Source organism: Nematostella vectensis, chromosome 13, assembly GCF_932526225.1.
Source record: "Nematostella vectensis chromosome 13, jaNemVect1.1, whole genome shotgun sequence".
Lineage (NCBI taxonomy): Eukaryota > Metazoa > Cnidaria > Anthozoa > Actiniaria > Edwardsiidae > Nematostella > Nematostella vectensis.
Genome location: NC_064046.1, coordinates 10,277,675 through 10,421,853, shown reverse-complemented (window position 1 = coordinate 10,421,853; position 144,179 = coordinate 10,277,675). Strand labels below are relative to the sequence as shown.

General features: G+C 41.3%; 10 protein-coding genes, 2 long non-coding RNA genes, 1 other non-coding gene and 1 pseudogene across 17 annotated transcripts in view; 9 read left to right on the top strand and 5 right to left on the bottom strand.

Moving 5' to 3' along the window:
* Positions 1-1,910, top strand: part of LOC5507414 (glycoprotein 3-alpha-L-fucosyltransferase A) — a 5,938-nt gene extending 4,028 nt beyond the window's left edge. Inside the window, exon 2 of the mRNA XM_048720464.1 lies at positions 769-1,910. Within this exon, the coding sequence (XP_048576421.1) occupies positions 837-1,910 (1,074 nt within the window). The 5' untranslated portion in view covers positions 769-836. The remainder of the gene's footprint in view (positions 1-768) is intronic.
* Positions 1,911-12,769: 10,859 nt separating this feature from the next.
* Positions 12,770-14,080, top strand: LOC116619034 (uncharacterized protein F54H12.2-like). The gene has a single exon (XM_032383326.2). The coding sequence runs from the start codon at positions 12,770-12,772 to the stop codon at positions 14,078-14,080; it is 1,311 nt and encodes a 436-aa protein (XP_032239217.2).
* Positions 14,081-31,329: 17,249 nt separating this feature from the next.
* Positions 31,330-33,757, top strand: LOC125559149. Its single transcript, XM_048721173.1, has one exon. The coding sequence runs from the start codon at positions 32,679-32,681 to the stop codon at positions 33,516-33,518; it is 840 nt and encodes a 279-aa protein (XP_048577130.1). The 5' UTR covers positions 31,330-32,678; the 3' UTR covers positions 33,519-33,757.
* Positions 33,758-56,235: 22,478 nt separating this feature from the next.
* Positions 56,236-58,178, top strand: LOC125558943 (annotated as a pseudogene).
* Positions 58,179-62,529: 4,351 nt separating this feature from the next.
* LOC125556726 (piggyBac transposable element-derived protein 2-like) lies at positions 62,530-66,489 on the top strand. Its single transcript, XM_048720445.1, has one exon. It carries the CDS (start codon positions 64,437-64,439, stop codon positions 65,910-65,912), a length of 1,476 nt encoding a protein of 491 aa, XP_048576402.1. The 5' UTR covers positions 62,530-64,436; the 3' UTR covers positions 65,913-66,489.
* Positions 66,490-67,754: 1,265 nt separating this feature from the next.
* On the top strand, positions 67,755-69,947 carry LOC116614728. Its single transcript, XR_007306181.1, has 2 exons — positions 67,755-69,015; positions 69,096-69,947. It is a non-coding gene; the product is annotated as an uncharacterized LOC116614728 (transcript).
* Positions 69,948-72,404: 2,457 nt separating this feature from the next.
* LOC116614724 lies at positions 72,405-88,367 on the bottom strand. Its single transcript, XM_048720462.1, has 13 exons — positions 88,181-88,367; positions 87,742-87,862; positions 85,996-86,037; positions 83,490-83,665; positions 81,970-82,300; positions 81,205-81,245; positions 80,154-80,354; positions 79,682-79,835; positions 77,919-77,960; positions 75,031-75,206; positions 73,507-73,837; positions 72,674-72,740; positions 72,405-72,507 (listed from the first exon to the last, which is right to left on the bottom strand). Exons 1-12 carry the CDS (start codon positions 88,244-88,246, stop codon positions 72,697-72,699), a joined length of 1,725 nt encoding a protein of 574 aa, XP_048576419.1. The 5' UTR covers positions 88,247-88,367; the 3' UTR covers positions 72,405-72,507; positions 72,674-72,696.
* A 1,184-nt stretch (positions 88,368-89,551) lies between these two features.
* LOC5513836 lies at positions 89,552-97,182 on the bottom strand. The gene is made up of 7 exons (XM_048720444.1): positions 96,993-97,182; positions 96,523-96,676; positions 94,789-94,830; positions 92,252-92,427; positions 90,729-91,062; positions 89,942-90,008; positions 89,552-89,654 (listed from the first exon to the last, which is right to left on the bottom strand). Exons 1-6 carry the CDS (start codon positions 97,056-97,058, stop codon positions 89,965-89,967), a joined length of 816 nt encoding a protein of 271 aa, XP_048576401.1. The 5' UTR covers positions 97,059-97,182; the 3' UTR covers positions 89,552-89,654; positions 89,942-89,964.
* Positions 97,183-97,820: 638 nt separating this feature from the next.
* Positions 97,821-101,711, top strand: LOC5513835. Its single transcript, XM_001634013.3, has 4 exons — positions 97,821-98,549; positions 99,847-99,982; positions 100,656-100,788; positions 101,132-101,711. The coding sequence occupies exons 1-4, from the start codon at positions 97,885-97,887 to the stop codon at positions 101,215-101,217; spliced, it is 1,020 nt and encodes a 339-aa protein (XP_001634063.3). The 5' UTR covers positions 97,821-97,884; the 3' UTR covers positions 101,218-101,711.
* Positions 101,712-102,542: 831 nt separating this feature from the next.
* On the bottom strand, positions 102,543-112,209 carry LOC5513834 (saccharopine dehydrogenase [NAD(+), L-lysine-forming]). 2 transcript variants are annotated; one of them, XM_048720843.1, is made up of 11 exons: positions 112,055-112,209; positions 111,825-111,885; positions 109,863-110,010; positions 109,534-109,621; positions 109,266-109,445; positions 105,710-105,806; positions 104,365-104,467; positions 103,964-104,010; positions 103,776-103,889; positions 103,355-103,472; positions 102,543-102,919 (listed from the first exon to the last, which is right to left on the bottom strand). In XM_048720843.1, exons 1-11 carry the CDS (start codon positions 112,197-112,199, stop codon positions 102,845-102,847), a joined length of 1,176 nt encoding a protein of 391 aa, XP_048576800.1. In that variant the 5' UTR covers positions 112,200-112,209; the 3' UTR covers positions 102,543-102,844. The 2 variants fall into 2 exon arrangements, with proteins under 2 accessions (XP_048576800.1, XP_048576801.1); XM_048720844.1 differs by lacking the exon at positions 102,543-102,919 and adding an exon at positions 103,205-103,274 and having other exon boundaries at positions 103,328-103,472.
* A 4,147-nt stretch (positions 112,210-116,356) lies between these two features.
* Positions 116,357-120,598, top strand: LOC5513833 (creatine kinase M-type). 3 transcript variants are annotated; one of them, XM_048721075.1, is made up of 5 exons: positions 116,358-117,656; positions 118,284-118,675; positions 118,887-118,941; positions 119,672-119,739; positions 120,184-120,598. In XM_048721075.1, the coding sequence occupies exons 1-5, from the start codon at positions 116,696-116,698 to the stop codon at positions 120,325-120,327; spliced, it is 1,620 nt and encodes a 539-aa protein (XP_048577032.1). In that variant the 5' UTR covers positions 116,358-116,695; the 3' UTR covers positions 120,328-120,598. The 3 variants fall into 3 exon arrangements, with proteins under 3 accessions (XP_048577033.1, XP_048577032.1, XP_048577034.1); XM_048721077.1 differs by having other exon boundaries at positions 116,360-116,949; XM_048721076.1 differs by lacking the exon at positions 119,672-119,739 and having other exon boundaries at positions 116,357-117,656.
* Positions 120,315-125,722, bottom strand: LOC5513803 (histamine H2 receptor). The gene is made up of 2 exons (XM_032383357.2): positions 124,859-125,722; positions 120,315-122,295 (listed from the first exon to the last, which is right to left on the bottom strand). The coding sequence occupies exons 1-2, from the start codon at positions 125,613-125,615 to the stop codon at positions 121,916-121,918; spliced, it is 1,137 nt and encodes a 378-aa protein (XP_032239248.2). The 5' UTR covers positions 125,616-125,722; the 3' UTR covers positions 120,315-121,915.
* LOC116619047 lies at positions 125,473-126,169 on the top strand. Its single transcript, XR_004296480.2, has 2 exons — positions 125,473-125,598; positions 125,716-126,169. It is a non-coding gene; the product is annotated as an uncharacterized LOC116619047 (long non-coding RNA).
* Positions 126,170-132,553: 6,384 nt separating this feature from the next.
* On the bottom strand, positions 132,554-141,083 carry LOC116619045. 2 transcript variants are annotated; one of them, XR_004296478.2, is made up of 4 exons: positions 140,922-141,083; positions 140,307-140,398; positions 139,974-140,024; positions 132,554-133,849 (listed from the first exon to the last, which is right to left on the bottom strand). It is a non-coding gene; the product is annotated as an uncharacterized LOC116619045 (long non-coding RNA). The 2 variants fall into 2 exon arrangements; XR_004296479.2 differs by having other exon boundaries at positions 140,307-140,385.
* Between the last annotated feature and the right edge of the window lie 3,096 nt (positions 141,084-144,179).

Here is a 144,179-nt window from a genome sequence, read left to right as displayed (position 1 = left end):
CATTGTCGCCAGGGGCAACAGTCATGATGGCGCGCTATCCTGCATGAAAAGAGAATCCCTACAGTGGCAGGCTTTTAATGGTTAATATTTAGATCCAGCCTAGCATCAAATAAGAATAAACTTCGTCGCAGGTGTTGAATGTAGGGTTACAAAGACGGAACAAAAATTAACACTTATACTTATAAACTATGAGCCTTATGCTATAAACGAAAAGCAATCACTTTAAACTATCCTAAAAATTGGTCTAACATCTACATAGATAAATTGATACACTACACTGGTTTTGAATAATCTATCCATAATTTTAGAGTCGAATGAAAAATAAAAGAAATAAGATTAAATTTCGAAAAGTCTCGTTGGCATGGAGCTTAACGAAAACCCAAATATTCCCATCCTATTGAAAAGAAAACTGCTTATGAAACTAAAATAGTAATTAGAATGCTGTGTAATACTGAACAAAGGTTGCTAAAAACAACCAACAGACAAAAAAGTCCTTTGAAGCAGGGTCTCGACTTATGGCCATCTTGTGAACACATGAGATTAACGATGAATTAGACACATCAAGCCAAATAATTCAGAGCGACAGATGTTTTCATTATAAGTAATGACTTCTAGCTCAAAATAAAATAACATTTGCATTTAGAGTAACTGAGAATTTTCAGAGATTCATTCTAGAGAACACACTTGAGAATATTCTAGAGAACAAACATTCAAAATGCTTTGAGAGTGTTGTACATCTACTAAATTCGCATATTTCTTTTTTTTCAGTTTCGGAAAGTGTGTGCACGATGTACCTTTAAGGAGGCTTCGTAAACACTTGATACCGAACGAGAGAGATGCGATTCCACGCCAGAAGAGTTATCCGAAATACGGCGGTGATCTTGACAATTCTTGGAGTTTTCAAATTTCAATGGTGGATAGGAAATGAATACCCGAATTCTAAACCAAACAATGTCTTCCCGAAAGAACTTACAATTTTTAAAAATATCAAACCGACGGAAACAACGGAACTTCCATCAAGAACGTCGACAATACCAACAATAAAAATAATAAAGAAAGCTAAAGCGCTTCTAGAAAGAAAACAAAACATTCTTATATTGGTTTATAACCAAAATGGGGGAGTAACAAAATGGGTCGGCGCGCTGCGAGACAAGTGTGATGTCGATATGGCCACAAGAGAACAATGTCCGCTGTGGAAAATTGAACTAACTTACAATAAATCTAGATTTGCAGAAAGTGATCTGGTCATATTCCATGCATTAGGCGGGAATATGCCCAATACGGATGAACTACGAAGACTATCCAAGAATCGACCTCTCTTGCAGCGCTGGGTTTACCACTCGATGGAGAGTCCAAAAGTCACACCAATGGTTTCTCCGCTGAATGGTTTTTTCAATGCGACATGGACGTATAGATCTGACTCGGATTTCTCCGCTGCATACGCTACGTACGTGCCTCTAAGCCCAACAGAAATGTCATACAAAAAGGTGACAATATCCAAGAGGGATTACTCCAAAGGGAAGACCTCACTCGTCGCTTGGGTGGTCAGTAACTGCTCAGCGCGTTTGCGGAATGAGTTCGTCGCCGAGTTAATGAAATACATTGATGTGCACGTTTATGGCTCGTGCTCGTCCAACTATAACCAGACTCGAGTTTGCAACAGAGGGAAAATGAGTAAATGTCTGAAGAAGTACAAATTTTATCTGTCCTTCGAGAATGCGTTATGCAAAGATTACATCACAGAGAAGTACTGGGACCGATTAGGTAAGGAACAGTTGTTTTATGTGGGTGGTGATGGTAAGGGCTTTTTACGTTATATTCCGTATTGTTTAGAAAGGAAGGGCGTGATTGGGATTATTTGCGCTTACTCGAGTGTTCGCCGGGTCTTACGTTACAATTCCCTAGCGTAAGCGAGTGTCTCCATCCGCAGTGCAGACATGCGCATTCCTAAATATTCCCCTAGTTCTCCTATAGGTGATTATTTGCGCTTACTCGAGTGTTCGCCGGGTTTTACGTTACAATTCCCTAGCGTAAGCGAGTGTCTCCATCCGCAGTGCAGACATGCGCATTCCTAAATATTCCCCTAGTTTTCCTATAGGTGATTATTTGCGCTTACTCGAGTGTTCGCCGGGTCTTACGTTACAATTCCCTAGCGTAAGCGAGTGTCTCCATCCGCAGTGCAGACATGCGCATTCCTAAATATTCCCCTAGTTTTCCTATAGGTGATTATTTGCGCTTACTCGAGTATTCGCCGGGTCTTACGCTAGTATTCGCTAGCGTAAGCGTGTCTTCCGCAGTGCAGACAAAGTGTTTACTTGCGCATTCCTAAATATTCCCCTAGTTTTCCTATAGGTGATTATTTGCGCTTACTCGAGTATTCGCCGGGTCTTACGCTACTATTCGCTAGCGTAAGCGTGTCTTCCGCAGTGCAGACAAAGTGTTTACTTGCGCATACCTAAATATTCCCCAGGTTTCTTATAGGTGATTATTAGCGCTTACTCGAGTGTTCGCCGCGTCTTACGCTACAATTCCCTAGCGTAAGCGAGTGTCTCCATCCGCAGTGCAGACATGCGCATTCCTAAATATTCCCCTAGTTTTCCTATAGGTGATTATTTGCGCTTACTCGAGTGTTCGCCGCGTCTTACGCTACAATTCCCTAGCGTAAGCGAGTGTCTCCATCCGCAGTGCAGACATGCGCATTCCTAAATATTCCCCTAGTTCTCCTATAGGTGATTATTTGCGCTTACTCGAGTGTTCGCCGCGTCTTACGCTACAATTCCCTAGCGTAAGCGAGTGTCTCCATCCGCAGTGCAGACATGCGCATTCCTAAATATTCCCCTAGTTCTCCTATAGGTGATTATTTGCGCTTACTCGAGTATTCGCCGCGTCTTACGTTACAATTCCCTAGCGTAAGCGAGTGTCTCCATCCGCAGTGCAGACATGCGCATTCCTAAATATTCCCCTAGTTTTCCTATAGGTGATTATTTGCGCTTACTCGAGTGTTCGCCGCGTCTTACGCTACAATTCCCTAGCGTAAGCGAGTGTCTCCATCCGCAGTGCAGACATGCGCATACCTAAATATTCCCCTGGTTTTCCTATAGGTGATTATTTGCGCTTACTCGAGTATTCGCCGCGTCTTACGCTAGTATTCGCTAGCGTAAGCGCGTGTCTTCCGCAGTGCAGACAGGGTGATTATATGCGCATTCCTAAATATTCCCCTAGTTTTCCTATAGGTGATTATTTGCGCTAACTTGAGTATGAGCCGGCCTTTTCGCTAGTTATCGCAAACTCGCGTTTGGAGACAGCAAAACTTTGACATTATATTCATGTTAAAGATAAACACATTCTTAAATATTTTGAATTATTCTCATTTAGCATTTTCCGCTAAATATGCGACTTAATTTTTAAAAAAACCTTGAGACTCCGCCGGAATCTAGAAATTTTTGGAACCGAAGACAGCCGTCCTGTTGAAACTATTAAAAAGAAGCTCGAAGTGCAATAAATACAAAGATATAGCCTAGTTTCTGCTAGAGAACGACAAGCAATCAACAAATCTATTGATTTCAACTGCATGATTTTTAATGTTTAACTTCTTTTTATCGAATTAACATGCCATCATTCCTATTTCTAGCTGCGACGTTTATTTTCTTGCATAACTTAGGCAAAAGGAACACAATATCGTCTTCAGGGGTCTATGTTTTTTATGAAAAAACAAAACAATTCGACCGCACGTTCAGTAAAATCTGTTTATAGTGTCAAAGAGCCGGGTGGGTCATATTTGCGTGATCAGAATACTAATTCTATACCCACCCGACCACTCTTTGTATCGAACGCAAACAAACTCCTGCCCCCTCTGGATGGGTTTTTTTGTCGAACTTGTCTGAACTTAAGCCTTTAGCAGCTCAGAATAATTCCTTTTCTGGAAACACTTTTTTGTTTTGACATTTGAACCAATCACAGATCAGGGTGACGTCATAGCACTTGTCGGCGCTAAGCAAAAACAAGATGGCGGCTATCGGGAAACTAGAACGAGAGCACAAATAGTATCGTTTTAGGATCTTTATACGTATTTTAGCGTGAAAACATGGTGGAAAGCCTATTCGAGCTGGCTGAATTACTTCTTGGAAACGTTATTTCAACTGGAATTCAACGGCGCTAAATAATAATAGCGTAACTTCAACTGGAATTTAACGGCGCTAAATAATAATAGCGTAACTTCAACTGGAATTTAACGGCGTTAAAGTACTTTAGCAGGCTCCGAATTTTGACTCTACTCAGCATTACAACTGGATCCTTTAACTTGCTATCTCCGAAGCTTTTATACATAATACGTGTACTTAAATGTAGCCGGCCCGAGTTTGTCATTTGCTAGATTTAATTTTTGGTTGCAAATGAACATACTTAAAATATAATAGTGAGTGTGAACATAATCCCTCCATCGAATCACAGGCTTACCAACCTCTCAGTCATTCCTCAGTCAATCCCAGTAACTAGCTCTAATATTTTCACGATTGATCACCTCCTGTAATTGTCCTATAATTGCCTTATATCCTAGAATAAAGGTCACAATAAACTCATTGTTTCGTGATGTGTATTTATTCAAATCAAGTGGTAAACGTTTGAGCAGTTGAGGGATTCCGTGTTACTTGATGCCTCTAATACTTATTTTTAGATCTTTTTTTAGACATTTTCAATCGTGAAAATATTCGAGCTAGTTACTGGGATTGACTGGAGACTGACTGAGAGGTTGGTAAGCCTGTGATCGGATCTTCACATCGCCAAATATAACTACTCGTACCTATTATCGACCACATTATTGTCTCAAAAATTATTTCATATCTTGCATTTGGTGTTTTCGTCACCAAATAAAAAACTTATGTCTTCTATTATCTTTGCTCCACAAAGGAGTTCTTTTGTCTCTATTCTTCTCGTTCTTTGTGTCGAGGTGCAGATTGTTCATTTGCCCAATCAAATTGCAGATTGTAAGAGCTGCGTACTGACCCCTAAACTATGGATTTCATCTGTTTTTATCTTCTTTGCCATGGTCAATACCTGAAATAATCATAACAATAAGTAGGAAATTCCAATCCTAGATCAGAGATTTTTTTAGATCTAGTTCCTATGCATTGCACCTATTTCATTGTATTCTCTATGAAAACATTATTTCTATTGTTGACCAATTGACTCCTGGCTATTTTTGAGCTGAATTTACAAAAAACAGACTGAAAACAGATACCTCCCCCCTATTCTGAGTTTTATACAGCCCGTCAAAGTCAAACACAGCTGCACCTAGTCAGCGGTATCCAAGCTTTCCAACAAGCTTTGCGGTCCCCACTTTTAATCCCTCGTCGTTGTGCTGAAGCCAGCACAAGTTGATGGTTGCTTGTATTTTTCATCAAAAATAAAGCTATGAGCATATTAGGAGAGTGTCTCAGGAAATCATGAAGTCTTTTGGGGCATAATTGAGTGCTTTGCTTATGAATATTTGCAAGCAAAGGTGGATTCATGATGATTTTTTCTTGTTTGGCTTTGCCTGGATGAGAAAATAATTTTCTAATGAATCACCACAGCTCTCCTAAATGCTGTCTTTTCTGAAACCAAATTGATTCCAAAATTGTTTACACTGCTATTCTGGGTCTCTATGAGCTGGAATTGGTTTGTTTGGCTTCGGGGTGAAAAGACTTATAAAAAAACATCTGACTTTGGGGAGAGGAGTGTTGACTGGCCCTCCCCTCGTGAATTTTCCCCTGGATCTCCCAGAATGCTTTGCAATACGTAAAGACATCTTCGTGGTTGTACAAGCCTTCAAGGAGTGGACATTGTGTTTTGAGGCCATGGAAATGTACCTGGAGGATCAGAATAAAGGTATCTATTTGTGTCTTGAGCTGTGTTTGCTGATCTCTCTCCCTTGTGTGGTATTTTGAGCGTTTTATTGAGAGGGGTGATTCTGCTTTTCTCTCCTTGTTCGATTTGAGATTTGTCAAAGAACTATTATTTGACTTTAAAAGAGTAGATGCCAACACCTTGGTTGGATGCATATCTGCAAGACCATTTATCCCTTTTTCTTGTGTGGCTTTGCCTGGATGAGAAAATAATTTTCTAATGAATCACAGCTCTCCTTAATGCTGTCTTTTCTGAAACCAAATTGATTCCAAAATTGTTTACACTGCTATTCTGGGTCTGTATGAGCTGGAATTGGTTTGTTTGACTGCTTTTCTCTCCTTGTTCGATTTGAGATTTGTCAAAGAACTATTATTTGGCTTAAGAGTAGATGCCAACACCTTGGTTGGATGCATATCTGCAAGACCATTTATCCCTTAGACTGATGCCTGAGTATCTTCATCTTGTTGTGTTTTTTTTTTTTGCATTTATGATTTTTTTTTGGGTTGTGGGTACTTCCCAAAGCCGGTACAGGCCGGTTGAGGGGTCAATGTGTTTACAAATTAATTTATTTCTCATCCACAAACAACTTTAGATGTGACTTTTAAGCATTCCCAGAAATAAGGGACATTAGCCAGCGATTTGTCTGGGCTCACATTTTGCTAGGCCCGCGAGGAATAACAGCGGTATCACAAATAAAAACAAGATTCCGGCCAGCACAGGGGCTTCCCTTTTGTTGTTACACTAGAAGTTTTTAATCAGGTTGACTAAAATTCCAAATTAAAGTAGTATTAGCGGTATTAAACGTGTAAGGGGCATCTCTGATTTGATACGTCCAATGATAATGGAAGTGCGGCAGTCTTGTTGAGGTTGGAAAACATTATATGCGCAAATTTAAAAAAAATGTATTTTAGAAAGGCTTTATGGTTCCCCTGTGTCTATCCCAGAAAGCCGTGGGGCCGTTTAAAAACAAAATGGAGAACGGACGAACGGAGAGAAGTTGTTCTTGCGGAGCGCACCGTTTTCCTTGCTTCAGTCTGTATCTTAAAGACAACAATAATGGTTCCTGAACTAGGCATAACTACATCAAATTTTATTTCTTCGGGAACAAAATTGGAAGGCGCTACTGCCTATTTTATTGGCCAATAAAATTACAAAGAATGTATGGAGGATTGTATGCTCTCAAGCGAACAAAAGTGCAATGTCCAAGGAACAATTATAGGGCTTTCTCTGGCATCGTTTGAACGGAAAGTGTATCACTCGAATGGCAAGGTTTTTTTTTCGAGTCCTGCATCGTGAGCCCAAAATCTCTGAAACGAGAAAATTTGATAAATTGTGATGTCTCCTCACATTTCCTTATAATAAATGGCAGCCATTTTGACATTGTATGTGCACTACTACGCATGCGTGGCGGCCATGTTGTCTCTTATTTTTGGTAATGGGGGGAGTAACAACACTGTAAGGTCTTTTGACTTGAAATAATGTGAAACAACTATAACAAAACATAAATAGTAATGGATAGACGGAAAGGAGACCATTAGTTCCTAAATTGATAAGAGAATTCAAATAAATGATCTTGCAATAGAATTTGTTAAAATATGCAGATAAGATATTTTATTTGCTTAAATTTTAAAATAAATTGTTCACCTTTACTTCCATTAAATTACCCCCATCAATGGCAGGGAGTCTTTCTCGAATATTCCCAGCAATGTCCTCGGCATTTCTATCTTCTGCTGGGTGAAGTCTCCACGTGCATGGGGTTGTAACACCACCACCTTACTGGCAGCCCTTTTCCAGGCCTTGTGACCAGGAGGATGCCGGCTGTATTTCGGCTCACCAGTTACGAAGCTGAAATGACACACAACAGTATTATTGGAGAAGTCATTATTGAGACATCATAGCCATCATTAGATCTCGGACGAGGAACGGGCGTTCACGGGAACGTGGGCCCACCCCGAGATTTACAAAGCTCTCGAGAAAGGCTACCGCGTGATCCGGGTGTACGAGGTGTGGCATTGGGAGCGCTGGGCACGGTTGTTTGAAGAGTACATCAAGACCTTCTTGAAGTACAAACAAGAAGCGTCGGGCTGGCCCGCCTGGTGCACCACCGACGCCGACAAGATGCAGTACGTCGACGATTACGAACGCCACCAAGGCGTCCGTATGGATCCCAGCAAGATCGAGAAGAACCCAGGCCTCCGCTCCGTGGCAAAGATGGGTCTGAATTGCATGTGGGGAAAGTTTGGTGAGCAGCCCAACCCCCAACGTACCGAGTACGTGGATGACCCCAAGGCCTACTTTGCTCTGCTGAACAACGACACCATCGAGGTGAACGATGTGCTCATCGTGAACGACGACCTCCTTCAAGTTCACTACAGGCTGGGGGAAAAGTTTCAAGAGTTGAAACCCCACACCAACGTGGTGATTGCCGCCTTCACCACGGCGTACGCGCGCCTCAAGTTGTACGACGTGTTGGGCGGGCTAGGGGAACGTTGTCTGTACCACGACACGGACAGCGTCATTTTCTTACATCGCCCTGGAGCGTGGAAGCCACCCCTCTGGGGAGTATCTAGGAGACCTAACGAGCGAGTTGGAGCCGGCAGACTTTATCGATCGTTATTCGTCCACGGGCCCCAAGAGTTACGGGTACACCACGCAACAGGGTCATTCCACGTGTAAAGTGAAGGGGCTTCACATCAACCTTCGCACGGCCGATATCGTGAACCTGGCCAGCATGTTGGAACTCTTGCGTGTTGAAGGCGCGGTGGCAGAAGAGCGTCACGTGACTCTCCCTTACACCATCCAGCGCAATGTGCACGACAGAACTCTACACACGGTGCCGGCACACAAAACATTTCGTGTCGTGTACAACAAACGCGTGCGACGGGGCATGCGCACTTACCCTTATGGTTATTTTAAGCTGTAAAATGAGAGTCTGAAAAAAAAAAAGCCTTCTCTTCTAGGGTGATAGTGTTGTTTTTTGTATATAAATAAGGTGAGGGAGGGTCGGGAAGGAATCACTTGTAGCATGGGGTGCTTTGGTGCGGATCCTCTTCAGCCGCGTTTCGATTGTCGTACGGTGTGGGAACGTTTACGGTGTCTCTTTGCGTGTTGCGGGGGACGCATCGAAATTCATGCCTCGCAACTCGATGGTGCCCCAGCCCCACCCCCTCCCACCCCTACCATCGTCCGTGCGCGAAAAAAAGAAGAAGAGTATGAAGAAGACGACGATGACTCCGAAGACGACGATGACTCCGTCGAGGCGTTTGAGTCGATTTTCGAGGGGGGTCGTCAGCCAGAAAAACTTCAAACGGACGATGGCACCGAGTTCAAGAATCGAATCTTCCAGGCGTTTCTCAAATCCCAAGGGATCCAGCACTTCTCCACGCGAAGTGAATTGAAAGCTTCTGTGGTCGAACGATTCAATCGCACTCTCAAGACCTGGATGTGGCGTTGGTTTACGCACAAGGAGACACGCCGTTACGTGGACATGTTACCGCAATTGGTGCACAATTACAATCACTCGTACCATCGTAGCATCCGACGTGCTCCTGCGGACGTGGTCACGTACGACGATGCTCAGGAGGTGTGGGCCATCTTGTACGGGAAGAAAAGACTGGAGACCCCAAAGAAGATAAAGAAGAGGGCCCCGCCCAAATTTAACGTGGGGGATAGGGTGCGGATCAGTAAAGTCAAACACGTCTTTGCCAAAGGGTACATTCCCAATTGGACCGAAGAAGTGTTTACGGTGGGTCAGCGGTACAACAACAACACGAAGAACTACGCGTACCGACTTCGCGAGTACGATGGATCGTGGTTAGAGGGTCGGTTTTACGAACCCGAACTGCAACACGTCAGTCTCGACGAGCAACGGGATCTGTTCCGCATCGAACGGGTGATCAGGACGCGAGGGAAGGGACGGTGCGAGGGAAGGGACGGTACGAAGAGTATTTCGTGCAATGGCGTGGGTGGCCTGACAAGTACAACAGTTGGGTGTCTGGCCGACAAGTGCATAACATCTTATGATCCACGTGACCGGGACCCAGTTGTTTCGTGCACCATGACAGACCAACATCATTTCCACGTGACGTTACCCAGCAATGCCTTGGAGGGAGCTCTTCCGGGCAACACCATCTCCAATTTTACCATACGCACGCCAAAGACACTGGATTTGCGTGATGGTGACTGGGAAGTCGGCTTGACGTCCCTGATCTATCCCAACACGTGGCTCAGTTTTGCCCTTCACGAACACATTTTCTGGATATGGGTCAAGGTGCCGAAAAAAGCATGGCTACGCGACAATCAAAACAACCCGAATGCCGTCGCTGATAAAAGCAATATTGTCCACGAATGGTACGAGATCAAGTTGGATGATTTCGTGAGGCCTGAATGGGTTGATATCGCAACCAGTCTCAAGAAGGGTATTAGTCGCTTCAACGAATCTCGTGCGGCCACGCTGAGACACCTGGGGCAAACCGTGAAGGATGCTACCGTGACGTTAAACGAAAAAGATAAAACAGTGACCATCGTGTTGGCCTACGAGGTACAGCTGATCGTCGCCATGCGCGTGGGCCGCGCCTTGGGTTTTGAGCGATTTAATGCTATGGGGTTTTATTTCGCCACAAAACTACAGACTGAAGATCCTACTAAATGGCCGCCGAGGTACGAGGATTCGTCGCATTTTACTCATCTATGGGTGATATTGAGCTACGACGAATCCACCCCACTCCCTCGTGATGGTGCTGCCAAGCCAGCTACTCAACCGTTCGTCTCGCAACCCTACTCCCCCGTCGACACGAGCAAAGCCCCTTTTCAGGACATGTACGTGTACACGAATGTCGTCGATGGCAATCTGATCCTGGGCAGTCAGAATCGCAATCTCTTGCGGGTGTTGACCCCTGGAGGAAAACACGGGGAAGCTGTGGAACGGAATTTTAAGGTGACTTTCTATTTCCCAGCACGCCTCCAAGTGATCGACAAGATCCAGGTGTATATAACGGACGATGCTGGTCACCCCATATCATTTCAATCAGGTGGTGTGGTGGCAACATTACACTTTCGTCGAGCACGATTTGCATAAAAATGACCTCAAGAACAAAAGCCTTTTGCGTGACCTTAGCCAGCAATGCTGAGGAAGGAGCGTTACCAGGCAATACAAGTGGTGATTTCACCATTCGACCCAAAGAGGCGATCGACTTGCGTGATGGAGCATGGGAAATGGCCTTAACGTCAATCGTGTACCCCTCGTACTGGGACACGCTGGACGAGACGGATCACGTGATCTGGTTGATGTGTCGCTATGTGCTTCCTGAAACCTTGACCTTATTTGAGTCCAGTGGTTTGAAAGTGCCCACGGGAGAGATTCAATTTCGTTGGTACAAGATAGACTTGCCTAAATTCAAGTTGGATGACACCTGGGAGACGATCACGGAACACATCAAGACGACCGTGACCGCGTTTAACGAGTCCCGTGCAAGGATTAGACGTGGCATAAGGCAAAAACAGCTGGATTTGGAGTTTTTTTTCGTCCGAGTGATAAACTAACCACTATAGGTGTGGGACAATCCAATAGGGTGTTGATCCGACCCGAGTTTGGTATCATCCTTGGTTTCGACAAGTCAAACGCGTCACAAGGTCGATTTGGACCACCGAATAAACTCATCCCACTGTCGACCATCTACCCACCTGATTACCCCCGGAAGACTGGAGGTTGGACTGATCCTCTATCAAGGTGGCTGGTATTTGATTATTATTATTATTCAAATCGTACACCAGTGCTGGGGTATGACTCCAAGCCAAACCCAAAACCCCACGAGAATCACCCACCATTCCAAAACATGTACGTGTACTCGAATCTCACGTATGGCAATCTGGTGCTGGGGAGCGAGGTGCGCAATGTACTGCGAGTGATGGCTAACGAAGGCGTTCCTGGAGGTGGCGCGGTGGAACGAAGTTTTGAAAACCCCATCTATCTCCCTGTACGTACGCATCTCATCGACCGAATTCATCTCTACATAAAGGACGATACGGGAAGAACGGTGCCATTTGAGGAAGGAGGTAGCGTCAAAGCAGCATTACAATTTCTCCGCGTGGCACGGTAATCGGCTAGCGTCATGTCTTTCGCAAGTCACTTCTTAGCCAACTTAGCCCCATCCATAGGGGGGTTGGCTCAAAATCTCATCCATAGGGGGGTTGGCTCAAAACAGAGTGGATCTGGATTCACTGGCCCAGCCAGTCGCCTAGACCAAGACCTCGCCCCTTCTATTTTGGGGATGTTCCCCGCAAAATGGAGACAAAGTGGGAACGGATTGGGTGGCCCAGCCTCCCGTGGCTACCTTATCTCGCCGCAGTTGGGGTATGGTGCAGGAAGTGGTCCTGCCTTCCGCGGGTACGCCATCTCACCGCAACGAGGGTATGGACCGGCCTTTCGCGGGTACGCCATCTCACCGCAACGAGGGTATGGACCGGCCTTTCGCGGTTATGCTATCTCCCCGCAACGAGGGTATGGACCGGCCTTTCGCGGGTACGCCATCTCGCCGCAACGGGAGTATGGAACGGCCTTTCGCGGCTACGCCATCTCGCCGCAACGAGGGTATGGACCGGCCTTCCGCGGCTACGCCATCTCACCTCGGCAAAGTGGCCGTGGAAGAAAAAAGACCCCGGCTGTTAAGATCAGAGTTCCACCCAAGACGGTCCCCATTGCTGCAACTGCTGTCCAACACACCCGACGTCCACGTCGTCGTCGTAGAGTTGTTCCAACGGCACGTGCACGCAGTCCTGACATCTATGGCTAAAAAAATATATAAAGATCCACTCCATCACTTTTCCCACTTCAGTTGGTAATCGGACTTGTTACGAAGAAGAGCTCTTCTCCTCCTCCACCACCACGATGAGTGGTCTTACAGGATGGGCCCAGCTCGTTAACCCTGAAATGGATTTGTTCTCCTTACCCCCTACAGATGTCTCTGTAGCCAATGGGCGTTACATTCCCTACACTCCTTTCGACAAGGGGGACAAACACCTTGAATGGGTCATTCCTAATATCGAGAGTTACATCGACCTCCAGAAAACACACATACGCCTCGTGGTTAAGATCACAAAAGGGGATGGGTCTGCTCTTGGTGTTGGGGATAAAGTAGGGTTTGTCAACAATGCCCTGCATTCGATGATCAAGCAAGTCACCATCCATCCTAATGGTAAAATCGTCACGTTACAATCGGACTCGTACGCGTACCGCGCCTTCATCGAGACACTCCTCAACTACCCGGGAGAGGCCCAAGATTCCTACTTGCAATGTGCACTCTGGGACAAAGATACCGCTGGACAACATGACACTACAGCAGTCGCAAGTTCCGGTTCTGGGGTCGCCACCAACAAAGGATTGATGCGTCGTGCCGCGTACACGGCAGAAAGCAAATTGGTGGGTCTGGCCGGACCTCTCTTCTGCGACATATTCCATTCCAACCGATACATGGTAAACAACATGGAACTAAAGATCAGAATGGAACTTCACGAACCCAAGTTCTGCCTCATGTCAGGATCAACGGCCCCTGCTGAAAAATACAAAGTTGAGTCAGCCCTCCTACGTCTGTACCACGTCACACCCTCCGACAGCGTCAGGTTATCCCATACGAAGATCATGCATTCTCCCTCCTCCCCCAAGATGAGCATGTATCCACTAACGTCAGCAGTGGTGAAAACTCGGCAGATCCTCAACGGTGTACGCTCCTTCGAAGCCACGAACCTATTCAATGGACTCGTTCCAAAAAGGATGATCTTCGGATTCGTCGAGGATGCAGCATACAACGGAGATAACACCAAGAACCCCTTCAATTTCCAGCTGGACAGCAAACTGACCGACATCAAGGTGACCGTGGACGGTGAAGAGACCCCTTACAACGCGCTCAGCAGGGTGGATGGCAAAGGAGTGGATTTGTACCACATGCTGTTTGACAATGTGTGCGGCACGTTTCGCGGTGGTGGGCTGAACGTCAGCAGGGAGGAGTTCGAAAAAGGCTACGGACTACTGGTCTACGATTTCACAGGCGCTGGAAACGCGGCGTCGGAGTACTACCACCCTCAATATAAAGGCACGGTAAACCTTGCGCTCTCATTCAATGCTGCCACCACCACGGTGATGTCCGTCGTCATCTACGGAGAGTTCAACAACAATATGGAAATGACCCCTTACGTAATGTGATCTACGACATCCAAGGCTGAAAAAAAAAAAGGATGACGGTTGGGGAAGAACAAGACTGATGGAGTCTGACGCCATGAGAACCGAAGAGTTGGAAGCCATGGCCCGTAGTGACCCCTACATAGAATCTGTGTTTGAAGGGGTGTTCCCCTCGGATCGTCTACCCACCATCATTCCAGAGGATGGAAACGGTGACGCCGCCTACATTGTGAATGTGGACCCTAGCGACAAACCGGGAAGCCATTGGTTGGCCGTGTACTTTACGCCAGACCACTGCGAATGGTGGGACAGTTTTGGGTTTCCTCCAAGTGCGTACGGACGCGCCATGACCAACTTCTGTGCTCTACGACCACCACCCGTCGTGACGAACCAACGCCAACTTCAAGCATTAGACTCGGCTGTATGTGGACAATACTGCCTGTACTTTTTATGGCACCGTGTTCGCAACAAGTCCTTGCAAGACATTACCGCAATGTTAACCCCGCACACCGATTGGAACGATCAAGTAGTGTGCTCGTTTGTACACGACACGTTCCACGTGAGAGCTTTATCACGACAACAACGGCGACGACGTGCGCCGTATTGTTCTTGGCGTCAGTGTGCTGTACCTCAGCACCATTTAGTCCGTTAGCACGCCCTTAAAAAAATCCTGTAATAATAATAATAATAAATGTTTGGGCTCACTGTGGTTTTATTATCCTTATAAGGGTAACGAGGTGGAGGGGGAACGATCATTTACCTGGTGGTCTCGAGCCAGCATGGACGATCGTCGATTTCGTTGTCCCTGCGCGGTCATGGTGGTGGGACCGAGTCAATCGGGGAAAACCACCTGGGTCCATGCCTTGTTGCAACAAGCCCCTAAAGCCTTTGACAAACAATTTCGAAAAATCGTCTATTGTTACGGGGAATGGCAACCCTTATTTGGCACGATGCAACGCCGATTGGGTGTCGAATTCCATTGGGGTTTACCCGACTCCATCACAGATCTATTTGGAAAACACGATACCCCAGGTTTGCTCATCATGGACGATCTGATGGACCAAATCGATCGGGTGGTGAAAGTATTTACCCAAGAATCTCACCATCACGACATCACCAGCCTATTTTTGTCACAGAATTTATTCCCTGGAGGAAAATCACGTACCGCTTCCATCAACGGCCATTACTTTGTGTTGTTCAAAGACCCGAGGAACCAATTGGGTGTTTGGATGCTGGCCCAGCAAGCGTTCCCAGGACAGTTAGATTACGTGATGGACGCGTACCGACAAGCCACACAAGAACCTCATGGCCAAGAAACCCGACGCTTGTCGTCTACGTTCTCACATCTTCCCCAACCAATACCCCATGTACGTGTACGCTCCTAAAAAAGTATAAATAGCACGAACTAAAAAAAGCCAGACCAATGACAATCATGTCACGTCAACGACGTCATCAATTTGACATCCAACGTCAACTCGCAAGATTAGGAGAGATCCACTTACGCACCCCGAGCTACAACTACTGTGGCCCTGGTACGAGACTCCGCCAAAGGTTAAACTCGTCCAACCCGAGCATAAGTAACCCTATCAACATCTTGGACGCCTTATGCCAAAAACACGACATTGCCTACTCAAAGAGTAAGGACCTGGACGACAAACACGTGGCTGATGATAATTTACTAGAGGCTATATCAAAAATCCCCAAAAACATGCAGCCCCCAAAAACACCCTTGGTACGCTCTTTGATTTCTATCAAAAGACAACTCGGAATGGGAAGAAAAAAGAAGACAAAGACGAAGAAGAAAAGTATAAATAGAGGCGGAAGGAAGACCATCCGTTTCAGTTGACGATGGCAAGGGTACGAGGAAGAGGTCCACGTGGTGGGATAACACGTGTACGTGTACGTCCCACAGCAAGCGCCCGTGCACGCTACAGAGCAGTAGCCCAATTGAATCGACGCCATGGTGTCACACCCCCACACCACCAGAAGGGGTGAGCCCCCTTTCCTCCACGTCTTCCTCCTCCCTCTCCTCCTCTGCAGCTATATCCACGATTCATAGAGACGAGTTTGGGGTACCCCTCGAGTTCCCATCTCCCCTATCCTTTTCAACCCTGTCACCCTTGGCGACCAGTTCACCGCGACGCACCCCACCGTCGTTCACACCCCGATCGTCGATCTCGCGACGACGCAGCGACACACCCAAAAAACGGCGACGAATCTCGGTACCCCCGGCGACGAGCGGGTAGTGCCCAGGGACGCCTCACCAGCAAAAAGAAAACACCCCCACGACGCACCAATTTGCTCGAAGCCTTCACAGCGTCCGCTGGTACCCCTGCAGCAAGTCGAAGCAGCAGCAGTACCTCACTAGCATCACCTGGGATGAGATCTTCGTTGGGGAGCCTGCAACGCACCCCACCGTCGTTCACACCACGATCGTCGATCTCGCGACGACACACCCAAAGGGCGGCGACGAATCTCGGTGCCCCGGCGACGAGCGGGTAGTGCCCAGGGACGTCTCACCACCAAAAAGAAAACACCCCCACGACGCACCAATTTGCTCGAGGCCTTCACAGCAGCCGCAGGTACCCCTGCAGGAAGCCGTCGTAGTAGTCGTAGCTCACTACTATCATCGTTGGGGAGCCTTGCGCCTCCTTCACTTCCACCCCCTCCTCCTCCTAGAAGTCGTTCAAGAAGCCGTACCCGCACCCCTGCCACACCCTCCACCACACCACCAGGGACGAGGTCTTCGTTGGGGAGCCTTGCTTCTACCTCCCTTCCATCCACTCCTAGAAGTCGCGCCTCTTCCCGCGGTAGGGCGGTAGGACCAAGACCACAAAAAAATGTACCACCCGCAAGAGTCGTGGCCATAGGGGGCTACCAACACCAAAACCAAATGCACCACCACCCGGCGCGTCATTGGTAACGGGGGGCAACGAGGTGGAGGGATACAACCACCCTTCCTCTCAGATGATTGGTTTCTTCAAACCTACCAACGAGGTCGTGGGCAAGCGTCTCAAGGAAGAACACGCTGGGTATGATGGGAAAAAAACTATAAATAGCCAACGCCACCGACACGTTAGCTCATTTCACCATGTCGACCCGCATGAGAAGGAACGCGCGTTTTCTACAGGTGCTTTCAAATTCCAGAGGACAAACACGCCAGCGCCTCTTGGCCAATGCTGCCCCGGAACAAGTCAATGCTTTAAGCGAAACTGCCAAAAACCTTCTCAAGGGAAACCTCAATGTTCCACGCGCCCACCAGAAAAGACTAAAACCCAACTTGGTCCGATTACGTACCCTGGCCAACAAGAGAATAGCCAATGGGACACGAAAACGTGCAATAACAAGCCAGCGTGGTGGTTTTCTCACAGCCCTCTTACTTGGGGCTCTAGCCGCCACAGCAGCCACACCCGTCTTGAAAAAAGCCATCGACAAAATCTGAAAAAACTATAAATAGTAGGGTACCCTTGTACTCTCACCACAGTCACACCCAACCGCGATCACCATGACCACGCAAAAAGGAGGAGCACACCGCATGGCCATGATCCCCGAATACATGGTCAAGATGATGATGGTGCAAAATAACGTTAACACAGCCCCGCAATACCGTGCCATGGCAAGACTGGATGGGGAAATGCGCTCCATCTTGGAAAATACGTCCTTGCCGTTAGACATAAAAGTACGGCGCTACGAGCAAGTGTTAAGCCAACATCTGAAATGGATGGACCAAGTCAAACATACTCGAGCGCCAAGACCCGTGGTTAGTCCCGCTACACCCCTCCCAACCCTTCCATCACCACCTTCTCAAGCTGAACAGCCACTTCTTCCCTCACCACCCACGGGCACACCCGCCTCAGTCCCCTCCCACCGAGACATCCGAAAAGGAAAACGACGGCGACGCCTACCCATGACTCCCGATAAGACGCCAAAAAGCACACGTGAAGAGGAACACGTCAATTGGGACCCCTTTCTCCCAGACATCAAATCACCACCGCAAGACCAACACCCTGGAAAAACCAACCCTTCGGAACATTTTTAAAAAAGACCCATGTATTGTTACAACATTCTTTCTTTAATAATAACAATAAAACGTTTTTACAAAAAACCCTAACGGGGTGTCCCTTTTGTTCTTTTTTACACAGTAGTTTCAAAATAGTGTGAAGGTCTACTATACACTCGTTGTTTTTCCTTAAGCCACTTGGCAAACACATAGACTTCGGCTCTAGGGCAATGAACGGGAGTCATGCCACCCGGTTGGTAAAGGTGATACCCACACATCTTTGCGCTAATGTCCCATAAAAAGTTCATATGAGGCGTGATGGAATCGTAATAGGCCAATAAAGCTTCGTATTGGGGGCAATTAAACAGTTCCAAATTCACGTGAAGTATACCAAGCTCTTGCAACACCTTGCGCTCACAGTCACCTCCCTTGTGCGCCACGATCCCACCTTGACCATAGAGCTCATACCACCCCTTGACGACACGGTTCAGTTCCGTGTGTGGGACGCTCGATTTGGGTGTAAGGTCAAAGTTCATTTTCATGATGTGTCGAGTAACGTAACGAGCAGATCTCTGGTCACTGGCCGAGAGTTTATTAAATGCAATAGGGAAGGAAAAATGTTTACCCACCACTTCGCCGTCGTGATGGCAAAACGCCGCTTCTTGCACCAAAACTCCTTATTCACTGTAAAGCCATCAAAATCAAGAATACCCTTGATATTGTGAAGAATGCCTTCCATGGCAGATCCATCAGGAAATGCACCAGCAGCAGTAGTAGCATCACCAGCAACGGCATAGTTCACTCTGACTCCACTCCCTTCTTCTCTTCCGGCATCATCATGTCCCTCACCCACTCCGACACTTCCCAACATAACAAAAAAAGGGAAAGGCGAACGCTCACGAAAAAACCAAGCTCAAACGAATACCCTCGGGTAAAAGAAACAAGAGCTTCCTTCCACATCGGTGGTTAGGGTACTATAGAAAAAAACAAAAGCGAAACCTCGCTATTTATACACTCTCGGACCAATCAGAAACCTAGACTCGGTAAGAACCAATCACAGACCGCCATCGTGGCGCGAAAACATTTTAAACCAATCAGAGACCAGCACCACGAATTTCGACCAATGCCTTACCATGACGTCATCCTTTCCGAACAGTATAAAAGTCAGAACACCCGCTCACTCACTCTCACACCATGACCAACAACATGGCTGACCATATGACTTTTATCATCTGTTGTGAAGGAGATGACGAACTCATGGAACTACTCCCCTGCTGTAAGCAACCCTGCCATCACCCCTGTATGTGGAAATGGGTACTCGCTCACCTAACACCACGGTCTACCTGCCCCCACTGTCGAAAAGAACTTTACCTCTACCACCAAGAAGTGGTGCTGTGGATAGCCAGTGATTTCACCCCAAAGAACGCCAATCTCCCCGCTGACCAAATTGTCCTCGAAGAAAAACGAAAGGCTCAATCGGCCATAAACCGTTACAAACAATTTGTGAACATTTACCCCGCTCACCTCAAGGACCCCTTTCACATTGGGGTACTGTGTGAACAATGCAAACACAAAGCCACCCTTAAGACCCTCCGCGAGAACAGACACGACATGGAACTCCCCCTCTTGCTTCCCCAATGCCCCGTCTTGACCACCCCCAACGATGACCGAAATATATCCATGTATGGAACCTTGCTGTGGCTACCCCTCGACACCAACAACGGATCTATTCACGATCACGATTACCATTGGGAAATCGAAAACGTCATTCCACCCCCACCCCCTGAAGGCCACGTGGAACGAGAAACCTACGAATTGAATCGCCAAGGGTACATGCGTCGACTACGAGAATCAATCTCGCGTCAAAGCACTCTCCCCCCACTAGACTACACCCAAGCCTATCGACGAGCCTTTATTGCCTGTGCCCACCACGTGCAGAGGAGAGAGTGGAACTGGGAAAGCGACGATCAGTACCACCCATAGGACACGAACTACGACCTCTCTACGAACGTTCCCCTCTCGATTGGAATCCTTTTGATCATACCCGGCGCCGTCGCCGTTATCAACGCGTTCACAACAACAACAACTACGACTACATGAGTGACGAAAGCGACGATTGGGGTCCTTTTGATGGTCGTCGAAACATCAACAACAACTACGACAGTGACGATGACGATAGCGATACGAGCATGGTCTCTGATACTACTAATGACGACGATGAAAGCGGTGAAGAAGTCAATCGAGACATCCCTACACCACCACCACCCCCTTCTCCTCCTCTACCCGTCGTCCAACTCAACCCTCCACCAACCCGTCAATTAGAACGGACTCTCGATGATTGCTACAGAACCCTCATAAGAGCTCTGGAACAAGTACTCCCCCTGGTAACAAGCAATCCCCTCTCGGTCAACATCTCCGAACGCATCCTGAACGTCATACGAAAAATGAACCTACGACGACTGGACGGCATGCAACCGGGTTCCCTAGCCCCACGCGTCTTTGCTTCTCTACAATCCTTTGCCTACTTCCGGTACATGTTGCGGCACAGGGAAGAACTGTACACGTTTGTACAAGCCTCTGAAGCCGAGAACAACAGGCGCAACCCATCACCCCCCTCCCAAGACCCAACCACAGGTAACCCATCACTACCCCAAGAACAGTCGACCACAGGTAACCCAACACTTTCACCCAACAATACCCTAAGGCTAATCATCCACGTCGAAGGCCGCGTCGGCGCGAACTCGAAGTACCTGCCATTGACTTTTCAAACATTCTTTGGGAACGCTAAGAACATTACGCTAGATACTTGAGAAATCACGTTCTTTTTATGGACCTTTGTAGCCATGTTGTTTTAATAAAAAAAATGAGTTTACTCTAAATATGGTGTGGACGAATTACTTTCGCCCCTCCAAATCCCACCAATCCCCACCCACCACCCCTCCCCCTCTAAAGTCCAAAGTCCAAACACCCCAGTCCAAAGTCCACTCGTGACGTCACTTCCGCCCGATCTATTCTGACCAATCACAGCACGCCATTTTCAACAACCAATCAGAACACGCCACGACCGCGCGGCCGGGGTACTGGAATCCACCCGATGTATAGACTTACTTTACTACTCTTGTTCATCCAGCATCTAAAAATAAATTATTAATCACTATAAATTTCTAAATAATGTACATATCGGGGAAACTTAGTGATCCATGTGCCCTAAGTTTCTTGTCCTCTAGAAACTGTTCTATGTAGTGTCTTTTATTTGTTTCTTTTTGTTTGCTTGTTATCTTGATGTTTCTACACGTTTTCCTAAAATGGCTGTGGTGACATCATTTTAACCCTGCTTACAGCAGTGTTCAGTAATTGAATTGTCTATCATATATTATATGAATATTATTTACCTGGGAGAAAGATTTCTCTCCTCTGAAGTGTTCCTTTTCCATCAACCTCAGCTTGGCAGACACTGGTCAAAATTGATACTTTCGCTTTGTTATCAACCCTTACTGTCCACCGCTTTTGTACCACCTGATCATTATCAAATGCTACAAGGGAATCTCCTTCTGGGAAGGGAAGCAAGTTCATGGAAAGGTTATTCAGCCAGGATTTTATAGAAGAGTAGGAGCCTCTTGGGTGCATTTTTCCATACAGATCAGTAACAGCCTTGCTTGATGAAAGCGAATACAGCATGGTACTTGTACAGAAACTTAGAGGAGATATAAATCTCCTATTGCAAAGCTGATACAAGTGCTCTGTAGCTGCAACCTTCAGGAGGGTAGGTGTGCGATGGTCACTAAATCCATCAACATTGAACTAGGGGGACTCATTCTGACATCCACTTGCTGTTGTCATGTTTGTATATCATATCAATGTCCTTGGGAACCCCTGATAAATCTTGAACATCAGATTGTATTTGCTCTTTTTGGGATTCTATAATTTGTGCAACAATCTGATCTTGGTGATCCCTGTCAATCTTGGATAGAGAACCCTGCATGTCATTCATATCAATTATGCAGAAGTCATGGCGCAGTCCTAATGCCTCTGCTAGCTCTAAGCTGAAGCTAGCCGGCAAAGAAATGCTTTCATGTATTAGCCGATTCAGTAGTATCTCAGGATCATTATCTTCAGACGCACCGGCTGTATCAGTGTCTGATGATTCCTTGCTTGTTGTAGGGGATATTAAAGGGATTTTTTGGGTCTTACAGATTTTTTAGTCAAACATTCGCAGGTGTCTGTATGTGCCCGTCCATTGCACATGGGCTTTCTTTGACACAAATGTTTGCCCTTTGTTTTTTTTTTTTTTTTTGCTTTTTTGAAGCGTCCCAATGAGAGAAGACAATTATAGCACAAATATGGTGGTAGCCGCAAGATCTTCCTGGACTACTAGGCCAAAGAGACCTAAGCAATCACTTGCAAACTTATTTACTTGAGCTTTTCTTGAATCACTTTTAATATGAGCAGCACAGACCCTGCATTTCGTTTTTTGCGCATGCGTGTGTTTTGAATTTGTATTTGTGTATTTTGAATTTGTATTTGTGTATTTTGAATTTGTATTTGTGTATTTTAAATTTGTATTTGTGTATTTTTAATTTGTATGCGTGTGTTTTGAATTTGTATGCGTGTATTTTGAATTTGTATTTGTGTATTTTGAATTTGTATTTGTGTATTTTCAATTTGTATTCGTGTATTTTGAACTTGTATTTCTGTATTTCGATCTTGTATGCGTGTATTTCAATTTGTATTTGTAAATCTTGAACTTGTTTTTGTATTGCACCTATGGGCCACCGTACCTTAGCGGCAAAATACCCAGAGAAGAATCAGCCGTGCGATTCCCCAGCGATTCGCCACCGTAAATGAGTAGAAACTCACTGCCTACTCATCTGTACGTAAACACGACCGCTCAGGCCACAGGAACCCCAATCACGCAAACTGTGTCGAACGCAACCTACCAATTAAACCACAGTGCCCCTTTTTTCACGCCGAACGATCCCGCATTCATCCCCATGAGCTCTAGCAGTGCGCACTACGATCAGATCCATCAATTACAAAGAGAAAATAGTGAAATGCAGCGGCAGCAAGTCGAAATGCTGAACAGAATGACTCTCCCGGTCCTCAAGCCACTGATCTTTGAAGCCAAAACTTTGGATTATCCTAAGTGGGAAAGTGCCTTCGATGCACTGAAGAAAATATCAACCCGGGTCACAAGCTCTTTTACCTTGGAGAGTACACTGGCGGTGCCGCGGCAAAGATGATCTCAGGCCTGCTACGTCTTAGAACAGAAGACGCCTACAGACGCACTAGACAAATTCTTAAAGATCGCAATGAAGACCCATTCAGAATCTACGAGGCATACCGTGAGAAACTGAATGCTTGGCCCGTGTGCACCACAAGTGAAAAGCTACAAGAATATAGTGACTTCCTTGTTAAGACGCAAGAAACCATGAAATCCGTCCGGTATCTGAAGGAGTTCGGCAGCTTATCTGTCACACGCGTAGAATACGTACAGGAAGCCGCCTCGGACGCAAATCATCCCGTCTTCTCGTACGACGCACTCGCAGCAAGGAGAAAGGAACTAGAGAAAGAGAAACATGTCGGAACCGACTTCAAGGGAACCCAGAAGAAAGGAAACAGACGTCAAAGAGCAGCGACAAGGAAAACCTTGGTTAAAGAAAGGAACCCTCCTGACCCTCCTAGCAACGAAGGGCAACCATCATGTCCGTTATGCGAGGAAGCACACAACCTAGAAAAATGTAAAATGTTCTTAGCGAAGCAAGTTAAGGAGCTAGTAGATGCGTGCAAGTCCATGGCAAATCTTCCCACCAAGGAAGAGGGATCACAGTAAACGAGATTCGATTATCAGGGTATTGGATTGTCGGCTGCAGCGCCGCGGTGTCAAGATTCATCCACAACTGCGTCGTATGTAACAAGCTTAGAGCCGCCGCACAAGGACAGAAGATGGCCGATCTTCCAAACGTTAGGCTGAACCCCTCCCCTCCTTTCACATACGTAGGTGTAGACTACTTCGGTCATTGGTATGTAAAGGAAGGTCGCAAAGAGCTGAAGAGATACGGTGTCCTCTTCACGTGCATGGCATCAAGGGCCATCCATCTAGAGGTAGCCCACAGCTTGGAAACCGATTCGTATATCAACGTCCTACGCCGCTTCATCTGCAGGCGAGGCCCAGTAAGGGAAATGAGAAGCGACCAAGGCACTAACCTAATTGGTGCAAAGAACGAATTACAGAGAGCCCTAACAGAGATGGATTGTGAAAAGGTGAAAGCAGAAATGCTTCAAGAGAACTGTGATTGGTTCGAGACAAAGTTCAACCCCCCATCCGCCAGCCATCGAGGAGGAGTGTGGGAGAGGCAGATCCGAACGGTGAGAAGCGTTATCTCCGCACTTCTCGAGAAAAATGAGCGACAACTCAATGACGGAATCGCTTCTCACATTTATGTGTGAGGCAAAAGCACTCGTCAACAGCCGGCCACTGACACAACATTCCTTGTCCTTAGCTGACGCCGCTGAAACACACACCCCTAACCACTTTCTTACCATGAAGACAAAGGTAGTTCTTCCTCCGCCTGGAATGCTTCAATGACCAGACCAGTACTCAAAGAAAATGTGGAGAAGAGTGCAACATCTCACCTCTCTTCAAGAACGTCAAAAGTGGGTACGTCCTAGACGAAATTTGCAAGAAAATGACATCGTACTGATAAAGAACGAGACGCGCCCTGCAAATGCTGGAAAGTCGCACGCATCTCTAACGCAGAACCAGATGACGACGGGCTTGTGCGACGTGTCACATTGGTCGTAGGAACGTCCAAACTTTCCGCCAAGGGCCAGCGAAGAGAAGCACCACCCACCCTTGGTACTGCTAGTACCAGCCTTGGAGTAAGACCAGGGAGATTCCCGTCGAGGAGCCTACACAAGACCACGGACAAGACAAGATGGCAGAGGTTTGATAACGTAGACCAAGCGATCTACAAGAACTTTACATATAGCCTAAAGACCTGATTTATTTGATTCAATGAACACTGTAAGGGATAAATTGATAAACCAATTTAGGGGAGCCATGTAACGGCATTCAGTTATGCGTTCATAAAATGCTATCGATGTTACGTAGCCCGTGTTGTACCTAGTTGATCGGCCTTAAATAAATATCGAATTACCGTAAGAACTGATTACCTAATAGGACAAACGTGAGATAACTGTGACAAATAAATCAAGACTAGAAACCTTTCTAGAGACCCGCAAACGTTGGCGAGTGCAACCTTTTTGTTTGTTATAACTAATATTTAATAGCAACAGAACCCTACCACATTTAGACGTGTAATCTAGTGCCTTTGATTATCGTAACACGCATTGTAACAATAGCTTAATAACTGTACCTATTATATTATCATTGATTTCATTTACGCATGAGATTGTGAAAATAAAGAAACTAGAAACCGTATGCGTGCTTACACGTTTGTGCAAAAAAGGCTTTCGATCACGGCCATTACAGCCCAACTTTGGTCATTGAACAAAACTTCAAAGAAATTAAGAGGGTATTTGGCCAAGTGCATCATTAAACTAATTTCTACTGACCTTTAGATTTGTAATAAAAGTGCCCTGATTTTGAAGATGTGGCACCCTCAGCTGTCATTACTTCTTTCAGATATTTTACATCGTCTATTTTTGTGATTAATGATATGCTGAAGGAAGTCAACTTAGTGAAGTTAACTTTAGCTACCATCTTAATGATATCATTTGCAGTCTGCAAGTTAGAACAAATATGTAAGAAATTCGGTTGGGATATTTTCTCACTTACAATTGTTTAATCGACAGATACAGTGAAACTGGGGACCTCCAGGTGGCCAAAAATAGTGGTTTGGCTTACACAGAAATTGCTTGGAAATTAAGAGGGTTTTTAACCAGAACATAGATGGACTACATGTATTTCAAATTGATATTGTTATCCGTCCAATAGTTATTAAAGTGCATATCACTTCTGAGAGGAGAGGAAGTGGACTGAGGGTTGTCCTTCAACATCACTAATACCGAAAATTCTGTCTCTGTCGATACCTGTTTTGGTTCGCGAGATATGAAGGATCAAAGATTTATCATGGCTCTAAACTAAGAAAAAATACATGGCATAATTTGACGTCTAGTATCAGAATTTTGGGTGTAATTCCAGTAAAATTAGGAAAAAAATCATTTGGAAAACACCCCTGAGATCATTAAAACTGGGCATAGTTTTACACTTAAGTGAATAAAGTTAGGCGTAAAACAAACAAATCTAGGCATATTTATGCCTGTATCGGCCGCCTTTTCCCGCCCTGTTTATGCAAATGTGTCATGTGATGATGACATGTCAAGAGGTATGTCAAGCCTTCGTCCTGGCACAGCTGCTGGGTTTGACAAAATCCACATGGATATTATAAAGCCAAATATTGATATCATTTCCAAACCAATAGCTGATATTATCAATTTATCTACTCGGTCTGGTATAGTCCCAAAGAAGTTAAAAGTGGCACGCGTTTTACCACTGTTTAAGGCTGGTGATCAGGCTTTTTATGCAAACTATAGACCTGTCTCCGTCTTACCAGTTTTTTCAAAAATTTTCGAGAAAGTTGTGTATAAACGGTTATATAATTTCCTGATAAAATATGATATTCTATCAAAAAAGCAATATGGTTTTAGAAAGAACCATTCGACAGCTCTTGCACTTCTTCATTTATACGATACTCTATCTAATGCTATTGATTATAAAAAATATACTCTAGGCGGTTTTATCGATCTGTCAAAGGCGTTTGACACGGTCAATCATGGCATTTTACTAGCGAAATTGCATAACTATGGAATACGTGGAAATCCTCTCAAATGGTTTGAAAGTTATCTTTCAGATAGAGAGCAGTTTGTAAGTTTTAATGGCGTTTCTTCTTGTCGTAAATTAGTGAAGTGCGGTGTCCCACAAGGCAGCGTGCTCGGGCCGCTTCTCTTTCTGATTTATATCAATGATATATGTAGCGTTTAAACCGCCTTAGACATACTTTTATTTGCTGATGATACAAGTATATTTTTCTCTCATAAAAACTTAGACTCATGTCTCACAATCAATAATGAACTTACCAAATTAACAGATTGGTTTTGTGCAAACAAGTTATCTATAAATATAAAAAAATCAAACTATATTATCTTTAGGCCACGGCAAAAAGGGCAAAACTTTGATATAAAGGTCACATTAGGTGATCAGAATATAAAGCGAGTCAAAGAAACATATTTTAGGTGTTATTCTTGACGAAAACTTGACATGGTTACCACATATTACCAATGTCGCGCGTAAGGTTTCAAAAGCTGTAGGAATTATGTATAAAGCAAGTTTTTGCCTTTCAAAGCAATCACTATTGACGTTGTATTATTCTTTGTTATATCCATACTTGCAATACTGTGTTAGTGTTTGGGGATCCACTTATCCATCTAATTTAAATCGTATTCTCATGCTCCAAAAACGAGCAATACGTATAATTGTTGGAGCAACCTATGATGCACACACTGATCCGATATATAGGAATCTAAACATATTGAAATTCGATTATTTATTATTATTATTTCAAATAGGTAAGTTAATGTATCAATTTAAAAATAGGTTACTTCCCCAAACATTTAACAGGATATTTCAACTGAACTCTAAAATTCACGATTATTACACGAGAAGCTCTAACTTGTTCCATATTTCAAAGTTTAGAACAAATATACATAAGTTTGCGTTAAGACATCAGGGACCTAAATATTTCAATTCATTGTCTTCTGATATTCAGTCTGCCAAAACGCTTAAATCATTTTGTAATAAGTTAAAGGCTTCTCTTATTGACTCTTAATTTTTTTTCTTTCTCGATTTGTGTTTGTGTGTGTGTGTTTTTTATATAAGTATAAAAAAAATATGAAAGCTCTCCTAACAAATATTTATATAATTAATCTGACTGTCCGAACTATCAACTATGTATTTTCTTTTAAGATTTAGGAGGTCCGTCTCGTATAAGCCTTGCGTGACAAAACAATAAACTGAAACTGTTTTACATGAATAAAGCCAACTTGGCCTGACCATCATTGTGTAAGACAATATGCGATTTTTAAAAAATTGCCAATAAATTAGAGACATCTGTCTAAAACAATACCTCTTGTCACGTCATCAAAAGGCTAATTTGCATCTTTGATCCTTCATATCTTGTGAACGAAAAAAAAAATATTAAGGCAGAATTTTCAGTATTTTGATAAGTTCAAGCAAAACATTCAAAAGCGGCCATTCAACAGAGTGGGGATTTCCTCTGTACACATTTACTATAGGCACACATACCCTTTCATTTGTTTCTTTGTCTATGGTGAAAGAGACACCTTGAAATCTTGGCAGGTCAGTTACATTCTGACGAATGGTATCCATTCCTGTGATTATGATGCCGTTTGCACAAGAATTGCTGTTGATAACTTCTGGGCCAATGTTCCCTTCTTCAGGATCCATGACCTGCTTGATGTGCCCAAGAAACTTCTGAAAAGAATGTGAATTTTCCAAGTCACAGCCCTAAAGAATATTAAGAAAGCATCAATTATGTACAGTAAATGCATGTATACAACCCACACCTAATGTTATGAGGGTTGGTGAACAGTGGCAGCAGGATATAAATGTCTACGCTTCATTTCTTGTATAATATATCCACCACTATTCATCTCTTAATTCCTTCCTTTTTTATATATACTACAGTATACCCATTATTGGATGATAGTATTGATGCCAATACCTCAAATGCTGACAGTGAAGATGAAAAGCCCAGGAGTTTGCCACAAAGTTGGGTTGATCAAGCTGATAACAATTGTGATGGTTTTGAAAAACCCAAAGGTATGGTACGATTGATTTTTTTGAATAAAGTATGAAACGTTGTTGGAATTATTTTGAGATTTCGAAATAATCAGTCTTCTAATGCAATACCAGTATTGAAAAAAAAAATAACAAAGAAGTGACTGACTAGGGATCTTTCACTAGTGGAACCCCGCTCTACGGACACCTGTTTAATACGGACACCCGTATTAAGCTTTTGCTGTACATAGGTACTGTAATCACAAGTTCTCTGAAACTAACTGGATTACAGAGACAGGAATAAGCATGCAAAAACAATGTGAAAAGGGACAAAACTACATGTATGGTTAGAGTACTAAGTTTGGAATTGGCCAGCAATCAGAACATTTTCATCAAATTATACCAAAAAACTTGACTTGAGTTTTATTGCAGTTTGACTATTGCCGTTTACTTTGTGATATCAGCTGTAAGTGTTTTTGACGTCTTTTGGAACAGCCCGCTTAATGCGGACACTCTGATAATACAGACACTTTTTCAGGTCTTGATGGTGTCCGCATTAACGCATTAACTGTACTTCATTTAAGTTAAACGAAGATGTTTATTTTTATTTTAAGATGTTCTCTCGCTTGATGTAGCACATTTCAATGACAAAAACATCTTGGATATTTGCAATACTGAAATTAAAAAGAACATTGACAAATGGTTGAGACACAGGAAAAACAAGATATGTTTCACCATTTCTTAGCAAAAATGTGTATATTGTTGTAACTGATGGAGTAAGTTTGGGATCAAATTCTCAACCATTTCAAAATAAAAAGAGCATTGCAAATCGCAGTAGCTTAATGCTGCACAAAGCTTTAAAGGCAAGAGGCTCATCATCCATCATAAAAAATTCAAAGAAATGGAACATCAAAATCATTAAGTGCAGAGAAATATTAGCATTAATGAAAGCAAATCCCTTCTTGCCAAAGACGTGTGAATTAAAATCAAAATTGTCTGCAATGAAGCTAAACTCAGCAGCTTTTATCAAAGTGGAGGACAGGTCAAGAAAATACAGGCCAGAATTTGCTACATGGAAATAATTTCCTTATTTGGACTTTAACACTGAAGGATTTACTTCACCATTTCAGACATGGTTTGAAAAAGAATATGCTGAAGGAAAAAACAAACTCTGATTTACAAGTACAGTGTACATAATAATAGTCAGTGTATTTATTTTTCTACAGACTTAAAACTGAGGACTGATGAAGATCTGTTGTGGATATTAACAATTAAATGTTGCAGCAACAAGTGTATGAGGTCTTTGTCAATTGAGGACCTTAATCATGCTCAAGTAACCTTAAAGGAACGTACACAGGCTGAAAGGAGAAACTATTTATTGGACTTCAGTCACACAGCAAACTTAATGATAGTGGGGAGTTTGAGACAGAGTTTTTGAGAAGGGGCAAGATTGTGTGCAAAGAAGCTTGGCTCCCTGCTTGTAATGTTAGCAGAAGCAGTTTTTCACGGGTGGAAAAGCAGTACAAAAATGGAGTTGTTGTGGTACAGCATGGAAACAAAGGGGAAAAAAAGGATCATGGCAAAGACAGCAGCGTGGCTGCAATTCTTTATTGGCTCCATTGGCGATAACCAACCAGATAGCAAGACAATTCATTTGCCATCCTGTTTTAGTGGGGTCGATATATATAAAAAAATGAAAGATGAAAACACAAGATTTGGCCTGCCATTAATATCCCTTTCTCATTTCTTTCGTTTGTGGGAGCAGCACTTCAGTCACGTACTTATCCATAAGGTAATCATGCCACATTTCAAAGTGAATATATCACATGTGTTGTTGTAATGTATTATTATTGATAATCAGTTTTGAGTTTGCAGGAACTGGTACTCAGTAATTCTTGTTGAAGTTACTTCTACTTCATTGGACTATAGAACACTGAACATCATACGAAAAATGGTGAAATCCCTTATGTTTTTTTCCTCGTTAAATTTTTAGGAAAATCGGTTTACTAAGTGCAATGATTGCATACAGTACAAACGGGAAAAAGAAGGCACAATCGATAAAGGATAACGAGCCAGAATTGATCAACTTCTAAATGCCCATCTAGAGTTAGTATGGTGAGTATTATGCTGTACATGTAGGTTCATGTTTAATTAATAAATTAATTGATTCATTTGTTTAGCCAGGGTTTGTTAAGTTTTTTAAAGGTCCACTATTCTTTAAAATTTTAATAATCTGGTTCCCTTGGCTACAGTTACAGGCAGAACACACTCACTGTCTACCAAATCATGCACAGTCATGTTTCTATGGGACATTAATGATGGTATGGACCAGCACACCACAAACATCCCCAATTTGCGGAGAATCAGCAAATCGATGGCTGGCCTTAGGATGGTTGGAATTCACCTGGTTGGGTCTTTAATCCACAGTTGCCAAGTGTCTCAGGGAAAAGCCTTCTATGACAGCTTTGACTACTACCAGTTTCCACATGACTCAAATCTGACCATCTCCATTCCACTAGATGTGCTGGTTAAGTGGACAGAAGATCAGCATAAACTGCCACCTGTCCTCTACCTCCATTTTTACAACTGTGTCAGAGAAAATAAGAACCAGTTCATGTTCACCTTGCTAGCCATTTTTGTCCATCTTAAGGTTTTCAAAAAGGTATGATAAAGCCTGCTAGTAGGCTATGATGGTGTCCTGCGAGAGCTGCGCTTGGTCGGTCCCGCTACAACTGTTTATAATTGTAAGGCGCGCGGGTTCCCTGTGGGCCCTACACACAATGCCCGGAGGCGCAAAGTTAGTAAAAGAGTTCTTAGAGAGAAGCCACGTTTGGTTGACTCTTTGTTTGGTGTCTGGTATTATTAAAAATAAATATCGTATTTTTAAACGTGTAGAGGGAACATTGGTCCGCCGAGCCGGATGAGTATCCCAGCGATCTCACCACTACACGATTCCTTCTCTGAAGGAATCTGTGGGCAATATTGGGTACCATTTTCCTTCATCAACCCCTTTAAATGTCCAGGGTGTCCAAACTCCTAACAGTGCAAGTCATACTAGAACCATAAATGGAGAGTATGTTGACACGTTTATTACAAGGCTTGTTGATGGTAAGGAGACCATCGTTGAACAATCCATTGGTAATGTTGTTACCAGTTTTGCTATCTTGCGCAATCAGGAACAGCAGCGCTTACCCCCACTTGAGTTTAACAGGTTCTCAGGACAAGCCGAAAGACTGGCCCGCATTTATTGAGCGATTTAGGGATCTGGTACATATTAAAACAACCCTCACAGATTCCGATAGAATGGCTTATTTATACCAGAATTTGGATGGGGAGGCCAAGAGGGCTGTTGAGAGTTTGGGAGTAACTATGTTAGTGCACTCAATATGTTAAAACAACAGTTTGGCAACAATCACTGAGTTGTAGCTGCCTATCTCAAGAGCATGGTTGACGGGCCGGACGTTGTTCAGGGTGATAGACAGTCCCTCAGGTAATTCCACTACAAGGTCAAGGCCTGCGTGCAATGGTTTGCAAAACTGGGCCAGGCAGCCATTTTACAGAATCCTGAGTATCTAGGCAGAGCTGCTATGAAGCTTCCGGACGGCATGCGCATGAGATGGTACGAACATCTGCAAGGTGACTATGATGGCTTGTCCCTCCTGGACTTTGAGAGATGGTTGCAGAGAAGAGTTGATCCATAAACATGGTGGCCTTAGCGTGAAGACGCGTTTTTGTAGGGCTGTCCGTCAACTCATGCCTTTCGCGAAGGAGCGCTAGAATAGTTTGCATACAGAAGTGTTTTAATGAACAAGCGTAAGGAACGAGGATCCAGTAGCTCTAGCGCCTCAACGGTATTGCCCCAGCCAAAAAAGTTTATGGAAGTATTTGAGAAGGAAACAATGGCGGAGAACGGGGAAGTTAGCAAGTCTACTGAAAAGCAGCCAGTGACGCTTGAGTCAATCTGGTTAGTCCTTTTAGAAGTTCAAGCAAACACCCAAGGTTTAAAGGAAGAGCAAATAAAGGATTTGGAGAAGAAGAGTGTGGCGCTAGACACGAGGGTTTCCACTCTCGGGAAACTTGTTGTCCGAGTTGAGGAAAACGCGGCGAAAGAAGAATACATAGAAAAGTTGGAGGTTAAGCTAGATTCATTGAAACAATATACCAGGAAGAACTCGATAGAAATAGCGGGGGTGCCGAGCGGCACTTTTTCATGCGAGGAAGTCGTAATAAATATGGCAAGAATGTTGAAGGTGGATATCAAGACGGAGGATATTGAAATTTCACACCGGCTAAAGAAAAGGAAGCAAGAAGAGTTCAGTCCTATTATCGCTAAGTTTATTTGTCACAAGAAAAAAGCGGCGTTCTTAAAAGCTAGGAAAGGCCTTAAAGATGTGCGGTACTGGGATTTGGATGTCGTCGGGCTGAAGAAACCAGCGTGCATTGATGCGAAGCTTTATGGGCGCATATTTATAAATAAAAATCTAACGCCAGCTAGCAGAAGGATCTTGGGGAGAGCATTGGCTATGAGGAAGAAGAAGATGCTGTTCAGTGCTTGGTCGATAGACGGGAAGATTTTCATCAAGAGGTCAGAAAACTGGATGGTTGAAAAAGTCGAGTCTCTGAAAGCCCTGGACGCAGCTTGAGAACGGTACAAAATGCATAATTACTGTAAGTAATTATTTTGTTGTTAAGTCGTAAGGAACTGTAGGACTATTTATCTTTCTGTTCCTCATTAACGGAAAAGTTTGAAAATGGGTCAGGGACGCTTGAAGGAAAGTTTTAGGGCAGTTTTAAGGACGGTGCAAAATGTATGATTACTGTAATTAATTTTGCTTTGCTCAGTCAAGCTGAAAGGAACAGCCAAAGACTAGCTATTCCTTTGTAGTGGCAGCGTAAAATTTGAATTTGAATTTGAGACTATGGTTGGGGAAGTTAACAAATTTTCTAAAAATATTTAACGTGGTGTGAGTCTGGCAAGGCTCAGTCGGCTGTGGGATCCATAGGTCTGAGCCTTTTGATGAATGCAATTTATTAAATTGTATTCTGAATACGAATATGAATTCTTTAGAAAAACGAATATGAATTCTTTAGAAATACGAATATGAATTCTTTAGAAAAATTGTTAGTGCTTCTAAGGATTTTTCAATCTTATTCGTCGCTTAAAATTAATCTAACAAAATCTGAAGCAGGATGGCTGGGCACAAAAAATAAAGATAGGAAAAGGCAAGGCATAAAGTGGGTAGATCTTCACCAAAAAGGTATTACAATTTTAGGGAATTATTTTTCATATAATGAGAGACTGTGTGATGAAAATAACTTTAAGCGCAATTTTGAGAGATTTAAATCTGTGTTAGAAGTTTGGAAGTTGCGGACATTAACACTCTATGGAAGAATCCATAGAGAAATACACAACAATTATAGGTGAATATGATGATGGTGGCTTGAGAGCTCCTGATTTCTTTGCATCAATTAGAGCTAGTCGTGTTACTTTTGCTTTAAAGTTGTCAAATGAGGAGGAGAGAACATATAAGGTTTTACCAAGATACCTTTTAAAAATAATTGGAGGTGTGGGAACTATACGCGACAATTTTGATATAAAACGTCTTCCGGACGATATATCCGGTTATTATAAGGAGGTGTTTGGAATATGGGCCGAGCTGTTTTCAAACCCGATAAATGATTCGGATGTAGAGGATGAAGTGCTGTGGAATAACAAGCATATTAAAATTGGGGGGAATTCTGTTTTCTTTAGATCCTTTTATGAATGTGGCATCCGCACAGTAAGAGATTTATGCAATGAGGTGGGTCGCTTTGAGTGGCAGATATGTTTGAAGGTGTCCCAGGTACAGGGTATTTTAACTGGTTATCTTTATGTAACGCTATTCCAAAAGTATGGAGAGATAAGTTGAGAGATAATCCTGGCTTGGTAGGACAGTCTAAACCAGCAGCACGTTTGTTACGGTTAGGTAATGAGAGATACGAAATAGGAAAACTTAAGGCTAAACAGGTACATAATCATATAGTAAGAATGAAGTTTAAACCACCAACTGCACAGTTAAACATTCTCCAAAGAATAGGAGGCCCTCCTAAGTCCATCGATTGGAGACAAGTTTATCGTAGAATTTATACCATAGCTAGAGACACCTATTCAAGGTCCTTTCAATATAAAATTCTAAACAATTGCCTTTTTATGAATAAAGATCTGTTTCGGTTTGGACTAGTGGATAGTCCTTCGTGCTCTTATTGTTTTTCCCATTTAGAAACTGTTGACCACATCTTTATTGAGTGTACTAAGACAAGAAATTTATACCTAGACATCCAAAAATGGTTAAGTGCCTTCAAGGTGCAACTCCCACCTCTATGTATTAAAGATATAATTCTAGGTGTGGAAAATGAAAACGCAGCGGTGAACTCCGTGATCCTAAATTATAAACTCCTGGTTTATAAAAGGAGGGAATCACGCAAATTGCCAAACTTATACTCAATTCAACTATTCCTCAGAGACATAGAGAAAGTAGAAAGGCGGGCTTCAAAATTGAGTAATAACTACTGCAGCATTTGAAGAAATGGGAATTGATAACACATGCATTAAGCTCTACCGGGATAATGTAGTTTGTGTTGTGGTTGTGTTGTGTTTTTTGTACATGCAAATCAAATGAAAGAGAGAAAAAATAAGAGGGAGAGTTGATGCTATGTTTAACCCCTTTGAAGACTTATGTCCATGAGCGTGAGTCAAGACCCAGGCTCCCACGACCAAGGCATTTCAGCCAGGGTCCCCCGCCCAGGGCACTTCATCCCAACAGTGTTGGCATTCGCGTAACACGGTCTACCCAAGAGAGCAGTTCTGGGAAGGTGACGGCAACACCCCAGGTCGATTCTCCCGGCCAAGATAGGTGCCTCGTATGCGAAGACAGGCACCACCTTGTCTACTGCGACTCGTTCAAATCCAAGCCCTTTAAAGAGAGAAGGATGATCGTATACAACAAGCGGCTGTGCCGCAACTGCCTCAAGGAGGGGCACTTTGCGGATTCCTGTCCAAGTAGCGGACGGTGTCTCAAGGAGGGGTGTGGCTTGAAGCATCACACACTCCTTCACAGCGAAAGAAAAGACGAATAGGAGTCTGAAGAAAATGACGGTGCGGACCACAAGGTTAATGCCAACCAGATCAATGTACGATCATTGAACCAAGTCGCCCTACTGCTTGTCCCGGTTCTGGCCTGGGGACCAAAGGGTCAAGTGAAGACTGCAGCGGTCCTCGATGCAGGAAGTGACTTCACCTTGATTCGCAAGGACCTGGCAGAGCAGCTTGATTTTAAAGGAGAGACGCACCAGTTGCAGCTAAACACTGTTGAGTCAGACACGCGCTCCTGTAACATGCAGCGGGTCGGTTTCCGGTTGTCATCAGATGACCACCCCGAGAAGATGTTGAAGGGACTTGGGTAGTGCACAAGCTCAATATCCCTAAGCACAAGGTGTCCGGTAAAGAGGCCGTCATCTTGAGTGTGTCAACCTGCAGACCCTCGAAGCAGGTGACGTCACGCTCTTGATTGGTTCAGATATGGCCCATCTTCTTGTACACTTGGACGTACGACAGGGCCGACGTGGCGAGCCTATTGCGGTGCAGACCCTGCTAGGGTGGACATTATTTGGCAGACTCGGACGCGCTGTTCAACCAAACTTGATTTATGTCCATTCGAACTTGACGTTGCTCAAAGAGGGCGAGTTGCTAAACAAACAAGTTCAGAGGTTTTGGGAAACCGACTAGTATGGTGTGAGTCGAACTGAACGACCTACCGGCCCCTCAGCTGAGGACAGACGCGCGTTGGAGACGCTGGATAGTACGGTGAGGAAGATGGGCGGACACTACGAGACTGGTCTTTTATGGAGACGAAGCTGTAGTGCTTCCCAGTAACAGGAGAATGGCGATGTACAGGCTCAACAGCACCGAGCAGAAACTGAAGCAAGACCCAGAGTTAGCCAGCATGTACAGAAGTGTTCTAAATGAGTACCAAAGCAAAGGCCATTGTCGAAAGCTCTCGGAGGTCGAAGAAGCAATCGAAGGTCCCAGAACGTGGTACCTCCCTCATCATGGTGTTCAAACCCCATAAGCCAGGAAAACTCCGCGTAATCTTCGATGCGGCGGCAAAGTACAACGTGTCATTGAATGACTGTCTCCGGACAGGCCCAGACCTGCTGAACGATTTAGCTGGTGTACTTATCCGATTTCGTTGCAACAAGGTCGGGATAATGGGGGATATTGAAAAGATGTTCCACCAGGTCAAGGTCCGAGAAGCAGATCAAGACTCCCTCCGGTTCCTGTGGAGGAACCTCGACGAGAGAATCCCTGATGTATACCGTATGGCAGCTCATGTGTTTGGAGCCATTGACTCGCCCTACGCACTGCGGAAGACAGCAGAAGATCAAGCTGGTTTGTTTCCCGATGATGTGCTGGATACTATAAAGAGGAACTTCTACATGGACGACGTCCTAACTTCAAGGCCGTCGGAAGACGAGGTGGCAGCTGTCGCTAACCAGCTCATTGAAGCAGTAGCGGCTGGTGGTTTTCGCTTGACCAAGTGGGTATCTAACAGCCGAAACGTACTCCGTTCCCTTCCGTCTGACGAGGTATCCTGTGACGCGGTCAACTTGGACTTATAGACCTTGCCTCAAGAGAGAGCCCTTGGAGTAAAGTGGTGTCTCGAGCAAGACACGCTTTACTCGAAGCCATTGAAAGATAGGTTCCCCGACACGAAACGAGGAGTTCTTAGTGCTACGAGTAGTGTGTTTGACCCCCTGGGACTTGCGGCCCCGTACGTCGTCAAGGCCAAGCTCATCATACAGGAACTGCGGCACAGTAAGATTGATTGGGATGAGCCTATTCCCGAATAGCTGCGAAGCATCTGGAAGTCGTGGAAAGACGGGCTGAAGACGCCGCTGATAATCCAGGTCCAACGGTGGTACGGCTTCCATCTGCGAGACGCCCAAGACATCCAGCTTCACCTATTCTGTGATGCGTAGCCTATGGTGCCGTTACCTACCTGCGAGCAGCGGTTGGTGACCAAGTAGTTGTGAGCTTTGTTCTTGGAAAGACAAGGCTAGCCCCGGTGAGAACTTTCACCATTCCACGACTCGAGCTACAAGCGGCAGTCGTCGGAGCCAGGCTGAGAAAGAAGGTGATCAACGAGATTAATCTCCCCGTTAACGCTGTGCATCTGTGGAGCGACTCCAAGACCACCCTGCAGTATATTGTCAACACCACCAGGAGATTTAGCACCTATGTCTCGAACAGAGTTTCAGAGATACTCGGCTCTTGCAAGCCAGATGAATGGCATCACATACCCTATAAGCTCAATCCAGCAGATGACTGCACACGAGGTGTAGCCTTGCAAGACCTGACCCCCTGATTTGCGTTGGCTTGCGGGACCAGACTTTCTTGCCAAACCGCCTTGCCAGTGGCCAAGTGCGGACCCAGAGCCGGTCGAAGAAAGTGATCTCGAGGTCAAGGCCACCGCCCTGGCAACTGGTGTCAGTGCTCCATCCTTTGATGTGAAGTGGAAGAGGTATTAGACCCTCGGGCGACTGGTGCGGGTATATGGGTGGTGTCTTCGCTTCAAGTCGATACTCCTGAGTAAGGCAAGAAAGACGGCCGCTCCACTGAAACTTGCAGGCCCTAGTTGCTGAAGAGATGAAGGATTCACGCTTAGAGCTATGTCCAATTGCTCAGCGGGAAATGTTCCCGGATGAATATGCCGCGCTTCAAAGCGGCAAACCCATTGCATCCCACAGCCGCATTCTTCCGCTTCAACCAGTCTTAATAGACAGGGTTATTCGGGTTGGCGGGGGCTAAAGGATGCACCAGTGTCTTTCGAGGAGAAGCACCAAATAGTCTTACTATCGGGGCACCCCCTGAGTTCTCCGATTGTCCAGGATTTCCATCAGCGTAATCGCCACGTTGGCAGAGAGCACACAATGGCGCTGGTGAGACAAGAATACTGGATACTTCGCGGGAAGTACAAAGATTATGATAAAGACAATAAAATAACAGCAAACTAAAGACTATTTTTGTTTGGCAAATTGCGTAAATGTGAATTGGGGAAATGTTATCTTTACACCTATGTACATAAGGTTATAATATAATGAGGGTTGGGCGTACGTAAACTTGCGTAAAGAAGGTATTTATGTTGCTTTATACTAGCATAAAGATGTGGAGAATTCACACGAAAATTACTCATTCTTTGCAATCCACTAATATCTCTCTGTGAAATAAATACTCAAACAGGAACAAGCAGATAATATAAATTTGTCACGATAGTCGGATAAGCGAGTTTGAATAAATGTATTGTATGCTAGCAACCCAATCCTATACTAAGCCAGATTATAACTTAAAATAAAATTTTAAAAAATTAAACTACAGGAATTGTCGATACCAGCAAAAAGGGCGAAGAAGGAAGAAAGTCCTGAGGAAGAATGCACAGCTTTGTTTTGACTTTGCTGTTTTTCTTTTTCTTTATATATACCGTGATTTGTGCCAGATTTCGCTCTTTCTCAGGTCTCAGGACACAAGGCCAGTATGTAGCTAAGGCATACAGCAACTTCCCCCACTTCTTTCTCGGTTAGTTTTCTGGAAAAGAAGGGGGGAAGCTTCAGAAAGCCCAAAAGGGAAATTGTTGTAACTGTTTATGAAAAGCAGAAGTTCGCAAATGTGACCGTAGAGGTGAACGGCGACGGTCATGTCTTTTGCTGTGAGATAGACATGACAGCCTTTGAAAGCTGCCATCGACGCTTGATATATGAAAACCAACGTGTCAAGGTAATTTAAACTCCTTAATTACGTTAATTAAAAAAGAAACAATCAAAATGGGACTTGATTTTATCCTAGGTGGAGGCGATATGGTCAGACGCCTAGTTCCAGGCAATAGGAAAGGTTCACTGGAGGGACCCTCCAGTTGAAAGGTTCACTGGAGGAACACTCAAGTTGAACATGCCCACTGTTCAAGCTGCCCTCATGAAAACCATCATGCCTGAGGGCTGGAATATTGGGCATCTTAAAAAAAACTTGTGCAAACGATTTACATTTAAAGAAAGCTAAGCATAAGAAACGGCTTAACAAGGATTTCTGATAAGAGGGGCTTGGAGCGTTTTCTTCATTTTACTGTATTTTTGGCTGTTATAGGGCGAGACGGGCCATGGTTTGTGACTCTTCATTTCTTTGTTATTTTTTTTAGGTAATGGACAAATATTTGGATATAATAGCAAAGACAGCCAACAAACAAGTATGTGAGGCGATCCGGCTACGTATGGATGTAATAATGAATAATAACATATTTTCACTTTAGGGAATGAAGACATTGTCGGCGAATTCAAACTTTTTCAAGATTATCCAATAAAAAAAGAGTTGGAAGAAAAACATAAGCATTTCTTGATGTACATATTTCAATGTGGATTTGATAACGTTTAATCCAAAATTAACGTCACCACTGGGGACGGTAATTTCCGTTAATGGAGCCGAAGCCAGGCTCAAAGGTCACTCATAAATTATATCGTACGGGTACACGTATCATGCTACGATAGCACAGGTATTACTCAATATGTTTCACGTGAGATACCTCACTATACACGATCTTAATTCTTATTGGTCGCTATCTACCTATATAAAGCGCCACACCTAAAGTAAAGTCATACGCTCTTTCGCTTAATAAGCTACGTGTACTGTAAAGAAACATTTGAAAATCGGTTAAATATGCCTAAACGTTCGCGTTTGTCTGGAGGAGATGAGTTCTCTCGCCTCTCTACCGAGGTGCTTGGTCTGCGACTACAGGCCCTCAACCTTCCCTCTGGTGGAACACAGCAGCAACAAATAGATCGCCTCCGGCAAGCCACTCAAGGCATGAGGAGGCTTCACCTTCAGCCCCGAGTGGCAAAGGGGGCGCCAAGCGCCCACCAGTCATCCGACTGATCCGACCGGCTTTTTGGAAGCCCAGCTGTCTGTCATACGGAAAACTGTGTCCGACGCTCTCGCAAGTTGGCGGCCACCACAACAGGACCCTCCACCACCACCAGTCGTCGCAAGCGAAGGCACGGAAAGCCTCAGCACTCCTGGCTCTGCGTCTCCCTTGGGCCTCAATCGTCTACTGGACGAGGCACTGGCCCCCTTCCATCGCTCTGAAGACTGCCCTTCCGTGTGCTTCGACTTCACCCGAGTCACCGGCTGTTCCCGTCAACCCAGCATGTATCCCTACGTTTACCAAAAATGCGCCGACCCCGATCCCGCTCACTAGTGTTGCGCCGGAATCTCCGCATCCGCAGGCCAGCGCCTAGGCACAAAGAATAGATCTTCTAGAACAGGAACTATCTTCCCATCCAGATCGGGAATTTGTAACTTTATTCTTAATTAGTTACGTTTCGGTGACGCATTGGTTTGGATGGCACCCAAAAGTCTCGTGTTTCACCTAATCTTATTTCAGCTCGGGAGCACCCTGAGATAATTTCAAAAAACATAAGAGGTCAACCTAGGCCGTATGGCAGGCCTGTTCTCCGCGCCCCAATTACCTAACTTTCAATGCCACCCAGTTGGGGTAGTGCCCAAAAAACATTCGGCCGACTGGCGCACTATTTATCATTTATGCTTTCCCCACTTAGCATCCATATAACGAGAGCTGCTTTAACCCGCGCTTTGTTTACTGGGCGTGGATACAAGACAAGACAGTGTTTGAATCATAATGGCTATGGGCTGTTAGCCCAAAGCCGCTTTATTAATTAACAGTTATTAACAGTTGTCAATTAGGCCAGCTCCAGATAACCCGGTGGAGTGGGCAATATCACCAACGCATTGACTCTAGCTTGTTTATGATTATTTTCCGTTTGAGAACTATGGATATTTTTGACAGAGGAAAAGTAGCTTTTTTAATATTTGATATATATGTATATTGCCAAAAACCATTATATGTTACTGTTTTTGTAAGTCAAAGTACAAAGATTATGATAAAGACAATAAAATAACAGCACACTAAAGACTATTTTTGTTTGGCAAATTGCGTAAATGTGAATTGGGGAAATGTTATCTTTACACCTATGTACATAAGGTTAAAATATATTGAGGGTTGGGCGTACGTAAACTTGCGTAAAGAAGGTATTTATGTTGCTTGATACTAGCATAAAGATGTGGAGAATTCACACGAAAATTACTCATTCTTTGCTTTTTTGCAATCCACTTATATCTCTCTGTGAAATAAATACTCAAACAGACACAAGCAGATAATATAAATTTGTCACGATAGTCGGATAAGCGAGTTTGAATAAATGTATTGTATGCTAGCAACCCAATCATATACTAAGCCAAATTATAACTTAAAATAAAATTTAAAAAAATTAAACTACAGGAATTGTCGATACCAGCAAAAAGGGCGAAGAAGGAAGAAAGTCCTGAGGAAGAATGCACAGCTTTGTTTTGACTTTGCTGTTTTTCTTTTTCTTTATATATACCGTGATTTGTGCCAGATTTCGCTCTTTCTCAGGTCTCAGGACACAAGGCCAGTATGTAGCTAAGGCATACAGCAACTTCCCCCACTTCTTTTTCGGTTAGTTTTCTGGAAAAGAAGGGGGGAAGCTTCAGAAAGCCCAAAAGGGAAATTGTAGTAACTGTTTATGAAAAGCAGAAGTTCGCAAATGTGACCGTAGAGGTGAACGGCGACGGTCATGTCTTTTGCTGTGAGATAGACATGACAGCCTTTGAAAGCTGCCATCGACGCTTGATATATGAAAACCGACGTGCCAAGGTAATTTAAACTCCTTAATTAAAAAAGAAACAATCAAAATGGGACTTGATTTTATCCTAGGTGGAGGCGATATGGTCAGACGCCTAGTTCCAGGCAATAGGAAAGGTTCACTGGAGGGACCCTCCAGTTGAAAGGTTCACTGGAGGAACACTCAAGTTGAACATGCCCACTGTTCAAGCTGCCCTCATGAAAACCATCATGCCTGAGGGCTGGAATATTGGGCATCTTAAAAAAAAACTTGTGTAAACGATTTACATTTAAAGAAAGCTAAGCATAAGAAACGGCTTAACAAGGATTTCTGATAAGAGGGGCTTGGAGCGTTTTCTTCATTTTACTGTATTTTTGGCTGTTATAGGGCGAGACGGGCCATGGTTTGTGACTCTTCATTTCTTTATTATTTTTTTTAGATAATGGACAAATATTTGGATATAATAGCAAAGACAGCCAACAAACAAGTATGTGAGGCGATCCGGCTACGTATGGATGTAATAATGAATAATAACATATTTTCACTTTAGGGAATGAAGACATTGTCGGCGAATTCAAACTTTTTCAAGATTATCCAATAAAAAAAGAGTTGGGAGAAAAACATAAGCATTTCTTGATGTACATATTTCAATTGAATTTGATAACGTTTAATCCAAAATTAACGTCACCACTGGGGACGGTAATTTCCGTTAATGGAGCCGAAGCCAGGCTCAAAGGTCACTCATAAATTATATCGTACGGGTACACGTATCCCCTTTGCCACTCGGGGTTGAAGGTGAAGCCTCCTCAGGCCTTGAGTGGCTTGCCGGAGGCGATCTATTTGTTGCTGCTGTGTTCCACCAGAGGGAAGGTTGAGGGCTTGTAGTCGCAGACCAAGCACCTCGGTAGAGAGGCGAGAGAACTCATCTCCTCCAGACAAACGCGAACGTTTAGGCATATTTAACCGATTTTCAAATGTTTCTTTACAGTACACGTAGCTTATTAAGCGAAAGAGCGTATGACTTTACTTTAGGTGTGGCGCTTTATATAGGTAGATAGCGACCAATAAGAATTAAGATCGTGTATAGTGAGGTATCTCACGTGAAACATATTGAGTAATACCTGTGCTATCGTAGCATGGCGCCAAGCGCCCACCAGTCATCCGACTGATCCGACCGGCTTTTTGGAAGCCCAGCTGTCTGTCATACGGAAAACTGTGTCCGACGCTCTCGCAAGTTGGCGGCCACCACAACAGGACCCTCCACCACCACCAGTCGTCGCAAGCGAAGGCACGGAAAGCCTCAGCACTCCTGGCTCTGCGTCTCCCTTGGGCCTCAATCGCCTGCTGTACGAGGCACTGGCCCCCTTCCATCGCTCTGAAGACTGCCCTTCCGTGTGCTTCGACTTCAACCGAGTCACAGGCTGTTCCCGTCAACCCAGCATGTATCCCTACGTTTACCAAAAATGCGCCGACCCCCATCCCGCTCACCAGTGTTGCGCCGGAATCTCCGCATCCGCAGGCCAGCGCCTAGGCACAAAGAATAGATCTTCTAGAACAGGCACTATCTTCCCATCCAGATCGGGAATTTGTAACTTTATTCTTAATTAGTTACGTTTCGGTGACGCATTGGTTTGGATGGCACCCAAAAGTCTTGTGTTTCACCTAATCTTATTTCAGCTCGGGAGCACCCTGAGATAATTTCAAAAAACATAAGAGGTCAACCTAGGCCGTATGGCAGGCCTGTTCTCCGCGCCCCAATTACCTAACTTTCAATGCCACCCAGTTGGGGTAGTGCCCAAAAAACATTCGGCCGACTGGCGCAATATTTATCATTTATGCTTTCCCCACTTAGCATCCATATAACGAGAGCTGCTTTAACCCGCGCTTTGTTTACTGGGCGTGGATACAAGACAAGACAGTGTTTGAATCATAATGGCTATGGGCTGTTAGCCCAAAGCCGCTTTATTAATTAACAGTTATTAACAGTTGTCAATTAGGCCAGCTCCAGATAACCCGGTGGAGTGGGCAATATCACCAACGCATTGACTCTAGCTTGTTTATGATTATTTTCCGTTTGAGAACTATGGACATTTTTGACAGAGGAAAAGTAGCTTTTTTAATATTTGATATATATGTATATTGCCAAAAACCATTATATGTTACTGTTTTTGTAAGTCAAAGTACAAAGATTATGATAAAGACAATAAAATAACAGCACACTAAAGACTATTTTTGTTTGGCAAATTGCGTAAATGTGAATTGGGGAAATGTTATCTTTACACCTATGTACGTAAGGTTATAATATAATGAGGGTTGGGCGTACGTAAACTTGCGTAAAGAAGGTATTTAGGTTGCTTTATACTAGCATAAAGATGTGGAGAATTCACCCGAAAATTACTCATTCGTTGCTTCTTTGCAATCCACTTATATCTCTCTGTGAAATAAATACTCAAACAGAAACAAGCAGATAATATAAATTTGTCACGATAGTCGGATAAGCGAGTTTGAATAAATGTATTGTATGCTAGCAACCCAATCCTATACTAAGCCAAATTATAACTTAAAATAAAATTTAAAAAAATTAAACTACAGGAATTGTCGATACCAGCAAAAAGGGCGAAGAAGGAAGAAAGTCCTGAGGAAGAATGCACAGCTTTGTTTTGACTTTGCTGTTTTTCTTTTTCTTTATATATACCGTGATTTGTGCCAAATTTCGCTCTTTCTTAGGTCTCAGGACACAAGGCCAGTATGTAGCTAAGGCATACAGCAACTTCCCCCACTTCTTTCTCGGTTAGTTTTCTGGAAAAGAAGGGGGGAAGCTTCAGAAAGCCCAAAAGGGAAATTGTTGTAACTGTTTATGAAAAGCAGAAGTTCGCAAATGTGACCGTAGAGGTGAACGGCGACGGTCATGTCTTTTGCTGTGAGATAGACATGACAGCCTTTGAAAGCTGCCATCGACGCTTGATATATGAAAACCGACGTGCCAAGGTAATTTAAACTCCTTAATTAAAAAAGAAACAATCAAAATGGGACTTGATTTTATCCTAGGTGGAGGCGATATGGTCAGACGCCCAGTTCCAGGCCATAGGAAAGGTTCACTGGAGGGACCCTCCAGTTGAAAGGTTCACTGGAGGAACATTCAAGTTGAACATGCCCACTGTTCAAGCTGCCCTCATGAAAACCATCATGCCTGAGGGCTGGAATATTGGGCATCTTAAAAAAAAAACTTGTGCAAACGATTTACATTTAAAGAAAGCTAAGCATAAGAAACGGCTTAACAAGGATTTCTGATAAGAGGGGCTTGGAGCGTTTTCTTCATTTTACTGTATTTTTGGCTGTTATAGGGCGAGACGGGCCATGGTTTGTGACTCTTCATTTCTTTGTTATTTTTTTTAGATAATGGACAAATATTTGGATATAATAGCAAAGACAGCCAACAAACAAGTATGTGAGGCGATCCGGCTACGTATGGATGTAATAATGAATAATAACATATTTTCACTTTAGGGAATGAAGACATTGTCGGCGAATTCAAACTTTTTCAAGATTATCAAAAAAAAAAGAGTTGGAAGAAAAACATAAGCATTTCTTGATGTACATATTTCAATGTGAATTTGATAACGTTTAATCCAAAATTAACGTCACCACTGGGGACGGTAATTTCCGTTAATGGAGCCGAAGCCAGGCTCAAAGGTCACTCATAAATTATATCGTACGGGTACACGTATCATGCTACGATAGCACAGGTATTACTCAATATGTTTCACGTGAGATACCTCACTATACACGATCTTAATTCTTATTGGTCGCTATCTACATATATAAAGCGCCACACATAAAGTAAAGTCATACGCTCTTTCGCTTAATAAGCTACGTGTACTGTAAAGAAACATTTGAAAATCGGTTAAATATGCCTAAACGTTCGCGTTTGTCTGGAGGAGATGAGTTCTCTCGCCTCTCTACCGAGGTGCTTGGTCTGCGACTACAAGCCCTCAACCTTCCCTCTGGTGGAACACAGCAGCAACAAATAGATCGCCTCCGGCAAGCCACTCAAGGTCTGAGGAGGCTTCACCTTCAGCCCCAAGCGGCAAAGGGGGCGCCAAGCGCCCACCAGTCATCCGACTGATCCGACCGGCTTTTTGGAAGCCCAGCTGTCTGTCATACGGAAAACTGTGTCCGACGCTCTCGCAAGTTGGCGGCCACCACAACAGGACCCTCCACCACCACCAGTCGTCGCAAGCGAAGGCACGGAAAGCCTCAGCACTCCTGGCTTTGCATCTCCCGTGGGCCTCAATCGCCTACTGGACGAGGCACTGGCCCCCTTCCATCGCTCTGAAGACTGCCCTTCCGTGTGCTTTGACTTCAACCGAGTCACCGGCTGTTCCCGTCAACCTACTAGGCCGTATGGCAGGCCTGTTCTATGCGCCCTAATTACCTAACTTTCAATGCCACCCAGTCGGGGTAGTGCCCAAAAAACATTCGGCCGACTGGCGCACTATTTATCATTTATGCTTTCCCCACTTAGCATCCATATAACGAGAGCTGCTTTAACCCGCGCTTTGTTTACTGGGCGTGGATACAAGACAAGACAGTGTTTGAATCATAATGGCTATGGGCTGTTAGCCCAAAGCCGCTTTATTAATTAACAGTTATTAACAGTTGTCAATTAGGCCAGCTCCAGATAACCCGGTGGAGTGGGCAATATCACCAACGCATTGACTCTAGCTTGTTTATGATTATTTTCCGTTTGAGAACTATGGACATTTTTGACAAAGGAAAAGTAGCTTTTTTAATATATGATATATATGTATATTGCCAAAAACCATTATATGTTACTGTTTTTGTAAGTCAAAGTACAAAGATTATGATAAAGACAATAAAATAACAGCACACTAAAGACTATTTTTGTTTGGCAAATTGCGTAAATGTGAATTGGGGAAATGTTATCTTTACACCTATGTACATAAGGTTATAATATAATGAGGGTTGGGCGTACGTAAACTTGCGTAAAGAAGGTATTTATGTTGCTTTATACTAGCATAAAGATGTGGAGAATTCACACGAAAATTACTCGTTCTTTGCTTCTTTGCAATCCACTTATATCTCTCTGTGAAATAAATACTCAAACAGAAACAAGCAGATAATATAAATTTGTCACGATAGTCCGATAAGCGAGTTTGAATAAATGTATTGTATGCTAGCAACCCAATCCTATACTAAGCCAAATTATAACTTAAAATAAAATTTTAAAAATTTAAACTACAGGAATTGTCGATACCAGCAAAAAGGGCGAAGAAGGAAGAAAGTCCTGAGGAAGAATGCACAGCTTTGTTTTGACTTTGCTGTTTTTCTTTTTCTTTATATATACCGTGATTTGTGCCAAATTTCGCTCTTTCTCAGGTCTCAGGACACAAGGCCAGTATGTAGCTAAGGCATACAGCAACTTCCCCCACTTCTTTCTCGGTTAGTTTTCTGGAAAAGAAGGGGGGAAGCTTCAGAAAGCCCAAAAGGGAAATGGTTGTAACTGTTTATGAAAAGCAGAAGTTCGCAAATGTGACCGTAGAGGTGAACGGCGACGGCCATGTCTTTTGCTGTGAGATAGACATGACAGCCTTTGAAAGCTGCCATCGACGATTGATATATGAAAACCGACGTGCCAAGGTAATTTAAACTCCTTAATTAAAAAAGAAACAATCAAAATGGGACTTGATTTTATCCTAGGTGGAGGCCATATGGTCAGACGCCCAGTTCCAGGTCATAGGAAAGGTTCACTGGAGGGACCCTCCAGTTGAAAGGTTCACTGGAGGAACACTCAAGTTGAACATGCCCACTGTTCAAGCTGCCCTCATGAAAACCATCATGCCTGAGGGCTGGAATATTGGGCATCTTAAAAAAAACTTGTGCAAACGATTTACATTTAAAGAAAGCTAAGCATAAGAAACGGCTTAACAAGGATTTCTGATAAGAGGGGCCATGGTTTGCGACTCTTCATTTCTTTTTTATTTTTTTTAGATAATGGACAAATATTTGGATATAATAGCAAAGACAGCCAACAAACAAGTGTGTGAGGCGATCCGGCTACGTATTGATGTAATAATGAATAATAACATATTTTCACTTTAGGGAATGAAGACATTGTCGGCGAATTCAAACTTTTTCAAGATTATCCAATAAAAAAAGAGTTGGAAGAAAAACATAAGCATTTCTTGATGTACATATTTCAATGTGAATTTGATAACGTTTAATCCAAAATTAACGTCACCACTGGGGACGGTAATTTCCGTTAATGGAGCCGAAGCCAGGCTCAAAGATCACTCATAAATTATATCGTACGGGTACACGTATCATGCTACGATAGCACAGGTATTACTCAATATGTTTCACGTGAGATACCTCACTATACACGATCTTAATTCTTATTGGTCGCTATCTACCTATATAAAGCGCCACACCTAAAGTAAAGTCATACGCTCTTTCGCTTAATAAGCTACGTGTACTGTAAAAAAACATTTGAAAATCGGTTAAATATGCCTAAACGTTCGCGTTTGTCTGGAGGAGATGAGTTCTCTCGCCTCTCTACCGAGGTGCTTGGTCTGCGACTACAAGCCCTCAACCTTCCCTCTGGTGGAACACAGCAGCAACAAATAGATCGCCTCCGGCAAGCCACTCAAGGACTGAGGAGGCTTCACCTTCAGCCCCGAGCGGCAAAGGGGGCGCCAAGCGCCCACCAGTCATCCGACTGATCCGACCGGCTTTTTGGAAGCCCAGCTGTCTGTCATACAGAAAACTGTGTCCGACGCTCTCGCAAGTTGGCGGCCACCACAACAGGACCCTCCACCATCACCAGTCGTCGCAAGCGAAGGCACGGAAAGCCTCAGCACTCCTGGCTCTGCGTTTCCCTTGGGCCTCAATCGCCTACTGGACGAGGCACTGGCCCCCTTCCATCGCTCTGAAGACTGCCCTTCCGTGTGCTTCGACTTCAACCGAGTCACCGGCTGTTCCCGTCAACCCAGCATCTATTCCCACGTTTACCAAAAATGCGACGACCCCCATCCCGCTCACCAGTGTTGCGCCGGAATCTCCGCATCCGCAGGCCAGCGCCTAGGCACAAAGAATAGATCTTCTAGAACAGGAACTCTCCCCATCCAGATCGGGAATTTGTAACTTTATTTTTAATTAGTTACGTTTCGGTGACGCATTGGTTTGGATGGCACCAAAAAGTCTCGTGTTTCACCTAATCTTATTTCAGCTCGGGAGCACCCTGAGATAATTTCAAAAAACATAAGAGGTCAACCTAGGCCGTATGGCAGGCCTGTTCTCCGCGCCCCAATTACCTAACTTTCAATGCCACCCAGTTGGGGTAGTGCCCAAAAAAACATTCGGCCGACTGGCGCACTATTTACCATTTATGCTTTCCCCACTTAGCATCCATATAACGAGAGCTGCTTTAACCCGCGCTTTGTTTACTGGGCGTGGATACAAGACAAGACAGTGTTTGAATCATAATGGCTATGGGCTGTTAGCCCAAAGCCGCTTTATTAATAAAATTTGTCAAAATATATAATTTGCTCTGATAAATCTAAAAATTGCCCAGTAAAGGTGAGGGCAAACAACGCCAAATGCATGGTGGGTGATAATCCACAATGCAGCCGCACCCAAGGGGAAAAGCAGCACTTGAGAACGATAGCACATATAAGCTACAATCATACCTTCGCATAGTGCTGCTACTTAAAGCAAAAACAAAATGCTTTGTCAATTATCCAATCACAACACAAGAAAGACCCAGCCCATGCAAATGTTTGCCTGTATTGTGACAGGAGAAAGGCCAATGCAAATTTGAGAAAGGTGGCAGATTTTGTCCTTATGAACAAGCTACTGACACAGCAATTGTACTGCAAAGACACCGCCCATGCAAGTGATTGCCAGTACTATGCAAGAAAAGAGAACAATTTAAGTTAAATGGATTTAAGCAAACTGCTACCCTTGTAAGTAGTTGCCTTGTCTTGATGGCTACTCCTTTTAATTTCTAAAGTCATCTTCTCGATCTGATCTCTTTTGACACCTATACCACGCTAATTATCGTTATCACCGGCAATTTGCATCTGAAAAGGCTATTTGTATTGACCTTTTTGCGGGATGAGAATGATTCGGTTTGATTGGTCAGGTCGGGTCGGGTCGGGTCGACGAACGCATAATTTCAAGATCAATTACAATCTAGGTAAAGAGGTTCTGTCTGAACTGTTTGAAACCGTGGAGGACTCTAAAACTGAAGGACTTGACTTTTTGGGCGTGGTAAAACAATTCTCGAATTTCCACCCCTTAAATTATAGTTAGTAGTGTTCCCAAAATTTGGATAACCTCCCATAAGTTGCCACTGTATGATTTGTAAGAGATACTTTTTGTCAAGGTATAAGGAGGTTTGCAGCATAATGGACAGCAAATTGTGGGGCTGAAGACAGCACCCTTAAAAATGGCAGGAAGACAGTATGCAAAAAGTATGAACTCAAAATTTTCAAAACAAAATATTTTCCTGGAGTTTTTTAAATGCTAAGAACTACCATAGAAGCTGCTCTACCGATTATTTCTCATAAAGCAGACAAATAAGATGCATGAGAAGTTACATTTACAGATTTTGAGATTAATTCAATACAGAATCTTATCTCACAATAGCTGTTATTTTAATAATATAGTATACCTTACTTTTACTTATCAGGGCTCTATACGCAAAATGAAAAAGAAGAGCTCATCAAAGGGCACCATGATGGGCAACCATCAATATACTACAAGATGTGGATGTTCAAACATTTGCTTTGCAAAGTATACAAAAACTGCAAGTGACTTAACGTAACGTATACAGTGGACAAAATACTGTAATTGTCAATGTTTTGTAAAGTATGTACCAGTATATAAACAAGGGTTTATTTCCGGCTGTACGCATGCTTGCTATTTGGTCACAGGAATCCAAAAACACCGAAACAAATATTTCCGAATGAACCCAGTAGAGGATTGAAATAGGCTGGAAATAGAGCCTACCGGCTAGCAGGCTACGTACTAATAGATAGATCACAAAACACAACAAAAACATTATCGTTGTGGTTGCTTTACTCGGGTGTCATATTAAACAGGTGCCCAAACTTCCATCGCAGGGAATCGGTGAGGAATGAATCCTTCTTCGCCGGGTTCCCAAGAATTGAACTTTCTAAAATTGTCATCATAATGCATTCTTGGGCAAAAAAGTTGAAGCAGGAGACATCTGCAGAGATTGGGGATGTAGGTGAACAAGCTGTGGGCGATATATCAGCTAGAACCAGAGACATCTCTGCAGAAGATGTGCAACGACGGCCTGTGATAGCATTCGGAGGCCCGGCGTTGTCTGCCAGATTGACGAGAGCAGATTCAACCACAAGCCAAAGGTACACCTTACCTAACAGCTATTAACATCTGATCTTATTTATTATTACCCAGAATGCGATATGAAAATTCTAATATAAAAAGGGGAGTACAATTGTTTTTACCTGGTATTTGTTTTTTATATTCGATAAATTGTGTCAGGTATTTTATTTGTATTTTTCCATTTAAGTACAACCGTGGAAGGTCGCCAATGCTCGAGAATTGGGTGTTTAGCGTGCTGTCTACCGCCTATTACCCTTCCAAAGGCTATTTCCAGTTTGTACCACGGAGAGATGCCCAGACACTGCCCCCGATCACCCAACAAGCGCTACTCCCGGTATCCACGGTGCATTCTGATGATTGGGCGGCGTATCGACGCCATCAGGCCCAATAATCAAATGTTGTGGACAATCACAGGGTTGTTGTACACCGGTACAATTTTGTCGATCCAAATACCGATGTACACACCCTACACATCGAATCTTCATGGTTCCGCCTTAAAACCAGGCACCATACCTACCTACCCGGCAGAGGGTAACCAAACCGTTCTTGGCAACAGGAGGCGGCCATGAGAAAATTAAATACACCTCATCCCATTTGTTGGTAAAGTGAATGCTATTATAAATTTCTTGTTTCGTTTCCTGTTTTTTTCTTGTTTAAAGCACCAGCGTTTGCAAGGAAGATAAGTCCTACAAAAGAAGAGTTTCTCAATGTCCTTAAAAAATTGTTCACTCGTCTTCTTGGCTCATTTCGCCCTCTGACATTTTGAAGCTTAGAGCTTGATTTCCCAGATAAGAGTCCTGAAGAGAAGTCGATTTGTATTTGTACACTCGTATTTGTATTTGGGTACTATTCTTCAACCCAATTTCCCCCTAGTCTGGAATTTGTTAATAATAAATAACCCATTTCTTTTTATGTATCTGTGCTGAATAAATACAAAATTAAATCTATCAAATCTATGAAACAATTGTTAGTGATTTAAAGTGATTCAAAGCAATTTTGAAGTTTAAGATCTGGCACATGCACACACATGGGATACCGGAAATATTACGCAATTAGCCGAGCCAAAGTTTGTGCAATTGTCAATCAAAACTAGCCTGATAACAACTATAATTAAGCCTCGGCTGCAAAGGAAATAAACGTATCTATCTCTATCTTTGTCAGTTGTCACAACCTGCCCCTTTATTACTTCGGCATTCACTATGTTTGGTCAACTGAAGTTTAGGCTCTCAAAGAAAGGATATGATATTGCTCACAATCCGCGAGCTTTTCTTTCTCTTTGTTTCTTTGCCTGGTTTCCATATAATCGCCACCGATCGTCACATTTGCCACAATCCGCGTTTCTACTGATCGGTCACGATCTTCGCGATTGAGTGTTTCCATATGAGCGTGCCAATTGTCGACGGGGTTCGTTTACGCGCCAAAATTAAATAAAAATGGCGGCGTTGAATCGGAGTGCCCAATTTTTCTCTTTTATTTGTTTATTCTTATCCACCTGCGGCGAGCTATAAAAACGTACTGAGAGAAGAAAACACGGATTCTGTGTTAGGCAGACCTACCAGACTTACGGCGCTTTTCACACACTCGCACGAGAGCTCCACCACCACGACAGGAGAGTACTTCTACAGGTATTCAAAAGTATTGCATTGTTTCACATTTCTGTTTTTTTTTTATTACTTTTTGATGGAAAATTTTATCATTAGGTTCCTGAGAATGTCCCCTGATCGTTTTCATCATCTATTGAGTCTTGTGGGCCCACATTTGGTCAAGAAACCCCGCCAATCACGGAAGCCCAATTTCGACAGCAGAGGCTGATGTTTACACTGAGGTTTACTTGCGACGGGAGACTCGCAACAGAGCCAGTCATTCTCTTTTCGAATTGGCCAGGCAACTGTTTCAAACATCATCCTAGAAACGTGTGATGCTATTTGGAACGCCCTCCAAAGTCAGTATGTATTTCCTCAATTATATCGGAGCAATCGATTGGAAACATTTGATGATGGAGTGCCCTAAAAACGGGGGAACGGCATATTATTACTATAAACGTTTCTACAGCATTGTTTTGCTAGGATAGAGGTCCACCTCTATTTCACTAACTTGAAAGTAGACGCACACAACATGTTCCGTCTTGCCGAGCTTCGTGGAAATCGTGTGGGATTTGTTGCAGCACTGAGTTCACTGATGGCGTTTTGTTTACAGCATTGTCCATGGTGCGCAGTATTGATCATCTCTAGGTGGTTGACTTTGTAAGAGATCATGTGGCACAAAGGAACAGAGAGTTAGGAAACCTCGAAAGCCTACCTAATAAGGACATTTTCAATTGCCACTGTTGGGCAGAAATGCCTATTATAGGTGAACGGATTCCTGAATTATCTGATAACTGTTGTCTGAGCTAGTCATTACAATGTATGATTATCAAAATAAAATGAAAATAGCTTTATCAGTCTGAGTTCTTTCTCATCCATGAATTAATGCCACAAATCTCTTGAATGTGTTGGTTGCATAACCCCAGATTGTAATAGATGTTTATTTAATAAAGTGTGAATTCTCTTGCGTAATATCTTGTTATTTAAAGAAGCGCTAGCAGTGATTTATCCACATTCGCAAGAGATACGCAAAACTATAGGTCGTAAAATTATTTCTCTTTTTTCCCATTTTTGCATCGCCGAAGCCTTTTTGGTCTATCTTATTCATTGTTCTTTTAGATTATTCGGGACTTTCTATGGTACTTGTGTGTCAAGTGGAATTCGGCGATTCTGTCGTTGAGTGAATAGTTGTGTCCTTGCTCATGGGTAGAGCTATTAGCTGGACATAGAACTTGTGTGTCAGGTTTAATTTAGCAACTAGTTCTGAGTCAGCGTTAGTCAAAAATTTATTTCTTGCTCGTGGGTCGAGGCAGTAGCCGAGTGTAGGACATGTCAAGTCAAAATTGGCATCTCGTAGTGAGTTGATGCTAGTGAAAAACTTATGTAGTTTGTCAAATCTGTGGATTTGTCATATTGTTCAAAGTTTGGTTAGCTTATAGTTTATAATTGTCTTAGCTTTTTGTTTTTGCGTTTACCAATGTTGGCTTTATTCATAATGAGGTAATTACTGTGCAATTGGACTATTTTTCTGTTAGTGAAATCTGTTCTTTAGAGTAAACCTTAATCCACATACTCACGTGTTCAACTTGTGTAAAATGGGAGTATTTGTCATTATTTTTTTATTTATGAACGGATCGACGCCTTATTAAAATTAAAGGAATGAAAGCACAAGCTAATGAAAAAATCGTTGTCTGCCCTTCGTTATATCCGGCAGTTGTTGTCCCTTCTCCCGCAAATTTTTTATGCTTTCGCGACATTGGCGGCCCTGGAGCAACTTGTGGATGTTGCCAAGGACACAAAGCACGATCAAGCCTGGAGGTTCTAGTCATCCTCAGGCAGTCCAGATCGCTGGCTGGTTTACCGCCCTTCCGGTTCTTCTCTAGTAGGCTCAGAAGTGGAAGTTCAGATGGCGAAAGAAATTCAAAAAGCGATTAAGCAGGCACCGGTTCCATTTTCTAACGTACCGCACGCCCCGGCAGAGGGTAACCAGTAACCAGCGTAAAGCATATGCTCCAGAACGTTATAACCTCGGTCGCAGGGGCCATTTGGCGTACAATTGTTGAAATGCGCAGGGTTTTCTTAAAGGCCATTTTTGCGTCACCAAAGCCTTCTTATTCATTGTTCTTTTAGATTCTTCGGGACCTTTTGAATATATTCGTAGGTGTTATATTTTCCCTTGGACTTTCCGTTTTTATATCTTGTATTCAGTCTCTTTATTCTACCGTTTTAGTTTCTGTTCTACTATGGCCGAACCAAGAGAAGTTGAACATGAAATTCTACAAGTGTTGGCAGCTGCCACAGCAGCAGCGGAGGAAATCGCTGTAGTTCAACTGCCTGTAGAAAGTCCTCCTCCAGCGGCTCCAGCCGAAAATCCTGGACCAATTAAAGAGGTACATTTTAGTCCAGAATTTATTTTAGCTTTCGTTTAGGTCTAGTGGTATTCATTTTACTCTGAATCTAGAATGTAATGTCTTTGTAATTTTGCGGGTCAAGTCATTATCTTTTTGTTAGATTAAGTACTGTGAGAAAATAAAATAAAATAGAGTCTATACTTGCGTCGGTGCATATTGTTTATGGTCGAACCGTGATGTGCCATGATGAACGCTTTTTGAACAGTTGGATTAAGGACTCCCCTTTCCAAATGGACTACTTGACTGATCTTTGTCGCTATGTTGAGCTTGGTCATTTCCAGGCGACTTGGGATTATAAAAGCTGTTACGACCACATACGTCTTAGCCCGCAAAGTCCTACTTTCTTCGGCCTCAAGTGGAAGGTGTGGTATTTCGTCTACGATACTCTACCCTTTGGATGGAAAGCTAGTGCATTCATATATAATACAGTGGGTCTGGCAGCTACTCATTATATCAGTTCCTTAGGCGTTCCCTGCTCGCGTTCCCTGCTCATGTTCCCTGTTGCGGTTACAGTAATCTCTCAATAGTTACTCTTTATCTAATCTCGAGTTGGCAGAGTTTTCATCGCCTGTTCTGTTCTGATATCTTCGGGCTACTTCCTGGGGCTTAAAAAAAGTCAATTGTTACCATCCAACCGCTTGCGTTACGAAAGTTATATCTGCGATTCTGAGAAGCAGGCTTATATTCTCCCAGAAAATAAAAGGCGGAAATTCGCCGAAAACATCCTAAAAAAGAAAACCACATCTCTCAAGAGTTTGCAGAAATTCGCGGGGAAAAACTACTTCCTTTTCACTCCTTGTTCCCGCAGCAAAGCTTTACTCAAATTTAGCCTACCAGGCCATCGCGTCTTGCGCTAAGAAAGGTAAGCATCAGGTTAAGATTTCATGCCCACTGCGTGAGGAGTTTGTCCATTGGACAATCCACTGTCGATGACTGGAATCTCCTGCTGACTCGTCAGCTAACAAAGCTAAAAAAGCTAGCTCAGATGATATGTCAGGATTAGAACCATTAGTTCTTCTTGCAAAAGATGCAAAAGTCATGTTGACTATGAATCTATGGCCTTGTGTCGGTCTTTGTAATGGAGCCACTGGAATCATAAGGAATATAATCTACCAGACAGGCCATCAGCCACCTGACTTGTCTATTGCTGTCATTGTACAGTTTGATAACTAGAGGTCCATCCATTAAGGACAACACTCCATCTTGTGTTCCCATATGTCCAATAACAGTGACAGCTAACTTAGCAGGTGGCCTCCATGAGAGGCTACAGTTACCTCTGAAACTCTCGTGGTCTATTACAATTCATAAAAGCCAAGGTCTTACATTACCTAAAGCATGGATTGATATTGGTAAATCAGAAAAGACCCTAGGTGTTTCCTATGTGGGATTGAGCAGAGTGAAATCTTTATCTTCATGCATCATAGAGCCAATGACGTATCAAAGGTTATCCAATCTGAAATCATCTCCCAGTTTGCTTTACCGTCTCGATGAAGAACATAGACTACAGCGACTAGCACAAGAGACTTGCAGTGCTTGCATGAATCAGGAGGCTTAGATTTTTTTTTTGCTCGTTAGATTATTCAAGGGAAAATCATTGGCTTGATTCAATTAGAGACACTCATTTGCATAACCATACAAATCTATGTATTATCTGATTATGACCTGCTCTATTCATGACATGGCCCTACCAACACGAAGTACTCTGTCTACTGCCACTGGCATTAAGCTCGATTTTTAATTAGTAATTAATTAATTAATTAATTGATTAGAACCTCCAGTAACTGATGAAGACCTCAAAACAGAACTGGAATGCTTCGTACATAATGTGTCACCTGTAAAATCCAATAATTATAGGAGGAAATGGTTTAAATGTCTACTACAAACTCCAAAAGGAAACATAAGGGGAGTTTGTTTTGATCCAACCTCGGCTGACGTTCAAAAATTTGAATCAGTTAAATTAAACAAAGTACGACTTGGTGGAAAAAGGCCTGGCTATCCAGTTGATGTCATAATTAAAAAGAAAGCCTTAATTGAAGATGTTGAGCCTTTCTTTGAAAGGAAAGAATTACCACCAACTTCAGCATGCTGTACAGTTGGTTCCTTGCAAAACTTAAAACCTGGTCAACTTATTAACATCACTGGATTCATCAACTGTCTATCTCTAAGACTGTAACTTAACAGGCCACCCAGCAACAAGTAGATGTTGCTGAATGCCAGCTGACAGATGCCACAGGGTCCATAAAACTTACTTTATGGGGTCGACTGACAACTAAGGTTGCCAATGGACAAACTTATGAATTTAAAAACCTTCGCCTGGGAATGCAATTTGGTAAGGTCAGCCTTTCAACTACCCAAACTGGCTGTATGATAACACCAACGTTACCTATGGACAATGTTCAACCACCAGCAGAATTACCTAGCACCTTCCAAACAGATGTGTTCACACTGTCATGTGTGCGGAATTTGTCAAGCTACCACATGTGTGTCAATGTGTGAAATTCCAGCAACAGGAAAACTTGTCCATTACCAAAACCCCCAATGTAAAGCCACAATGGGGAAGAAAAAATGCGGAAAGTTGAGTTGATTGATTGATTGTTGAGTTGATTGGTTGAATTGTTGTGTAGGTAAGTTTCTTGTTAATAATTAAAAAGTAACTCTATTCAACGTTGTCTTTTTTTTACTTGTGTCCATTACCTCAAACGTCATTCCATTTAACGCAGCACTTAACTTTTAAGTCAACCTAGATACTAAGTCTAATAAACGCAAACACCCCGAAAACCCGGATAGAATTTTCCCAAACAAGGTTTGTATGAAAAACCACAGGGATCACAAAACATGAAAAATAAAAATATAATACTATTGAAAAAAGTTAATTTATAACACTATAGATGATAAGGAATATATAAGTCTACGCGATTTGGATAACATTGTACATATTGAAAGTTCAAGGAAGTACAACGCTAGTACAACGTACTAGCGTGCAGTAGTACAACCTGGCCGCGTTATTTAGCTACGGAAATGCGCAGGACGATCCTACACCTTTCTGCAATTTTAGGCATGTCCTTTTCTTGTTCCACCGACTATAAATAGAGGCACTTTTGTTAGTAACAATCAGTTGCGAAGTAAGAACAGTAAGAACGACAACAATATTTTGGATTGAAAAGAGCATCGATGAAAGGAGACGAAAGAACTTGCTTCTAGCAAGATTGTAATGCCTTATTTTCGTTCCCGTTTTAACTACCGTTTGTAGTACCCGTTTATATTACCGTTTAAGATACAGTTCCTAGTACTATCCTGTACTATATTTTAGACCATCCTACAACAATGATTCATTTGGCTACATGTTTGTAAAATTGTAAATTAGTTTATTTTAATTTGGCTTTTGCTATAATAAATTTGTTTTCATTATACTCTGTGTAGGCGAGGTTCGGAAGGATGTTCCGGCTTCAAGTAGGGTAAGTACATTTTGTGAAATTGTTTATACGATAACAATAATTATTGGTTTGTGTCATATTTAACACAATCTCTTTTTTATATCATTGATAGGGTAGTTCGCGACAGAAGAGGGAGATTAAAGTATAGAAGAGTGAAAAAACAAATTGGGGTTTGTTTCATTGATGAACCGTAAGTACATTACTTAAGCAATGTAAGGCAAGCAGGTAAACCAAATATAAAATAGTGTTAAACATGCATCCCAAGAGAATGTGCGATATTTTTGCATGTGTGATACAAACGCAAACAACAGTCAGAACGCCGGCAACGTATGACAGAGGAGAAGAGAGATATGAGTGAAAGACGGCGCCAACGCAATTGTGCATGTGCTGTATCCTACTTCTATTTCTATTCACAGAAGTTGGCCTCAATTAAATGTTCTTCATCTTTAACAGGGCTGCTTATTTGTTTACTAATCCATTTTATAATATTTGTATTATTTTAAAATAAAATACAGCAAAGCCGGAAAAGAAGAAGGAACGACACATTAATAACTTCACCTTCACCTATTTCTAATTGTAGTCATATTATCAGCTGAGGCAAATGTCCCTAGGATTTGCACTATTGTAAGAATTTGGAAAGAAATGGATTTAGAAGACTATACATTTCTGCTAGTTTAATGCCATTTTTTTTAAACAACATTTTGTTGCCACCAAATTAAAACATGTGATGATTTCTTTGGGTGGTTACAATTGCAAAATTTTCCTCACTCGACTGAGTGCATGAGTGTATGTGAAAACAAGCATAAGTATCCACCACAGGGAATGATCACTTGATCTGAATTGGGTGGCAAAAAGCTGTAAACACAGTTAGCCGATTGGGAGTTAGCCGATTGGGTCTATAGAAGGCTTTTATTATTTTATATCTAGCCTGCTTATTTTTCAATTTTTTAGCAACATACACGTCAACATTTAATCGATAGCTACTATGTTACACTTAAGGGGGAAGAGGCGAGGGTACACCTTGGCATGACGCCAAAAAGAAAAGAATGATTTACATTCTTTGCTCTAAAAACGTATATATTTAGAGCAGTCTGTCCTAACAGTATTTATTTAGTCTATGGTAGGGGTTGCACTTGGAAAACTTTTCTGACTCTCCTGTTTATTTAACACCTTGTTTGAGAAATCGGAAAAAAAATTCCCAATCGGCAAAACATAAAAGACGCCGTACAGCAGCCTTGGGGCTGGAAATCTTTAAAAAGTTTTGCTTGAACAATAGAGTTCGCAGCGTGAAATGTCAACACTTGTCAGGCGAATCAAAACCAGAACACAGTAATAGTGTCCGTAAAGCTGTATGCGTGGGTATTATTCGTAGCGACCTTCACGATGATCAGACGCGGCTTTTTCCCGTCATTTCATTCAAACTTCGACCCAAGCTATGGCGATCCAGTCTACTTTTATCAGCTATATGGCCAAGGATATAATACTGGCAACGAAGATTTCTCTCAGCCACCGGCAGCCAGTCCAACCGCGCAAGCGGCAGTGCAGGCGAAAACTTCTTCGCCATAGGATTCTAGTGACTCGACCGAGGGCAAAAGAAGCTATGATAAATGGCCCGAAGAGGAGCAACGCTGCCTCGTCACATTATGGGCAGAACACTTTTATAAAACTAAAAGCAAGGAAGGGCCGGTAGCATGGGCTGAAATTGCTGTAAAATTTAACAGGTAATACAATAACAACAGGAGCGTGGATCTCCGCAACTGGGTGTACGGATTAAAGTATCTGTCAGCGCGAAGTATTTTCTTTGACATGTGCTGAAATAATTATGTGTGAAGCGATCTGTTTGCCCTATTTTTTAGGGACAGACAATTAAAATTTATATTGAGGAGCATGGTATAGCACACTACTTAATTTGCCCAACACCTTTAACTATCTGTTGTCTGTTCCTCAAACACCACATATCACCGGCATGCTTATTAACACGCGGTGAAATGCCTTCGCATATATAGACGTCTGAATATATCTACATGACCCAAACCTAACTATTCATCTGATTCTCGACTTTTTGGTTAAGGAACAGGAACGGGTAAAACAAGACAAAAAGATAAAAGATCGAGCTGAAAGACAAATGTTTACCTCAGGTTCTTTGCTTGAGAGAAAAAAATTATCCGACGTTCTATATCTCCGGATGGATAACACTTCATGAGAGAACAAGAAGATTGTAGTCTTGGCTTTTTTTATCAGAGCCGTGACTATAAAAGAGCTGCAAAGAGAGATCGAAATTTCGTACAATCCAATACCTGTGTTTAGGCGATAGAGTGGATGCAATTAAAATAAGATAAAATAGCCAAAGACGATTATGGTCATGTTGAGCAAATTCCGCACCACCAAGGAATTGCACCCTAGACAACATAAACGAGCGATGACCACCAGAAACGCCCCAGGTGCTTCAGCCCGACTAGAGCGCTTTTAAACTCGATATGTTAAAAAGAAAATAGTATGTTGTGGCCGAAAATAGTATGTTGTCCATCAAAGATAAAAAAAAATTGGGCCGACTATATAGGCAAGTTAGAGGAAAGAGTGTTAAGGGGGAAAAGTGGCACCTGGTCCTTCTGGTCCAGTGAAGAAACAACAACAAAAACAGAGCCACTAACTGGGAATTTGCAAATCCATGTATATATAGAAAAACGTTGCCAGGCAGTTGTATGAATAGTCTCGATAACAGATGTTATCTGTTTTTCCTGTAGCATAACCCTTAACCAACATAATATACGAAACTAAATTATAGTGCTATATTTCCCGAGGTTATGATACCTTTGCCTCTGTTTATCTAACATACTAGGAAAACGCATGACAACAAAAATATTAGACAACAATATTTTAGTCGTATATATTCATACCTTGTATGATCAAAGCCTTGCACCAAGCAAATATATTTTTATGACTAGAAGTTCTCATGGAGAAGTGAAGTGCTCGAGCGTATTGGTACGTACAAGGGAGACTAATGTTAGCTTGAGTTAATCGACAGTCCTTGACCTCCCTTGATAAATTACAAAAAATATATTCCAATAACAACTGGTCATGACAGTCCACAGTAAAATTCAGAAAATTTGAGGAAAAAAAGAGCCTCCCCCTCTCTGTTTTGTCAGGCAGGCTGCAGCTCCGATAAGCTCCGTGACTGGGGGAACGATATAAACGGTCGAGAATAATAAATTCAGGGTCACTGAGAGACAAGCTTGCATAATGACAAACTGTATTCAGTGTTTGTGGGTGTGTGACCGCGTTTCATTGCGTCCCCAGAGCTTTTCGCAAGAGCTACCCCGGGGCATGCAGTATGAACTGTGAATTCCTGTTTGGGACAAAATTTGAGGTCAAATCTCTCTGACTCCATTATGTATAAATACATAGACCGCCCAAACAAACATGTCTTAATCAAAAGCCCAGTTAACATTTCATCAGCAGAATCTACAGACCCAAATGGGCACATCTTTGTGCTTTGTGTTAGCCCAGTGAAACTGCTGTACTCGCAACAAGAAATGAGGCAGCACTATGTTGCTTGCCTAGAGGCACTCAAAATGTATCGGTTCCCAGCTATGGCCATTATGAAATCCAGCCCTGCTAGGGTACACACAGAAAAGGTGTGTTTGTAGGCTTCCGAACAACAGAAAGCAAGCCTATATTCAGTGCTCAAGATGAAAGGGAGTGCCAAGAGTGCTCAACCGGCCAATGTTTTAGACACAGGAAAGGAATTTGTTCGCGTATGTGTGCATTCGTACAAAAATAGATTTTATTAAAGGTCTTTGACAAAAAAATATGATATACTGTAAAATGAAATAATTGCGTTAACGTTCGTTACTTGCGATGAACGAAGTTACATCAAAACTTTTTACTCCTATGTAAAATAGAAACGTTGCTTTGTTGAACAAGCCTTTTTCTTTTCCTAACCATCCTCCGGAACCTTGAGCGTCCAGGTCAACATAACTAGGCAAATCAAGGCCGGCAGAGGGGGTAGGTTTGAAAGAGAAGAGAAATCGAGAGAAGAGAAGAAGACAAGAACAGTAGTACGCATCAACTTCAAGCTCTTCTGAAGTAAGAGAAAGACATTTCTATATGAAATGTTATTTGAACTTTATCAGAAACCCCTCCAATGTTTAATGCATAACTTATTACCTCTTACTAAATCATGTTGCAGCCACCTGAATACTTATCGTTTCTGGCCCTACTGCCATGACGCTTTGAAAGTTTACGCATAATCTGGGGAAAATATTAACTAAACGAACAACGAATATACGAGCTGACTTGGGATTGCTGCGACATACGTGATTTTTTCTTCCTTTTTAAATCTGCAGGATGAGGGATTACCAGGAGTAGTTGATAAGGTAGTTATCGTCATTATTATTTCCTTCATTAAAAGCCTAATTATCACTCTAATCATCATCCACATCATCACAACAATGAAGAACATCATCATTACCACAAGGCCGTAGCTAGAAAAAAATTGTCCAGGGGGGAAGAACTCAGATATTTCGTTAATTTGTCTTCGGGAAAGACGCTATTTTTTCAAGTCTTTATACTTTTATTTCTGCACTTTTAAGGGGGAGGCTGCCTTCTATGTCCCCATGTTACCTACGGACCCTTACACCGTTATTATCATTATCGTCATCACAACAACAATTGTCATTATTACTGCCATGACTACAATGCCCACAAATAAAATTATTGTATAATTTCAAAGGATAAAAACGTCGGGAGACTGTCTTTTTTGGGTGCTTGCGATATTCATAATAGCAAGATTTTTAAAGTAGTCTTGGCATTTAAACTACTCTATTTCAGTTTTCCGATGGGGAGTGGGCAAAATACTGCCTCGAGAACCAAAAATTGCTATAGTCAGTTTACGGGATCTTGGACTGATTTTTTTGCGACCATCTCAATGAGTCCAATATTTACTGTTCGCTAACAACAGAATCAAATCCCGCAAGAACCATGAATCCATTGACCAAATGGATTCATGGTTTGAAGATATCTTAGGAGAGTCCGATGATGAAGAGTTTGAGGGCTTTGAAAGCCAAGAAATTGGCGGTTCAAGCTCGGATAGCTCTTCCGAAGACGAAGGCCACGAGAGCGAAGACATTGAAGACGAGATTTGGTCGAGAAATTCTTCGCTGATCTCTATTCCTGACTTCACTCCTAGATGCGGCCCAAAAAACCTACATGGAAACTTGTCTCCCCTATCTTTCTTTGAGTTGTTTTTCAAATCAGAGGTGATAGAACTCATTGTGACCGAGACTAGTAAGTACGCGGTTCAATGCAACCCTGACGACTTTGACAACGAAGGGAGGAAGAAAACTAAGGACGCGAATTGGTTCGACAAAGAGGGAAACATCAAACCTCTAACTGTCGAAGAACTGAAGGCGTTTCTCGGCATCACCATCATGATGGGCATTGTGAAGCTTCCTTCGATGAAGGATTATTGGAGCGAAAGTGAGCCATTTTTATACCAGCCTAACATTGCAAGACCCATCGTGAGAGACCGCTTCTTTGCCATTTTGCGTTATTTGCATCTGTGCGATAACACAACGGCGCCGGCGAGGGGCAGCGCAGAGTTCAAGCCCTACAAAGCGAAGCCATTCATCGACATAATTCAAGCGAAATGCTTAGACAATTTTGAGGCCTATTTTGCTACAAAAGGCGAATTATCAATTGACGAAGCGATGATTAAGTATAAAGGACGATTATCCTTCGTACAATATATGCCAATGAAGCCTACGAAACGAGGGATCAAAGTATTTTGCCTTTGCGACGCGAGCTCCGGCTATATGATTACGTCCTCCATCTACACCGGCAAAAATCCCAACCAACGTGACGGCGGCAGTGTAAACAAAATTGTGACGGAGCTCGTGTCGCCGATCAAGAACTGCGGGTATTTTGTCTTTATGGACAATTATTTCTCAAGTGGCGGACTTTTTCGAGAGCATCAAATTTACGCCTGTGGAACACTGAGAAAGAACCGCAGCGATTTCCCCCCGTGCTTGAAGAACGTGAAGCTCGCCAATCAAGGCGACTCGGCCTTCGCACATAAAGGAAACACGGTAGTCGTTTTATGGCGAAATAAAGCGGCAAACAAACCGGTGACTGTGTTGTCAACAGTGTGCGAGGCCGGGGGGGATGACACAGTGACCCGGAGGAGAAAAATCAACGGACAATTCACGCAAGTGGAGATCAACAGGCCGCCGAGTGTCTCTCTATACTGCAAGCACATGGGCGGCGTTGACCTCAGCGATCAGCATCGCTCATACTATACGGTATCCTCGAGACGACACGTGAAATGGTGGAAATATTTATTTTACTTTTACATGGACATCTCAATAATCAACGCATGGCAGCTCCATGGACAGAGTGCTGAAGCGAAACTTACTAACTTCGAGTTTAGACTTGCACTTGCAAAGAGCCTCATTGGAACTTACGAGGGAAGATAGCGAGCCGGACGTCTGCGCATTCTCCCGGTTATCGCGGATGTCGAGCACTTTTCGGAGAAATTGGCAGACAAGGCGAAAGCCTGTAAAAACTGCCAATCTAAGAACAAGCGCTTAAAAGCTGTAAATAAGGCAGTGAAACGTGCAAAGGAAACGCGAAACGGGTGCCGAAAGTGCGATGTTCACTTGTGCGTGGGAGACTGCTTTCGTGAATGGCACCAGCAGCGCAGAGACGACAACTAATAAACTGAAATACGGACATTCCCCTGATTGAGGAAAGGACAGCAATAACATTAGAGCTTAGTTTAATACTCCATGCCACTGAATTCTAGTTTCTATAGCTTTCTGCTTAGGTATAGTAAATTGTTCTCTTGACAAAGACTGTACAATAGGTGGATTAGTGGCGGGAAATTCAAAAACATGATTTTCATTGCTTTGTAATTTTCTTAAACCAAGCTTGTTTGAACCCATTTTAGGCTTAAAAGAATACTTATTATATGGGAGTAAGCAATTTCTATATTGTTAGCTACAATAATCAGTAGTTTCCTTACAATAAAGCAATGTTTGAAGGTGACTATAACTTGAGTTGTGTGAGGTTAATTAATTCAGGACAGGGAGTCATTTGTCAGTTCTGGAAACTTAGGCCTGAAAGGGTTAAGCTTTCCTCTGCCGCCTATAGAGCGAGGCTAGAAAGGGTAAGGAGCTTAGTGCTAACCTTATTTAAAGCCTTGCTCTCATAAAACGTGACGTCACATCGCAGGATGAGGACGAAGCAATGAATGTTGTCCAGGAGCACTTTAAAAAAGAAAAATTTTGGATATGTCCAACAAATCCACGAGCCGTTCCAGAGCCGTTCACTATCATGCTATGGAACGAGGCTGGTGTCCGCCTTTGCCACAAGTAACTGCTTGTTGGGATGCGACTGGTTTTTATTGTGGTAACACAAACCTTAAAAAATAGTCTTAAAAAAACTCTTCCTTTTTTTCCCTTATTGTTGTTTGTCATTATGCAAGCTTGTCTCTCGTAAACATTACTACGAAACGAGTATGATTGCTGATATTATAAACAACATTTGAAATTATTTCATGCTAGAACTTTGTAACAGAACATGTGCTGCAAATATTTTCGCATTATTAGGACATTGCTCATGTGACATTTTACACAATTGTTTATCAATGTATTATTGTAATTCCCCTTTATATTTTTATGTTAGAACATTGTTCAATGTTACAATTTACAAGATGCTGATGTTTATCACTACAAAAGTCATATTATACTCTGTTTATTTAAATTATAAATTTTTCTCTAAAAACAAATACTTTATAAAATGAAAACTCATAGATAAAGAATTGAATTGAAAAAGATTAAATTGAATGGTCAATATCTTATTTCTCACTTACTAACTCGCATTGGGCGAGTTCAGTAAAGCGCTCAATACACGCAACTGTGAAAGATGCACCCCTGTTGGAGAGGAAAATATGCGGGAAATGCGGAAAAAACTGAACAAGAACATGAAAGACCACAGAAAAAGTTTTTTTAAAAAAAAGCTTTTTAGTTATTTTTTACTGATGATCAATATTGTTGATTGCACAAATGCAAATGCTACAGCAAAGGAAGAGTGCAATTGGAAGCCACTGACTGTACTTAAACTGAAGGTGTTTATCACACTTTTAATTATTGGCAATGACGTTCTTGTTTTACCACACGAGGAACGCATATTCCTTTCTCATGCAAAGTCACAACTTTTTCATGTCCCAGGACTTAAAGGAATGCTGAATTCAATTTTTTGTGGACCCGGAGCATGAAAAAAATGAATATGAAAAGAAGGAAAGGGAAGCTTTCTATAAAAGTAAGGATGCCAGACAAGCCTGTAAAATTTGGTAGATTGAAGAGAGAAACAACAGCGGCTTGATTTCCAAGTAATGACTACGTGCTGCAGGTGAAGAGGCATGTCCAGACTTTTTAAACTTTGATTACTTAAACTTAGAAAGGAGGGAGCAACAGTATTTTAAATGGCACATAATAGCCACAAAGAAGCAACCATCATAAGATACAAAGAATTGATGTCTTGCCCACGGCGAAGACGCCAAAAAGGAACCCTGAAAATGCTGTGAAGTGTTTCTTGAAAGACTTTCTACTGCATGTACATCAAAGAGAGAAACAACAAGCGCTTTTGGAAAGGAGGGAGCAATAGGATTTTAAATGCCACATAACAGCAACAAAAAATCGACCATCATAAGATATTAAGAATGGATGTCTTGTACACTGTGAAGACGACAAAAAGGAGCCTGAAAATGCTGCGAAGTGGTCCTTGTAAGACATTCTACTGCCTGTAATTCGGAGGGAGAAACGGTAGCAGCTTGATCTCTAAGTACTGATTATGTCCCGAGACCAAGAAGAACCCGGGAATTGGACACTACAGCAAGAAGAACGACTGGAGCCTTGATGACTGGGTCGAAAACAGTTGTCTTTTCCAAAGGAGACATAAGTATTTAGAGGGTACAAGAGTCTAGAGGTTCATGAAATAGGTCTTATCAAAGCATCTTATAGTAGTAACACAAATCTAGTGCATAGTATCATTTGTGTCCACATTATCGTACTAACGATTTTGAGGCATATTTGTAAAAGTTACATATTATATTAAATATTATATACCATATGGTTGTGTTTTTTTAATATAACTATAATTATAATTTAATTAGATTTCTTCTTATATCAATTCATTTACTCAAGATGAATGTAATTCAGATAAGCATAAATTATATTGAACACGTGAACATTCTTTAAGATTAAGAAAGAAAGCTTATTTATGCTGACATTGAATGAAAGTTGTTTTAGTGATTACAGTAATTCTACATTGCCAAAAGTGACAAAATAAAGCAAAGTTTCTTATATTTTTTGGCCAGTCAGTCATCTGCTAATGGCCTTTTCTAAAGATTTATTTTATTCTTCCAAGCACTTCAATGTCCATTATAACCATTCTTTAATTTTGAAATTGCAGCCAGCACATTTGTCAGTGCCTCAGAGGGCTCCACTGAAAGTAGAATATTTCATGTAGGCAAAGTGGGACAAAGACGAGCTGGCTGCAAAGAGGAAGGATTGTCAGGTGAGTATGCCATGCCAGTAACAACACAGATATTTTTTATAACTGTAACTATAATTATTTCATTAATATTATTTTTAAAGTTGGTTCCAGCAACCAGAAACGACCCAAAAAGAACACTATCCAACGCCCTATTCAATTCAGCGAAGAGGCAAAATTCACTGCTGAATTTAACGTTTGTAAAGAATCTTGGATGGATAAACCATCGCCGTGACAGGCAACCCCCCACCACAGCCTTCATTAGACACAAAAACCTCAAGGACACAGGTCCACACCAAGTTCACATCCACGACACACACTTCATAGCATAGGAACCCTACACAACACATCACCACTTTCACCACATTTCATACCTCTCACCTCACACCAACACCACCAAATCTAACCAAAGAATGAGTCAAGCAAGATGTACACAAACCGAAGCCAAATGCCATATCTACTCCAAGCCAGCCAATAATAGAGGAAAATATACTACTTTTAAGACTCAATTACCGAAGAACAGCCTTTCTACAGAAATACAACTGATATATAACTGATAAAACTCACAAGCCAGTCATCTCCAACCAAAGATCTACCGGCCTCAATAGAACTGACAAAGGCCTTCTTGCAGTCTCCTATGCAACATAACATTGTCTACAACATTAAAAACAGCCCTTCTAGAGAAACATATATCCGATCTATTGACTACAAGCCAGCCATCCCCAACCAGCAGTCTCCTACGCAACACAACATTATCTACACCAGTAAAAACAGCCCTTCTAGAGAAACATATATCCGATCCATTGACTACAAGCCAGCCATCTCCAACCAGCAGTCTCCACAGGACTCCTACGCAACACAACATTATCTACAACAGTAAAAACATCCCTTCTAGAGAAACATACACTGGATCCATCAACTACAAGCCAGCCATCTCCAACCAGCAGTCTCCACAGGACTCCTACGCAACACAACATTATCTACAACAGTAAAAACATCCCTTCTAGAGAAACATACACTGGATCCATCAACTACAAGCCAGCCATCTCCAACCAGCAGTCTCCACAGGACTCCTACGCAACACAACATTATCTACACCAGTAAAAACAGCCCTAGAGAAACATATATCCAATCCATTCTATTCAGTCATCCCACCAAGCATAAATCAAACGATCCCTGTACAATTTCATAGCCACTTGTTTTATTCATCTGCTATATTTTTTAACTACTTTGTAAAAGAAACAGCAATCATTTAAATAAATACCCGGATGTCACCACAACTGGAACCGGGAACAGTGCATTCTATTTTAAGCCAAAACTCGCACGCACGCCGCTCATAGCCCCCACTCTGCTCAAAACAGCAAACTGCAAACAACTTGATCCAAGCTTCTGCTCGAGGGAATTTGCAAAACTTCTGAAAACTCCCAGGGAGAGGGAGAATCGTGCGAGCTATTATCCCAGGAGCGAATGGGTTACAGGCCTCAGAAGAGGCCGTCTATTTTAACCCAAACCACCACAGGCCTCTAAAAGAGGCCAAAACATGTGATGGCATTATTTTCGTGAATCGAGGTAGATTTTCATTTGGGGTGTCTGTCATATTGCTCAATAGGCCTTGGAGGGTTTGTGCCACGCTTTACAACGAAAAAAGCACATGGTTTCTCATGAAATTGAGAGGTAATCGAGTTTTAGTTTTTTGATACTGGAAAGAATGTATACATAAAGGACAAAAATGTAATAGCAGGTAGATCTGGTGATTATTTCGAATAGCTGACTAATCACCGAAGCAAAAAAATAGACAAAGAAAGAACTGAAAAATATTGAGCAAAAAAAAACAAAGAATGAAATGAAGAATATTGAGTGGATAGAACATAGTCTGGGATACGGGGGTAAAAGAAAAGAGTGGAGAAGAAAAAGATTATTGGGCTAAGGAATAATTAGCCACAAGATCACAAACAAAAATCACCACATCGAAAGTCAAAACTTTGGCGATGCTTCACGACAAGAAAATCCTTAAACAAAACAAAAGGCATTTAACATTCAGGAAAATCTCACTACTGCTCGTAGAAATACCTAAAATTAACTCAATCATGATATATCGTAGGCTACGGAGCGCACATGGTGACAAGCTCCGATGTCACCCACTTTGATACACCAAGCTGCTTTAAGAAAACAATTAAGGGCGTCTTTTTTTCGCTGGGAATTCCGACGTTATAGGTCGGTGAGTGTACTGTTTGGGTATTCGAGGCTTATTAGAAGCGCCGAGTTGGTTTGTTCCAGCGCGACCATTTTGTATCGTTATCAGAATCATCTTCGGAGGTATGCGACATCGTAGCTAGTTATCTTAGCTTGGTAGTTTTTAAACTCTGTAAAACCGTTTCAGTCGGGTTTATAACACATTGAACTTTGTTGATAAGCATAAGTCTGAATTGAAGCTGACATCACAAAAAACACAGATAGGAAATTCAAGAAATGCGAGAGAACTTTTGGTAGAGGTGTGTGTCTCAAATTTCAATGACTCCATTCACCGATGAATTACTCGAAAAAAACATCATATTTTGCTGAAGGCAACCTCTAAAATCATGAACTATAAACTTACCAACATACAAATGATCTTCAAACTTCCCTTGAGGCTGTGATAAGGATAAATTTTGAAATATTTTGCCAGTTTCCCCGCAAGATGGCGGCACTGCCGGCTGCGAGTTGAGAGTGCACACAGCCCGCGGTGTTAGATGGTCACATAGTCACGTGGACGAGACAGGAAACCCAGTTAAAATACACTAGGCCACAGGTAACCCGCATATGCGTTAGCATATGTGTTGTTTGTTGCCTCCTGGTCTCTTTACAGTATCAGATGATTTCGGGGGAGGGGATTGGTAGTACTTGACCTCCGATAATTCACCAAACCCTCGGTTACTTGATTTTCTTGCTAACCTTAGCAAATATCCATTTCTCTTGGATATGCTTCATAAATTTTACTTTATTTTACAAAAACTACTGGAACCTTCAATAATTGAATCTTTTGCTAATCCGTGAGACATCATCAGTGTCCGCATTGTTTTAAAATACCATAATAATATCAGCACACTATAAGACAGGCCCGTAGCCGGGGGGGGGGGGGGGGGGGATCGGGGGTTTGGAAATTTCTGGCTACGGGCGTGCGAGGTTATGTTTTACTGTCACGATCGTAGTTGAGTCTGGGCATCATATTCTCATACTTTCATTTCATACTCTCTTGGTCTGGGCTTCTATTCGGGAAGTCATTGCGGAAAACCTTAACGAGTTCACGAGTGTTGGACACTTTGAGAACTGCCCCCTCCGCGCACACGTTATAGTGTCATGACTCTTAGGGTAGGAGGGAATTAAGGGGGTTGAAGTAAGGGGAATGAAGTAAGGGGAGATGTAAAACTTTCATATTTGAATCAAAGTTCTCAATTTTATTCTTACTTTATCGTTATGGTTTTATTGTTTAATTACCACTATTCTATCCAAGATCGTTGCCCCTGTGATGAAAAATTTCTGCAATAAAACAAACCCATTGTGAATTTTTTTTCGCATTATTGAAAACAAAAGAGCAATGAAATAAACGCCATTCCCGGCGCGTACACAGGGGGGTGCACAGAATGCGCGCGCACCCCCTTGGCCGAAAAGTGGACCTAAACAACATGCTAAGGAGACTACCAACCTTTTCAAATGTCCAAGTTCTTATTATCGCACAAAAACAGTAAACACATCAGCACTGCCGACGTTTTCTACAAAAGAACGTCCACATCATCACATAGGAAATAACAGTTAATTTGAATGAGGAGGGTGGGGCGTTTCAGTCATCGTGTGCATTTTTTTTCTTGTCACCAAGGAGTGCAGTTTTTTGTACCTTAAACACCCCGCCCTCCCCTTCACGTTTTTAATGGTCCGTTCCCATGGACCAAGCGTATCAAGCGAATGACCTCAATAAGGAATTATAATTTGGGGTTTTCCACGCAGTCTCCCATTTCTCCGCTAATGGCGTGTTCACCCACTTCAAAACTCACCACCTTGTGATGCGATAAGATGCCTGCTACCGCCGATGGTGATGGTCGTGTGAAAATAAAAGGCGAGATGGTGACAATGATGGTTTTGGCTGTTTGGTGGTGATGGTGATTGTGAAATGATTATCTTTTCAGTATTAATGACCCATTAATATTATTATTAATATTATGATTATCTTTTCAGTATTAATGTCCCATAAATGGGAGGGGCGAATGTTGGAGGAGGGGTGGTTGGTGGTTTGAGGGGTAGGGGTGGGTGGTGGTTCCAAACCCTTAAGCGCTTTTTGTAAGAACGCGGGGAATAACCTAGGTTTTTATGTACGGGATTTTAAACTGTTCAACAAATTTGGTGTCGGTTGCATATGTACCGCTTGAAACCCGTTGGTTTGAAAAAAACGTCGATATATAAAGAAACATCTGCCCAAAAAAAGTGGGGGGGTGCTGATACTTGAAGTGGTAATTGTATGGCTGTGCTTAATGCGGTGATTACCATGTTTGTTCCAATTAGTATGCGTCCCGATCTTGCTATAAAGGAAAGCCGCTTTTTTATAGCCCTGCTCCCATTTGCAATGCCACAATTGCCCAGTCACAAGCCAACCAAAATCCATTGGACATCCGCCGTAGCTACGGTTGATAAAAAAGTTTCGGTTGTCGGCTGTGTGTCCTTTGATCGAGAAGAAATTTTTGGGTTCTTTGCCAAGATCACTCCAAGGTGAATCTACCAGCCGAGAGGAAGAAAACCAGTTCATCTTGTTCGAGTCGATTGCATTGAAGCCAACAGTCAGGACCTTTGCACCACGTTTGTACAACACAACACGCGCCTGTTGACAAGATATATATATATATGATTTATTAAATGATTACAACAAAGATTATGTCTGTCAGGAAAGAGGTCGATTCGTTAGGAATCAGGTCAGAACGATTCGTGGGGAGACTATGGCGTAAGCTCAACCATTTTCGGCCATTTTCAAATTTACCTAGAAGCCCCAGGGGCCTTGCACCCCCAATCATCAAGAGCACAAAACGGATATGTTCCGCAAAATATCCGTTCTGCAGCCCGTTTTTTTTTTTTTGCTGGCTGAGAAGATGTTAGACCCCTCGGTTGCTGAGGAAAAAAATCGTCCCGAATGGTTCTGCTGGCAAATTTTTGGAGCCCAACAAGTTGTGCTGGAAATATTTTTGGGGTCATGGGGCGGTTGCTTTTGGACAAAAATTCGTCCTTATCGGTACAATATATCGGTATAGACGGAAAAAAACCCTCAACATGCGCACTTCGAAGAGATGGAGAAAGAAGATACAATTTCTTACAATGGCCATCAGTTCCTTGCATTCCGGGCTGATTTTCACTTTTCAAATCACAAAAAATGAGAGGCCAAAATACATTATAGCCAGATTTTGGTTTTTAAGATATTTTTTTTCTTGGTCATCCTTGTGCTATGTATGGGCTCTGGGACGAAAACCTCAAATTTCAATGACATTTTTTAAAAGGTCGCACCAATTTAAAAAAACAAATCGCATTTGATATTACTCACTAAGTACTTAGGGGAATTTTCCGCCTTATTTGATGTAAAATGAGCTCAATGGAAACGTCAAGTCTTGTTTTTCCGTCATGTCATAGGTATAATATATCGTATAATATACGGGCAATTTTTTGTGTGCTATAATGCCTAACCACTGCCTGGCTGGGGGAAAAGGAATGGTCCCTTCTGCGGAAAAGGAATAGATAATTTACTGCCAGCAACTTTTAAAATGGATATTTTCCAAATCAGAACATATTCAAACGGCGAAATATGCCATTTTAACGTGTTTCGGGAAGGGGGCTCGTTGGATGCCCTTGAGTCATCCATCCAAGCCTAAGTTCTTAATTTTCTATTTGCGTTGTTTGGTCAATATTAAATATGTGAAATAAGATTTATCCATCAAACTATCAAAGTCTCCCAACGGATACGATTTTGCTATGATATTTTCAAAAGCTATACAAACTTGAGTAGAACAAATTCAGATTAGAACTTACCTCCTCGGGTTTGAAGACGTTCCACTGACGCACAATTTTATTCTTGTAAGGCCAGTTGTGGACAGGCATAAGGTGAAGCAGCCGCTGGTCAAACTCACGAATGGCAAAGGGCGCCTCCCATAAATCAGCCACATCTTCCCCACTGCCACTTACCAACTTCAACACCATTGTCCAACCTTGGGTAGAAAATAGGACGGAGGATATCACTACTACTACTTCTTCCACCACTACCACTACCACTATACCACTATCATTATCACTACCACTACCACCATACCACTACCACTATACCACTACCACTACTACTATACCACTACCACTATACCACTATCATTATCACTATCACTACCACCATACCACTACCACTATACCACTATCATTATCACTACCACTACCACCATACCACTACCACTATACCACTATCATTATCACTACCACTACCACCATACCACTACCACTATACCACTATCATTATCACTACCACTACCACCATACCACTACCACTATACCACTATCATTATCACTACCACTACCACTATACCACTACCACTATACCACTATCATTATCACTACCACTACCACCATACCACTACCACTATACCACTACCACTACTACTATACCACTACCACTATACCACTATCATTATCACTATCACTACCACCATACCACTACCACTATACCACTATCATTATCACTACCACTACCACCATACCACTACCACTATACCACTACTACTATACCACTACCACTATACCACTATCATTATCACTACCACTACCACCATACCACTACCACTATACCACTATCATTATCACTACCACCATACCACTACCACTATACCACTATCATTATCACTACCACTACCACCATACCACTACCACTATACCACTATCATTATCACTACCACTAACACTACCACTACCACTATCATTATCATTATCACTACCACTACCACTACCACTACCACTACCACTATACCACTACCACTATACCACTACCACTATACCACTACCACTACCACTACCACTACCACTACCACTACCACTACCACTACCACTACCACTACCACTACCACTACCACTACCACTACCACTACCACTACCACTACCACTACCACTACCACTATCACTACCACTACCACCACCACTACCACTACCACTACCACTACCACTACCACTACCACTACCCCTACTACTACCACTACCACTACCACTACCACTACCACCACCACCACTACCACTACCACTACCACTACCATTACCCCTACTACTACCACTATCACTACCACTACCACTACCACTATCACTACCACTACCACTACCACTACCACTACCACTACCACTACCACTACCACTACCACTACCACTACCACTACCACTACCACTACCACTACCACTACCACTACCACTACCAATACCAATACCACTACCACTACCACTACCACTACCACTACCACTACCACTACCACTACCACTACCACTACCACTACCACTACCACTACCACTACCACTACCACTACCACTACCACTACCACCACCACTACTACTACCACTATCACTATCACTACCACTATCACTATCACTACCACTACCACTACCACTATCACTACCACTACCACTACCACTACCACCACCACTACCACTACCACAACCACTACCACTATCACTACCACTACCACTACCACTACCATTACTACTACCAATACCACTACCACTATCACTACCACTACCACTACCACTACCACTATTACTTCCACTACCACTATCACTATCACTACCACTACCACTACCACTACCACCACCACTACCACTACTACTACCACTATCACTATCACTATCACTATCACTACCACTATCACTACCACTACCACTACCACTACCACTACCACTATCACTACCACTACCACTACCACTACCACTACCACTACCACTACCACTATCACTACCACTACCACTATCACTACCACTACCACTATCACTATCACTATCACTACCACTACCACTACCACTACCACTACCACTACCACTACCACTACCACTATACCACTACCACTACCACTATACCACTACCACTAAAAATACCACTACTATTACTATAATGGACACCGTATTGAGGTGGTTGTTATTTATGGTTAAAGAAGGTGGTCGTTGTGCAGAGACGGCAGTTGTGTGGAGGTGAGATTGTGTATAGACATTGTCGCTTTTTTTGTTTATTTTTATATACGTAGGAGGTGGATGCTAGAGGTTTGATTTATGGGGGTAACTGTGCTGAGAAGGACGTTGTGTAGCGGATTTTTTAGGAGATATGTTTATCCGTTTGTTGTGTACAGGTGGTGATTGGTAGGGGTTGCGTCTTTGTGTAGAGGTTGTTGTTGTTAGAAGGTCGTTGTGTAAGGGTGGTTAAACTTAGAAGGTAGATGTTGTGTAGGGAAGGTGGTTGATAGGAGATCGTTGTGTAGAGGTTGTTGTTGTTAGGAGAAGGTCGTTGTGTAAGGGTGGTTGAACTTAGAAGGTAGATGTTGTGTAGGGAAGGTGGTTGATAGGAGATCGTTGTGTAGAGGCTGTTGTTGTTAGGAGAAGGTCGTTGTGTGAGGGTGGTTGAACTTAGAAGGTAGATGTTGTGTAGGGATGGTGGTTGATAGGAGATCGTTGTGTAGAGGTTGTTGTTGTTAGGAGAAGGTCGTTGTGTAAGGGTGGTTGATGTTAGAAGGTCGTTGTTGTGTAGGGATGGTGGTTGATAGGAGATCGTTGTGTAGAGGCTGTTGTTGTTAGGAGAAGGTTGTTGTGTAAGGGTGGTTGATGTTAGAAGGTCGTTGTTGTGTAGGGATAGTGGTTGATACAGTAGGTGGTCGCTGTGTAGATGTGTGAAATGACCACACGCGACTCACCTCCGTCTTTCATGTCACAAAAAACCGGAAACGCCGAGTAACCTGAAAGTAAACAATAAGCACTAAGAAAGAGACAGGGAACCAATAAAAGCAAATCAAACCTCTGCGCAAGGATGTTTTGGCTGTATACTAGCGACATGGCGCCAGGGCATTTGTTCATTTTTCAGGGCCGTAGCAGGGGAGGGGGGGGGCACTGGGGGAACGGTGCCATTTACAAAAACTATAAGGGAATAGCCAGTAGGGGCGTGGCTGTGCCCCCAATATCTATCGGGGTATCACCCTCCTATCATCTTTAAGCAAAATTTTCACCTATATTTGTAATGCTCGACTATACGACTATTTAAGTTTAAAAGGCATAATCAACCATGTGCAATGTGTCTTAAGAAAAAAGCACGGCACTACAGATCACTAATAGACAAATATGTTAAAAGCAAACCAAATAAGGTAAACAACTTCTTATTTTCGGGCTTTTTCGATTTTCGGAAAGCTTTCGACACTATCCCTAGACAAAAACTTTTTGAAAAACTAGAAACGCACGGTATAACGGGTAACTTTTTGTCAGTCATTATATCCATGTACACATCAGACAAATCGTCGTCTGTATAAAAATATTCTGCAAATTCTGCAAGTGGCTCCTCGGAGTCTCTAAATTTTGTTCAAATAACGAGGTTAGGGCTGAACTAGGTAGATTTCCATTAAGAACGAAAGCAATATGCAGAAGCGTCAATTTTGGGCTAAACATAAATCATCCCGAGGAACCAAATCTAGTTAACCAGATATACGAAGACATGAAAATAAGTAATAACCCAGAATTTTGGCACCAGAAATTGGAACGAATTTTTCAACAGGCAACAGGTATGCGCAGAGCGGGGACTTGCCGATTAAATACATTTTATATATAGTCAAACAAAGATTGGCAGACGTTGAATTTCAAAAGTGTATATCAAACGTGAATAATGATAATAGAAATAAACAAGGACAAAGTAATAAATTAAGAACGTATAGGAAATTTAAATCAAAATACATTATTGAAGATTATCTGAGCCAGGTTGTCAATCACAGCCATCGATTATCTTTAACCAAATTGAGACTAAGCAATTGAAACTGGCCGATATTCGAGGCCTTATAAGGTACCGGATGAACGAATTTGCGAAATTTGTAAAAATGGACAAGTAGAAAATGAAGATCATTTCCTTCTCCACTGCCCTTTGTATAAAGGGAAGCGGGAAGAATTGACTAAAACCATAGAAGAAATAGAAAATGTAAAATTCACAAGAATGTCGGATGAAAGTGTTTTTCAATTTCTTATTAATTATTCTGGTAGTAACGTCACAGTGCAAAGAAAAATTGCTAAGTTCATAAATGAATGCTTCGCCCTCCGGGATCAATAACGCTGCCAAACTTGAAATACCGTACAATTATTTGTCTTTTTTATCTTTAGTATTATTTGGACGCAATCAATATACAAGGACATTGTATACGATTCCAAATAAAATGTCTGTCTGTCTGTCTGTCTGTCTGTCTCTTTAACGTCTCTGCATTCGAGGCCTGCTATGCACTGATTTTTCATGTCCCAGGTGAGGCGCTTGAAATAGCTACGACTACGACTAGCTACGGCAGGCCCGTACCCAGGATATTTCTTTGGGTTGGGGGATGCGACCGAAAAAGCGGACCTAATTTTCCGTTGGTGGGGGGGGGGGGGGGGTGAGGCAATTCCTTGAGTAATAACGGTACACGACAAGCTATTATACTGTACTCTTTACCGTTAAGCTTGATCCAGTAGATGCCATTGTTACGAATAGAAAGGTTTTTGTTCAAAATATCCATGCATGATTTCCCAGGCATATTGGGGCTACGTCCGTAGAATCTTCGTGAACCCCTTGGAATACGATCGCACGAGGAGTTAGTAGCACCGTGCTATGAAGAGAAACGCAGGGAACAGAAACAGGAAGTTCTCAGATATGCTCCCTTTATTTCAGAATTCTCAGGTATCAAATTGGGATTTTTTTTTAGCTTTTAGCTGTTGAATGGTAGCGGTAACATTTTCCTGGGGGAGCCAGGCCGGAAAAAGATCTATTTTAGTGCTTTTTTCAATAAATTTAGTACCATTTCGTGAAGAGATAACTAAATGCTATTGTTGAATGAACCATACACAAACTATTAGAAGAAACAGACATCGTGAAAGGCCTGCTGCGACGTTGCTGTTAACCTGAAAATGAATTTAAAGTCTCTTACCCCCGACACCAGATCAGCTGAAATAGCCATCAAGGCCAAGAATAGAATCAGGAGATGGCGTTTCATTTCGGATGAGCGCAGTAAAATTCGGAGAATTACTAACAGTAAGCAATACCGAACAGTTAAGCAGTGTGTAGTGTGTCTGCTTGAATAGATCAGAGGTTTTAACACTCGCAGCACAACAAAGCAATCGCAAGTTCTTATATGTTTTTAACTTGTTAAAACAAGTTCTGCAAATGATACCATGGATACTGCTACTGGGACATAAAGGAAGGGTCATTATTTAACGGGGGGGGGGGGGGGCTGCTATGTTTGGGGGGGGTTGCAATTTTTTGAGCGCCTATTTGGGGGAGCGCCTCAATTTTTAAACAGGATTTAGGGGAGGGGATTATTTTTTGAACAGGTATTCTGATCAATTTTCGAGCCTCGTAACGGTCTAAGATTATGAATTCTGATGAAAAGGACCTCTGATGATGCTATTTAGGATTGAACATAATGACAAACATTTCGCGGGGGAGTATACCGCCTGACCGCCTATATACAATACTATATACCCCCCCTCCCCCATTAATAATGACCTTTCCCTAGCGGAATAAATTCTATTTTTATAATTCTTATACTGTTTACGTACTCTTTTTCTACCTTTTGATTTTATGCATGAAAATCTCTATAACACCCTCTCCCTCTTAGGGTAGGAGGGAATTAAGAGGGTTGAAGTAAGGGGAATGAAGTAAGGGGAGATGTAAAACTTCCATATTTGAATCAAAGTTCTCAATTTTATTCTTACTTTATCGTTATGGTTTTATTGTTTATTTACCACTATTCTATCCAAGATCGTTGCCCCTGTGATGAAAAATTTCTGCAATAAAACAAACCCATTGTGAATTTTTTTTCGCATTATTGAAAACAAAAGAGCAATGAAATAAACGCCATTCCCGGCGCGTACACAGGGGGGTGCACAGAATGCGCGCGCACCCCCTTGGCCGAAAAGTGGACCTAAACAACATGCTAAGGAGACTACCAACCTTTTCAAATGTCCAAGTTCTTATTATCGCACAAAAACAGTAAACACATCAGCACTGCCTACGTTTTCTACAAAAGAACGTCCACATCATCACATAAGAAATAACAGTTAATTTGAATGAGGAGGGTGGGGCGTTTCAGTCATCGTGTGCATTTTTTTTTCTTGTCACCAAGGAGTGCATTCTTTTGTACCTTAAACACCCCGCCCTCCCCTTCACGTTTTTAATGGTCCGTTCCCATGCACCACGCGTATCAAGGGAATGACCTCAATAAGGAATTATAATTTGGGGTTTTTCACGCAGTCTCCCATTTCTCCGCTAATGGTGTGTTAACCCACTTCAAAACTCTTCACCTTGTGATGCGATAAGATGCCTGCTACCGCCGATGGTGATGGTCGTGTGAAAATAAGAGGCGAGATGGTGACAATGATGGTTTTGGCTGTTTGGTGGTGATGGTGATTGTGAAATGATTATCTTTTCAGTATTAATGACCTTTGTCCCATAAATGGGAGGGGCGAATGTTGGAGGAGGGGTGGTTGGTGGTTTGAGGGGTAGGGGTGGGTGGTGGTTCCAAATCCTTAAGCGCTTTTTGTAAGAACGCGGGGAATAACCTAGGTTTTTATGTACAGGATTTTAAACTGTTCAACAAATTTGGTGTCGGTTGCATATGTACCGCTTGAAACCCGTTGGTTTGAAAAAACGTTGATATATAAAGAAACATCTGCCCAAAAAAAGTGGGGGGGTGCTGATACTTGAAGTGGTAATTGTATGGCTGTGCTTAATGCGGTGATTACCATGTTTGTTCCAATTAGTATGCGTCCCGATCTTGCTATAAAGGAAAGCCGCTTTTTTATAGCCCTGCTCCCATTTGCAATGCCACAATTGCCCAGTCACAAGCCAACCAAAATCCATTGGACATCCGCCGTAGCTACGGTTGATAAGAAAGTGCCGGTTGTGGGCTGTGTCTCCTTTGATCGTGAAGAAATTTTTGGGTTCTTTGCCAAGATCACTCCAAGGTGAATCTACCAGCCGAGAGGAAGAAAACCAGTTCATCTTGTTCGAGTCGATTGCATTGAAGCCAACAGTCAGGACCTTTGCACCACGTTTGTACAACACAACACGCGCCTGTTGACAAGATATATATATGATTTATTAAATGATTACAACAAAGATTATGTCTGTCAGGAAAGAGGTCGATTCGTTAGGAATCAGGTCAGAACGATTCGTGGGGAGACTATGGCGTAAGCTCAACCATTTTCGGCCATTTTCAAATTTACCTAGAAGCCCCAGGGGCCTTGCACCCCCAGTCATCAAGGGCACAAAACGGATATGTTCCGCAAAATATCCGTTCAGCAGCCCGTTTTTTTTTTTTTTGCTGGCTGAGAAGATGTTAGACCCCTCGGTTGCTGAGGAAAAAAATCGTCCCGAATGGTTCTGCTGGCAAATTTTTGGAGCCCAACAAGTTGTGCTGGAAATATTTTTGGGGTCATGGGGCGGTTTCTTTTGGAAAAAGATTCGTCCTTATCGGTACAATATATCGGTATAGACGGAAAAAAACCCTCAACATGCGCACTTCGAAGAGATGGAGAAAGAAGATACAATTTCTTACAATAGCCATCAGTTCCTTGCATTCCGGGCTGATTTTCACTTTTCAAATCACAAAAAATGAGAGGCCAAAATACATTATAGCCAGATTTTGGCTTTTAAGATATTTTTTTCTTGGTCATCCTTGCGCTATGTATGGGCTCTGGGACGAAAACCTCAAATTTCAATGACATTTTTTAAAAGGTCGCACCAATTTAAAAAAACAAATCGCATTTGATATTACTCACTAAGTACTTAGGGGAATTTTCCGCCTTATTTGATGTAAAATGAGCTTAATGGAAACGTCAAGTCTTGTTTTTCCGTCATGTCATAGGTATAATATATCGTATAATATACGGGCAATTTTTTATGTGCTATAATGCCTAACCATTGCCTGGCTGGGGGAAAAGGATTGGTCCCTTCTGCGGAAAAGAAATAGATAATTTACTGCCAGCAACTTTTAAAATGGATATTTTCCAAATCAGAACATATTCAAACGGCGAAATATGCCATTTTAACGTGTTTCGGGAAGGGGGCTCGTTGGATGCCCTTGAGTCATCCATCCAAGCCTAAGTTCTCAATTTTCTATTTGCGTTGTTTGGTCAATATTAAATATGTGAAATAAGATTTATCCATCAAACTATCAAAGTCTCCCAACGGATACGATTTTGCTATGATATTTTCAAAAGCTATACAAACTTGAGTAGAACAAATTCAGATTAGAACTTACCTCCTCGGGTTTGAAGACGTTCCACTGACGCACAATTTTATTCTTGTAAGGCCAGTTGTGGACAGGCATAAGGTGAAGCAGCCGCTGGTCAAACTCACGAATGGCAAAGGGCGCCTCCCATAAATCAGCCACATCTTCCCCACTGCCACTTACCAACTTCAACACCATTGTCCAACCTTGGGTAGAAAATAGGACGGAGGATATCACTACTACTACTTCTTCCACCACTACCACTACCACTACCACTATACCACTACTACTATACCACTACCACTATCACTATCACTATCACTATCACTACCACCATACCACTACCACTATACCACTATCGTTATCACTACCACTACCACCATACCACTACCACTATACCACTATCATTATCACTACCACTACCACCATACCACTACCACTATACCACTATCATTATCACTACCACTACCACCATAACACTACCACTATACCACTATCATTATCACTACCACTACCACTATACCACTATCATTATCACTACCACTACCACCATACCACTACCACTATACCACTATCATTATCACTACCACTACCACTACCACTATACCACTACCACTATACCACTACCACTATACCACTACCACTACCACTATACCACTACCACTACCACTACCACTACCACTACCACTACCACTACCACTACCACTACCACTATCACTACCACTACCACCACCACTACCACTACCACTACCACTACCACTACCACTACCACTACCCCTACTACTACCACTACCACTACCACTACCACTACCACTACCACTACCACTACCACTACCACTACCACCACCACCACTACCACTACCACTACCACTACCACTACCCCTACTACTACCACTATCACTACCACTACCACTACCACTATCACTACCACTACCACTTCCAATACCACTACCACTACCACTATCACTACCACTATCACTACCACTACCACTACCACTACCACTATCACTACCACTACCACTACCACTATCACTACCACTACCACTACCACTACCACTACCACTACCACTACCACTACCACTACCATTACCACTACCACTACCACTACCACTACCACTACCACCACCACTACCACTACTACTACCACTATCACAATCACTACCACTATCACTATCACTACCACTACCACTACCACTATCACTACCACTACCACCACCGCTACCACTACCACCACCACTACCACTACCACTGCCACTACCACTATCACTACCACTACCACTACCACTACCACTACCACTACCACTACTACTACCAATACCACTACCACTATCACTATCACTATCACTATCACTATCACTACCACTACCACTACCACTACCACTATTACTTCCACTACCACTATCACTATCACTACCACTACCACTACCACTACCACCACCACTACCACTACTACTACCACTATCACTATCACTACCACTATCACTACCACTACCACTACCACTACCACTACCACTACCACTACCACTATCACTACCACTACCACTACCACTACCACTACCACTACCACTATCACTACTACTATCACTACCACTATCACTATCACTACCACTATCACTATCACTATCACTATCACTATCACTATCACTATCACTATCACTACCACTACCACTACCACTACCACTACCACTATACCACTACCACTACCACTATACCACTACCACTAAAAATACCACTACTATTACTATAATGGACACCGTATTGAGGTGGTTGTTATTTATGGTTAAAGAAGGTGGTCGTTGTGCAGAGACGGCAGTTGTGTGGAGGTGAGATTGTGTATAGACATGGTCGCTTTTTTTGTTTATTTTTATATACGTAGGAGGTGGATGCTAGAGGTTTGATTTATGGGGGTAACTGTGCTGAGAAGGACGTTGTGTAGCGGATTTTTTAGGAGTTATGTTTATCCGTTTGTTGTTTACAGGTGGTGATTGGTAGGTGTTGCGTCTTTGTGTAGAGGTTGTTGTTGTTAGAAGATTGTTGTGTAAGGGTGGTTGAACTTAGAAGGTAGATGTTGTGTAGGGAAGGTGGTTGATAGGAGATCGTTGTGTAGAGGTTGTTGTTGTTAGGAGAAGGTCGTTGTGTAAGGGTGGTTAAACTTAGAAGGTAGATGTTGTGTAGGGAAGGTGGTTGATAGGAGATCGTTTTGTAGAGGCTGTTGTTGTTAGGAGAAGGTCGTTGTGTAAGGGTGGTTGAACTTAGAAGGTAGATGTTGTGTAGGGATGGTGGTTGATAGGAGATCGTTGTGTAGAGGTTGTTGTTGTTAGGAGAAGGTCGTTGTGTAAGGGTGGTTGATGTTAGAAGGCCGTTGTTGTGTAGGGATGGTGGTTGATAGGAGATCGTTGTGTAGAGGCTGTTGTTGTTAGGAGAAGATTGTTGTGTAAGGGTGGTTGATGTTAGAAGGTCGTTGTTGTGTAGGGATAGTGGTTGATACAGTAGGTGGTCGCTGTGTAGATGTGTGAAATGACCACACGCGACTCACCTCCGTCTTTCATGTCACAAAAAACCGGAAACGCCGAGTAACCTGAAAGTAAACAATAAGCACTAAGAAAGAGACAGGGACCCAATAAAAGCAAATCAAACCTCTGCGCAAGGATGTTTTGGCTGTATACTAGCGACATGGCGCCAGGGCATTTGTTTCGTTTTTCAGGGCCGTAGCAGGGGAGGGGGGGGGGTACTGGGGGAACGGTGCCATTTACAAAAATTATAAGGGAATAGCCAGTAGAGGCGTGGCTGTGCCCCCAATATCTATCGGGGTATCACCCTCCTATCATCTTTAAGCAAAATTTTCACCTATATTTGTAATGCTCGACTATACGACTATTTAAGTTTAAAAGGCATAATCAAAGTGCAATGTGGCTTAAGAAAAAAGCACGGCACTACAGATCACTAATAGACGAATATGTTAAAAGCAAACCAAATAAGGTAAACAACTTCTTATTTTCGGGCTTTTTCGATTTTCGGAAAGCTTTCGACACTATTCCTAGACAAAAACTTTTTGAAAAACTAGAAACGCACGGTATAACGGGTAACTTTTTGTCAGTCATTATATCCATGTACACATCAGACAAATCGTCGTCTGTAAAAAAAATTCTGCAAATTCTGCAAGTGGCTCCTCGGAGTCTCTAAATTTTGTTCAAATAACGAGGTTAGGGCTGAACTAGGTAGATTTCCATTAAGAACGAAAGCAATATGCAGAAGCGTCAATTTTTGGCTAAACATAAATCATCCCGAGGAACCAAATCTAGTTAACCAGATATACGAAGACATGAAAATAAGTAATAACCCAGAATTTTGGCACCAGAAATTGAAACGAATTTTTCAACAGGCAACAGGTATGCGCAGAGCAGGGACTTGCCAATTAAATACATTTTATATATAGTCAAACAAAGATTGGCAGACATTGAATTTCAAAAGTGTATATCAAACGTGAATAATGATAATAGAAATAAACAAGGACAAAGTAATAAATTAAGAACGTATAGGAAATTTAAATCAAAATACATTATTGAAGATTATCTGAGCCAGGTTGTCAATCACAGCCATCGATTATCTTTAACCAAATTGAGACTAAGCAATTGAAACTGGCCGATATTCGAGGCCCTATAAGGTACCGGATGAACGAATTTGCGAAATTTGTAAAAATGGACAAGTAGAAAGTGAAGATCATTTCCTTCTCCACTGCCCTTTGTATAAAGGGAAGCGGGGAGAATTGACTAAAACCATAGAAGAAATAGAAAATGTAAAATTCGCAAGAATGTCGGATGAAAGTGTTTTTCAATTTCTTATTAATTATTCTGGTAGTAACGTCACAGTGCAAAGAAAAATTGCTAAGTTCATAAATGAATGCTTCGCCCTCCGCGATCAATAACGCTGCCAAACTTGAAATACCGTACAATTATTTGTCTTTTTTATCTTTAATATTATTTGGACGCAATCAATATACAAGGACATTGTATACGATTCCAAATAAAATTTCTGTCTGTCTGTCTGTCTCTTTAACGTCTCTGCATTCGAGGCCTGCTATGCACTGATTTTTCATGTCCCAGGTGAGGCGCTTGAAATAGCTACGACTACGACTAGCTACGGCAGGCCCGTACCCAGGATATTTCTTTGGGTTGGGGGATGCAACCGAAAAAGCGGACCTAATTTTCCTTGGGGGGGGGGGGGGGAGGCAATTCCTTGAGTAATAAGGGTACACGACAAGCTATTATACTGTACTCTTTACCGTTAAGCTTGATCCAGTAGATGCCATTGTTACGAATAGAAAGGTTTTTGTTCAAAATATCCATGCATGATTTCCCAGGCATATTCGGGCTACGTCCGTAGGATCTTCGTGTAGCACCGTGCTATGAAGAGAAACGCAGGGAACAGAAACAGGAAGTTCTCAGATATGCTCCCTTTATTTCAGAATTCTCAGGTATCAAATTGGGATTTTTTTTAGCTTTTAGCTGTTGAATGGTAGCGGTAACATTTTCCTGGGGGAGCCAGGCCGGAAAAGGACCTATTTTAGTGCTTTTTTCAATAAATTTAGTACCATTTCGTGAAGAGATAACTAAATGCTATTGTTGAATGAATCATACACAAACTATTAGAAAAAAACAGACATCGTGAAAGGCCTGCTGCGACGTTGCTGTTAACCTGAAAATGAATTTAAAGTCTCTTACCCCCGACACCAGATCAGCTGAAATAGCCATCAAGGCCAAGAATAGAATCAGGAGATGGCGTTTCATTTCGGATGAGCGCAGTAAAATTCGGAGAGTTACTAACAGTAAGCAATACCGAACAGTTAAGCAGTGTGTAGTGTGTCTGCTTGAATAGATCAGAGGTTTTAACACTCGCAGCACAACAAAGCAATCGCAAGTTCTTATATGTTTTTAACTTGTTAAAACAAGTTCTGCAAATGATACCATAGATACTGCTACTGGGACATAAAGGAAGGGTCATTATTTAACGGGGGGGGGGGGCTGCTATGTTTGGGGGGGGGGGGGTTGCAATTTTTTGAGCGCCTATTTGGGGGAGCGCCTCAATTTTTAAACAGGGTTTAGGGGAGGGGCTTATTTTTTGAACAGGTATTCTGATCAATTTTCGAGTCTCGTAACGGTCTAAGATTATGAATTCTGATGAAAAGGAGCTCCGATGATGCTATTTAGGATTGAACATAATGACAAACATTTCACGGGGGAGTATACCGCCTGACCGCCTATATACAATACTATATACCCCCCCCATTAATAATGACCTTTCCCTAGCGGAATAAATTCTATTTTTATAATTCTTTTACTGTTTACGTACTCTTTTTCTACCTTTTGATTTTATGCATGAAAATCTCTATAACACCCTCTGTTTCAATTAGTTTTAGCTAATTTCATTTTAGATTGTCACATAGTCACGTGGACGAGACAGGAAACCCAGTTAAAATACACTAGGCCACAGGTAACCCGCATATGCGTTAGCATATGTGTTGTTTGTTGCCTCCTGGTCTCTTTACAGTATCAGATGATTTCGGGGGAGGGGATTGGTAGTGCTTGACCTCCGATAATTCACCAAACCCTCGGTTACTTGATTTTCTTGCTAACCTTAGCAAATATCCATTTCTCTTTTACTTTATTTTACAAAAACTACTGGAACCATCAATGATTGAATCTTTTGATAATCCGTGAGACATCATCAGTGTCCGCATTGTTTTAAAATACCATAATAATATCAGCACACTATAAGACAGGCCCGTAGCCAGGGGGGGGGAGGGGTCGGGGGTTCGGAAATTTCTGGCTACGGACGTGCGAGGTTATGTTTTACTGTCACGATCGTAGTTGAGTCTGGGCATCATATTCTCATACTTTCATTTCATACTCTCTTGGTCTGGGCTTCTATTCGGGAAGTCATTGCGGAAAACCTTAACGAGTTCACGAGTGTTGGACACTTTGAGAACTGCCCCCTCCGCGCACACGTTATAGTGTCATGACTCTTAGGGTAGGAGGAAATTAAGGGGGTTGAAGTAAGGGGAATGAAGTAAGGGGAGATGTAAAACTTCCATATTTGAATCAAAGTTCTCAATTTTATTCTTACTTTATCGTTATGGTTTTATTGTTTGATTACCACTATTCTATCCAAGATCGTTGCCCCTGTGATGAAAAATTTCTGCAATAAAACAAACCCATTGTGAAATTTTTTTCGCATTATTGAAAACAAAAGAGCAATGAAATAAACGCCATTCCCGGCGCGTACACAGGGGGGTGCACAGAATGCGCGCGCACCCCCTTGGCCGAAAAGTGGACCCATATCAAAACTTGGGTGTCCTTCATACCCACTCGGCCGACCTCTTGGGAGCCTGGGTCTAAGGGCCCATATAAGGCAATACATACGAAGGACACTATATGTGGGGAATATGATTGATATGTAAACAACATGCTAAGGAGACTACCAACCTTTTCAAATGTCCAAGTTCTTATTATCGCACAAAAACAGTAAACACATCAGCACTGCCGACGTTTTCTACAAAAGAACGTCCACATCATCACATAGGAAATAACAGTTAATTTGAATGAGGAGGGTGGGGCGTTTCAGTCATCGTGTGCATTTTTTTTTTGTCACCAAGGAGTGCATTCTTTTGTACCTTAAACACCCCGCCCTCCCCTTCACGTTTTTAATGGTCCGTTCCCATGGACCACGCGTATCAAGCGAATGACCTCAATAAGGAATTATAATTTGGTGGTTTTCCACGCAGTCTCCCATTTCTCCGCTAATGGCGTGTTCACCCACTTCAAAACTCTTCACCTTGTGATGCCATAAGATGCCTGCTACCGCCGATGTTGATGGTCGTGTGAAAATAAGAGGCGAGATGGTGACAATGATGGTTTTGGCTGTTTGGTGGTGATGGTGATTGTGAAATGATTATCTTTTCAGTATTAATGACCTTTGTCCCATAAATGGGAGGGGCGAATGTTGGGGTAGGGGTGGTTGGTGGTTTGAGGGGTAGGGGTGGGTGGTGGTTCCAAATCCTTAAGCGCTTTTTGTAAGAACGCGGGGAATAACCTAGGTTTTTATGTACGGGAAAACTGTTCAACAAATTTGGTGTCGGTTGCATATGTACCGCTTGAAACCCGTTGGTTTGAAAAAAACGTTGATATATAAAGAAACATCTGCTCAAAAAAAGTGGGGGGGCGCTGATACTTGAAGTGGTAATTGTATGGCTGTGCTTAATGCGGTGATTACCATGTTTGTTCCAATTAGTATGCGTCCCGATCTTGCTATAAAGGAAGGCCGCTTTTTTATAGCCCTGCTCCCATTTGCAACGCCACAATTGCCCAGTCACAAGCCAACCAAAATCCACGTGACATCCGCCTTCGTAGCTACGGTTGATAAAAAAGTGTCGGTTGTGGGCTGTGTCTCCTTTGATCGTGAAGAAATTTTTGGGTTCTTTGCCAAGATCACTCCAAGGTGAATCTACCAGCCGAGAGGAAGAAAACCAGTTCATCTTGTTCGAGTCGATTGCATTGAAGCCAACAGTCAGGACCTTTGCACCACGTTTGTACAACACAACACGCGCCTGTTGACAAGATATATATATATGATTTATTAAATGATTACAACAAAGATTATGTCTGTCAGGAAAGAGGTCGATTCGTTAGGAATCAGGACAGAACGATTCGTGGGGAGACTATGGCGTAAGCTCAACCATTTTCGGCCATTTTCAAATTTACCTAGAAGCACCAGGGGCCTTGCACCCCCAGTCATCAAGGGCACAAAACGGATATGTTCCGCAAAATATCCGTTCTGCAGTCCGTTTTTTTTTTTTTGCTGGCTGAGAAGATGTTAGACCCCTCGGTTGCTGAGGAAAAAAATCGTCCCGAATGGTTCTGCTGGCAAATTTTTGGAGCCCAACAAGTTGTGCTGGAAATATTTTTGGGGTCATGGGGCGGTTGCTTTTGGAAAAAAATTCGTCCTTATCGGTACAATATATCGGTATAGACGAAACAAACCCTCAACATGCGCACTTCGAAGAGATGGAGAAAGAAGATACAATTTCTTACAATAGCCATCAGTTCCTTGCATTCCGGGCTGATTTTCACTTTTCAAATCACAAAAAATGAGAGGCCAAGATACGTTATAGCCAGATTTTGGCTTTTAAGATATTTTTTTCTTGATCATCCTTGCGCTATGTATGGGCTCTGGAACGAAAACCTCAAATTTCAATGACATTTTTTAAAAGGTCGCACCAATTTAAAAAAACAAATCGCATTTGATATTACTCACTAAGTACTTAGGGGAATTTTCCGCCTTATTTGATGTAAAATGAGCTTAATGGAAACGTCAAGTCATGTTTTTCCGTCATGTCATAGGTATAATATATCGTATAATATACGGGCAATTTTTTATGTGCTATAATGCCTAACCACTGCCTGGCTGGGGGAAAAGGATTGGTCCCTTCTGCGGAAAAGGAATAGATAATTTACTGCCAGCAACTTTTAAAATGGATATTTTCCAAATCAGAACATATTCAAACGGCGAAATATGCCATTTTAACGTGTTTCGGGAAGGGGGCTCGTTGGATGCCCTTGAGTCATCCATCCAAGCCTAAGTTCTCAATTTTCTATTTGCGTTGTTTGGTCAATATTAAATATGTGAAATAAGATTTATCCATCAAACTATCAAAGTCTCCCAACGGATACGATTTTGCTATGATATTTTCAAAAGCTATACAAACTTGAGTAGAACAAATTCAGATTCCAACTTACCTCCTCGGGTTTGAAGACGTTCCACTGACGCACAATTTTATTCTTGTAAGGCCAGTTGTGGACAGGCATGAGGTGAAGCAGCCGCTGGTCAAACTCACGAATGGCAAAGGGCGCCTCCCATAAATCAGCCACATCTTCCCCACTGCCACTTACCAACTTCAACACCATTGTCCAACCTTGGGTAGAAAATAGGACGGAGGATATCACTACTACTACTTCTTCCACCACTACCACTACCACTATACCACTACCACTATACCACTATCATTATCACTAACACTACCACCATACCACTACCACTATACCACTACCACTACTACTATACCACTACCACTATACCATTATCATTATCACTACCACTACCACCATACCACTACCACTATACCACTATCATTATCACTACCACTACCACCATACCACTACCACTATACCACTATCATTATCACTACCACTACCACCATACCACTACCACTATACCACTATCATTATCACTACCACTAACACTACCACTACCATTATCATTATCATTATCACTACCACTACCACTACCACTACCACTACCACTACCACTACCACTACCACTACCACTACCACTACCACTACCACTATACCACTACCACTATACCACTACCACTATACCACTACCACTACCACTACCACTACCACTACCACTACCACTACCACTACCACTACCACTACCACTACCACTACCACTACCACTACCACTACCACTACCACTACCACTACCACTACCACTACCACTACCACTAACACTACCACTATCACTACCACTACCACTATACCACTACCACTACCACTACCCCTACTACTACCACTACCACTACCACTACCACTACCACTACCACCACCACCACTACCACTACCACTACCACTACCCCTACTACTACCACTATCACTACCACTACCACTACCACTACCACTACCACTACCACTACCACTACCACTACCACTACCACTACCACTACCACTACCACTACCACTACCACTACCACTACCACTACCACTACCACTACCAATACCACTACCACTACCACTATCACTACCACTACCACTACCACTACCACTACCACTACCACTATCACTACCACTACCACTACCACTACCACTACCACTACCACTACCACTACCACTACCACTACCACTAACACTACCACTATCACTACCACTACCACCACCACTACCACTACCACTACCACTACCACTACCCCTACTACTACCACTACCACTACCACTACCACTACCACTACCACTACCACTACCACTACCACTACCACTACCACCACCACCACTACCACTACCACTACCCCTACTACTACCACTATCACTACCACTACCACTACCACTATCACTACCACTACCACTACCACTACCACTACCACTACCACTACCACTACCACTACCACTACCACTACCACTACCAATACCACTACCACTACCACTATCACTACCACTACCACTACCACTACCACTATCACTACCACTACCACTACCACTATCACTACCACTACCACTACCACTACCACTATCACTACCACTACCACTACCACTACCACTACCACTACCACTACCACTACCACTATCACTACTACTATCACTACCACTACCACTATCACTATTACTATCACTACCACTACCACTACCACTACCACTACCACTACCACTACCACTATACCACTACCACTACCACTATACCACTACCACTAAAAATACCACTACTATTACTATAATTGATACCGTATTGAGGTGGTTGTTATTTATGGTTAAAGAAGGTGGTCGTTGTGCAGAGACGGCAGTTGTGTGGTGGTGAGATTGTGTATAGACATGAACGTTTTTTTTGTTTATTTTTATATACGTAGGAGGTGGATGCTAGAGGTTTGATTTATGGGGGTAACTGTGCTGAGAAGGACGTTATGTAGCGGATTTTTTAGGAGTTATGTTTATCCATTTGTTGTTTACAGGTGGTGATTGGTAGGAGTTGCGTCTTTGTGTAGAGGTTGTTGTTGTTAGAAGGTTGTTGTGTAAGGGTGGTTGAACTTAAAAGGTAGATGTTGTGTAGGGAAGGTGGTTGATAGGAGATCGTTGTGTAGAGGTTGTTGTTGTTAGGAGAAGGTCGTTGTGTAAGGGTGGTTGAACTTAGAAGGTAGATGTTGTGTAGGGAAGGTGGTTGATAGGAGATCGTTTTGTAGAGGCTGTTGTTGTTAGGAGAAGGTCGTTGTGTAAGGGTGGTTGAACTTAGAAGGTAGATGTTGTGTAGGGATGGTGGTTGATAGGAGATCGTTGTGTAGAGGTTGTTGTTGTTAGGAGAAGGTCGTCGTGTAAGGGTGGTTGATGTTAGAAGGTCGTTGTTGTGTAGGGATGGTGGTTGATAGGAGATCGTTGTGTAGAGGCTGTTGTTGTTAGGAGAAGGTTGTTGTGTAAGGGTGGTTGATGTTAGAAGGTCGTTGTTGTGTAGGGATAGTGGTTGATACAGTAGGTGGTCGCTGTGTAGATGTGTGAAATGACCACACGCGACTCACCTCCGTCTTTCATGTCACAAAAAACCGGAAACGCCGAGTAACCTGAAAGTAAACAATAAGCACTAAGAAAGAGACAGGGACCCAATAAAAGCAAATCAAACCTCCGCGCAAGGATGTTTTGGCTGTATACTAGCGACATGGCGCCAGGGCATTTGTTCGTTTTTCAGGGCCGTAGCAGGGGAGGGGGGGCACTGGGGGAACGGTGCCATTTACAAAAATTATAAGGGAATAGCCAGTAGAGGCGTGGCTGTGCCCCCAATATCTATCGGGGTATCACCGTCCTATCATCTTTAAGCAAAATTTTCACCTATATTTGTAATGCTCGACTATACGACTATTTAAGTTTAAAAGGCATAATCAAAGTGCAATGTGGCTTAAGAAAAAAGCACGGCACTACAGATCACTAATAGATCACTAATAGACAAATATGTTAAAAGCAAACCAAATAAGGTAAACAACTTCTTATTTTCGGGCTTTTTCGATTTTCGGAAAGCTTTCGACACTATTCCTAGACAAAAACTTTTTGAAAAACTAGAAACGCACGGTATAACGGGTAACTTTTTGTCAGTCATTATATCCATGTACACATCAGACAAGTCGTCGTCTGTAAAAAAAAATTCTGCAAATTCTGCAAGTGGCTCCTCGGAGTCTCTAAATTTTGTTCAAATAACGAGGTTAGGGCTGAACCAGGTAGATTTCCATTAAGAACGAAAGCAATATGCAGAAGCGTCAATTTTTGGCTAAACATAAATCATCCCGAGGAACCAAATCTAGTTAACCAGATATACGAAGACATGAAAATAAGTAATAACCCAGAATTTTGGCACCAGAAATTGAAACGAATTTTTCAACAGGCAACAGGTATGCGCAGAGCGGGGACTTGCCAATTAAATACATTTTACATTGACATTGAATTTCAAAAGTGTGTATCAAACGTGAATAATGATAATAGAAATAAACAAGGACAAGGTAATAAATTAAGAACGTATTGGAAATTTAAATCAAAATACATTATTGAAGATTATCTGAGCCAGGTTGTCAATCACAGCCATCGAATATCTTTGAACAAATTGAGACTAAGCAATTGAAACTGGCCGATATTCGAGGCCCTATAAGGTACCGGATGAACGAATTTGCGAAATTTGTAAAAATAGACAAGTAGAAAATGAAGATCATTTCCTTCTCCACTGCCCTTTGTATAAAGGGAAGCGGGGAGAATTGACTAAAACCATAGAAGAAATAGAAAATGTAAAATTCACAAGAATGTCGGATGAAAGTGTTTTTCAATTTCTTATTAATTATTCTGGTAGTAACGTCACAGTGCAAAGAAAAATTGCTAAGTTCATAAATGAATGCTTCGCCCTCCGGGATCAATAACGCTGCCAAACTTGAAATACCGTACAATTCTTTGTCTTTTTTATCTTTAATATTATTTGGACGCAATCAACATATAAAAGGACATTGTATACGATTCCAAATAAAATTTCTGTCTGTCTGTCTGTCTGTCTCTTTAACGTCTCTGCATTCGAGGCCTGCTATGCACTGATTTTTCATGTCCCAGGTGAGGCGCTTGAAATAGCTACGACTACGACTAACTACGGCAGGCCCGTACCCAGGGTTGGGGGATGCGACCGAAAAAGCGGACCTAATTTTCCGTTGGGGGGGGGGGGGGGTGGGGAGGCAATTCCTTGAGTAATAACGGTACACGACAAGCTATTATACTGTATTCTTTACCGTTAAGCTTGATCCAGTAGATGCCATTGTTACGAATAGAAAGGTTTTTGTTCAAAATATCCATGCATGATTTCCCAGGCATATTGGGGCTACGTCCGTAGAATCTTCGTGAACCCCTTGGAATACGATCGCACGAGGAGTTAGTAGCACCGTGCTATGAAGAGAAACGCAGGGAACAGAAACAGGAAGTTCTCAGATATGCTCCCTTTATTTCAGAATTCTCAGGTATCAAATTGGGATTTTTTTAGCTTTTAGCTGTTGAATGGTAGCGGTAACATTTTCCTTGGGGAGCCAGGCCGGAAAAGGATCTATTTTAGTGCTTTTTTCAATAAATTTAGTACCATTTCGTGAAGAGATAACTAAATGCTATTGTTGAATGAACCATACACAAACTATTAGAAAAAACAGACATCGTGAAAGGCCTGCTGCGACGTTGCTGTTAACCTGAAAATGAATTTAAAGTCTCTTACCCCCGACACCAGATCAGCTGAAATAGCCATCAAGGCCAAGAATAGAATCAGGAGATGGCGTTTCATTTCGGATGAGCGCAGTAAAATTCGGAGAGTTACTAACAGTAAGCAATACCGAACAGTTAAGCAGTGTGTAGTGTGTCTGCTTGAATAGATCAGAGGTTTTAACGCTCGCAGCACAACAAAGCAATCGCAAGTTCTTATATGTTTTTAACTTGTTAAAACAAGTTCTGCAAATGATACTGCTACTGGGACATAAAGGAAAGGTCATTATTTAACGGATGGGGGGAGGGGGCTGCTATGTTTGGGGGGGGGGGGGGTGGAATTTTTTGAGCGCCTATTTGGGGGAGCGCCTTAATTTTTAAACAGGGTTTAGGGGAGGGGCCTATTTTTTGAACAGGTATTCTGATCAATTTTCGAGCCTCGTAACGGTCTAAGATTATGAATTCTGATGTAAAGGACCTCTGATGATGCTATTTAGGATTGAACATAATGACAAACATTTCACGGGGGAGTATACCGCCTGACCGCCTATATACAAAACTATATACCCCCCCCCCCCCCCCCCCCCCCCCCCATTAATAATGACCTTTCCCTAGCGGAATAAATTCTATTTTTATAATTCTTATACTGTTTACGTACTCTTTTTCTACCTTTTGATTTCATGCATGAAAATCTCTATAACACCCTCTGTTTCGATTAGTTTTTGCTAATTTCGGGATTACTCTAGACTATTTGATCTGATTTATTCTACTTCTATCTACAAAGTTTCTATCTTCTTGTGAATGGTCATCATTATAACGACAATCAATTCCCAAGGGGGTACCCCATCGGAATAATTGCAAAGCGGAACATTTTGAATCGAGGTCAGACCAAAAGTTTGTTCTCCAAAATGTCTGGGGTTTCGAGTGCGTTGAAATCCCAAGCAGAGGTCGAACAAGCCTTTAGAAGGCTCCGACAGAAAGCCAAGTCCCTCGGCATTAAAGATTCTTCGCTTGCTAAGGCGAAATCTTTGAAGAACTTACGCCAAAGTCGTAGCTATTTCAAGTACTACGGTGCTGTGTTGGTTTGTGTTTTGGCCGTTTGTGTCGGCACAGGACTATATGCGTACAGGAATAACTATTTCAGCAAGCGGGCCGTTCTCGAATACCTCGCCGATAATGTATTTGACGTGGACATCGACCGAGAAGAATGCCTATTTCCCATTCCTGAGTTTGTTCTCGATAGATTTCGACCTCCGATTGACTGTAGCATTTGCAGGAACATTCACAAAGTTGAACGCGTTAGCAACATCACCCCTCAAGAATTTGCCAAAAAATACGCTTATTCTGCCAGACCGGTGGTCATCGAAGACGGAATGAAGAACTGGACAGCCTCAGAGCATTTCAGTTTTGATTTTTTCAAGAAAGTTTACAGCCCCGATAGCCCGGCTCTGAAAAGCCGCGATGGACAATGTCAGTTTTTCCCATACAATACAAAGTTCTCAACTCTCAAAGAAGTGTTCCAAATGCCGGAAAAAGACGCTCAAATGAAAGGAAAACCTTGGTATATCGGATGGTAAGCCATAATAAAGCTTTAGATATTCTGGTATTGGAAATTACTTAACTGCTAGTTAATGTATTGATTCGCTTTCCTTCTTTTATTAATAATCCAGGATTTCATAGTATGAATCATAAATTTACTTCTTTTTATCAGCGCTATTATAAATGGGATTGCATTATACATAAACTTTTAGGAATTGGATATTTGTTTTAGGAGGCTTGACTACAATATTATTGCATCGTGCAAATTGTCACGCACTTTAAAAACTTTGTGGACATTACAAAAGCAGCTGAGAGGTAGCAGACAAGTATTTTCCTGTTGGACGCGTAATCTGCATAATGTTAGTGAAAACTATGCACAAAGCAGATGACTTGTGGGTTTGACTGTGACAATAATCTCAATATGTGGGTTTACTTTAATTGCTGTTATGATTCCCAGCAGTACATTATTTCCTGTTATCAACATAAGGATGGGGGTGAGGTGGGGTGGGGAGTTTGTAGATGCCCTCCCTTCCTTAAAGGTTTTTTAGGCTTGTTGATTAACCACTATGAGCTATTTACAAAAGAAAGATGTAGAAGGTTCTAGCCTTGTGTTGTGAGGGGATGAGGTATACTCATAGCTGTCAACTCACCTGCATTAGGTGGGTGTCACAAGATTATGGACTTCATCACAAGCCTAATGTTTGTGAGAATGTTCATACATTCTCTGTATTCACCCGCATTGGCTCTCTTGGTTTTTTTTTTTTTTTTGCCCAATTTACAAGATTTCTGTCCAAGTTGGGTTGACAGCTATGGTATACTGTAGGGCTCATGGTGAGTGCTTGAGCATTTACTTATACCCATTTAGCGAACCATTTTCTCTTAGGTGTCTTGTCCTAACTAGAAGTGTTTCTCTTTTATTTGCGTGGACCTTCAAGTAAAGTGGGGTGGTTCCCCTACTCCCTCTACCCATTTCTGGCTATGACAATATGGGTCTTGCGCTAAGAGATCATGTGACTGTTTGGGTGGCAAACTAGTGTCTTGAGCAGGTTGAACTAGTTCTTAATTACCAAAACACCAGTTTGATCACAGCTACACTACAGTATAAAGAGGCTGGAAATGTCATAAGTGTAAATGCTTGTTTGTGGTATGCCTAGCCCAAAGAAACCTCTCTTCTTGCATTAGCTCTGCTTCATCTACTAAGCTCCCCCTCTCCAATCCTGTCAAGTAACTCCCCTCCATCTCCTTATAATATAGAACAGTAAAGGGAGGATAATAATCATGTTTCGTAGGCAATAACCCCATAATTTCACTGATTTTCTCTCATTCTCTAGGAGTAACTGTGACTCTGCAGCTGCCAACGAATTGCGCAAGCACTATTCCCGTCCATATTTTCTGCCAGAGCTGTCTGAATCTAGCAGGACTGATTGGATCTTCATGGGCTGTCCAGGCTATGGTGCACACATGCATGTAAGTCATTGAAGTGGAACCCTGATATAACAACAATAATGCCCTGGAACTTAATTGTTAAGTGTCTGTCTAAATAATGTAGATTTTTAGTTTATTTTTGTGTTTGAAGTGCACTTACTGCAACAAAGTGTTGAGGAAGTTAGGTTAAGTTCAAACGTCATATAATCCATGAGCCATATTCAATGCAAATGCAAATGAATCAAGTCGATTGTTTAATCTTCATTTGCATGCATTTGCATTGAATAAGCTTGTGGATGATACGTTTGAGCTTAGCCTAAACCAATTAGTCAGTGAAAATTACAGTCTTGGTAGACATTAACTTTTATGACTAAGGAGGATTCAGTCTTGTGTGCAATTTCTTAGCCATGCTGGTTGTCTAGTGAAACTCTTGTCAATCAGATAGTTTTGGCATCCTTGTTGGTTTAACAGTGTAACAACAAAATATATACATCACTGATTGTACTTCATACTTTGTTAAGGACGTCTGACTAAAGTCTCTCAGCCACTTGCTAGAATTAGTAGCCAATTGAAAAATGTTTTGTAGGACATTGTGTTTCTTGGATAGATAGACTTTTAAACAAAATATGACCAAACTTTGGGCTAGCTTTATTTTAATTTAAATGTAATTAATTGAAATCAAATGTACCATTTATTCTCAAACATTTTTTGACAGATTGATCAAGTTGGGAAACCATCATGGCAGGCACAAGTCAAAGGAACCAAAAAATGGACACTGCAACCACCCCCTGAATGTGCTCTGGAGTGCGACAAGGAGATAGTTACTGTTATCCACCCTGGCGAAATAAGTAAGTACAGTACAGACCAGACATGGCTACTGGGAAACATATACTTCATGGCTACCTGCAGTTGGCCCCTCAAACAATATTGTTAAAAAAAGGCTTTCCACTATACAGAGAAACATAAAACCCTAGGATTATATAATTTAACAGGGTTCCCAGGTGGGACGGTTTTACTTAGAAAAAGAAAATATGTATCAAAATTATTAAAATGTTTTATGTTTAAAAGCTGTGAATCTTGCAGGCATTACTTATTAAAGAAAGTGAAAAAAATGTATTAACCATTTGTGTAGGCACTATTTCCAACTCTAAATAATAGTTATAACTGATCTTTGGTATGTTTTGTTTGCAGTTGTGTTGGACACCAATCGCTGGTTTCACCAGACAGATATCATTAATGATGAAATGAGTATCACCATTGGCTCAGAGTATGATTAATAAATTGATAAACCTGGACAAAAATATACATACTTGTACATCCTGTATTGGGCTAGTACAACTAATGTGCTCTCTACTTTGGAGGGCAAGAATCTTGTAGTTATATTTTTGTATAAAATGTTTCTATAAAGCAAATTGAATATAATTTTGTTAGATTAAAAGACACTGGTACAAACATTTTTTACTAGTTGCTTTTATGGATAATCATCCTAATCATCCTTATTACATTAACCTAATTAATAACATTTTTCAACAGTAATTTTACAGATATTTCTTGGCGGATAACATACTTTAATTTTAAAACCTAGTAAGACTAGGTAGGGATATTTATTGAAATTGTTGTATGAAAATAAATGACAGCCTGTGGTTTAACTTCCCTGCTAGCAGAAGCCTCTTCTCTGTATTTCGCTCAGAGAAATACAGAGAAAAGAGGCCCCTGCTAGCAGGGAAGGGTTTAACCAGTAGACAATAAAGACTATCACCATTGATGTGAACAAGTTGCGTTTGCCTCATTTTGTTTTCTTGAAGTCTGTGAATCCAAAGTTGCATGGAATTGTTGTTTTTGTTTTTAAAAATTCAAGACTCAACAAATTTTTCAAATGTAACTTCCCCTGTATTGTTCGATCTGTATTGTTTGATAATAGATAAAACTGAGGGGTTTAAGGTGTAGGATGGATTGAAATTAACCATGATTCCAGCAGATTTAATCAACTGAGATGAATATCTCATTTTCACGGTGTCAAAGCCTACAAAACCTTGTCATGCAAGTTGATCGATGGGCTTTATGTCAACAATCTTTTTAAAACACTCCATAGTACCATACTGGGTGTGTCTGCATAATTATGAGGACTCCAATAGCACACAGCCAAGATGGGGGGGGGGGGGGGGTGGTATAGATGACCACTGTTAACTGCAAGTACATTCTTACATTAGCAAATGAAGTACCACAGTGAGCAATGACAAGATATGAATGAGAAAATTGTTTGCTAAATGGGTAAACAACCCCCTCCTATTCAATGCCTCATATAACAATCTGACCAATTAGACGGAGGGGGGTATAGTAGCTTAGCCATCAAGGAAGATGATTTTTGCCATGTAAACCAAAATTCTGTGAAAAAAAAAGAGAAATAAACTGTGTCAAGTCATGTTAAAAATTACTATTCTGTCCGAAAAATGTGTTGAACTCCGCCTGAAAGCTTATTTTGTTGGCTTTTTCTCCTCATACCAACCATCCCTTCAAATCTTTTGGTTGGAAAGTTACTAAATTAATTATTGCTTAAATTAATTGTTTAGGAATAACTTTAAGCATTACTCATATTTCAATATGACCATTTTTTATCTTTTATTCATATTTTTCACACTTCATCATCTTCATCATGGCTACTACTAGAACATTCCATCAGCCATCCCTTGTTTTTTTATTAAGGTGAGCAGACACAGCTTTTCTTTATATTTCATTACCTTTGTAAATTCTCTACCTACTGATACTTTTACTGCACTGTTTATAATTTACTCCATTATGCTACTGTTAATTATAATATCTATTTTTATCTTACTGACCTTACTGATTGTTATCTTACTGATACTTTATCCTAGACCATAGTCCTTTGCATGCTAAAACCTTTCTCTAAATCAAACCAAACTCTTTTGCCTTATCCTGGAAAGCCTTTTTAGCAGAACTCCAGCAAATGGCCTCATCCATCTAAAAAATCAGTAAGAAAATATTAAAAATAAAATGGAAAGAATTCTTCAGATACAGTACGAGTATTCTTCAGATACAGTACGAGTTATCAGCCCCCCCCCCCAAAAAAAAAAAATAATAATAATAAAAACCAGCTTTAGCAAAAATTAAAATATCATTCTAGTGAAATAGGGGAAATGGGACCAAAGAAAATTTCAAGGTCTAAAAAAAACATTTTAGAAGAAACACAATACAATCCATAAATACAGTCCTCAATCCCATATCCGTGTTTTCTTCTGTATTTTATTCCACACACATCTAAGCTTTTACTATACAAAAACCTGTTCCCATTTGACCCTGTACCTAACATCCTGTCTCCATGAACCCAAATTCCAATTTCCCAGCCTAAAAAAGGGGAATCTCGGTTTCCATTTTACAACTTTTTATTTAGCGTACCTTTGCTATTTTCATCAGACATGGAGTCATCTTGTTTGCAAACCTAAAGCTTGCTTCTCTGGGCAACATGGAGGGGAGGAAATCAATGGCCATCAGCTCCAATGGCTTGCTGCACTTGCTAAGTAAAACATCACAACAAGAAGTAAGAAAATTACAGATTCAGCAGATAGAATACCTTGCCTCTGTCAAGTCAACTCCCATTTCTGTGCCCCCTCCCTAATCACTCCTCTTACTGTGCCCCTAGGCATTCCTTATCTCAAATAACACTTACTGTGACATCCCTTTGTGTTCCTTTCCCTAGCCAAATCCAATACTTTATCCTTTCTAGCCCATAGCCTTATCTGCAGAAATTGCTTTTTTTGCAAGAATTTTGTTGCTGTGAAAGTTGTGAAGGTAAGCCTTCCTTCCTCTTACTGCATACCTTAGTGGCAGAACATCCACAGGTTTGGTGGGTGTGGTAGCATTCTCAATGAAAGGAACAGGGTTGTTGGGGTTTCCTATGTCACAACTGACATCAACTACCATGGTCAATTTCCTGCATGACAAGAGATATTTAGAACTCAAACTTAACTAATACTAGCACATTGTCCTTTTAAAAGTCACTTTTACCTGTCATCTGTGTCTAGCATGTCTTTTGTCAAAAAGGGTGGGATTTTCTGAAAATGAAAATAAAGGAAAATCAAACGATTATAATAATAAATAATAATAAACTGTTAACTGTTAATAACACCTTCTAGCATGACAAGATCATCAAAAAGGCTTCACATCTAAAATCCTATTATGTCCTTTCTTGGAAGTGAGGAACACAAGCTTCTAGTAAGCTCATATATGTTAAACAAGTCGAATTCAGGGCCGAGAAACAGAAAGACACTATCCATGTCTCACCAAGAAATGAACCAGTTTCAGTAGAGATGAGAGGCCCTATGGGCTTACACGCTATTAGAACAATGACTGCAACCAACATGTTTCAACTGGTGATCAGACTATATGATTGAATCTGTGGGACTTACAGAAAGCAGGAAAATATCGTTCACAAAGATGTCATAGTTAAGGATTTCTTTGAACGGGCCGCCTGCCTTTGTCTCCTCCAGGTCCCACTCTGCTATGTGTGATCTAAAACATCAAAAACAGACTCTAAGGGGAATGAACATTTGATACATATCTGACAAGTTGGTAACAATGCCCCCCCCTCCAAAAAAAAACAAGCCAAAATGAAAATAATATTTTTAGAGATATTAAGTAAGCCACAGCTATGGTAGTAAAAATACTGCCTGGGAAAATGCCTGAGAAAATGTCTAGCTGGTACAAACTCTGGTTGCTGCTCCATCAGATATCAAATGGTTGGTCCATAAAAAGTATTTTTAATTTTTTTTCCATAATAAAAATCAAGATAAAAACAAAAGAAATATTAGAAACCTGACTATGATATTGGTGACTAGTGACAAGTTGCTGAACATGATGAAAATGATGGTATTGCTAATAAATGAATAACATGGAGGTAACAGATTATAAGATGATGATGGAATTAAGGATCATAGAGACGCGTGGAATTATGCGCTTGTGCGGAAGCGCGTAATTTGGCTTTTTCCGCGTAAGCCGCGTAATCCACAAATTTTCGCGTAATCCCGTGTAATTTGGCTAAATTTTGAAAGACAAAACATTTAATTGCACAGCTGATGTGTTCTTTTAGGGTTTTTACCTCTATTTTTCGTAAAAACAAGAGAGATATTCTTCGTAAGAGTGCAATATTTAGAACTGAATTTCGAAAACAAATAAAATGACTAGACGTTCTTTGCTAAACTGCGAAGGCCTAGGACTAATAATAAAATACCGTTTTTAATTGGCTGGTGGCTAGGAGCCAACGAAAACTTGCCTAAGATATTTTCACACAAAAAAATAACCTTTTCAAGTTTTTTCGTGCTTTCCTTCGGTACAAAATGTAGTTTGGGCATAACAGTTGATATTCCATGTAATGTAGCGCCTAATTCAGTAAAGAATCCCGCAAAATTTTGATTATTTAAAGAAAAATGTATTGCAAAATCCTGCGTAATTTAGCGCGTAATTTAGCAAAGAATCTCGCGTAATTTTGAGTTTTTCCCCGCGTAATTTTGAGTTTTTTCCCGCGTAATTCCAGAAGCCCTGTAGAGACATAGATTATGATGATGATAGTGATGAAATTCATAATAATTAAGACTATGACGATGATGGCAATAAAGATGATGATGATGCAATGGCAGACAATAATGATGATGATGAAATTAATGATTATAATACTATGACGATGATGGCAATAATGATGATGATGAAGATGATGTTGGCAACAAAAACACACAAAATACTAATACTGTTCCTTACTTGGGTATTCCAATTTTCTTGGCCATGTCAAGGGAGCCTTTACCACACCGTCCCAAGGCACCAAGTACAATTATTGTAGGATAGACTTCTGCTACCCCTAAAAATACAAACAGGTTTACTTAAAAATGACCCAAAACACCAAGCACAATTATTGTAGGATAGACTTCTGCTACCCCTAAAAATACAAACAGGTTTACTTAAAAATGACCCAAAACACCAAGCACAATTATTGTAGGATAGACTTCTGCTACCCCTAAAAATACAAACAGGTTTACTTAAAAATTACCCAAAACACCAAGTACAATTATTGTAGGATAGACTTCTGCTACCCCTAAAAATACAAACAGGTTTACTTAAAAATGACCCAAAACACCAAGCACAATTATTGTAGGATAGACTTCTGCTACCCCTAAAAATACAAACAGGTTTACTTAAAAATGACCCAAAACACCAAGCACAATTATTGTAGGATAGACTTCTGCTACCCCTAAAAATACAAACAGGTTTACTTAAAAATTACCCAAAACACCAAGTACAATTATTGTAGGATAGACTTCTGCTACCCCTAAAAATACAAACAGGTTTACTTAAAAATGACCCAAAACACCAAGCACAATTATTGTAGGATAGACTTCTGCTACCCCTAAAAATACAAACAGGTTTACTTAAAAATGACCCAAAACACCAAGTACAATTATTGTAGGATAGACTTCTGCTACCCCTAAAAATACAAACAGGTATACTTTAAAATCATCCAAAACACCAAGCACAATTATTGTAGGATAGACTTCTGCTACCCCTAAAAAACAAACAGGTTTACTTAAAAATTACCCAAAACACCAAGTACAATTATTGTAGGATAGACTTCTGCTACCCCTAAAAATACAAACAGGTTTACTTAAAAATGACCCAAAACACCAAGTACAATTATTGTAGGATAGACTTCTGCTACCCCTAAAAATACAAACAGGTTTACTTAAAAATGACCCAAAATACCAAGTCCAATTATTGTAGGATAGACTTCTGCTACCCCTAAAAATACAAACAGGTATACTTAAAAATGACCCAAAATACCAAGTCCAATTATTGTAGGATAGACTTCTGCTACCCCTAAAAATACAAACAGGTATACTTTAAAATGACCCAAAACACCAAGTACAATTATTGTAGGATAGACTTCTGCTACCCCTAAAAATACAAACAGGTATACTTTAAAATGATCCAAAACACCAAGTACAATTATTGTAGGATAGACTTCTGCTACCCCTAAAAATACAAACAGGTTTACTTAAAAATGACCCAAAACACCAAGTACAATTATTGTAGGATAGACTTCTGCTACCCCTAAAAATACAAACAGGTTTACTTAAAAATGACCCAAAAACACCAAGTACAATTATTGTAGGATAGACTTCTGCTACCCCTAAAAATACAAACAGGTTTACTTAAAAATGACCCAAAACACCAAGCACAATTATTGTAGGATAGACTTCTGCTACCCCTAAAAATACAAACAGGTTTACTTAAAAATGACCCAAAACACCAAGTACAATTATTGTAGGATATACTTCTGCTACCCCCAAAAATACAAACAGGTTTACTTAAAAATTACCCCAAAACACCAAGTACAATTATTGTAGGATAGACTTCTGCTACCCCTAAAAATACAAACAGGTATACTTTAAAATGACCCAAAACACCAAGTACAATTATTGTAGGATAGACTTCTGCTACCCCTAAAAATACAAACAGGTTTACTTAAAAATGACCCAAAACACCAAGTACAATTATTGTAGGATAGACTTCTGCTACCCCTAAAAATACAAACAGGTTTACTTAAAAATGACCCAAAACACCAAGCACAATTATTGTAGGATAGACTTCTGCTACCCCTAAAAATACAAACAGGTTTACTTTAAAATGACCCAAAACACCAAGTACAATTATTGTATAGACTTCTGCTACCCCTAAAAATACAAACAGGTTTACTTAAAAATGACCCAAAAACACCAAGTACAATTATTGTAGGATAGACTTCTGCTACCCCTAAAAATACAAACAGGTTTACTTAAAAATGACCCAAAACACCAAGCACAATTATTGTAGGATAGACTTCTGCTACCCCTAAAAATACAAACAGGTTTACTTAAAAATGACCCAAAACACCAAGCACAATTATTGTAGGATAGACTTCTGCTACCCCTAAAAATACAAACAGGTTTACTTAAAAATGACCCAAAACACCAAGTACAATTATTGTAGGATAGACTTCTGCTACCCCTAAAAATACAAACAGGTTGACTTAAAAATGACCCAAAACACCAAGTACAATTATTGTAGGATAGACTTCTGCTACCTCTAAAAATACAAACAGGTTTACTTAAAAATGACCCAAAACACAAAGTACAATTATTGAAGGATAGACTTCTGCTACCCCTAAAAATACAAACAGGTATACTTTCAAATCATCCAAAACACCAAGTACAATTATTGAAGGATAGACCTCTGCTACCCTCTAGAAATAAAAACAGGCATATAAAATGAGGGGGGAACCTAGATGAAGATGCTCAGTGAAGAGCTCAGTAATGTCACTGTTGAGATATATTCCTAAACCTTAAAGATCGGATCCAAGTTAAAATAAATATCAAAATAAGATACAGCAACATCAGAAAAATATTGAAATGTCTTGTCACTAGAATTAAAAGTTTAGGTACTGGTGAATCACAAAGATTACTCCCAGAGCATATGCAAATTAGATTTTGTGACGTCATAAAAAGATTACTTTTGCTTTTCAAGTCATTCTCTTATTGCTTGGGGAGACTTTGGCTTAAATCTCGAGATATAAGACTCGTCATGGCATCAATTCATCCTTAAATGATATTTCAGAGACATAATATTCAATCAAAATGGTGGCATTGGAGCATTTTAATCCAAATCGCTAGGTGATTTCTTTTTTGATAACACGCTCTACCGCAATCCTGGATCACAGTACACTTTCAAGATAAATATGGACAAGGTCATGCTATACTTGGATCATATAACAATATTGCCTGGCAGACTCCACAACAATCAAATAGAGAATTTGGAGTTGATTTCAAGTTTTAACTTGATAGTGGGCGCGACTGCCATATTAGATGTCACTAGTAAAAAAATTAGAATGGAAGACCATGTCCCGAAGGATAGATAATAGCCATTTCGATATTTTCACTACTTTTTCGTTATGCCTGCACATGGTCAAATTTTATCCAAGCTATCTGAGCAGTTGATAAACATTTCTACTGCTTTCTTTCTTATACATAGAAGACTTGTTGTAACCTTAGCCTGCTGTAATGCACAAAACAGATAAGCAGATAAAACCCCCTTTTCAATCTAGCTCCCAGCCAACCAACCCAACCATCCTCCCCCCCTCACAAGTACATAGTTTTTATTGAGGTCCTTACAATGCTTATGATGCAATTCCTGTCATACGTATTTGGGGAGATGGGAAGAAGAGAAGCTTGTGGTCTACCACTAAACACCTCAGTGCCTATTACTCCTTTTCTGAAGGAAAACTCACCTTTCTGTTTTGCCAGTCTCTTCAGCAACGACTGCACATGTTGGACAAGCAGAGCCTCGCTGTCGTAGGGACTGACACTTGGCATTCTCTCACCCAACTGCTGATGACACCAGCCTGCAATGCCGAGGGCCATACCAACTTGGCCAGCGATGGGAGAGAACTCTGCTACTTCACGCCTTCCTGGACAATCAGATTTGATATCATACATACTTAGCAGCAGGAAATAGGAAGAGGGGATTTAAGCAGGGAATAGGAAGAGCGAAGTTACCTTCTTCATTGAGCATGTACTCAATATCTAGGATGGCCCCGCCTCCTCTAGTAAATCGCCCAATCACCTCCTTGGCACCAGGCTGGTCCTATATGAGATATGTTAATTAGTAGAAAGTTTATATTTCTTTTTCATACATTTAAATATTAGATAATAAAGATACTCAACTAATTTCAAGATTCAAACCTCCTCCTCTCCCTGCCCAAAACTGATTATCCTTTAATTTTGAGATTGACACCGATGGTTCCACAATAAGAAAAATAACAAGAAGAAGAAGTACAGTACCCCCTAGTGAATCTATGATGCTCTCTGAGAAATAGTGTGTCTACCTTGTACGCATGAGCGAAGAACACATGGTGTTGTGAGATAGGGGAGGTGTCGTCATATGGAAGGTTCTTTAGTCCAAGGATAATCGCGTCTTTGGGGGCTGCCTTCTCCCATGTGATCCCTGGTGCAAGGACTTCAACTCCTGCAATACTGGGCAACAAAACAGACAGACTTTGGAAAATTTCAAATTGTTATGGTACTGTTACTAAGTTTAAAAACATGTTCTATATGTGCCCTGCAGACAGAAAAAGTATGTCACAAAAAGGACACAAAGCTCAGCAAACCCACAAAATGCATGTTCAAGGTTTTTGTACATGACAGAAAAACCTAGAAAATGTGCAATTCAAGGTAGAGAAAAAAGACACAATGGCCATTGATCCCTTGTATTCCCGAATGAATAACTTGAGGCCGAAATGCACATACCCAGGTTTTTTTTCCTTGATCATCCTTGCGCTATGTATAGGCTCACGGATAAAAAGGTCAACTTTCAATTACACTTTACAAAAAGTCACATCAATTTAAAATAGTTGTATTTGAAAATTTGTTTGCTATTACTAACTAAGTACTTAGAGAAAATTTCCGCCTTTTTAGATGTTAAATGGGCTTATTTGAAGTGTCATGTTATGTTTTTCTGTCATGTTAGGTTCTGTAAGAAAAAGTACGAGACATTCTAATTCAAAGACCAAAGTCAATATAGAAAAACAGTATGCTTTTTTATTATGACATATCAGGGGTATACTTAGGGGCAGACACATAGGCATGGGCTGTCGTGTCGATTTCCATAAAGCAGTCCTTTCTTTACGGGGCCAAACATTTGACTTTTGAGGGGGGTGGACTTTTTTGGGTGCTCAGGATATATTTTATCAAAGCATTTTTTGTGCAAGAAACTTTTCTTACGGATATTGCATGATATTTTTTTCTGTCCAGCAATTGGTGCAGGATATTTTTTCTGCCCTTCAGCAGTGCAGGATATATATATTTTTAAAAAATCCACACACCCCCGCCTCGAAAGTCAAATGGTCGGCCCCTAAGGAATCATCATCTGAGGCGTTATGCATGATAAACTTATGTCTGTATATCCCCCTCAGTAAGGTGTGGCTATGTGCCTGCTTATGTAAAACAAATAAGGAGCTGACCAGGGAAAAAAAAAACATTTCCAGATTATTGCTCAAACCCTGCTGCTAGTGTGAACCCTGTGCACAAACAGCCATTACCATAGCTTTTACCACAGGCTTCCCACCTTCCCACCTCATCAGTGAAGGATTTCTAAGGACACACGAATTCACACAAATACACATCTATTAAGTTATACTTATCTTCATTCTCTAATTCATGAAATAAACTTAGTTTGGATGTAAATGTGTTTGTCTGTGGTGTCTTTTCTTCCCTAGAAGCTCAATTTTATGAGTTTAAAGCGATATAAGCTTGACTCTATTTTGAGTGGATACTAAGTCTGTTAATAACACAAGGCTTTTGAGTCGATACTAAGTCTGGTAATAAAAAAGGCTGGATATGTAATTCTGACTACCTCAGCTTCAGCGCTATTTTCTGCCGGATTTTAAGCAGTACGAAATCACTGACACCGGTACAGGATGGGAGAGGGATGGAACTATCCCCGAATCGAGTTTTTAAGCAATCCGCCTAAAAACCTGCGGGAAATGATTTTTTGAGCATCAAATTTTAGCTTTCCGTCAATGATCAGGACATAGCAGCTGGTCAAATGGCATCCTTGGAACGTAATTTGCATAGACAGCATAGTTTTGTCTATTTTAAAGAGAAGGAGGGGGCGTCAAAAAGTTTTTGGGTTTCTCCTGGGGGGAGGGGTCAACAAAATTTTGATGTTTACAAAGGGGAGGTTGTACAGAAAACTCAAGTGCAGTGGCACTGAATACCGCCCACTCCCCCTCCCCTCGGCCATAAATTAATGAACACTCCCTTAAACAAAACAAGAATACTTGTATCACCTAGCATACTCTTCGTTTTTAAAAATCCTCTGGTCTGAGCTCTCTACTGTCACCTTAAAACCTGAAAACAGACGTTATCATTAGCGTTAGATATCAAAAGACACATCAAATAAGCGGTCATAAGTTAATAGTAGGTCCACGCATATTCTGCATGAAACCGCCATATGTTATTTATCACTTCGTATTATTTGAGACTAATAGCGGCACATATAACAGCAGCATATGTCTACCTGCATCCACGAGCTCTTTGCACTTCTCAGGCGTCAAATGAGCACGTCTTTCCAGGGGTTTACACTCCGCACGAAGCCACAAGTGGGCCGCCATGTTTGAGTGCAAGAAGGATTTGCACGACAGTGCCGAATAACGTATGCGCATGCGCGTGTTCTGGTGAAAACAAACACCATCGTAGTGTTGAATCGTTCGAGTAACAACTGTACGAAAGGCTGACTTTAGTCGTTGTTTCGACCCACTGTACATCTATAAAACCATACTGTAAAAAAGATGACGGATTTGTTTGATAATGAGTGAGTCATAAAGAAAATTATAGCCTTATGTTTGGTGTAGTTCTAGTCCATCACCTAAGAACCCAACAAGCGGGCTTAGGCTCAATTAAAAGCTTGTTTATTCAGGTTTTCAAAAATATTTTGGCGGCCATGCGGAATGGTAGCTTTCATGTAAAAAATCGAGTTTGAAGTGACCTTTCTCGATGTCGTACCTGCCGTCATTTCCAGAGTGTTTTCGAGACAGCCCGTTAATAAAAGTGTATAATGTCATCTAATTTCGTCACAGGTAGCCCAAGCTCTTATTTGTCCCTATTGATTTTACGGTAATAGAGGGCAAAAAACAAAATTAGTGAAAAGTAAAAAACAACTAGTTCAAAAGACGTGCGTAGTCTAGTGTTGTTTATCTTTACTTTTTGCGTGTTCTTTTGCCGTATTAAAGCACCATTTTCAAGAATTAAGATTCACGATTTGAAATTTGCCGTGTTAATTGCGGGAGTGAAGAAAATCGATCTTGCATTGTTCTTTTCTGCAGATTCCGCAGTAAATTTTGATCATGAGGTGACGAATATCGTAGTGTATAAGAGTACTTACTTACTTATCCCCATCTTCACTAGTGGGAAATAGGGCCGCGACACAGTGACGCCACTCTTGGCGGTCTTTTGCAACTTTTGCAACTTGTTTGAGAGTACATACCAAGAAAAACTATGGGAAATTTGTTTGCTACAACACAAACAACGAAAACAGTATTTTACAAAATCAAAACAGCGCGCGTTCGTCTGAAATGGCATGTTAAGTGCGTGCGCGAGCGCATGTATATAAAATAAACAGGCGACGGAAAAAATATCAGCGGCTAAAACAGAAGAATGACAAAAAATGGCGGGATTGAGCAACAGCAACGTCAAACTACTGTTTTATTATCAAATCAGAATATTTATTTCAACGAATTTTTCGCTCAAACAAACTCTTTAATAAATCTACACTCGCCGTGAGCCTGGGCTACCTGTGGGGGACGAGGCAATAAGACTATTAGGGATGGAAGGGAGGGAGCGAAGCAAGGATCACCAAACTCTGTTATAGTGCGTTGAACCAGCCCCTGCACACTGCGACACAAAAAGTATAGACCCAATGGAGCCGCTTGTTTTTTATAACGTTTTGAGCCACGGGGTTATCGAGTTTAAAATTGTGCGGTGAGAATGGGTGTGTCGCAATCGCAATACAAGAGTTTCCTGCGAGTATAGTGTTTAACAAGTAAATTGTGTATTTGTTTACCTCGTAAACATTAAGTGAACAAATCAGTAAGTAACATTCTGAGCTCGAGTGAGACTTAGTTTGTTAAGCTTTCGTCATTTTTTATTGAAATATCGCCAAACAACATCTTTCGTCCATATCATACCTATGACTGCGCATCCTCCATCCTCGGGAACCCAGGGCGTCGCGGTTCTGCCACCTCGCTCTCGCGCCTCGTTACGCTGACCGCGTCGTCCTGGGTTCTAGAGGATGCGCACCTGTCCTCAGCCAATCCTGGGTATGCGCCTGTAAGCGATAACCTTGTTAACCTTGTGAACGAATTTAAACTGAGCTCATCAGAAAGATAGATGTAATCGAATTATAAATCCCTCTAGACTTCATGTTAGTTGTGAGGGTGTCCATTTCTCAACGGTGCTAGAACTACGAGTTACCGGGGAAACTCTCTCGTCACTGAAAACAGACAGATCATACAGGACGATGAACCCGACCCATGCAATCGACAGACACTAGCTTAACGCCCATGCAGGCGTGCCTTGTCGAAAGAGGACGGTAGTAACAAGACACACCACAATACAACGGTGGAAGAAGGGTAGGGTTAAAAGTGCAATTAGATCTCACCTTCTCGTACGCGAATAGGGTAAATGGAATCAAATTACAGGTGAGATCCAGACTGCTGGAAAATACCAGGTGTTTAACCAAGATTTGCAGAGGGGGGATGCGCAGTCTAAGGTATCATATGGAAAAGGATAGTCTTTGCGCGAAGATTACGAAAATAACTATTTTTTGGCAGCCAAGATGGGCAGAGGGTTCGCTTGCACCCTGCACGAGGGAGAGGCTTGTAGGGATACGAGGGAGATGATTGAAAGGGATACGAGGGAGAGGCTTGTAGGGATACGAGGGAGAGGCTTGTAGGGAAACGAGGGAGAGGCTTGTAGGGATACGAGGGAGATGATTGAAAGGGATACGAGGGAGAGGCTTGTAGGGATACGAGGGAGAGGCTTGAAGGGATACGAGGGAGAGGCTTGTAGGGATACGAGGGAGAGGCTTGAAGGGATATGTGACCGGGTGGTATTTTGAGTTGTTTTAGATTTTGCAAAGATTTTAAGTAAGCGATTTTTGGATTGCGATTATAATTGTTTTACGTATTTTACGGATTGTTTTTCAAACGTGATTCTAATTCGACCCGTACACGTTTAGGGATTTACTTTCAACATGTTTCAAATTCCTTTAGATTAGTATCAATAGCTTGATAGTGCTAATTGAATCAAGTAAGCGTCCTTTTACCATTACCCAGGAAGATTAGTTTCTAAATTTGACAGGACAATGGACGCTGAGTAATTTGAACGGTAGTAAATGTTAGCGTCCCTAGAAAAATGCGCGTCCCCAAGCGAGTATAAAAGCGGCTGTTTTTACAGTATCGGTTAGTTTTTTTTAGTACCGTTGAGCAAAGAAGACGCTTTGCTTGCGAGGCGTGATGCGGGAGCGAGAAATGTAGTTGCTCAGGGAAGACAGTTAGCAGAGATAAGCTACAAGCTTAGAGCGCTGTCCGTACGGGCCTGTCATGCCAGTTGTGTTCAGTTTGATTTACCGGTTGTAAGTACTTTGTTTTTAAAACTAGCCTTTGGCTTAGGTCACCTTTTCTCCGGATTTGACTATGTTTGTTATCAGTTAAAATTTATTATATAATTTGTTAATAAATCCTTATAAGTCCATGCCTTGCATCATGTATTCGTTCTCACGTTGCCTTTCGCTCGATCGTTTTCGTTTCATTCCATTTATTTTTGCCTACTTTTTGGCTGGTGTCAGAACCTGATAGTTTTGCCTTCAGTATTGCATTTGTTTCTACATTTTTCGTAACCGCACGGTAAATGTCAAGTTCCGACGGTTACAGATACGAGGGAGAGGCTTGTAGGGATACGAGGGAGAGGCATGTAGGGATACGAGGGAGAGGCTTGTAGGGATACGAGGGAGATGCTTGTAGGGATACGAGGGAGAGGCATGTAGGGATACGAGGGAGAGGCTTGTAGGAATACTAGGGAGAGGCTTGCAGGGATACGAGGGAGAGGCTTGCAGGGATACAAGAGAGAGGCTTGAATTGGGACGAGGGATAAGCTTGTAGAGATACGAGGGAGAGGCAGGAGAGCATCGCGACGAATTTTCTATGCTCGCACATAACAGACTTCGTTTGTGGTCCGTACATCAGAATGAGCCATACATGAAGTACCTACCTTGTTTAACTATCACGCAACTTAACGTAAATATCCCCGGAAATGAAAAAACTGAAAGCAATCTTTTACTGATTCACTTTAAAAAACAATTATAAAGTTAGATAAGGAAAGATAGCATTTCTCGGGCTTAATGGAATGTTTTTATAAGCCTCCGCTCATATAGCGAGTTTTTCTCTGACCAACAAAATGGCGGCCGGTTGCGAGGTAGACCATGGTGGGGCTACCTCGGTTTGACAAAGAGTACCGCTAAAAATGAAAAATAAACAGTTTAAAAATGCATAATGCATAATATTTTAAAAATTATTTTACACCAATAGATTAATGTAACGCTTGTTACATATCTAGTAAAAGTAAACCGCGTGTAAACCGCTGCCCCCTCCAAAAAACACACACACACTATTGAACTATCGTGGGGGGGGGGGGGGGGGGTAGGGACCCCTGTCACTGCCCGTCACCGGCACCTGCACCAAAGTATAAAAAACTCCATACTGTACGTATTTACATTTTCTTTGATGATACAGTAATTGTCCTCATATAAGAACCTCTATAATATCAACCTGCTGGCCAGAAACTATCCAAAGATGGCCACGAAAAGAAGAAAGATATGACTTTCTAGTAGTGAAATTTGAATATTACAAAAGCATCAGCACTACCACCAAACATTTACTTGCACACACAAATACTTTTATGCCACCTCCGCCCCTACATCCAAGCTACTAGCTTCCGCCTTTTATAACCTCTCTGTTTCCTTCATCGTTCACCACTAAAAAAAAGAAGCTATTCTAGTTGGTACGGCGCGCGCCACGGGACAAGCCTCTAACGCGCGCGCGACAAATTATATTACACGTAACAACTGGTTGCCGCAGACATAACAAAGCGCCCATCCCTGCTCATGTCATCTGAGCGAAGACATCTCATATTTCTCGCAGCCGTTGCGGCAACTGGCGCGGGTTTCGCAGCAACAATAAGAAATGATTGGATCCGAAGTCTCCTCGGTCTTGAAGCCGAAGAAGATCCCTCACCAAGTAATGAAGCATTTCGAGAGATTCTGCTGCAGCAGAAAAACAGAAAGACGGTGGCATCACAATTCCTTAATGAAGCGATTTATGAGGAGTATAAAGACGCAAAGACGGTTTACGGGTTCAGGTTATTTGATATTTTAAGTTACGATGTTAGTTATAGAGACACTATTGGTATAAGGGCGACTGACGAGGAATGTTATTACACATTTATCAAACTTTTTGATCCGGTTATTAGCAACTTTTGTGTGGAGTCCTACAGAAAAGTGCCTAGGGCCACTCAGACATCAGGAATAAGGGATAAAAGAAAAATTGATAATTGTGACTCCGACGTGTCTCCTTTCAGTCAACCTTTCGTTGGGAGAAAAGATGATAGGATGGGACTGGAATACCTCAGAGAAGTGCCTGGGGCCTCTCAAATTTCTATTAAAGAAAAAACATCTTTATTAACAGATGCTCACATAAAAGACCTAGGTTCTGAGACTAGTTTCGATAAAGAACGATACCAAGGTGACGAAAGGACACAAGAAACAGATACTTTTTCCTATGAAGAAAATAGAATCTCATCTGCACCGCATAGTAGCACAGAACAAGGGGACTTTCCCTCAAAACACGAGTCCTCATATCCAAGAGTAGAAAAAAATGTGTCTTATGTTTATCCATCCAATGTGGTGTCCCTCGTGGGCGTTACTGGGACCCTTGATGCACATGTTGTCTCGTGTCGTGTGAGAGTTGTGCGGTCTCTGCAAGGATTTCCCTTTGCCTGGGTTTGCTCTCCTAACGAGAGAAGAGAAATCCAAAATGTTGTAAAGCAGGCTTTGGACAGCTTGAAAGGTGTGTAAGGAAAATCGTATTTTTATCCTTTGTTCAGCTGACAGTGACGAGAATTTCTTAAAAATCGTGGGCCGACAACAAAAAAGCGGAGCAAAGTCTATTTAAGGAAAGGAACAGAAAATATACTAATGCAGAAACATTTTCAACATCTCAAACGCTTTAAAATGGGTTTTGACTGCTAGCCTCTATGGCTAAGAGACGCTAAAAGACGTCGTTTTGAGGGCAACAATGCAATGCACTTCTAGTCCTTAACAAGATTGTCCTTAACAAGATATGAGAGACAACTTAGGTTTGCTGCTCTTGGCACACAAGGCTCTTATGGAACGTGAAATGAAACGCTCTGCTTTCCTTTGTAGTCAACGAAAATTAAGATTCAGTCATTTCAACTAGCAATTACAAAAACGAATCCAGTAGTGTGTGATCAATCTTTCACTGCAGAAAAGAATAAATAAAATGAAATGTCAATTCAGAATCGAATCATATTGCTGTGAAATTCAATTCATCCCACAAAAAGCGGCTCAATTTTATTGTTAAAACATGAAATATTGATGCTATTTTACATCCTATCCGATCTTTAAGTAACGATGCATTAATATGTCTGAATTTTCTCTGCACTTCTTTCAACAGAACCAGACAGCGAGTACTACAAGCTTGCCCGAATAAGCAGTAAATCACGTGACACGCTGATAACCAAGCATGGCATTTTCAGAAATCAGAAGTTAGACTGCGACGACACCTGGAGCTCGGGGCGAGGAATCTGGCGTGACGGAACCAGTAACGCAATCGCACTTGTCAACGAAAGAGAACACATAATTTTCCTCACACAAGAGTTCGGTGGTGATCTATGTCACGCATTTTATCGAATGCGTGACCTAGTGGAGCGGACCGAGCTCGCGTTGGAGAAGACTGGCCACAAGTACATGCACAGTGTTGTGTATGGCTTTCTAGTTTCCAGTCCCCAGGAAGTCGGCACTGGGCTGAGGATAAGTGTGAACGTTAAACTACCACATCTACTATACGTGAGGCTCCTTTTTATAACTTTACATGCATATACCAAACATTCAGTAAAACCTACTTTGAAAAGCGACAAAAGTAAAGGGGAATTGAGCTGACATGCAAACCATGGATGGGGGGGGGGGGGTGATTTTTATCTCCCCACGTGGCCGGGAAAGTCTGCTTTTTTATGCTAAGTGTGACCCCACCTTACATTGCTTTTGTTTTGTTGTGTAGGAGCCAAGACTACCATTTATCATGAGCACGCTGGGTCTGGAGAAACGCCAGAGGGGTGAGTAAATGTGTCAGCACATGGGGGCGTACCCATGGGGGGGGGGGGGGGGGGGGTGGCTGGGGGGGATGGTACAGTAGCACATCAAAAGCTCGACGCATCAATCCGTACCGCGCTTTTGCTGTGCAGCATGACTGGTGCGATCGTGCTCATCGCTATGCCGAACTTGATTGATTTAGACGTCGAACTGTTCTTGTGCTAATTCAAACTATAAGGCTAAGTTCAAACGTCGTATTATCCATGAGCCGTACTCAATGCAATTACATGCGAATTAAGATGAAACAATCGACTTGGTCATTTGCATGGATTGAATACGGCTCATGGATAATACGACATTAGAACATAGCCTTAGATTCGGATAGATGGTTTATTCATAAAGAAGATGGTTTATTTATAAAGATTAAAGCCGGGTGAATTACGGTGAATTACGTGTAAGTTACAATATAATATAAGTACATAATTAATATTGAAAAACATTGAAATTATAATAAAGTATGGCGCACATTTGCACTATATATAATGAATATACGCACACACATGACTAAAAGTGGTTCAGAGAATGATGATCCGCGTCAGCAGTGCGACCTATGGACCAGGCCCTTACCTAATTCAATAGAAAATGACGCATGCATTTCCCAAATGCATCCATCGGAGAAACACTTGGTATTAATCAAGGCTGCCTGAAACAAGCAGCTGAGTCAGTTTTTTAACACTTCAATATAATTTACAGGAGTGAGCAACTGTGACTACCCTGACTTGGTGGAGATCTCGAACAAGTATCGCGCAGGGCTTACAGAGGTATAGTACAGTTACCTTCTGATAACTCGGATCTCCCGTGCTCGAACGGAATTTTTTTCTTCTCGGTCCAAGACTCTATGACCGTTGGGGGGGACAGTGTTTGAGCAAGAATAAAACGGTCGTCAGCGGATTTGAAATATTTAGATATTTACTACCCCGCTGCATGTGCTGGCATTTACAAATTTGGGTGGATATTATTACATACACGGCGTGGGCAAATATTCGGGGAACAGTTCTACTGCGGTGCGGTTGTGAGCAAATCGAGCCGATCTGTGTGCTCCCTGTGATTTGCTGATCATAGAGAATCACCAGTAAGACATACAGATATGCAATTTCTTCATAATCTGCGCTGCGGTTGTGAGCAAATCGAGCCGATCTTTTTTTTGCTTGTCATTGCATGCCTAAATATCTTTTGACAAAACTGCAGTTTTGGTCTTTTCGCAGCACGATCTCCTGAGTCATATGTTCAACAGCATAACTCTTCTGGTTGCCATGGAGAAGCGTCTCAATAGGGGAAAGCCGATAGATCCGTTGCTAGGCAACCTAATGGAGCATATCGGAAAAGAGAAGCAAGGTTGTAGCCGATGAGGGATCTTTATTCCATACTATTAGTAGCTTGTTATTATAGTTTTAACTGATGTTTACATTAAAAAAGATTAATATAATAGGGAAACAGATTACGTATCATACTATCTAGTGGGGCCGAATATCATTGCGAAGCAAATATTCTTTTCAAATTATATCATTTTACATTAATGAAGAATAAATAACACCTAAATTCTTAGGTATGTACAGTATAGCTATTCTGCGGTAATCCTTGCAGTTTTTCTAATAAAACATTCCATTTGCGTCTCTGCAACCTCGTCTCCAGGGTCTTCTGGGTAATTTTCAATATATTCAATACAATATTTGATTCTGATTGGCTCACCGTCAAAATAATATGTCTGTGGACAGCTTCGCGCGCGCACTCTTATCTTCAACATAACGACATAAGGGAAGAAACATGTTTTTTTTCTTTTATGTCATTATGTCCATGTCGTTATGTCGGGCTAAACATAGTGCGCGCGCCCATGTCGTTATGTTGTTATGTTGCTAGTGTGCACTTGGCATAAGAAGTCGTAGTACCTATGTTACACATGTACGCTCCAATTGATTGACTTTTTCTGAAATAGAATTTCTTCCTTAATGGAATTCGAAATAACTAGCGTGTAATGCCTGGTGCACACTAGTGACATAACGACATGGGCACGCGCACTCGTTTAGTCCCGACATAACGGCATGGACACAATGACATAAAAGAAAAAACATGTTTTTCTCTTATGCCATTATGTTTATGTCGTTATGTTGGGCTTATGTCAAAATGTCGAAATGCACACTTGAACGTAGGAGTGCGTGCGCCCATGTCGTTATGTCATTGTGTCACTAGTGTGCACAAGGCATAAGAAGTTTCAGTGTTTGAGCAATTTTACCATTGTCCCTATGCCATCGAGTCAATAATGTGTGATATCATTAGCGCAAACTCTTAAAAAAAAGCAACTTTTCAAGCTATTTATTGCTAACACGTAAAACATTACTCAGGGATTTTTTTCCAAATTGACCGGCTCTCATCTTGTGTTAGTTGGGACATCGGGAACCTCTGGCGAGTAAAGGACGAGGAGCACTGGATATGCTTGAACATATTTCCTCGTATCCTGGACACGAGCAAAAAATGGCAAAAAGCTAAGGTTGTGTTAGCTTACATTTTGACTATGTTTTGCCTAGAGGTTCCGTGCATAATATAAAACAAAATAAGCTTTAGTGAGCAAAGTTGCAGTAGATCATAAAAAAAAATTGGAAATTTCGCCCCTGATGTTTCTTTTCTCTGGATTTCGTGTATTTCGATGGACTGGCGAACGCCAGCCAAGCGAAATACAGAGAAAAGAGGCCTTTGCTAACAGGGAACCAAATTGGGTAATTTCAGCTAAATCAAGAGTCTTACAACTTTCAGTATCTCATGATCGGATTAAATACCAAACTAATACTAATGCGTATTTTGTTTTATATTGAACAAGGAATCTCTAGGTAAAAAGTCAAGCAAGCTAACACAGCCTTACAATTTGAGCTTTGCCATTTTATGCTCCTGTCCGTATTATCGGCCCAAGCGATCCTCGGCCTTTGCGCCCCGATTGAAAGCCGGCTAGCAGGCTACTTCTAGGCTAGACCTTGAGATGACTAACGTGAAAGAAGTCGTAGTAGTGCTTGAAGAAATCTCACTTTCGTCTCTCTTGAACCACCACAACCAGCCCTCACCTTCATCGCGCCTCGTGCTACTAACTGTTACAACACTATCCCTGTGGATATCCTGTGGTGTGACGTCACGGCGTAGCCATAACGACGCAAGGGCACGTTTGAAGTCCCGGCTACGTAGGGTACAGATGGTTGGGTTGATGATAGCATTGATGTAAGCGAGATAGTACATGGCCTGTGATGCTTGGAGGCTGGGACCGTTAATTACTTGGTAGAGGTCAAGGGACATGAGTGGGATATAGCATGATATAAATACACCCACCACTAGACCTGAAAACACAATAGTCTAATTTGAGATGCTGCAAATCATACACCTATTTCAAAATACGTTGTCAGCGCAAATGACAAATGGCAATTGCCAAATGGCAGTGCTACCATCAAAAATTACCAAGGGCTCCTCATATTTCACTAAAAGCAGGGAAATGTGAATAACTCGTACGATTAGTTTAATTACTCTTTACTCTTAGGGGTTATAATACCCACAAGCCGCGATTTATCTTACAACTACCATTTGCCATTCGCCATTTGCACCGACAACGTTCATTGAAATAGGTGTATATACACCAACCGTCACTAGACCTAAAAACACAATAATATCTTTTGAGATGCTGCAAATCATATATACACCAACCGTCAGTAGACCTAAAACACAATAATATCTTTTGAGATGCTTCAAATCATATATACACCAACCGTCACCACAGGTAGCCCAGGCAATGGTTTTGAAGCTTGTTCGTAGCTTGGAATCGGCTGTTATTCTTAGAGGTAAAACGAGTGGATTGAAGTCGCGATTTTTTGCCTTAAAACTTAGAACATGCCTTGTTGTTGTCATATTTATGTGTAATATACGATTTTTGGGGGTTTTCGTAACGAAATATATGACTTCTCTCCCCCTACTAAGAAAAGAAACAAGGTTGGAGGCGCCATTTTCGGTAGCACTCAAATACCGTCGAAATTCGCGAGGAAAATACAACAAACGAAATATTTTTTTCTCGCAGACCTATGCCAGGGTACACTTACATTCGGTATGTGGCAAAACATCCGAGCTAAACTATTTTCCCTGGCCGCTAGCCATTTTTTAAAACGAGTAAGGCTGTCACCGGCGCATTCGATACGGATTTCATAAATTTTCGTGGTCTAAAATTCAGAACTGTCAGTTTTCGAAGCAAGGTAAGTAATCTGTTATCTCTTATTTTTGTTTAATTTATATAACAGATTAATGTGCGCCGATGACAGCCTTGCAGACTTTCCACCTCGCAGGCTAGTTTGCTTCGCTCCGTGTTCAGCCGAGCGTACCTAATTGTCCAACGGCGCCGGTCAAGGATTCAAATCGCTGCTTACTCGTTTAAAAAAATGGGTGATTTTGGCCGTACTATACTACTGTGATCTCGGTAGCACCAAAGACTAAAAATGGAAATAAAACTAGCCTTAGCAGTTGACCTGGATCGACAACCAAACATTGCCCTCATTATTATAGGGGAATAAACGATAATTAAAGGAAATGTGCGTTAATTAAGTCTAGACGGATATAAACATGGGTTATGAATCTCTTTTTAAGTGAAGACCTGCGTAATCTTCATAATTTTATTATGGCTTTTGCAAGCATGGCTGTATTATTGGAATTTCAAAGTAATAAGACAATTTTTGACAGTAGATCTTAACCATCTAAATTTGTTGAAAATGCTTGTGAAATGTCAAATAATCACAATTTTGGTGGCCAAAAAGTGGGTCATTAGGTCATTTCTTATTCAGGCATCTTCGAATGACAGGGGCAGAAATTGGCAAAGTTCAAATTGTAAGGTCGTGTTAGCTTATATTTGCTTGATTTTTTGCATAGATGTTCCTTGTGGAATAAAAAAACAAAGTAAGCTTTAATATTTTTTGGTAGATAATCCGTTCTTGAGATTGAAAGACTCTTGATTTTTCTGAAATTGCCCAATTTGGGCGAAATTGCTACTTTTTTCATGATCTATGGCAACTTTGCTCAAACATATCTCAGAAAGCTTATTTTGTTTTATATTATGCAAGGAACCTCTATGCAAAATATACACAAAATGTAAGCTAACACAACCTTGCAATTTTAATTTCGCCATTTTTTGCTCCTGACTCTTCGAATACTTTGCTTTTTCCATATGATACATATAAGTGCGCACCCCCCCCCCCCCCCCCCCCTTAGGGGAAGTCGGTTACCACAAACAGAACTTTATTTTCTAAAGTCTATAGGCACTCTTTTTGAAAACTAAGAGTTGGGATTTTTCCTTGCGCGATCAGTAAAAACGCGTCAAATCTACGCCCCTCTGTTGTGAAAACGAGGTCGGTACCCCCATTTTTTTATTACATTTGTTGAAAGCCCTTAACTTCAATATTGTTTATGCCAAGTTTTAAAAAGTTCTGGGTTGTAGAACTATTTTAAGGGAATTACCTTAAACGCGCGCACACTTAATACCGGAAAATTCGAACAAACAGCGCGCGCCACTATGCGCAGAAGGGGTGCGCAGTGCAGTTCAAGGGAATTACCTTAAGCCGACATGGACATAACAACATTAAAGAAAAAAACAAGTTTTTTTTTTCTTATGTTGTTATGTCCATATCTTAATGTCGGGCTCATGCCTTTATGTCGAGCCATTCAAACTTGAACATATGAACAGATAAACAAACAGTGCGCGCGCCTATGTCGTTATTTCACTAGTGTGCACCAAGCATTAGAGATGCCTTAAATGTCTTTTCGTGTTTTCCAAATGCCCGTAACCTCCTCTTTTCCCTGTATTGCTTCTTCCCAGTTGTCAAGTAATGTCTGTCCCCCACACCGCCCCCCCTAAATCTAACGACTTACCAATGGTCTTTGCCCATTTCATCTCACGAGTCCGCGGTCGCCTATTACGCATGTTCACATGGCTCATGGGATCCACTCGAGTAGACTGGTACCAAGACGTCTTAGCAATACGAGCGTTTACCACGATGATGATGATCAGCGGTATCAAAAACAAGACCACTGCATTGAAGTACATGTGAATCCGTAAGTTTAGGTGAGTTTTATGCCTCAAAAATAATCTCGTACAACCGAAAAAGCAGCTTTTAGTAGTGAAGTCTTTATTTATCTCCAAGAAGAACGAAATGATACCGATAGAAATACACGGTACAAGCCACGCCATACACAGCACGACTGTCATGCGAGCCCGCGTAACGATCATCCGATAGTGCAGCGGAGAAAACACCGCTATGTGGCGATCAGTACTCAGAATAAACATATGCAGAATGCTGACGTAAATAAGTACGCGGAATACCTTAGCGAATATATCACAAAGTATAACAGACTTGTTCCCGATGCCAAAGCTTGTAAGTATTTGAAATATCAGAACTCCCACCATAAGAAGGCCAGAGAGGGCAAGACCCACCAAGGCGCCGTTACGAACCGTGTCACGCAGCTGGCGATCACGGAACACGAGCACGCACACGATAGAATTCACGATAATGATACAAACAGCGATGAAAAACAGAGCTACCGTCTTCCAGGCTCTGCTTGTGTGGTCTATGGGTTCTGTAGTTGGTAGAATTCGCTCGGTTGGCGCTGATGTAAGGTTTGTTTGCATATTGTTCCAGTGTAAATCTGACGTTAATAACCACTCAAAAAAGCTGTCTCAAAAACCGTCACAAAAATAGCATTAAAACAAATCTCTGTTTCTTTTCAAGGTAACGTTGTCAAAGGATTGTGAAGCAGTGATCTGGTGATCGCACAAAAAGACTTCATGTACTATACTATTCGAGAAGCCTTGAAAGGCTTTCAAATTCTTTGTTCTTCCACGAATTTCTTTGGATTTCAGGAGCCACTACAAGTGGAATAGTTTAGCTATTCCGGAAGCCACAGTCTTGATAGCCTTGCGGCGGGGTTATATTTAACTTTTTGCTGAGTGTTCTAAGCGTGTGTTTCCATTAGTCTGTCATTGAACACCGGTCACCGTCACGAAATGGTCCACGACTCCTCAAGGAACAAAGTTAATCGCAAACGGATTTTTAGTATAACTTTCAGCTTGTACATCCTTATAAACTAAACCACAATGATCTTATGCAAGATAATTTTTTTCCCAAACGTGCTATGTTCCGTGTTTTTTATTCCTCAAAAACAATAAATGTTTTTGTCCCCTTTCCTTATTGTCGTTTTTGCTTTTCGCTGCTTTTTGTCGTAATTTCACATAAGTTCAGACTGACATTGACAATATCCTTTGATCCCAATAGCGTTCCTTGTACAAGTTATCAAAGACAGCTCGCTTTTCTGTCCTTTCCTTTCTCTTAAGGGTTGTGAGTAAAGACTCATATGACAATGATCCGGACGGTGTTCCTTGCTCAGTATGTTTAACCGCGGTGGGGCCAGCAACAACCACGAGTAGCAGATCCCAACACAGTCGTATGTGCCACAAAGTCCAACTAGCCTATTTCACTCTTCCGTTAGTCTAATGTCCGCTATGCGTGAGATCACCCTTCACGTCGGCCCACACCACGATAGATTTAGCTCCTTGTCATCATGTCAACGGATACATGTTGTAAGTAATGCATCACCTAGTGCAGATAAAAGGGGGTCAACACACAAGTATCTTGGCTCTTATTATTATTATTATAACCTCAAAAAGCAGCGTCATGATAGACAGACAGAAAAATGTATTTTGTCTAGCGCGTTTCTCGCAACGGTCAATTGTGTGCGACATGACTGCATTGAATACAGAGAGCAAATTAATTAATGGCTATTAGCTCCCTCCCCCGTATATGAATGATCTTCAATCCAGATATTTCAACTGAAATTCGGCCTCCTCTATGTCGAAATATTTTGGCCTCCTATAAATGTAAAAAAATGTTTTTTTCTTGAGTCCATCTTCACCCCCCCCCCCCCCCCCCATCACCTAGGTCAGACCCGACGACCCCTAATCATAAACATCATTTGGATGGAGCCCATACAATTCGTGCATAGGCTTTTAGTTTCTCTTGCTCAAAAAAGGGTTTATGATATTATACTCTAAAAATCAGCGACGACTTAGCTTAGAGGTCAAAATAAATTCCTTATACAATTTGTTTTAAATGGCAAATAATTTGATTGTTCATAGGGATAGCTGTTGTTTGGGAATGTCCAATGTTAGCTTTAACTAAATATCTCCTTTTGTGCAAAAAATTATTTGAGATGAAAATTGCAGATGTGCATTTTTTATATTGAAAGGGTTTGTCTATGTGTGTGTATAAAGTCTTTTAAAAGCTTGGGGCACATATCAGGCATGGATTAGACAGTGCTTTTGTTAAAAATGGGATTATATGGTGACATAGAAAATCGATATCTATTGCTATTATGTACATAAAAATGTCGTGGTTTCTTATCAAAATTTAAAGAGTACTAGCAAAATCACTGTTATTGATTTTATTAATCTAAAAAATTGTGAATAAATGTAAAAATAACTAACTATAATAAAATAACTAAAATAACTAAAAAAAGTTTTATACTTCATTCACCAATTTCTTTTAAAAAGCTGCAATAGGTTTCCCTAAAATGTTATTCTGTTAGGATAACGAAATGGCGGCTGACACCTTTTGGTCACGTAGGCTTTTTTCCTGTGCTCGAAAAATGCCTTTTCAATTACTCCGAAAAAGCTGAAACACTTTCACAATGTTCAATCGTCTTACAAAAATGCCATTACTCACATAAGAAATGTGTGTTTTTTGTAAGGGGTCACATCATCGAACACCCGATGAGCTTCGCAGACTTTGTCTCACTCACCACCCAGGAAAGTGCCGAGCGTTATAACACCAACGAAAAAATAAACCCTTTTGCCTAAATATCTTATCAGATGCGAGGGCCTTTAGTTAGATTGATGCTAATGTGCTGCCACAAGCTGGGGAGATAGCAGATCTGTTGGGTTCTTCCGGCTGGCATAATGGAGCTTAGCGAGTACATTATTATTTTTTTGATCACTCAGGTAAGTGAGCGCGTGCTTGTTGAACTCTTGTTATACTTTCTTACGTAATAATTGATTTTGCTCCAAGCAAAATTACTACTTCTAATAAAAGACATAGTTACATAAGGGATCTCATAAACAGCAACTAAAAATGTTTTTCCTTGCATTAAAAAGAACGGAGACATACAGCAGGGATTTTTTGAGTGGGGTGCTCATGATGTGACGTGATTCAATTTTTGGCGGTCCAGTAAGGTGTGCCCCCCCCCCCCCCCCCCCCCCGCGCAACCCCTAAAAAATATGTGAAACAAAAAAAAAAGCGCAAGCTTCGAATGATTAATTACCTTAATTTTTTTTATTGTAACGGGTTTTAAAACAAGAAACTCAAAACTATACCTGCATTATTGTTCTTATTGATGAAAATAAAAACCCGAGATAATTAAAGAGCTCAAAGAGTCAGTTCACATTTGTCATTGTTTTCCTTCAATATTGGCGACTATTATGTAAAAAAATCGTCAAATAACCATTTATAAGGGAATTTTTTTTTATAAAATTAATCAAATTCATTCGAAAATTGCATAACAGAGCTTCCCCATTTTAGCCGACTGAAATGGATACTAGTTCTCACCTTTGGTATTCTGCTGACAGAAAGCAACGATTTCTATGTTTCACCAACAGGAGGTTAAAGAACATTCGTATTTGATTTTCCCTTGACCCCTTCTGATCTTAAATAAGCCAGTTCTTTTATCTTAATTGAATAATTCCTTAAACCCATCCACAGATAACATCCTAATTCCAAAACCCGAAATTTCAATAATGATAAGAACAGTAGTAAATTGATATCAAAATACGCTAGAGTGTATAACTTTTTGCTTTGATGACCATACATAAACCTTACTACAATAGCTGCTAGAAGAAAAATAAACGTTTTAAATAATATTATTAGCCTGCAGCTAATTTTCCCCATTATCTCGAAAATTGGGTTTGATCATTTTCAATGCTTTCCTTTTAAAAGTGATGTTGTTACGTAATAGTGTTCGTTATTAGGCATTCCATAATTTCACTCGTTCGATCACCCAGGCACGCACGCAGCTTTCCTATACATGTCGGTTTTCGTTTGATGATCGGCGAGAAAATAGAATAAAAAACAGTAAAAATATAGAAAAATAAATGGAATGCAAAAGAAAGAAACGATTTTCAATATCTATGTATCGTGCGTTTTTTACTCAGGCTCGAGGCAGTAAAGGATGTTTGTTTTCTTTTTTGAATTCTTTATTCGGAGATTTTCATTGATCGCGCAAATTTTTTTTGGTATTTTTTTTTTGGATAATAATCTAATGGTCTAAAATTTCCTTTCTTTTGTGAAAAAAACAACGATTTTATTGGGCGTGGAACGCGTTTTGCAAAGTCAAGGCTCGTGTGTAGAGTCGCAATTCGTAATAACCAAAGCTATCGCTATTTGTAATAAACCTTTGTCGCAATTTGTAATAATCAAAGCTGTCGCAATTGCATAAACAAAAACATGAAGTGCGCACCGAACACAGCGCGCCATAAAGTGCTTTTTTTTTCTAAATGACATGCTGCGGCGTCATTCGTAGCGTCAAGAGGGCAGACCCACGTAATAAATGTTTGATGATATTGATAGAGGTAACCAAAAATATATTGTTGGATGTTTTATCAGTATTGTAAATACACCTATATCAGAAACGTCAGTGCAAATGCCAACAGGCGTGTACACACGGGGGGGGGGGGGGGGGGTACAAAATTGCCTCGTCCCCGCGAGCGCAAAAAGAGGTCCCTTCCGTGGGATGGAGCGTCGAAATTAGTCTGCACTATTCTAAAAAAAAAAAAAAAAAAAAAAACGTTTTTGCCGTAGTCGAACACGTAGACTAGGGCAAAAAACGTGCCCTTTAACATCAAAATCAGATTTAAAAAATGTACACATATATCGCCGGGCAGAGAAAAACTTGTTAGGGAACTTTATTAACCTTACCAAATCTACGCAGCCACAAGTACACGGTATGTTTTTGCGCTGGCTGGGATGACGTAATTTTGACGGTTGCCATTCAGCAGGGATTTCACAGGGTTACTGACCTTTCTCTCCGGGGGGACGGGGACGAGGCAATTTTGACGGTTGCCAAATTCATTGTTGGCAAGCATATTTCGACGACAAAAAGGCGAATATTTTGCAGGATTTTTCTGCAACGGAGAATCGTGTGGCGCTGAGGTTTGGGCTGGTTGGACTCCAACTATCTGTGAGGATGTCGCCGTGATTTGAGCGCGATTAAGCGGGAGGAAGTGCGTTTTTGAGGACGAAACGTAGGTATGTCCAAAATTACTTCCCTACCTTTCACCTCGTTCGTTTAAAATTTCAAATCGTGAATCTTGAATCTTGAAAAAGGCGCTTTAATACGGCCAAAGAACACGCAAAAAGTAAACATAAACACCACACTAGACTACACACGCCTTTTCAACAAGTTTTTATTTTTATTTTTAACTAGTTTTGTTTTTCGCCCTATGTTTACCATAAAATCAATAGGGACAAATAAAGAGCTTGGGCTACCTGTGGAATCGAGTGAATAATTCCAAGTTTAAGAGTAAAAATCTAAAACAACGTATTTTCCTTAAATTCGTTAAAATTCAGAGACTTCAATACCACAAAATATTGGCAAAGCGTTTTCTATTGCAATGCTACCCACAATAAAGCGTAAAATAATTTAAAATCGAGAATTATATGCGAAAAAAATCGTTTTGTTGTAGGTTTTAAAAACAGTGCGAGCTCGTGATACTGTCGCCATCTTGATTGCGAATGCAGCGCGCGCGCTTAATGCAAATAAAAATTCATAGACTACAAAATATCTGCTAAATTTGTCAGATTTTTTCCTGAAGTTAACCATTGAACTCCTGGCTATTTTTGAGCTGAATTTACAAAAAAGACTGAAAGCAGATACCTCCCCCACTATTCTGAGTTTTATACAGACCGTCAAAGTCAAATACCGTTGCACCTAGTCAGCGGTATCCTAGCTTTCCAACAGTGCTTTGCGGTCCCCACTTTTAATTCCTCGTCATTGTGCTGATGCGAGCACAAGTTGATGGTTGCTTTCTTCATAAAAAATACAGCTATGAGCATATTGGGAGAGTGTCCTAGGACATCATGAAGTCTATTGGGGTAAAATTTAGTACTGTGCTTATGGATATTTGCAAGCAAAGGTGGATTCAGTGATTTTTTCTTGTTTGGCTTTGCCTGGATGAGAAAATGATTTTCTAATGAATCACCACAGCTCTCCTAAATGCTGTCTTTTCTGGAACCAAATTGATTCCAAAATTGTTAACCATGCTATTCTGGGTCTGTATGACCTGGAATTGATTTTTTTTTTTGGCTTTGGGGTGAAAAGACTTATAAAAAACCATCTGACTTTGGGGAGAGGACTGTTGACTGGCCCTACCCTCGTAATTTTCTTCCCTGGATCTCCCAGAATGCTTTGCAATCCGTAATGCCATTCAAGTGGTTTTACAAGCCTTCAAGGTGTGGACATTGTGTTTTGAGGCCATGTAAATGAACCTGGAGGATCAGAATAAAAGCATCTATTTGTGTCTTGAGCTGTGTTTGCTGATCTCTCTCCCTTGTGTGGTATTTTGAGCGTTTTGTTAAAAGGGTGATTCTGCTTTTCTTTCCTTGTTCGATTTGAAATTTGTCAAATAACCTGTGGCATTATTTGGCTTAAGAGTAGTTGCTGTCACCTTGGTTGGATGCATATCTTCAAGACCATTTATTCCTTATAGTGATGCCTGAGTATCTTCATCTTGTTGTGTTTATTTTGCATTGATTAAATTTTTGGGTTGTGGGTACTTCGCAAAGCCGGTACAGGCCAGTTGAGGGGTCAATGTCTTAAATAATCATTTGACTACCAGGTTGAGATAGAAAAGATGACGGTAATACTTGTAAGCACACAACGATCTTTAGCAATAACTAAGAAGACATGATGACGGGAACCGGTTTAGCGCGCGCATATATTTTCGCATATAATTTGATTGACATCTCAATCTACGTCACAAATGACTGGACTCGGGCCTTTCAGTTCACGGCCTTTTACCGAAGGTTGACCAAAATTCCTCAATATAACAGATTTGAGCGAAAACGCGCGTTTTATAGGGTCCATACGAACCACATAACATTTGGAAGATAAAAATATAAAGAATTGACCAAACCTATCAACTCTGAAAGGTTATATGGACTTTAAGGAATTTTCATAAACGATGCCTTTTCCACATGATATCTATGACAGCGCACACTGCCTCAGCCAATCCTGGATACGCACCTGGGTAAAGAAGATTGGGAAAGAATTCCTCCATATACAACTGACAAATGACTTTCTAGACGCGCAAATTTAAAAAGGCGCTTTGAATGGTATGCAAATTAACTTTCAAATAAGGAAAGAGTACAGACAGCAAAATGTACAAAAAAACGCACATTCTTTGTGTGCCTTTTTATCTGGATAATGGATAACGGGGTGTTTTTCTGAGAGTTAGAGAACAAACCAGGAGAGAAAGAGAGTTTCTTGTTCAACTTTCTCCCCAGAAGAATGACAATTTTAACCTTGAAATTCAAACTCACATGATTTATTGAATAAGAAACAGAAATGTTTCATAACATATTTTATATTGCGTCATAGCGTGACCTTGTAAGGATCTTTTCACCAGTCAGACAGTGCGTGAATTTTCTTTGTGATATTCATTGATATTCTCGAATACTCAAAATGATAAAAATGACGGTAATGATAAATAGTCCCGCGTGCAGAAAATATCGGAAGCTGTAAAACAGAAGCCCGTACATCTAATTAAAAAACGGCTATAGCCTGACAGTCGGGAAATATCCTCAATGGCCTAAATGCCCAATTCAATTATAAATCTGTTGCCCTTTCTAAACAGTTATAGGATAATTTGAACTCACTAGGCTGACAATTTACTGGCTTATTTGAATAAATTGGAAACTGTCGGGCATATAGTCCATTGGAGACCTGTCCCGACAGTTGTAGAAGATAAAATTCAGTGTCACTGCAAGGAAAAACGTTACGAATACAAAGCTCAAATTAGATTCAATTGCCCTTTCTCCACAAATATACAATACTTTGAGCTCACTAGGTCGATAATTTACTGTGATATTTTGGTAAATTGAGAACTGGCTACATTTAGCAGCATATCATAGAAAATTCCAGTGCCACTAAAATAACGATTCTATAGTGTGCCTAGACAACAGAAAACATCCAATACCGACAACAAAACTCAATTTAGGTTTGCTTGCCCTTTCTCAACAAATATAGAATACTTTGAACTCACTAGGTCGACAATTCTGGGTTGTTGGAAAAAAAATTGAAAACTGTCGGGCATTTTGTCCATTGAGGACCTTTCCCGACTGTCGGGCATATAGTCCATTGAGTACCTTTCCCGACTGTCGGACATATAGCCACTGCGATAAAAGAAACCTTGTCAGTGCAAATGGCGAATGGATGATAGCAGTTCCACACTTCCAAAACCGCGAAAGGTTTAAAATGAACTCCAGCTATGCCAGAGCTATAAATCGACAGGCTTTAATTTATCATACTATGATTGCTTCATTTTCTCCTGCATTTGGTTGAAAATATAATGAGACGCATGGTACCCTTCGGAGCTGGAACTACCGTTTGCCAATCGCCATTTACCGTTGGCACTGACAACGTTTTTTTAAAATAGGTGTACATGGTTATTGTCAAACCAATCGAACAAGAGGCGTGATTTCACAGATGAATCCAAAATAAAACTTATTTCCATCTTGGTCATCCCACTTGGATGAGCCAATGTATCCAATATAGACACTGTCTTTTCCCTTAGGCCCGCCCGGCATCCATGACGTGTACCTGATTAACAGAAAAATAGGTTAATATAAACTTTATAATCATTGCTAGGAAAAAGACTAGTGAAAAATGGGCATATAAAACAATTTTAGTAACAGTTGCAAGCAGGGCCGTACTAGGGGGTGGCCCTGCGGCCGCGTGAGGGCCTGCCCCACCCCCCAATATTTTCAAAAGTAATACGAGAATGACCAGTACGGTCGTGGTTGTGGCCCCCGATATTTTTAATGTTTCTGTATCTCCCCCCACCCCCCAATATTTACAAAAGTAATACGAGAATGACCAGTACGGTCATGGCTGTGGCCCCCGATATTTTTAATGTTTCTGTATCTCCCCCCACCCCCCAATATTTTCAAAAGTAATACGAGAATGACCAGTACGGTCGTGGCTGTGGCCCCCGATATTTTTAATGTTTCTGTATCTCCTGTATCTGTATCAAGCTAAAAAGCAAGAAATTTTCTAAATAAACGCTTTTTAGGGGATGTTAGCAATTAATAATTATTCGAACAACCCTTTGTTGTGAAAGAAAACGACTACACAAGGAAAAGGAAATAAAGAAAAATTGTAAAACATGCTGGTAAAACTCGAACCGCGGATCGAGGTATTCGTATTCAGGTGCGCTACCCGTTGGGCCATCGAGGCAAACGGCAAAACGGCATTTATGTGGTACCTGTTGTAATCGAAGCATCGCGTCGAAAACTCTTGAAAAGACGGAACTCATTTGAAAAATTAGAGACCTTAGAATGATTCAATAAATTTACAATTTTGACACAGTATTAAGTTCTAAATAAGCTTTTTCTCAAATAACTATAAAAAAAATTCTATCAACAAATTTTTCCTCTAACGATAAAAGTATTTGATTCAACGAGGACAAAATAGATTGGTCATTTTTGTATAGCGTTGAGCATAGGAACTCTAAATTTCAAATTAGATAGATTAATGTTTGCGGTTGATTACAGTCAAGAATTGGTAATATAAAACTTATAAGTTTTAAAAAAGATTAGAATTTTCAGGCTTTTCTTTTATCATACGATAATTGATACCCCAACTTGAAGAAATTGATTCGAGGCCCCATAATAATTCAATCCAATTAAATCTGCGTCCCTGCTTTTGTTAACTCAAAAACTGACAAAAACTAATGTTTAAAAAAATTATATCGAAATTATATCGAAATTTTTTTTCGTAAGCAGATTTTTCCTTAGAAATAAGAAAAAATTCCGTAATTAAAAAACACACACAATTTGACACCTATCTTGGAAATATTTTATTCATAATTATACAGTTGATCATATTGAATAATAAAAAAATAATAATAATATTGCTCTGGTAACAGGGTAAAACAAGGCCCTAAAATAATAGAAAATGTGCCCTTCAGGATTCCTGAACAAACGAGGAACGCCTGGCGCTTTCGAAAAGGGGAGTCACTTTTCGCTCGAGAGTGATTATTTATTTTTTAAAGCCGGCAACCTCCCCCCCCCCCCAAAAAAAAAAAAAAAAAACAACAAAAAAAAAAAAACCCGTCGTATGGCAATAAAACTTGGTATGGTTTGTTTTCAAGTCCTAAACTACTGATATATTGGTATAAACCCGGAAATTAAGAGTTTGATACTATGGGCACTTTAAATAATAGAAACCTGCGGTTGCCTATTATTGCTAAAGAAAAACGTTTGAAGTGTTAGTGTACATTTGATCATATCTCGAAATTATTCGCAATTGATGTTTAGTACCATAAATAATGCATACATAATCCTTAACATTTTGTTTTTATATTTGGAAAAAAATGCGCATATTTCCCCCTAGCGTAACAACTCGCTATCAAACGCGAGCCAGTCATCGTTAAAAAAATCGTTAAAAAATATCTCTAATCCATCCTGGCTAAACTAAAACGTGCCCGCGTTTGGCATATTACTAATTACATATTTTTTTTCTATCTTAACAAACTTAAAAAAAAATTTATTATAACGCCCGACAAATTATGTAGCCGGAGACACGAAATCGTTTCTGAACATTAACAGTATTTTCTTGGGGTAGGAATTCACCTTACCATTTGGGCGTATGATGGAGTATATGGAACTCTCCTCTTTTCCCACTCGTGCTGGGAACATGTTCTTGGTCGCGCTTATTAGCTCGCAACTCTTCTTTCTTGGCCAGTAATGGACGCTAAAAGACATTTCGCATCGTCATCACACTTAAGGGTGCATTCTCCAAGATTTACTGCGTTAATTGTGGTGTACACTGAAATGTGTAAAGCCGTATTTGGTTACGAGTAGGTTGCGCACTGTTCCGCCCTGGAGACCAAGTAGTTCAAGCATATCACGCAAAATAAAATATTGGCCATGGGAGCAAGACCACCCATGTCAACAGAGACGTGAAAGTATATAACCACTTGTTACATAACAGTTTTTATAACGTTTTTTTAGTGATAATCCATTAATAATGAAACAAGACGTTTCTTTCATATGGTAATGCTAGACTAAAAGGATTAATTAGGTCGTTATTATTAACCTACAAATGGCAATTTCACCAAAAGCAGTTTATTAAGCAAAAGAAATAAATAAACGAAAAAGAGGAAAATGTTGAACATTTCTTTCTCTTTCGTTTTAATATGCTTCTCGCAAACTGATGTGTCAAGGGCTACATATAAAGATATTGATACCATATATTACATCCTGTGTTCAAATTTTTTATAGGTTTCTGAACGATAACGAAATATGACACTCGAGCTTGACTTTTTAACTCTTTCCACTTTATTATAATGAATATTTGAATTGATACTCATTTATTGTAGATAGAGTATTTGCGTCACTTTAGTATTTTTTTCAACTTGTAAACAATTAAGCAGTGAGCTTAAGAAAAAAAAAACAAACAAACAAAACATGATGTGAGGGATTGATATCAGAACCCATAACGATTTCCCAAACAGCCCCACCCGCCCCCCAAACTGATCCCCCCACAGGTAACCCAAATTCTCGATTGTGTGAATAAATTATAGTGGTGCACGTTACGTTGTGTTTCTCATGGTTTACAGTAAACATATGGGATTGTTCACTTTTCTACGAAATAAAATCGCAAAACTCTAAAATATATTCTGACCTGACAGTGGAGTCTTAGATGTGGTCTGGGTGAAGTTTCAAGCTATTTGGACCGGCATTCGAGAGGTAATAATATCTTATTTTTTGGTTGACTCGTGGTTGGCTCGTGACTCGCGGTTGACTTGCGGCTCGTTGTTGACTCGTGAAACGCAACAACTCCTAGCACTACTAAACAAAAGATGTTAATTACTTTGTGTATTTTATCGGGCGCTGAAGGTGTGCATAGGTGAATGACAGCAAATCGTAGCTGTACAAAGATGTAGATTCATATTCAAAATCACACTCCAAAGAGTAAGCAAAGCACTGTTATGTCTATGCCACCTCCAAAATATATTTGATTTAGGTCACGACTACTTCCTTAACACGGTCCAGTTAAGCTCAATTGCGAATCATCTCGCGGGCGTGGACTAGTCTCGTCGCTAAATCCGTTGCAGCTCACAAACCGCCTGATGTAACAGGCAACACCTTGTAGAGTCTTGAACTATAAAATGGTCTCTCGTTAGGATGTCTAAGCCTATTCTGGTGGCAATTATGTGAATCGAACAACATCCAGCTTGGAAAATGTCTTTTAAAACATATATTAAGATATTTACTATACACGATCGCCTTATTTAAAAATAAAAATAGAAGGCGATCCTATATAGCAAATATCTAACGATGAACATGTCATACTCGCTCATAAGATATTGCTACTCTATGCCCGGTAGTGGGTGAATCTTCTCGTCTGTGTCATCGTTCATGGTGTTACCAGACATTAGATCACTTCTCTTCAAATGGATTTGATATCTACTTCCCTAAAAGCGCCTTTCTCCATATAGACGAAATAAGTCTATTTCGTCTAATGGAGAAGGTGCTTTTAGGGAGACTTATCCTCTTTTGCGTCTCCCGGCTCCCCGATTTCCACATCTCGTCAGCTATTATCTTGGATTAATCATTATCTTCCAAGTTTGCTCCATAAGCGCCCTCTGAACAAAGTGTGATTGTTTTACATTCACCAATGCCGATGTCAATTGTTCGCTACAGGTATCTTCTATACTGGTATCTTCTTCGCCTTAACAATTGTAAAATGAATCAATATCAGTGCCGTAGCAGGCCTCAAAATATTGGAAGGGCACAATAAAGAAATATTAAGAAATAATTGGGGGCACAGCCACGCCCCTACTGGTTATTTCCTTATAATGTTCGAATATATTGGGGGGGAGTACCTTACCCCCTGCTATCTCCCTGAATATTCACCTTCTTTGCCTTAACAATCGTCTTCAATGTAAGCTGACTTGGACTGATGTATTCGATAAACCTCTTCCAGTAAGAAATGGAGTAAAATCGTTTCAAGTTCAGCAAGGTCTAGTTGAGTGGTAGTGGAAGATTAGTGTATTGTTTGCTTTGGAGTGGGTGGCAGGGGCGTGTCCAGGGGGATGGCCAAGGGGGGCCGCCCCCCCTCCCCCTTCTAGCTGCCAAAAATACAGTAAATGTATGAGACATTATCTAAAACACAGGAGAAAATGCCTCCTGTTAAAAATCCTGGCATTTTTTTAACCGCCCCCCAACGTTAATCCGGAGTGACTTGTCCTTCGACTGGATATGCATCTTCATAAAGAAATTTTAACTTTCGCAGTTCTAATATGCTTTATTATTAGAATAACAAAACTTATCAGAAGTGGGCACGGGAGGCTCGATTGCTGGCTTTGGAGCAGACGTGGGCAACTGAAGTATAGTGATTATTGATGTGTCAAGTAAAATAATAAATTTATCACCATTGTATAGCGTAAAACTACTTTGGTAATTAAAGGAAGAATTATTATTGCACTTACTTGGCTTCATTATTCATGGATTGATAGAGATCTTTTAAGAAAAACTCCCCACATAGCTTCACCCAAGGATACTTAAAAGTCGAACTATAGTGGATAGACTTGCTTGTAACCGGAGAGCAAATGCTCACAAGAACCGCTACAGATTTGCGAAAGAAATAAGAAACTTTGAAAAACGTCAACACTATAAGTGATTAAAAAGACCATAAGAATAAAGAGAGCAGACCAAGCATTGTCCTTTCGTATAGAAACATGCCGTTTGCCGTGCCTCGGATGTATCAGGCGCGTACCCAGGATTGGCGCAGTCATAGGTATTATATGGAAAAAGCATTCTATGAAAGATTCTTTAATAATAAATGACCTACTTTCTGGCCTACAAGGGGGGGGGGGGGTGCACCGCAGCCCCTGTGTACACGTCACTATAACCCTTATCCCAGCACAGTCGGAATTTTGCCAAAAGAGCTAGGAAGAGAATGGTGTTTCTTCCCCTGGCCAATCCAAATATTGAGTAATAGATTTGGTGTTCCCTTCCCCCAAGTGAAAATGCTCTAGTTATGGCATGTCAATACTAAGGGGGTTTTCACATGAGGGAAAGTGCCCGTATCGTAAGGTTTTCCTTGTCCTTTGTTTTGCACTGTTTGGTTCACATACGAGGTAGTGTGCCCTTAGGAGTAGGGTTTCCCTTCCTCTAGGTTAGGAAAAAACCCAAGGTAGTAGGGACAACTTTTGTTTACATAAGCCCATGTAAACGCAACGAGTAGAGATACCTAACCCTAGCTAGTAGGGCTACGTTTGGGGGTTCTCCGGTTACATTGTTAGCGCACGAAAACCTAACAAGCAAAGCTAGTAAACAAATAGCAGCCCACTCTCAAAATTCAGTGTAAGGAAGAAAAAAAATTATCCTGGACTTAGCCCTCCCTTCTAGGGACTACATCTCCCATGTGAACATGCGCTATGTTTTGACCCAGGGTTGTTGGTTATCAGCCAAAATACAGTAAATGTAAATGAGAAAATGCCTTGAAAGTCCCTTTTGGGCCCCCTCCTGTTAAAAATCCTGGTTACGCCGTTGTGACCCTACCAGTTAGCGTGCCCCCATCAATCCGAAATAGTCCATGTGAACCGGCGGTTTCTTCTAGGTAGGGTACGGTTAGGGGCTAGGGCACCTTATCATATTGTCATGTGAACACCCCTTGTTAAACACCCCTTACTCTAAAATGATTTAACACACACCCTGATGCATTATCAGTGCACGAAATTAGGACTCCGCTTGCAAACGAACGGCTGAAAGACAAAAACAACACACGTTAGTACCAAAGGGATTCTAACTAAGCGAAATTTGAGAAACAGATGTTATTTACAACTACATTTGTTTATTTGTGGTGGAAACTTGCGAACAAAAAAAATATTTTCTGAAAATGTTATACTTTTGGGGATTATCTTTTCACAATTTAGGTATTAACTCAACAAGCCTTAACTTTAGAAACATTTATTTTTTTTATTTTATAAAATAAACAAAAACGGAGCTTTACCCTTTATTTATTTCATTCATTTTTGTCAAATCACCTGACTGCTTGGGAAAAAAACAACGGCGTCTTTTACCGCGACAGGTACTTCTTCTTTGGTTTCTTCGCCTTGACCATCACTATAGAAAATTACTACGAAACAAATAATTACCAGAAGAAATAGAAGGGTTGAGGGAACACTGCTTAACAACGTACACCACAGGCGGTCCAAGCTCATTATATGTAATTTGACGGTAAAAATCTAAAATCTTTAAAATTGTGTATTTATGAATAGAATGACTCACGATGACCACTTGTTGTGTTGTTTATTACTCGACCGAGTTTGAAGCCATTCAGCAGGGATTTCACAGGGTTACTGAGCTTTCTCTCCGGGGGAACAGGGACGAGGCAATTTTGACCGTTGCCAAATTCATTGTGGTCAAACATATTACGACGACAAAAAGACTAATATTCTGCCAGATTCCTCGGCAATGAAAAATCGTGTGGTGCTGAGATTTGAGCTGGTTGTAGTACAACTATCTGTGGGGATGTCGACGTGATTTGAACCCGATAAAGCGGGAGAAAGTGTGTTTTTGAGGACGGAACGTGAGGTATGTCCAAAATTACTTGCCTACCTTTCATTCACACTTCCTTCACACAAAACGACGCTACGTACCTCGACACTCGATGTAGTTTTGTAACAGCAAACCGTTGGGGTTCATGCTGCGCAGACTGCTAGTCTGGTAAGGACGGGGTAGTCCTTAAAAAACTCTATCATTTTGAAAACTTGGTACGCTGCATGTTTTGCTGGTTTTGATAAGTTTGGGGAAATGCTGATTATGACGTCAGACAATACGTAATCATCCTCGAACTCCAACTGAAATTCACTTAGAAATAACGTATAAGAACCCATACGAAAAATTCGAAACATTATGGGTAATCACAATTGGAAAAATGCCGCCATATGCTGTTTGGAATAACAAATCAATTCATTCCCAGGACCCTTATAATTTCTAGTGGGAGGATATAAATAGGCGCGCGCAAGCTAGACAGAGATTCAATTTTCTACATCACTCGCGCGTAATCTCGCTTTCTGATTGGCTGTTAGCTGTGACTGTGTGAGGTGACGAATATCTTGTTGTATAAGAGCAATACAATACACCAAAAACTGGTATTCGACTTTGCCAAATTTTCGTCTTTAATAAGACTTCTTCAGGGCAGACTGAAGAAGGTGAATCATTACAAGCATATTTACATCAGAATGGTGGCGCGAGACGCACGAAACATTACACATGACAAAAACGCGCTTGTTCTAGAACAGCGCGCGCTATGGGTAAAAAGAATTTACATCTCCATGTGGGTTCTTACTCAAAAGTCGTCACTATTAAGACACCGCGGGTAGATAAACTTAAGCCGATAAGCCCACTGTTGTAAAAGAGTAAATACAACGGAAAACTATGGAAAATTGGTTAAAAATCCCACTTCTGACACCATTTTAATTCTCAAAATTAACGCGTAGACACAAGCAAAGACCAACATGCTCTTGAACGTTAAAGGTTGAACTAACTGATATTCACTGGTCTATAACAGTTATTTATTGATATACATCAAGTTAGTACCTGATGAGCATCTAACTTCATAATTACCGACAAATCGAGGATTTAATGGAAACTTAGAGGCTCCGCTTAAAAAAAGATCAAGGGTTTGGATTTTAATAATTAATTCTTCATGACAGATGCCGCAATAATAGTTTTCCAATAGAAGGCGAATGAAATATTCTAATATCATATTATTTAAATTCTATTATATTTATTTATATACTATAATTTAATCGAAAATACTGCTATATGTTACTGGAAAAATAATAATACCTCTACTGAACCGCCTTTAAATGTTTATTCCTTGAGTATGTACAGCCCTGTCCTGGGCGAACCTGCCAAGTTTGAGGTTGACACGGCGCATCCTACGTGGCAGAACGCAGAGGATTCAAAAGAGGAAAAAAGAAGGGTTTTTACCGCCGGCTTTCATTTCCGAATAGCCCCGAATGAGACCCGGGTAATAGGCTACAGGTCTCGGAGAACTCGTCATCAAATGCAAAGGACCAACGGGTGGGATCCCTGTGGAAGTACCTGCAACAGCTTAAACACGAACGCGCGGTATAAAAAGGGATCGCTCCGCCCCCTTTTTGCATACTAATCAGTATCCAACATGGCGGCTGGTAGCGTTATCAAAGGGGGAATCAAAGCTTGAATAAAGCATAATAAAAACACATTTTTATTAGTCAATAAAGCTCTAATTTAATAATTAATGTGGTTTTTGTTGCATGTATAGTATTTTTTGTCTTCGACATGCTGTAATATTACGGCATTTTCCGTCCTTTTTGTTGTGAATGTAGGCTGCTTTTGAAATTCGCGCCATTTTCCCAGTGTCAATCAGTCCTTTTACTCCATTCTCACTCTTTTTCTTCCTTCTATATATATTCGCCATCATATATTATAATATATTAATCTCTGACTAATATATTATATATTTACATAAACAAGAATATTAATCTATATATTATATATATATATATACATCAGTTATAAAATGATGGTTGAAGGCTTTCAAAGAAAGTGCTCAATACTCGAAAGTAGAGCGGTGTATAGTGTTGGTTTGAGAAAAATACAAACTACATAGGTTTCCCTACAGGTCTGTTTCGTGGTTGCCCACTGATCCCCTGATGAGTGGGCAACCACGAAACAGACCTGTAGGGAAACCTATGTAGTTTGTATTTTTCTCAAACCAACACTATATACATCAGTTATATATGTGTAAGATAGAGTTTCAGCGAAATTATTGAGTAGAATAGAGTAGGATGTTTGTAAAGCATTGAGATTTTTATAATGCTATATTAAATTATTATTATTATTATTATTATTATTATTATTATTATTATTATTATTATTATTATTATTATTATTATTATTATTATTATTATTATTTTCTGACTTGTTTTGTTTAATACAGTAGTTTTGCATATACATGTCTTTAGCAGGGTGTGTGTACATCATCTTTATTATTATACATAAATTGTCTGCTTTTTGCATGATATCTATGTCAGGGCACATCCCCTTGACAATTCAAGGCAATGTTCTCCAGAAATGTAAATCTAAAATAGACAGCAAGCCAGGTTAGGACCTGTAGTGTATTAGCACACTTTACTTCAGTATCATATAACAGAGATGACGTTATTGATAATGATTATTTGTAATACCATATAAGGTCATGGCGTATGCCATAAGTTGTAAATACTGTGATTAAAGATGAGTCTATATTCGCAAACCAAAGTGTACTGACATTAAGGTTGCTCAGTAACGACGTTGCTACGCTGGTGGCGTTGAGCGCGCGCATATACATAACACAGAATTCGTCATTCCAAGCAATTCCTGAAGTAAAAGAAATAAAAATATGCGTTACAAGTTCCCAAAAATTGACTTTTCAATCTTTTTCCAATATTTTGTAAAAACGAAGATTTAGTCAAGCCAACCATTTTTAAGCCAAAGTTTTCAATTTTCACTACCTGCGCGCGCTGCAAACACCGAACGCTCGCGCACGCACTGAAAATTTTATTTCATTAGATAGAAGGCGTTCTGCAGATTGGGGCGTTTATTAGACATTTACGGTAAAACGGGAAAATACATATCATAAACGCGTTACTCACAAGATTCGCTGCTTCTGAGGAATTTTTTGGATTCGTTATTAACACTTGAAAATTGACAGTGTGTAATGACAAAAAAACGAATAAGCATGTTTTGATAACATGATCAAGCAAAATACATACTTATACATCTTTTTTATTACCACACATTTTATTGACACAGCGTGTAAAGACAAACTGTTTCTTTGATACAGTGCAACACAGCATACCATAGGTACACTGCCCTGATCATCT

What these genes read in the sequence shown, in the direction of transcription:
- LOC116619034 (XM_032383326.2), top strand. Translation starts at nt 12,770, where the DNA reads ATGAGTGGTCTTACAGGATGGGCCCAGCTCGTTAACCCTGAAATGGAT.
- LOC125559149 (XM_048721173.1), top strand. Translation starts at nt 32,679, where the DNA reads ATGAACAAGCGTAAGGAACGAGGATCCAGTAGCTCTAGCGCCTCAACG.
- LOC125556726 (XM_048720445.1), top strand. Translation starts at nt 64,437, where the DNA reads ATGGATTCATGGTTTGAAGATATCTTAGGAGAGTCCGATGATGAAGAG.
- LOC116614724 (XM_048720462.1), bottom strand. Translation starts at nt 88,246, where the DNA reads ATGAAACGCCATCTCCTGATTCTATTCTTGGCCTTGATGGCTATTTCA. An exon ending in ACGTCTTCAAACCCGAGGAG is followed by an intron (nt 82,301 to 83,489) that starts GTAAGTTCTAAT and finishes TCTTGTCAACAG; the next exon opens with GCGCGTGTTGTGTTGTACAA. An exon ending in TACTAATTGGAACAAACATG is followed by an intron (nt 72,741 to 73,506) that starts GTAATCACCGCA and finishes GTTCTTTTGTAG; the next exon opens with AAAACGTCGGCAGTGCTGAT.
- LOC5513836 (XM_048720444.1), bottom strand. Translation starts at nt 97,058, where the DNA reads ATGAAACGCCATCTCCTGATTCTATTCTTGGCCTTGATGGCTATTTCA. An exon ending in ACGTCTTCAAACCCGAGGAG is followed by an intron (nt 91,063 to 92,251) that starts GTAAGTTGGAAT and finishes TCTTGTCAACAG; the next exon opens with GCGCGTGTTGTGTTGTACAA. An exon ending in TACTAATTGGAACAAACATG is followed by an intron (nt 90,009 to 90,728) that starts GTAATCACCGCA and finishes GTTCTTTTGTAG; the next exon opens with AAAACGTCGGCAGTGCTGAT.
- LOC5513835 (XM_001634013.3), top strand. Translation starts at nt 97,885, where the DNA reads ATGTCTGGGGTTTCGAGTGCGTTGAAATCCCAAGCAGAGGTCGAACAA. An exon ending in GCTATGGTGCACACATGCAT is followed by an intron (nt 99,983 to 100,655) that starts GTAAGTCATTGA and finishes ATTTTTTGACAG; the next exon opens with ATTGATCAAGTTGGGAAACC. An exon ending in TATCCACCCTGGCGAAATAA is followed by an intron (nt 100,789 to 101,131) that starts GTAAGTACAGTA and finishes TTTTGTTTGCAG; the next exon opens with TTGTGTTGGACACCAATCGC.
- LOC5513834 (XM_048720843.1), bottom strand. Translation starts at nt 112,199, where the DNA reads ATGCGCATACGTTATTCGGCACTGTCGTGCAAATCCTTCTTGCACTCA. An exon ending in GAGACTGGCAAAACAGAAAG is followed by an intron (nt 105,807 to 109,265) that starts GTGAGTTTTCCT and finishes TTGTATTTTTAG; the next exon opens with GGGTAGCAGAAGTCTATCCT. An exon ending in GTCTGATGAAAATAGCAAAG is followed by an intron (nt 102,920 to 103,354) that starts GTACGCTAAATA and finishes CTGATTTTTTAG; the next exon opens with ATGGATGAGGCCATTTGCTG.
- LOC5513833 (XM_048721075.1), top strand. Translation starts at nt 116,696, where the DNA reads ATGTCATCTGAGCGAAGACATCTCATATTTCTCGCAGCCGTTGCGGCA. An exon ending in GGCTTTGGACAGCTTGAAAG is followed by an intron (nt 117,657 to 118,283) that starts GTGTGTAAGGAA and finishes TTCTTTCAACAG; the next exon opens with AACCAGACAGCGAGTACTAC. An exon ending in ATCGCGCAGGGCTTACAGAG is followed by an intron (nt 119,740 to 120,183) that starts GTATAGTACAGT and finishes GTCTTTTCGCAG; the next exon opens with CACGATCTCCTGAGTCATAT.
- LOC5513803 (XM_032383357.2), bottom strand. Translation starts at nt 125,615, where the DNA reads ATGCAAACAAACCTTACATCAGCGCCAACCGAGCGAATTCTACCAACT. An exon ending in GAAATGGGCAAAGACCATTG is followed by an intron (nt 122,296 to 124,858) that starts GTAAGTCGTTAG and finishes TTGTGTTTTCAG; the next exon opens with GTCTAGTGGTGGGTGTATTT.